The sequence below is a fragment of the Meriones unguiculatus genome, chromosome 7, assembly GCF_030254825.1.
Source record: "Meriones unguiculatus strain TT.TT164.6M chromosome 7, Bangor_MerUng_6.1, whole genome shotgun sequence".
Lineage (NCBI taxonomy): Eukaryota > Metazoa > Chordata > Mammalia > Rodentia > Muridae > Meriones > Meriones unguiculatus.
This window is the reverse complement of record NC_083355.1, coordinates 41828931-41966237: the sequence shown is the minus strand read 5'-3', so window position 1 is coordinate 41966237 and position 137307 is coordinate 41828931. Positions and strand designations below refer to the sequence as shown.

At 48.3% G+C, this 137307-nt stretch overlaps 8 protein-coding genes and 2 pseudogenes across 16 annotated transcripts in view; 8 read left to right on the top strand and 2 right to left on the bottom strand.

Moving 5' to 3' along the window:
* The window catches only part of Sdf2 (stromal cell derived factor 2), an 11160-nt gene extending 7602 nt beyond the window's left edge, over window positions 1-3558 (top strand). The window contains exon 3 of the mRNA XM_021630565.2: window positions 2950-3558. Within this exon, the coding sequence (XP_021486240.1) occupies window positions 2950-3237 (288 nt within the window). The 3' untranslated portion in view covers window positions 3238-3558. The remainder of the gene's footprint in view (window positions 1-2949) is intronic.
* A 4282-nt stretch (window positions 3559-7840) lies between these two features.
* Window positions 7841-39268, top strand: Bltp2 (bridge-like lipid transfer protein family member 2). Its single transcript, XM_060387202.1, has 39 exons — window positions 7841-8020; window positions 8820-8949; window positions 9660-9709; window positions 9983-10130; window positions 10699-10817; window positions 11208-11268; window positions 12648-12837; window positions 13427-13550; window positions 13754-13878; window positions 14122-14189; window positions 14278-14423; window positions 15055-15173; window positions 15281-15444; window positions 15589-15847; window positions 16601-16806; window positions 18393-19485; window positions 19878-20069; window positions 20208-20410; window positions 20563-20681; window positions 20800-21020; window positions 21672-21862; window positions 21991-22090; window positions 22230-22432; window positions 23775-24069; window positions 26295-26452; window positions 26873-27079; window positions 30803-30902; window positions 31841-32023; window positions 32508-32629; window positions 33508-33663; window positions 33746-33867; window positions 34401-34581; window positions 35707-35793; window positions 36551-36661; window positions 36780-36915; window positions 37012-37142; window positions 37593-37694; window positions 37971-38105; window positions 38514-39268. Exons 1-39 carry the CDS (start codon window positions 7953-7955, stop codon window positions 38691-38693), a joined length of 6705 nt encoding a protein of 2234 aa, XP_060243185.1. The 5' UTR covers window positions 7841-7952; the 3' UTR covers window positions 38694-39268.
* On the bottom strand, window positions 35965-36275 carry LOC110550135 (large ribosomal subunit protein eL36-like; annotated as a pseudogene).
* Window positions 39269-39306: 38 nt separating the features above from the next.
* Rskr (ribosomal protein S6 kinase related) lies at window positions 39307-45012 on the top strand. Of its 7 annotated transcripts, none has more exons than XM_060387206.1 (12): window positions 39307-39421; window positions 40145-40393; window positions 40482-40565; window positions 40684-40752; window positions 41298-41367; window positions 41584-41688; window positions 41847-41887; window positions 42387-42414; window positions 42507-42596; window positions 42668-42756; window positions 42861-42971; window positions 43350-45012. In XM_060387206.1, the coding sequence occupies exons 2-12, from the start codon at window positions 40202-40204 to the stop codon at window positions 43578-43580; spliced, it is 1110 nt and encodes a 369-aa protein (XP_060243189.1). In that variant the 5' UTR covers window positions 39307-39421; window positions 40145-40201; the 3' UTR covers window positions 43581-45012. The 7 variants fall into 7 exon arrangements, with proteins under 7 accessions (XP_060243189.1, XP_021495473.1, XP_021495472.1 ...); XM_021639798.2 differs by having other exon boundaries at window positions 39410-39613; window positions 40148-40393; XM_021639797.2 differs by having other exon boundaries at window positions 39410-39613.
* Window positions 45013-50375: 5363 nt separating this feature from the next.
* Spag5 (sperm associated antigen 5) lies at window positions 50376-68844 on the top strand. 2 transcript variants are annotated; one of them, XM_021639794.2, is made up of 24 exons: window positions 50376-50496; window positions 50701-50823; window positions 52870-53843; window positions 53944-54121; window positions 58188-58262; window positions 59223-59312; window positions 59384-59518; window positions 59673-59792; window positions 60022-60114; window positions 60193-60306; window positions 60559-60652; window positions 60842-60989; window positions 61070-61172; window positions 61399-61532; window positions 61731-61872; window positions 66152-66263; window positions 66503-66589; window positions 66845-66965; window positions 67062-67173; window positions 67565-67645; window positions 67754-67909; window positions 67989-68063; window positions 68328-68408; window positions 68534-68844. In XM_021639794.2, the coding sequence occupies exons 1-24, from the start codon at window positions 50446-50448 to the stop codon at window positions 68603-68605; spliced, it is 3471 nt and encodes a 1156-aa protein (XP_021495469.1). In that variant the 5' UTR covers window positions 50376-50445; the 3' UTR covers window positions 68606-68844. The 2 variants fall into 2 exon arrangements, with proteins under 2 accessions (XP_021495469.1, XP_021495468.1); XM_021639793.2 differs by having other exon boundaries at window positions 59220-59312.
* On the top strand, window positions 58308-58748 carry LOC110550139 (small nuclear ribonucleoprotein E-like; annotated as a pseudogene).
* Window positions 68845-69449: 605 nt separating the features above from the next.
* Window positions 69450-73186, top strand: Aldoc (aldolase, fructose-bisphosphate C). The gene is made up of 9 exons (XM_021639795.2): window positions 69450-69608; window positions 70810-70929; window positions 71020-71231; window positions 71326-71380; window positions 71475-71635; window positions 71754-71837; window positions 72060-72234; window positions 72353-72552; window positions 72681-73186. Exons 2-9 carry the CDS (start codon window positions 70818-70820, stop codon window positions 72771-72773), a joined length of 1092 nt encoding a protein of 363 aa, XP_021495470.1. The 5' UTR covers window positions 69450-69608; window positions 70810-70817; the 3' UTR covers window positions 72774-73186.
* A 1463-nt stretch (window positions 73187-74649) lies between these two features.
* Window positions 74650-88725, top strand: Pigs (phosphatidylinositol glycan anchor biosynthesis class S). The gene is made up of 12 exons (XM_021639807.2): window positions 74650-74805; window positions 75033-75172; window positions 75281-75392; window positions 78473-78562; window positions 79206-79297; window positions 81451-81658; window positions 82304-82446; window positions 83167-83281; window positions 85261-85406; window positions 85958-86058; window positions 87182-87392; window positions 87691-88725. Exons 1-12 carry the CDS (start codon window positions 74700-74702, stop codon window positions 87964-87966), a joined length of 1740 nt encoding a protein of 579 aa, XP_021495482.2. The 5' UTR covers window positions 74650-74699; the 3' UTR covers window positions 87967-88725.
* Window positions 88726-89414: 689 nt separating this feature from the next.
* Unc119 (unc-119 lipid binding chaperone) lies at window positions 89415-95035 on the top strand. Of its 2 annotated transcripts, none has more exons than XM_021639800.2 (5): window positions 89415-89553; window positions 93140-93253; window positions 93694-93796; window positions 93957-94129; window positions 94387-95035. In XM_021639800.2, the coding sequence occupies exons 2-5, from the start codon at window positions 93205-93207 to the stop codon at window positions 94497-94499; spliced, it is 438 nt and encodes a 145-aa protein (XP_021495475.1). In that variant the 5' UTR covers window positions 89415-89553; window positions 93140-93204; the 3' UTR covers window positions 94500-95035. The 2 variants fall into 2 exon arrangements, with proteins under 2 accessions (XP_021495475.1, XP_021495474.2); XM_021639799.2 differs by having other exon boundaries at window positions 89451-89773.
* Window positions 95036-104246: 9211 nt separating this feature from the next.
* Foxn1 (forkhead box N1) lies at window positions 104247-132597 on the bottom strand. The gene is made up of 9 exons (XM_021639808.2): window positions 132514-132597; window positions 118600-118731; window positions 117772-118233; window positions 115750-115863; window positions 113256-113386; window positions 112455-112551; window positions 108050-108257; window positions 107445-107936; window positions 104247-105713 (listed from the first exon to the last, which is right to left on the bottom strand). Exons 2-9 carry the CDS (start codon window positions 118720-118722, stop codon window positions 105394-105396), a joined length of 1947 nt encoding a protein of 648 aa, XP_021495483.1. The 5' UTR covers window positions 118723-118731; window positions 132514-132597; the 3' UTR covers window positions 104247-105393.
* Between the last annotated feature and the right edge of the window lie 4710 nt (window positions 132598-137307).

Genomic DNA, 137307 nt, shown 5'->3' with positions numbered 1-137307 from the left:
CAGATAGTTGTGAGCTGTCATGTGGGTGCTGGGAAATGAAGTGGGGTTCACAGCCAGTGCTCTTTACTGCTGAGCCATCTCTCCAGCTTAGCATATGCTCTTAATAACCATAGTGTAGGGGGATGGAGAGATGATGGCTCAGCAGTGAAGAGCACTGGCTGCTCTTCTAGAGGCTCTGAGTTTAATTCCCAGCAGCCATGTGGCAGCTCACAACCTTTATAATGTGGTCTGATGCCCTCTTTTGGCCTGCAGGCATTCATGGAGACAAAGCATACGTATATGGAAACAAAACATTCATACATTAAAAGACAAAAAACAAAAACCCCTACCAAGCCATCCCTCAAACTCATCTCTATGCTACTTTTTTGGGGGGAGGTAGGGTGTTCTTTTTTTTTTAATTATTTATTTATTTTTATTTTATATGTATTGGCGTTTAGCCTGCATGTATGTCTGTGTGAGGGTGTCAGATCCCTTGGGACTAGACAGTTGTGAGCTGCCATGTGGATAGTGGGTTTTGAACCCAGATCCTCTGGAAGAACAGTCAGTGCTCTTCATCTCTGAGCCATCTCTTTCACCCTTTTGGTAGGTTTTCAAGAAAGGGTTTCTCTGTGTAGCCTTGGCTGTTCTAGAACTTGCTTTGTAGACCAGGCTGGACTCGAACTCTCAGAGATCCATTGCCTCTGCCTTCCTAGTGCCGGGATTAAAGCTAGTGCTACCACACTAGCCTCTATGATACTTTTTAAAACCTTGAACTTTCAGGCATTATATATTCCTCAGTGACTCCACTGATCCTCTGACCGCTTACTCCAAATACAGGATTTTTTTTTCTGTGTGTGTGTGTGACATGAGTGTGTCTTGTGGAGGTGCAAATGTGTAGTGGTCAGAGGAGAGCTTGCAGGACTTGGTTTTCTCCTTCCACTATGTAGATCCCAGAGTCCAAACTTAGTAATGCGTACCTTCCCTACCAAGACATCTGTCTGACCTATTTTGACTTTACTTTTTAACTCAGCAGGATTTATCTTTACTGTCTGGGAGGAGACCACAGTCAGAGTGTTGGTTGGCTGGTTTCTCTGGGGCCTCGCTCTGCAGTTGCAGGCCGTGTGCCCTAGTTCCCCCTGTAACTTAATGAGGCAAATGTGCTACGGTAATGTGCCAGTGTTGAGACACTTCCCTAACTGGAGTCCATATGTGTGTATGAACCTCACATGCATACCTTGTGCCCTCAGAGGTCAGAAAAAGGCATTAGGTCCCCTGGAACTGGAGTTAAAGCTGGTTATAAGCTGCTGTGTGGGTTCAGAGCATGGCCTTAATTGCTGAGCCATCTCTGCAACCCCTTTTTTTAAGTCTTACCTACCGTCCTTTTTCTGTTAAAGGATGTACATTTAGTTGTCATGACTCATTAGGCTCTTGTTTCTAGTATAGTTTTCACTGACTTGGACAGTTTTGGGGAGTGTTAGTCAGGTGTGTTGTTCATGCCCTTTGGAATCTAACCTTTTCCCATGATGAAATCTGTGAAGAAGATCATAAGGGTAAAATACATTTTTATCACCTCCTATCCAGGGTGCACATCTGTCAACATGATTTATGATGGCAATTTGACCTCCATCACCTGCAAAATCATGCTTTCATTTTGCCCCTGTCCATTTTATACTTTGTGAAGTCACTGTCTGCAGTCCACACTTTGGTAGTTAGGGGATTACGTTCCTTTTTATCAGGGGGGAATAACTACATACATTATTTGGATTGGGTGGGCGGGGTTATCTTTTTCCCTCCAGTCATTCATTCATTCATAATAGTGTGTCTTCCTGGATATATATTTTTTACTTTGAATTATAACCCAGTATTAACAGTCTTTTATTTTACTGTTCAAATGGTTTCACTTTTTGCCTTTTGGAATTTTTTCGCTTGTCATATATCCACACATTTGTTAGAATCCTGTCCTGTATATGTGTGTACATGCAGACATGCATTTTAAAGCACTTGCTTATTTTCTGGTACTAAAAGGTGCTCAAGGCTCATCTTGTGTATCTCTTGCCCTACTTCTGAAGTCCTCTATTTCTCCAGTGAACCTGATTCTTTTTCCTGGTGAATGGAATTAGAACCAAGAGCTGGGCTCTTCACAAGCTTGTTGCTGGATTGTAGCTTCTTTTATGTTCTCTCACCTGACAAAGAAAAGACATGTATGTTAATACTGTTCCCCTCCCCAGAATGGGATCTGTAGAGTGAAGTGAAAACAAATAATAAAAGTTTGCTTAGAAGACCAGATGCAATAGTGTGCACCCATAGTCTCAGCTGCTTAAAAGGAAGAACACTTGAGCCCATATGGGCTCACAGCTATCTTGGACAACTGAGCAAGACTGTGTCTCTAACAACAAAATATTAAGGACCACCTGCAGGATGGTAAAGGTACTTCATGACCTGAGTTTGCTCTTGTACCTACCTTGTGAAAGGAGAACCAACTCTGTAAGTTGTCACTTGACCTTCACATGTATTCCATGTCATGTGTACACTTACACGTAAGTAACATTTAAAACTTAAACATATGGCAGATACAGTATTAATTTTAAAATTAGTGTTTGAGTTATAATCTAAGACAGTTTTCTCTTGTGCCCTTTGTGTCTTTTATCCCATAGTTTATTTCATTTTAAAAATTTGTTCAACAAGCTAGGTATAGTGGCACATGCCTTTAATCCCAGCACTTGAGAGGCAGAGGCAGGCAGATCTCCATTGATGTGCTTATTTATTTAATTTATTTGGAGACAAGGGTCTCTTGCAGCCTAGGCTAACCTCTAACTACCTGTGTAGCTGGATGATCTTGAACCCCTGGCCCTCTTATCCATTTCTCAAATGTTAGGACTATGGTTCTGCTCTAACATTCTTGGCTCCATTCCTCCACTCTTCAGACCCATCTGTTAGATGTGTTAATGTTGCCATTTTTATTTTTTTCAGGAGGTGAGTGCCTTTGGCGAAGAAGGTGAAGGCGACTATCTGGATGACTGGACGGTGCTCTGTAATGGACCTTACTGGGTGAGAGATGGTGAAGTGAGGTTCAAACATTCTTCCACTGATGTGCTCCTGTCTGTCACAGGAGAACAATATGGTCGACCCATAAGTGGACAAAAGGAGGTTCATGGCATGGCCCAGCCAAGTCAGAACAACTACTGGAAGGCCATGGAAGGCATCTTCATGAAGCCCAGTGAGTTGCTGAAGGCGGAAGTCCGTCATGCAGAGCTATGACTAAACCCTCTGAGTCATTGTCACTACACAGTTGTTTGTAGACATCTGCTGCTGCTTCCCCCTGCTACGGGTCCTCTGAGCAGAAGCTGAATCTGAGTCTTCAACCCTTCACGTTTGGAATTGGTCAGGTCTCAACAGAGAGGGCTTGTTAGTGAAGGCAGAGATACTTTCCACTCAGACTGGTAAAAGAAAGTTGAGGAACTCGCCTCATAGCTGGGAAGTTTTACTCAGCAGGAGTTTGGCACCATGGATTGTTAACGTGTGATTTCCCCCTATTTGTCTTTCTTCAAAATGGTCAATAAAAAAATAAAAAGAACGTTAGTCATTGTGTGGTCATTTATTAGTAACCTATTTCAGGGTCTGCCTGCTTAATTCTCAAGTCCTAAGACTTTCAAGATTCTGGGACTCTTCACTGTGGTTCATTTTAAGGGGTTTATTTGCATACAAACCTTCTCTCTCTACCTCCACTTCTTGTCTGAGCATATCTTTATTAAAATTTAACTGTGTGAATAATACCTTCACAGAGTTCAACATAATATGTAGCTAATGACATGTCTTCCTGTAGATCTGTTATGCAGATGAGAAAAAGGCTAAGGGTTACCAAAACCACTAATTCACTAATCAGTGCCAATCTAAGCCCTGCCCAACAGCCCTTCATTTAATCTTCACAGATCTGTTACAGGATAGATAGACTTTTAACAATGTAGAACAGGAAAACTGAGTTACTATCTGCACTCTTTTGAATGCTTTCGGGATAGGAACTGTGTCTGACTTGGTCTTTTTAACTGCACTGTAGTTGTGTTTAGCTCTTGAAAGCCAGCTTCCTTTTTTAATTAATTTTCTATTACAGTTTATTCACTTTGTATCCCAGCTGTAGCCCCCTCTCTTATCCCCTTCTAATCCTTCCCTCCTTCCCTTATCTCCTCCCATGCCCCTCCCCAAGTCCACTGATAGGGGAGGTCCTTCTCCCCTTCCCTCTGAACCTAGTCTATCAGGTTTCATCAGGAATGGCCACATTGTCTTCCTCAGTGGTCTGGTAAGGCTGCTCCCACTTCATAGGGAGGTGATCAAAGAGCAGGCCACTGAGTTCATGTCAGAGACAGTCCTTGTCCCCCTTACTAGGGAACCCACTTGGAGGCTGAGCTGCCATGGGTTACTTCTGTGCAGGGGTTCTAGGTTATCTCCATGTGTGTGGTCTTTGGTTGGATTATCAATCTCAGAAAAGACCCCTGTGCCCAGATTTTTTGGTTGTGTTGTGCTCCTTGTGGAGCTCCTGTCCCTTCCAGGTCTTTCTCTCCCTTCTTTCATAAGATTCCCTGCACTCATAGCCCAAAGTTTGGCTATGATTCTTAGCATCTGCTCTGATACTTTGCTGGGTAGAGTCTTTCAGAGGCCCTCTGGGGTAGGCTCCTATACTGTTCTCTTGTTTTCTCCCTCTTCCGATGTCCATCCCATTTGCCTTTCTGGGTGAGGATTGATCTTACCCAGGGGTCCTCCTTGCTTAGCTTTTTAAGGTGTACAGATTTTAGTATGTTATCCTAGGTATATTATATGTCTAATATCCACTTGGAAGTGACTATATACCCTGTTTTGTTTTGTTTTGTTTTTTAATTCAACCTTCCCCCCCCTCAAACTGGAAAAGGTTTTATTTGTCCTCCCTCTGCCACCTCACTTCCTTCTTTCCTGTTCCAGTTAATTCTAAAGTTTGCTCCTACATAGGCTAGCAGTGCGCAGAAGTGACTGCCATGGTAGAATTCCAGTGAATACAAGCTTTTGTGTTTTTGTTTGTTTGTTTACTTACTGTATGTAAGTTTTGCCTAATGTATGTTTGTGTGCCACAAGCCTGGGACTGGAGTTACAGACGGTTGTGAACTGGATGCTCGGAATTAAACTGGGTTCTCTGGAAGATAAATCCGTGCTCCTGATCACTAAGGCCTGCTCTTGTGCATGTGGTGGGGACACAGGGTCTCACTGTGTGGCTCTCTGAATGTTCCTGAACTCCTATAAAAACCAGGCTATTCTCGAAACCACAGAAATCCACAAGTTTCTGCCTCCTGAATGCTGGGAGTAAAGGTGCAATTTGCTTTTGTATTTTAGAAACTTGTGGAATATATGTAGATAATCAGTTCTGTATTAGGCACGGCCCATGATGCTAAGAAACTTCCAGTTCTTTTACAAAGAACTTTTGATCTCAGTAAATTCAAACCAAGAATTAGAATTCCATTTCTGCCCCTGCTCTTCCTTGCTCTATTCTACTTTCGTTGAATTGATTCCTTGTATCTCTTCAAAAAGAAGTAGAGAAATCATAAAGTGATAGGTGTGGTGAGAGGAGAAAATAAAATGGATAGACTAGCATGCTGACCCACACCTTTAATCCCAGCACTCCAAAGGCAGGTGGATCTCTCCAGCAGCCTGGTCTACAGAGTGAGTTCTAGGACAGCCAGGACTACACAAAGAAACCCTGTGTCAAAAATAAATAAATAAATAGATAAATAAATAAATAAAATTCAAACTAATATTATTAAGACTATCAATTAGTTAGCTTATAAATATTTTAGTTATGCAGAAGTAAAACTCAACTGAAGAAGCACTGCCTGGCTGGGCAGTTGCAAGGATACAATCCCAGCTCCCAGTTAGGTTTCATTCCGCTTTCAAAAGGAGTTTGCCTCACCAGGCGGTTGTGGCACAAACCTGTGATCCCAGCAAGCAGGGCCCTTGCACTGGTCTGAACCCTGTCTCAGAAAACAAACAAACAAAAAAACACAAAACCTTGCTTCTGCTAGGCAGTTCAGAAAAGATGACCCTCACAGACACTGCACTCTTTAAGCCCTGTGCCTCTTCTCAGTAAGGGCATAAATCTGCCAGGGGAAAAGCAGCTTCAGTCTGGAGGTAGCTGTGCCAGTATCTTTAAATTGTAAATCTCCCTGTTTGTTCGAAAGAGCCAGACTTGCAGTTTCTGTCTCTGTAAAACATGTTTAGCTCAGTGTCTGGAACTAAAAGAGATTTACAGATGAAAAGCATATGTAAAAACAGTGTTGGGGCTGGAGAGATGGCTCAGAGGTTAAGAACACTGGCTGTTCTTCCAAAGGTCCTGAGTTCAATTCCCAGCAACCATCTATAATGAGATCTGGTGCGCAGACACACATGCAGGCAGAATGTGGTATAATTAATAAATAAATAAATCTAAAAAAAAATTAAAAAACACAGTGTTGTAGCTCAAAACTATACACGCTGAAAAGAGTCCCCGTTCAAGGCTGGTGCTCCAGCTCTTATTAATCTCTGCGTGCTTGAAGTGACTTCTTGCTAGGAGAAATCAATCTGTGTTGTCAGCGGTAATCCTAGTACCTAGGTGGCTGAGACTGGAGGGTTACGAGTTCCAGGCCAGTTTAAGCTGCATAGGGAGACTCTTTCAAAAAGAATGTAGTCATGGTGGTACCTGCCTGTAATCCCAGAACTCAGGAGGCAGTGGTAGGAGGCTCACTCCAAGTTGAAGCCATCCTGGCTTGCCTATCAAGTTCTTGGCCTGGCAGGGCTGAAATAATATGCCTGAAATAAACTGCCGGCTGTCACACTCTAGAAGTCTGTACTAATACCAGTTACTAATCATACTGAGCCAGATTTGGGATTTGGACTGTTGGCGTTAGCCCGGGTGTTTGCAGAGACCCCCACGAGATGAATGTGAGTACTACGGAGATGTGTTGTGTGCGGAGTTCTTGACCATCCCTGAACATGGAGAAACCACACTTGAATACTGCAGATTTCGAAGATAACAGGTGTGTGTGGGTCAGAGCACACCTTGTGGAAGTTAGTGCTGTCTTTCCATCACGTCCTTAGACCTGCCGGCAAGTACCTTTACTGTTGAGCTATGTCACAGGCCCTGACGTTGTTATCTGAAGGGGTCAAAGGAGAAATTCTGAGTAAAATCTGGAAGAATCGTAATGAGATTAGGACCTAAGAGCCAAGAACACAAAATACTCCAGAATACCCTGGAACCATCTGGCTTTCTTTATCGTGTACTGTATTATTCAGACACTGACTCATGAGAATAACTAAACAGATCTCGTCTACTTCATTTTACAACGAAGAAAGCAAAATTCACTCTCGCCTGATTTGACCTTTAAGTCTCTTATTTCACGTAAGTAGACTCCATTGGTTTCCTTGTGGGATGAGGCAGTATCTAGGGTCTTTTAATTACCTCTTGGTTTCTTGGTCCATCTTTTGCAGACAGGATCCTGTCTGACCTGGGGACACATAACTTCAGCTGGCTCCTATAAACAGGCTCTAAGGAGGCAGGCTGGCTCCAAACTGCCTTAGGGAAAGCGTTTTGGGTGGAGCTCCACTGGGCGGTCACCGTCCAGGTCACCGTCCCCCAGCTCCGCGGCCGTTCGCGCAGGCTGCACCCCGGGTCCGGCGCGGGAGAAAGCGCGTCCACGGCCCACACCGCCTAGGCCACGCCTCTCCGAGCCACGCCCTCACTCCGCGCAAGCAGCGGGTCGGCCTCGGCGCTCCTGGGCGCGGGGCGGGGCGCGGAGGGAGACGGCGGGCTGGTCGGCGAGCAGCCGGGGCGGAGGCGCGCGCGCGCACGCACGCACCCCAACGCTTCCTCGCCCTGCGTGTGCGTGCGCGGCCAAGGCCCGCCGCGGCGCTGTGCGGTTCCGGCGTCGGGGCCCGGCATGGCGGGGGTCGGGGCCATGCCGGGCCGGACCCGGACCTAAATGCCTCTATTTCTCTCCGTGCTGTTGGTCTTGCTGCTGGTTGCGCTTAGCGCACTCTTCCTAGGCCGGTGAGGGGCTTCCAGCCACGGCGGACGGGGGACGAGGCAGAGGGGCTGGAGGAGGCGCGGGCCGGTCGGGCGCGGTAGGCGGAAGGGGGTGGGGGCGGGGGGTCCCGGGGGGACCCGCTCAGCTAGGGCCGAGGCGAGGGGAGGCGAGGTAGGAGCAGGCGGTCGCTGAAGCTTCGGGCCCCAGTGCGGAGTCCAGGAAGTGAGTGTGCATGTGTGTGAGGAAGGGGGCCTCCCTCGGTGGTCTCCCTTTCCTGCTCCTTTCACCCCAGTGTCCTCTTCCCAAACGGCGAAGGGCACCTGCAGCCCCACCCTGGGGAGAGGTCAGGAGTACTGGCTGTCTAGCGCAGAGCTGTCTCGAATGTGACCTCTGCCTTCTTGCAAACGTCTGCAGGGTGGGGACGCAGACTGGGACCCTCTAGGGAGTGTACGATGACGTATTTAACACGGCTGCCTTTACTTTGATTGCTTTTGAGGACCTCTTTTTTACTTTTGGTTCCTAAAGATTTGAGGATTGCTTTCGGTTTTTGTTTTTGTTTTTTGGGTTTTTTTTTTTGTTGTTGTTTTTTTTTTTTTGACCTCTCTTAGAGGGTGAGTTTAGTTTGTCTGGGTTTGTTCGAATCTACGGACCCGTGGTCCTGATTATTGTACCTAAATGTATGTGACAGAAGAGTTCGTTAGGAAAATCGGAAAGTTCCAAGGAAGATCTGGTTTCAGGATACCACCCATTGCAAGGCCTTTCTTGAACCAAACGGGGGGGGGGGGGGGAGAGGGTCTTATAATTCAACTGATTTTTATGCAGGTGGCTTGTGGTCCGGTTGGCCACCAGGTGGTGTCAGCGGAAGTTGCAGGCAGAGCTAAAGATTGGCTCCTTCCGATTTTTTTGGATCCAAAATGTCAGTCTTAAGTTTCAGCAGCACCAGCAGACGGTGGTGAGTACCCAGAGAGGTGGGGGAGGGGGAGAAAGAGAAGTGTTGTTGGGGGACAAGTGGTTGATTTAGTTGGATTTCACACTTTAGCTGAATTTAGCAGTTTTCCTAGTTAATTCGACCACTATCCTATCAGTAGGATCTTAGGAGCTACTTGGAGGACCCTGCAATGGATAGAAGTTGTTTAAAGTGTTCAAAGGACTAGACCTGTTGGTATACACCTATAGTCCTTGCTACTCAAGAGTCTGAGGCAAGAGGATTATAAGTTCAAGGCCTTCCTGGGCAACTTAGTGAGGGCTTGTCTCAAAATTAAAATAAGTTGGAGTAACGGTTCAGTGGTAGAGCCTGGAATATTCAGGGTCCTGTTTAGTATCTAGTGACAAACAAACAAAGGAGTATCCAGGATATGAAATAAAGATATGGAAGAAACAGGAAAAAGATAACAGGAAACAGCAAACTTACTGTTCTAATTTAAGAGAGGAAATAGGGTGTCAGCGTATCCATAAAAAGAGAACTACTAAGCAAATTCAACAAACATCATCATGAGGAGCAAGATAGCAGTGCTGGTCGGAAACACCAGTGAAAGAGGAATGGTCATATTTCATGGGAGGGCCAATAGAACTTCCTCCTTCTGTGACTCAGGACCTCTTCTGGTTCATAAAGCTGCCGTCATTGCCTTTGTAGCACCACAGCTTTCTTTCATATCATTTTAGGAAATTGACAACTTGTGGATCTCCAGCAAACTCCTTAGCCATGATCTGCCGTGAGTACTATTTGTCCTCACTCTGCCCTTGGGGAATGTTTTGAGGTTGAGATTTAACAGTGAAATTTCCACGGAGGCATTTTAGTCAAGGTGGGAGGGGACGTTCCTGCTGGAGTCTCTTTTTTAGTCCAAGTGCTGTTTCGTGAGGCAAGCTGAAAACAACTTCCTCTGTTATTTGAGCTGTTAAGGGACTGGGAGAGAGAATGTGCAGGAGGAAAGGAGACTGCACTGAAAGGGATGCGCCGATGATAATGAGGCCTCTCTTCTGAGCAGACACTATGTGGCACTGTGCCTCGGAGAAGTGCGCATCAGAACAGACTTACAGAAGGTCTCTAGCCTGTCTGCCCCATTCTCTCAGAACACGGAGGCGGAGCAGAAGGGACTGTCCCTCAGCCCAGCCTTGTTGAAGATCTTCTGCCAAGTGAGACAACTTCTGCAATTCTGTCTTACTTTGTTTGTTTGTTTGGTTGGTTTTTGGAGATAGGGTTTCTCTGTGTAGCTCCAACTCCTGGAAATCATATGTAGACCCGCCTGGTCTTAAACTCAGAGGTCCATTCCTCCTGCGCCGAGTGCTGGGATTAAAGGCCTGTGCCACCATCGATGCTACTATTCTTTCTAAAAATTAAATATTTTTATCTTTCTGCTGATGCTCAAGTGTGCAGTGACTGAAGAGGCTAGCAGAGACTGTTGGCTTCCCTAGAGCTGGAGTTCCAGGCAGTTGTGAGCTGCTCTGTGGGGTTTGGGAATTGAACCGAAGTTCTCAGGAAGAGCAGCTGGTGCTCTTATTCAATGAGCTGTCTCTCCAGCCCAACTTCTACTATTATTAATTGTATTTCGGTGGTTAGTTGGCTTTGCAGCATGGGGTGACTTATTTTATTTTATTTTTTTACTATCTGGAAAATGGAAAGCTAAGGTCATTCTTTTCTCAGCTGGAAAGAAAGGGTGCTGCATTTATGTTGTTTATTGATTATCCTTGTTATTCCTTCCAGCTATTCTCCATTCACGTAGATGCCATAAACATCATGGTTCTTAAGGTGGCTACCTCTGAGTCTTTGTGGCACATCCAGATCAGTAGAAGCAGATTTATTTTAGACAGTGATGAGAAAAGGTAAGTTGCAGGGGGAGGGAAAGAGGCTCTGGCAGTATCCCTGTTGGGAGTTGCTTTAGGGGAACAGTGTTAAAGCCTCCTTTTATAGGGTGTCAGGTTTCATTTTGATCAGTTTTGAGGAGAAGCCAAGATTGGATATTCTGCTTGCTGTGTCCTTTCTAGCCAACAGATTAATTAGAAATAAGTAGTGAGGAAAGGGGTCAAGAGTTTTTTTGTTTTGTTTTTGAAATTGGGTCTCCTATACAACCCTGGGTGTCTTAGAACTCTCAATGTAGATGAGGCTATCCCTGAACGCACAGAAAACTACCAACCTTTGCTTCCTGAGTGCTAGGATTGAAGAGGGGTGCTACTACCCCTGGATGAAATCCTTTTGATTTTTTTCTTCCCCAGTCTCATCTGCGAAGTAAACCTATCAAAGATCAATAGCAAAGTTCTGAAGAGTGGTCAGCTGGTGCGTATGTCATGGCTTCTGTGATACTTCATTTTTTTCTTGAGCGTACATATGGAAGAGCTTAGGGAATTTATGTTGTATATTCTGTGCCTTGAAGGTTTTTTTTTTGCTGTTGTTTGTTTTGTTTTTCTGCTTTTTTTTTCCAAGAAAATTCCCAGCCAGTGTTCGTTCCTTCCTTCCTTCCTTCCTTCCTTCTTTCTTTCTTTCTTTCTTTTTACATTTTTTCATAATTAATTACACTTTATTCCCTTTGTATCCCCCCTGTGGTTCCCTCCCTCCTCCCATCCCAATCCCTCCCTTCCTCCACCCTCTGTATGCATGCCCCTCTCCAAGTCCACTGATAAGGGAGGTCTTCTTTTCCTTCCTTCTGATCCTAGTCAATTAGGTCTCATCAGGAGTGGCTGCATTGTCTTCTTCTGTGGCCTGGTAATGCTGCTTCCCCCTCAGGGGGAGGTAATTAAAGAACAGGCCAATCAGTTCATGTCAGAGACAGTCCCTGTTCCTATTACAATGTAACCCACTTGGATACTGAACTGCCATGGGCTACATCTGTGCAGGGGTCTTAGGTTATCTCCATGCATAGTCCTTGGTTGGAGTATCAGTCTCAGGAAAGACCCCTGTGCTCAGATTTTTTGGTTCTGTTGCTCTCCTTGTGGAGTTCCTGTCCTCTCCAGATCTTACTGTTTCCCACTTCTTTCATAAGATTCCCTGCACTCTGCCCAAAGGTTGCCCATAAGTCTCAGCATCTGCATTGATAGTCTGCAGGGCAGAGCTTTTCAGAGGTCCTCTGTGTCAGGCTCCTGACTTGTTCCCTCTTTTCTCCTTCTTCTGATGTCCAGCCTCTTTGCCTTTCTGGATAGGAATTGAGCATTTTAGCAAGAGTCCTCCCTCTTGATTAGTTTCTTTAGGTGTACAGATTTTAGTAGGTTTATCCTATATTATATGTCTGTATGAGTGAGTATATACCATGTGCATCTTTCTGCTTCTGGGACAGCTCATTCAGGTTGATCTTTTCCAGATCCCACCATTTACCTGCAAATTTCATGATTTCCTTGTTTTTTATTGCTGAGTAATATTCCATTGTGTAGATATACCACAATTTGTGCATCCATTCTTCAGTTGAGGGGTATCTGGGCTGTTTCCAGCTTCTCCAGCCAGTGTTTCTAACCATTGTAATTTTATTTGTTTTGGGGAGACTGTTTTGTCTTGTATAGCTATAGCTGGCTCAGTGTGTAGCCCAGGCTGAATTTGAACGCATGGTGGGCCTTCTATTTTACTAAGTACTCTATTTTACTGAGTACTAAGGTTATAGGTATGTACAACCACACTGGTTCCAGGCCATTCTAGTTTGACCTAAAACTTTAATACTTTCTGCACAGGAGGATACATGCCTCGTAGAGCTCTCACTGGCCCTGGACCTGTGTCTACAGGTGGGCATCAGCAGTTGGCATCTGAAGGCTGTCATTGTGAATGTGTGGACGCTCCATGCTGAGCTGCATGAGGGTCTTTTCCATAGTCAACTACTGTGTCAGGCCCCAGGCCGGATATCCAAGTCTGTTTCTTATTCAGGTAAAGCCTTTGCTTTTGAGCTTCTGGTCTACCTTAGTTTCAGGGATTATTTTGGAAGTAGAAAAACCAGTAGTTTCATCATTTATTCAGGTGTGAGTCATTAGACACTATGACCTTTGACTGGGTAGTTAGAGGAAATAGGCATTTCCTTGTTCTGAGTCAAAGAACTAACATTTGGTATCTACTTACCCTGAGTCAGACCTGCACTGTGTGTTTTATGTGTGTTTTCACTACATTTCCTTCACTTCACAAATAAGGAAACAAGCCTAGAACAGTTCGCTAGCTAACTTGTCTGAGGTCTTATAGTTAGTGAAAACGAGTGTAAATTATTTGACACTCAAGTCCATATTCTCTCCATCATACCTCGCTAGTCACCATACTGTTTATGCCTTAGAGTCTGGGGAAGGAAGTACATCAGGTACCTGAATCTGTGATGTTATTGGCCTTGTGCCCTCTTAAGCATTTGCTTATCTTATCTTTTTATCTTGCTTTATGTGTGAGGATTTGGCTAAAGAGGAACAGAGCTGGGAGCGTTTGAGAATGTTGAGGATTGATGGTTGCCGTGTGTATTATTCATTCCTATTTCCAGATTTGACAGAGAGCTTTGCTGAACCAACCCTGCCTGGCTTGTACTTCCTCCAGCAGCTCCCAGACCAAGTCAAGGTGAAGATGGAGAACACAAGTGTGGTGTTGTCTGTGAACAGTCAAAAACGGTGAGGGCTCACCTGCAATGGGGGGAGGCGACGGGGGTGGGGGGCTCACCCAAGACGGGGGGGGAGGGCTGGGAGGGCTCACCTGCGACTGGGGTGGTGACGAGACTGCGGATCGCCAGTCTCAGTACCTTCCCTGAGCTGCTCTGTGGAGAGGAAGGAGGGATGGCATTCTTGGTCTTTCTGATGGAGACTCTCTGGTCCAGGCACCTGACTTGGACACTGAAGCTACTGCATTTCCTGTATCACCGAGATGAGGCTCAGCTGCCCCTTCGAAGCTTCACAGCCAGCTGTGATATGGCACAGATGAGCAGTGAACTCCTCCTAGAAGGTCCATGGAAGGGGCTACGGGTTCTGAGAGAAGGGAGGGCCGGGCGTTCCGGGTTAGTACCCGCATGGCTCCATGATGTATGTCAGTGTAACTGAGGTAGGGAAGAAGAGAACGTAATGGGAAAATAACCCTAACTCACAGTGTTGATGACAGCTTATTCGTCTTATTGCTTGCACTTGCCCATCTCCTATGTTACCTTGTGTCTTCCCTTTGTCTTCTCATCTGTTCTTTGGCATCTTACAGATGGGTTATTGCTATCCCAGAGTCGCCAACGGATTGTCTGCCTCAGCTCCCTCAAGGCTAATGTGCAGGTATGTGGCTAAGACTCTTTGCTCTCTCCACATTGTTGTATTATGAGTTACAGGAGTAAAACCCACACTCAGTGGTTCTCATTTCCAGGTAACCACCATTGACCTCTCAGCGTCTCTTGTTTTGAACACTTGTATCATTCATTACCGACACCAGGAATTCTCTCACTGGCTGCTTATGCTAGCATTGGAGACCCAAGGAGCTAGTTCACCTGATCTTAAGCAAAGGAAAAAAAGGTGAGTTTTAAGTCACCATCTTCTCAGGTGCTTTCTTTTTATCCAAAGTGGCATCCTGTGTTAAATTACACGTTTGATTGTCTGAGTTCCCTAAATCTTAGTTTCAGAAGCAAACCGGTTTTATGTATGTTCTCTGTTAGGTTTTACCCTTTGTTGGTATGAGGATGTCTTTTTCATGTTTTCATTCTTAGTGCCCAATGCAGTCCCTTATTTATGTGTAAGACAAACATTTTTTGACAAGGACTGTGATGAGAAACAGTGTGTCACCTGCTTTGGGTTATAGGGTATGGTGTCAGATCTGCAGAACCATTTTTGTTTGTGCACTGTCTGCATTGTTCTGCACAGAGAAAGTGAGTTGTAAGTGAGCTTCTTGTTATTAGGGTGAGTCCTGATGTTGCTGATAGTCACTGTATTGGCTGTGGATGTGTAAATATTGTTTTATCTCATGTCTTTCTGGGGTTCCCTCAGATTACCATTGGAAAGAACAGCAATTTGACAAACCTAGCCTTTTACTTTGTAGCTGTTGCTAGTCCTAAGATTCACAATAAAACTAAGTTGTCAACAACTTTGAGGATTGTATTCCTTGATAAGAAGCTGCAGCTATAGTGATGTTATTCTTATCCCTTTGTAGGACCTTCCCTCAGATCCTGGCTCCCATTATCTTCAGCACCGCAGTCTCCAATGTCAGCATTTCCATTCAGCTTGGGGATACACCACCTTTTGCTTTGGGGTTCAATTCCATCTCCTTAGGTAAGGCTCAGGGGATGGGAAAGGAACAGGCTTTACTCTTTGGTTACACCAGTGTCTGCTTCATGGCCACAGTAGCTTAATAGACTACCCTTTACCACCTGTTACAGATTACCAGCACCTCCGGCCACAAAGTATCCATCAGCGGGCTGTTCTAACTGTGGATCACCTCTGCTGGCGTGTGGGTAGTGACTCCCACATTCAGCGGGCACCACATCCGCCTAATATGCATGTGTGGGGTGAAGCGCTTGTCCTGGACTCCTTCACACTACAGGCAGGTGGACGCTGTGTGCCGAGGAGGCCCCAGTTCCCTGTGCTGACAGGCTTCTGAGCATTGCATGTGCGCTTGGTGTGGGTGACGCAGCAGCTGTTGTGCGTTCACTCTGATTGGTTTCAGTAGGTTTCCTTTCTTTTCTAGGGTAGCTATAACCAGCCCCTGGGCTTGTCCAGCACCCAGTCCAATACTCTCTTTCTTGACTGTACTATTCGAGGACTTCAGGTAGAAATATCAGACATCTGTGCCCAGTGTCTGTCTCGAATCCTATCCTTGGTGATTCCACAATCTGAAAAGTCAGCTGTCTCCAGGAAATCTTCCCTTGGGGAATCTGTGACCTTACTATGGAAGGTGGACTTGAAGGTGGAAGACATGAACCTGTTCACTCTTTCTGCACTGGTTGGTAAGTGGAGCTGGAAGTCTGCTGAAGTATGTAGTGTGTGAACTCAGCAGCCTAGGCTGATCTAGTCAGCTTCTCATTAAGGAAACTCATTATCTGGAAGGTTCTATGTTAGAGGCATGAAATGTTAGAAAGGCTTAAAGGACAGGCTTTGTGCTACTTCTTAGTGTCTGTGGAAGGGAACTATTAAAAGAGAGGCAGATAGGAGGAAAAACTTAGCCTTGGTGTGGTCAAGAGAATGAGACCATGGAAGGTTTCTTTTCTTTTGATGTTTTTTTGTTTTGTTGTCATTTTTCCCCTTGAGGCACGATCTTGCTAGAGTGCCTTCTAGCTTGGAATCTTCCAGTTCAATCTAGTGAATGCTGGCATTATAGCTGTGTCTGGCTCCTACATAGCTTGGTCCTGCCCTCCGTTCTTCCTTTCTGTTTTCATTTTGGTTTTCTGAGACAGGGTTTCTTTATATAGCCCTGGCTGTCCTAGAACTCTGTAGACCAGGCTGACCTGCTCCAGCTTTTTATTTCCTTGTGTGTATTTCTACAGAATGAATGATAGATGGAGAATTTCTAAACATTGGGAAACTGTCCTTTCCAGATCTAGGTAGATTAGAGGAAAAGGGGAAGTTTTCCTAAAATATTAGGAATCAATCACTTAAGGGAAGTGTGGGGACTAAGGGCAGTAAAGGGATAAGAAAGGAGAAAGGAACCTCCTTGGTGTTATCATTTCAGAACTTGGAATGTCTTGGTTTCTCGATGCCAGGTGCTTCAGAGATACGACTGGACACACTGACTGTCTTGGGCAGTGCTGAGACCTCCACTGTGGGGATTCAAGGGCTTGTGCTTGCTCTAGTAAAATCCATCACAGAGAAGATGCAGCCCTGTTGCAAGGCTCCTGACATCCCCACACCAGTGCTTGGCCTCTCCATGCTCTCCCTTACCTATCACAGCAGCATCCGCTCTATAGAGGTAATGCTTTGGGGCTATGGACCAGGCTGGGTTTTCCTACCACTTAAAACATTTTTTGGTCTCTTTGACTAGTGTTCTAAAACTTAGAGAAAAGTAACAGCTGGTGTCCATCTTTCCTTCTTATATTTTTAACATTTTATTATGTTATAAACACATTGAAATATAGAGAGAACATTTGAACTTTCATATTTCCAGTTTCAGTAATTACCCATCCATAACTGTCTTGTTACAGATGTATCCATTTTAGACTCCCCGACTGCAAACTATGGGGTCATTTTAAAGGAGATAACAGATACATTTTTTTAAATGTATATATTATGTATACGAGTGCCCTGTCTTCATACAGAAGAGGGAATCAGATTTTATTACAGATAGTTGGGCCATCATGTGGGTGCTGGGAATTGAACTCAGGACCTCTGGAAGGTGCTCTTAACCACTAAGCCATCTCTCCAGCTCCAGATATATCATTTTACAAAAACAAAAGTAAGTGGGGCTGGAGAGGTGGCTCAGTGATTAAGAGCACTTATCATTCTTATAGAGGACTTGTATATTCAATTCCCAGTACCCACATCATGATTTCATAATTACCCATAGCTCCAATAATAAGGGATCTGATTCTCACTTCAGCAGGCATGTGGTGTACATACATATATGCAAGCGAAACATTCATAAACATAAATCTGAAGACAGAAAAGAAAAAGTGAGGTTCTGAGAGATGGCTCTTTGAGTAAATGTGTTTGTCCCGACAATCTCCAGGACCTACAGATTGGAAAGAACTGACTCTTGAACGTTACCTTCTAATTTCCCTATGTGTGAGTTATGGTGCCTTTGTGTGTTGACACAGACACACATACACAAACACATTTTTTTGGAAGCACTCAGTTCCTTAGAAGGCTAGAAGGGATCTGAAGATGGGAGGCTTTTCAGTGTCTTTTTCCATGCAGTATCAGGTGGGCATGGGGTTTTTCAAAGGAGAAGAGAGGCTTTGAGCTCACTTTCCTTTGGAAACCAAGGAGGTTGCTTTTCAGAGACTATACTTGAGGGAGTGTCTGTGTCTTGGTACTTCAGTTGTTCATCCCTTGAGCTATTCAGAACTGACTGTGTTTCAGGGTAACAAGGACATTCATTCATAATAAGTCAGTGGTTGTGCTCTACTGTGGCCAGTACTTGTACATTATGTTTTAGGAATTAAGTCTTTTAATCTGTTGATGAAACATTTGAAGTTGCACTTGTTTCTAGACGGTATTCATTGAATGGTAACTTGTGAGTGGAAACATAAAGCCAAATGATTATTAAGTTCCTTCTCTGCATTCTGTTTAACCATAGGAAACACGACTCACACTTCCAAGGCGTTTTAGAATCTACTAAAGGAAAACTCAAAAGCATAAGTGTGATATAGATAACTTTTTTAACTTAGCATTTTAGTGTCAATGGGGAACCAAGCAAAGCAGTAATTAATGTGGTCTTTTTAGGAAAGATTTATGGGTGGATAGAATTCTTGAGCCAGGAAGCACATGTCATAGTTTCCGTGTTTCCTCTACTGTTCTGAGACAGTGATTGACAGGTTCTTTTCTTACATCCCAAAGGTTCAGTGTGGTGCTGGGCTGACTCTGCTCTGGAGCCCCCCAGATCACATGTACCTGTACCAGCATATCTTGGCCACTCTACAGTGCCGAGACCTGTTACAAGCAACCGTGTTTCCTGAGATTGTCCAATCCCATGCACTAGAGACTCCACAGGCCACTTCTGAGTCAGAAGACCATCTCCCTGAGCCATCCCCACCTCGGCGGCTGCTAAACCTGACCCTGGAGGTGAGCACTGCCAAACTGACAGCTTTTGTAGCTGAGGACAAGTTCATTACCCTGGCTGCAGAGAGTGTGTCACTGAACCGACATGGAGGCTCACTGCAGGCTTACTGCCCAGAACTGGCTGCTGGCTTTGATGGCAACAGCATCTTCAACTTCAAGGAGGTGGAGGTACAGCTCCTGCCTGAGCTGGAAGAGATGATCCTCCACAGGAACCCCTTCCCTGCACTGCAGACCCTTCGCAATCGTGTTTGGCTCTTTTCCCTTGGATCAGTCTCAGTGGAATTTCCTTATCAGTATGACTTCTCTCGAACTTTAGATGAGGCTGTGGGAGTTCAGAAATGGCTCAAGGGGCTGCATCGAGGGACTCCAGCTTGGGCTTCTTCAAGCCCTGTTCCTCTCCCACCTGATCTACTCATCAAGGTTCAGCACTTCTCGTGGGTTTTCCTGGATGACGTCTTTGAGGTGAAACTTCACGATAACTATGAACTGATGAAGGATGAAAGTAAGGAAAGTTCCAAAAGACTGCAGTTGCTGGACGCCAAAGTGGCTGCCCTACGGAAGCAGCATGGGGAGCTGCTGCCAGCTCGAAAAATTGAGGAACTCTATGCCTCTTTGGAACGCAAAAACATTGAAATCTACATCCAGCGCTCTCGCCGTCTCTATGGCAGCACACCCATGCGCCGTGCACTGCTCACCTGGAGCCTGGCGGGGCTGGAGCTGGTGGCTCTGGCAGATGCCTCCTTCCACGGGCCTGAGCGTGTGCTAGAGCAGGTTCGAGAGCTTGATCCTGGCAGCCCTTTTCCTGCTGAGGGAATAGATCTTGCCATTCAGTGGTGTCGTATGCTCAAGTGCAGTGTCAAAACTTTCCTGGGTGAGTACATCCCTTGTTTGTGGAGCCCGCATTTGGCTTGCGAGAGCCAGGGAGCTCTCTTGAGTGATTGCAAAGATCTAAGTTGTATTGGGAACTGTAGTTGGCTTTGGGTGGACGGTCTCTGCTTCCCTTTCTTTGTTCCTGATTTTCACCCTGAAACTGCTTAGCGGATGTAATAGGGCAATGAACACAGCTGTCTTTAAGGGTATTCTGGCTCTTGAATTTCATGTTCTCTTTGCCCCTCACCTCTGCTTTACTCTATGTCCTGTTTTAGCTTTGCTACTTAATTTGCCAACCCTCATTCTCTGGATTGATAAAAAGAACAGCAGGGGAAACAAAACAAAACACATGTGAAAGTGAGCAACCAGTGTGTATCTGTTGTCTAATAATAGTTCGGATCAGAGACTATCCACGGTACCTGTTTGAGATCCGTGACTGGCGGCTCATGGGACGACTTGCAGGCACTGAGCAGAGTGGCCAGCCTTGCTCCCGTCGACGTCAAATCCTGCATTTGGGGCTTCCCTGGGGTAATGTGGCAGTAGAGAGAAACATGCCCCCACTGAAGTTCTACCATGACTTCCACTGTGAGTAAAGGAGGCAGTTGGTTTAGCTGAGGGGTATTTGTGGGCCTTGGGTAGAAGATAAGCTGAGGCCCTTTTGGAACAAAGGAGGAACAAAGCGGTGTTTTGTAGTAAGCTGAAGCCTGCATTCCTCTACCCTAGCGGAAATCTTCCAGTACACAGTGGTGTGGGGCCCATGCTGGGATCCAGCCTGGACACTGATTGGTCAATGTGTGGACCTCTTGACCAAGCCCTCAGCTGACCCCAGCCCACCTTTGCCCTGGTGGGATAAGAGCCGTCTTCTGTTCCATGGGGACTGGCATATGGATATTGAACAAGCAAACCTGCATCAGCTGGCCACTGAGGTGAGGGGCTCCATGGAGTCATTTCATTGTTAGGATAGTACAGTAGGGACCTGTACAGCATGTGGGGCATGGAGAGAAAGGTACTGATTTGGGAGACCATTTTCTTATCTGTAGCTCATCGTGTTCTTTGGGGTGGGGCGGGGTCATTCTAGGATCCGTATAATACAACTGAAAACATGCACTGGGAATGGAGCCACCTTTCATTTCATTGGAAACCTGGTCAGTTTGTGTTCAAAGGGGACCTGGATGTCAACGTAAGAACAGCTTCTAAGTGAGTGGAATGAAGGATGGGGTCCTTAACGAGATGGGGGAGTCAGGGTGGAGGGAGAGGGAAGCCCAGGGAAGCAAGTGACTAAGTCACTGAGGGCTGGGGCTCCGTTGTGAGGCAGGTATGACGACTGCTGCTTCCTTCACCTGCCTGACTTCTGCATGACACTGGACCTGCAGTGGCTGTGCCATGGGAACCCTCATGACCATCACAGTGTCACTCTGAGGGCCCCTGAATTCCTGCCTGAGGTGTCCTTGGGCCAGCTCCATGACTCCTACCGGGCCTTCCGCTCTGAGAACCTCAATCTCTCTATCAAGATGGATTTGACTCGCCATAGTGGGAGTGAGACTTGGGTCTGGGACCATGGGGAGGATGGGCTTGGGATACTGACTGCTTTAGAGTGAAAGATAGGATAGAGGGATAGGTCGGAATTGAGTTGTGACCTTTGTTTGTAGGATTAGTGTCTTTTTGGACTGCTGTTAACAGTAATACCACAAATTGTGTTGCTTAGAAGTAATGAATATTCCCAAAGTTGTTTAGTCTAGGAAGTTAGAGATGGAAGTGCTCATGAGATTCAGTGTCTGGTGAAGGCCCTTCCCTTACATGCCATTTTGCTGTAGCCTCAAGTGGTGGAAAGCCAGTAAACTCCTTCGGGTCTCTTGACCCATTTCTCAGCTGACTCAGCCCACCCTTTGTCATCAGTGTCATTCCTACGTCTAACCAGCTTCCCTCGTTAATTCCATCACCTTGCCGTTTAGGATTTTTACCTAAAATCTGGCTGCTGTAGAGGAGGAGGGGGATGAATATATAAACATTTAGACCTTAGCACTGGGTGAAAGCAGAGAGCTTAGATCCTTGAAAGAAGAGGTGCTGCGGACACAGAATATGAGGAGGATGTATGGGTTCTTCAGTCTCTAAAGATGAAGCTGGGAAAACATTTTTCTCACCTCTGTTTCAACCACAACTTGGGTATGTCCACCTTTTCCTTTGCAGCAATATCCCAGCCCCGAATTCTGTTGTATAGTAGTACCCTTCGCTGGATGCAGAATTTCTGGGCAACTTGGACTAGCGTCACAAGGCCTATCTGTAGAGGAAAACTCTTCAACAACCTGAAGCCCAGCAAGAAGAAACTTGGCCAGCACTACAAACAGCTTTCCTATACTGCACTGTTTCCCCAGCTACAGGTCAGACTTGACATCGGACATCGAACATTTAACTGTTTCCCTTTCTTAGTTTTCTTATTTTCTGTGGATTGACTCTCTTAGTCATCTCTTCTGCCATCCTTTCTTCTGTTTTTTGCTCTTGTTACCAGGTACATTATTGGGCATCATTTGCCCAGCAGCGGGGCATCCAGATTGAGTGCAGTCAGGGTCATGTCTTCACTCGGGGAACTCAGCGGCTTATACCTCAAGGTCAGGCCAAAGCTTCTATTTCTGCTAGTCTGTTCCTTGGGATTTTGTTTGTTTGTTTTGTTTTTTCTTAGTTCCATTCTCCTCTAATGACTCACGTTCTTGTACTGCTCTGCATGGACTTGTGTGCTCCTTTTCTCAGCTGGCACAGTGATGCGGCGCCTTATTTCTGAGTGGAGTGTGACACAGATGGTGAGTGACTTAAGTCAGGTGACTGTCCACCTGATGGCTTCACCCACTGAAGAGAACGCTGACCACTGCCTTGACCCCTTGATAACAAAGACTCACCTGTTGAGCCTGTCGTCCCTTACTTACCAACGGCACAGCAACCGCACTATGGACGAGGTACTATTTGACATAGCCGCTTGTTAGATGGTGTCTAAATTTAAGTGGGCAAATAGACTGCTGGTGGCTTAAAGAACAGAGATTTGCCGTAGTTTTAGAGACTTGAGAGGTCCAGCAGTGGCGTGCCAGCCATGGGTCTTGCTGGCTTGTGTGCCCTACCCTCAAGTCCTTGTCCACACCTATTATCTCCTGTGCACTATCACAGTGGATAGTGAGAGTTTAGTTCTGATAAGGTTTCTAACTGTATTCATAGCGTGTATGTCATCACTTTATGATATATTTACTCGGTGTTACAGCTGCTCCTTTCTTAAGTTGCATTTATGGGTGGGTGGTTGTGTATAAATATAGGTCAGAGGACAACTAGTGTTGTGTCAGTTTCTTTGCTTCCATTATATTAGTACAGAAAATCCAACTGAAGCTGTTAGGCTTGGTGGCAAGCCTTTACCTACTAAGCCATCTCATCAGCTTCTTTTTAAAATGTATCTTTATCTCATTAATAATGTAAAAAAAAAGTGTTTGTGTGAGCACAGGGCTCTAGCTAAGGTCATGAGGCAGCAAGAACCTTTAAACTATTGAGCGGTGTCACTGACTACTGGCTGCTGCTGCGGTTTCATTTTTCTTTCTTCCTTTTTTTTTTGAGAGAGAGAGATAGTCTCGCTTTGTAATCCAAGCTTGACTTGAATTCTCTGTTCTCTTGCCACTGCTTTATATGCTGTGGTTTCAGGAAATGTGCTACCACATGTAGATAATCACCCTCTTGAAAAATCTTGAGGTAGGTGTGCAGTTGAGTGGCAGGGTATTAGATTAGTGAGTTCAATTCCTGGCACCACCACTCCCTACAAAAAAAGAAAATTCTTTTTATTCTCCATTTAACAATGCTTTTGGTCTTCAGGAAATAAAGTTAAAGTTCTTTTTGGTTTTTTGAGACAGGGTTTCTTTGTAGCCTTGGCTGTCCTGGACTCACTTTGTAGACCAGGGTGGCCTTGAACTCACAGAGATCTGCCTGCCTCTGCCTCCCAGAGTGCTGGGATTACAGGCGTGCATCACTGCTTCCGGCTAGAGTCAAAGTTCTTTTTTTTTTTTTTTTTTTTTTGAGTCAAAGTTCTTAACGCTTCATTTAGTGTTGGCTTTCTCCATCTCTCCCAACTATAGATGGCTTTGAAATTACCTGATTCACTAAAGCACAGTAGGTATAAGTTAGGATGTAAAGTAATGTACAAACTAAGACCACTTAATATTTTTCTCCACGGTCTTCCAGAGCTGCTTTCTGCACTTTGTCTCTGCTTCAGGAGTAGTGGTGGGAATGTCTGTGTGATCCTGGTTTCCTTTTCCTGTTTCTCAGGAGCTGTCTACTCGAGATGGTGATCCTGCCTTTCATACACACCAGCTTTACTTGGTAGATTTACGGATTTCCTGGACAACCACCAACAGGGACATTGCCTTTGGCCTATATGATGGCTACAAAAAAGCAGCCGTACTCAAACGTAATCTCTCTACTGAGGCTCTGAAAGGTTTAAAGATTGATCCCCAGATGTCAGCCAAAAAGCCAAAGCGGGGTATCCCACCGAGTGCCCAAGTTCCACCTCATGTCAGCACTCCTAGCTTCAGTGGACGGCCTGATAAGGGATCATCAGGAGGTAGGCAGGGGCAGATGACTGTGGGTTTAGGGTTAGAACATGAACATGGGCTTGGACACCATATTCCTAGCCTTGTATCATTTAAGTACTTAGCTGGCATAAAACAGAAACACTGCCAAATTCTTTATTTGCCTAGCTATCTCTCTAGCATCCCAGGAAATCTTGAAAGAAAAGTAAGACTTGGGCAAGAAAAGAATGGGTGTTTTAGGGAATAACAAATGTAAGAGAATGCGAGTTTATGGTAAGTGTGAGAATAGATGAAAAGTGGGAAATGCATCAGAGAGGAATTTAAAGACCAGGGAAGTTAAAGTGAAATGGAATATAATCAGGCAAGAATTAATTGAGTAAGTGACATTTGAGTTGACTTTTAAGGTATGGCATTATTGAATGTGTAGAAATAGGGAAAAGGGCAGCCAGTGCAAAGGAAATAACCTGAATAGGAATGGTATTGGGAAAGGGTGAGGTGTTCAAAGGAGAATAAACAGTTTGTTTTCCATAACACAGTAACAAAGGGAGAGTGAGAAATTGGTTAGAAGCTGGGTGTGGTGGTGCAAGCCTTAGGAGTCAGAGGCAGGTGGATCTCTGTGAGTTTGAGGACAGCCTGGTCTACAAAGCAAATTCTAAGACAGCCAGCTCTACACAGAGAAACCCTGTCTCAAAAAACAGCAACAACAAAAAAGGTTAGAAAGAAAACATGAAGATCATTGGAGACCTACATAGGTCCTTTTTTTGTTAGGGCTGGATGGAGAACTACTGAAGTCTTTGAATAGACTGTCATAATTAGATTTTGACAGTTAGGAAAATAACTCTAGCAGTGGGGAGTAGGAGGGCTGGAGGTGGACAGACAGATGAGGAAAGTAACAGTGTATCAACAGGAGGCAGCAAGGACTGGAAGGAGGTGGAGCAGCTAGGATGAGTGAGATAGACAGAATGATGCTGTATGCTACTGTGCATATAGGAGACTTGGCTGCTGGAAGACGTTAAAATGGAAAATATAAGCCTGGTATACAGCACTGTAAAGGCAGAGGCAAGCAAAACTCTGAGTCCAAGGCCTGCCTGGTCTCCATAGCAATGTATATTCTACATATATTCCAGGACAGCCAGGGCCACATAATGAAAAACTGTCCAAATGAAAAACAAGGAAAGGCTAAAGAAAGAATCCAGGTTCAATTCCCAGCACCTAGATGGAGGCTCATAACCCAGTTCCAGGGAATCTGACACCACCTTCTGGCCTGTTTGGATACTGCACACTTATGCACAGAGACACACACATTCAGGCAAAATACCACACACTTAAAAATCTTTTAAGTGGGGGAGGGTGATGATGCCTAACGCCTGGTGTCTGGTGATTTGCTGGCGTATTGTAAATGGTAGTATGAGAAATAGAGCCATAGGCTGAACAGGTTTAGACATGCTGAACCTGTGGCAGTGGTAGGATATATAGGTAACGCTGACAACGTCTGGAAATGAGCCTAGCCTTACTCTAGAGATAAGAGTTTCAGGCATTTCTTCACAGAGCTAAAACTTAATGCCAGGAAGATGATAGTGTTGTTTATCATGGCAGATACCTATAAAAATATTTTTATGTATTTCGTTAAATTATCATGAGCCTTATCCGATAGTTATTTTGCAGATAAGGAAAGTGAGTCACAAAGAATATAAAGCAAGCTGCTCAAAGTCACAATTGAATAGGTGCTAGAGGTAGGATCTCCACCACAGGCAGACTGGTCTAATTCTGATACAACCGTAATGCTACCAGACAGACTTATTAAGCAAGAGGAGGCAAGACTTCTAAGACCTTCGAGAGGAGTAGCAAAGCTAGAACATGGTGGGGAGTGGAAAGGAATAGTCACAAAAAAGGAGTATGTGAAAAGGAGAGAGACTGGAGAGATGGCTCAGCAGTTGAAAGAGCGCTTGCTGTTCTTACAGAGGACCTGGGATCATTTCCTACCACTGTCACGATGGGAGCCTTAGGGAAAGAATCAGAGTTACTTAAACTGATGTTTCTATTAGAAATCTTTTACTTTTGTTAACATGAAGGGGAGAACCAAATAGCTTTTATTTTATCCTTTTGAGTCAAGGGTGGGGTAGATGACAAGTGTTCTAGGTTGAAGAGGTATCTCAGCCTTTACCTAGACATGAATTAATGAGCGATCAATGTGGCCCTGCATGTGTTCTCTCTCTCTTTGAGATGGTGACCTTTCCCCAACTTATTTCTTTGCCAGGTGCTTACATGTTGCAGAAACTGATTGAAGAAACAGATAGATTTGTAGTATTCACAGAAGAGGAGTCGGGTATGAGTGACCAATTGTGTGGCATTGCTGCCTGCCAGACAGATGACATATACAACCGAAACTGCCTTATTGAGCTGGTCAACTGCCAGGTACCTTTTCTTTATAGGACACCTGTGTCAGGCTGGATCTGGATAGAGATCCACAAGCTGAGTGTGGGGTTTGGTGTCATACACCTTTAATCCTGGCCCTTCTGAGGTAGAACCAGGTGGATCTCTAAATTTGAAAACATAGTGAGACCCTGACTCAAAAAAAAAAGGGGGGGTGGCCTTCCACTGTGGCTCTAAACTTGGCTGTCGTCTTAGTTTCTTGAAAGCTGGGGTTATGGGCTTGTATCAGCAACCTCAGTGCTTCTCCGCATATAACTGAAGAACGGGTAGCTGGAGCTCAGTTGTATCTTTTACAGGCATCTTAAGCAGTCACTCCATATATAAAATCAGTGAAGCTCCCTGGCCAGAAGAACTCTCTCGGCCTCCCTTCTGTCTAAAACCCTTCGTTTGTCTTTGACTTAGATGGTTCTCCGTGGGGCAGAGACGGAGGGCTGTGCCATTGTGTCAGCTGCCAAAGCCCAGCTACTGCAGTGCCAACACCGTCCAGCTTGGTACGGGGACACCCTGAAACAAAAGACTTCCTGGACTTGCCTGTTGGATGGCATGCAGTATTTTGCCACTACTGAAAGCAGCCCTACTGAACAAGATGGCCGACAGCTATGGCTAGAGGTCAGTGAGCATGTGTGAGAAGGCGTATATATCTCTATTTTCTGTGGTTAGCCCTTTCAGCTGGAACTGCTGGAAGGTTCTTTATAGCACCTACTTTCTCCTCAGTAGAAAAGGACACTGAGCATGAGCAGCCTGTGGACTGTAGAAACAGTGTTTCTCTCCCACAATACTGTTGTATTGACCAGTACTAGATTAAAGGAACAGGAACTTCTTTCTTTTTAAGTTTGTAGTCCCTCCATAAATGTCATACCAACAGGCAACTGATAGGCAGTGGGTCTGAGAACTTTGTTTTGCTTGTTCGAGACAAGTCTTGTTATGTAGTCTGGTGTCAAGCTCTGTGTAGCCCAGGTGCCCTAAAACTGAAGCTCCCTCTGCCTTAGCATCTGTAGTGCAGGGAGCATTGCTGCATGGCTAGCCAAGTCATTTTATGGCCTTTCATAAGGGTGATTGTTTCAGCAAAAAGTAGAGGGTTTTTTTTTTTTTTTTAAATTGATTTATGTATGTAGTGTTCTGTCTGCATGTACACCTGCACGCCAGAAGAGGGCAGCAGATCTCATTATAGATGGTTGTGAGCCACCATGTGGTTGCTGGGAATTGAACTAAGGAGCTTTGGAAGAGCAGCCAGTGCTCTTAACCCTTGAGCCATCTCTCCAGCCCGAGGGGTTTTTTTGTTGTTGTTTTTGGTTTTTTCAAAACAGGGTTTCTTTGTATAGTCCTGGCTGTCCTGGGACTTGCTCTGTAGATCAGGCTGGCCTTGAACTCAGTGATCTGCCTGCCTCTACCTCCCAAATGCTGGGAGTAAAGGTAGAAAATTTCGACAGTACATATTCTAGGATACTCCTTCAGACTTACTGAAGGGTTGGTGGTCATGAGGTATGGCTAGGATTATGCATTATCATTTACATATTTGACAGTTGTTAAGTGTCCACACTGTACTGCATACTTGGTTATAGGATTCAGCTATATCTGATAAGAACCAAAATAAAAAAAAAAACATGAATGATGGTAATAAAGAGATAACTCCTTTTACTGATCTTGTATTTCTGTAAAGGACCTTGTGGTTCAGTCAAGGCAACCTCAAGCATAATGATGCTAGACACAGATGAATATTTAGATCAAGCCAGGGGGTGGTGGCCCACGCCTCTAATTGTAGCACTTGGGAAGCAGAGGCCGTCGAATCTCTCTGAGTTTGTGACCAGCCTGGTCTACAGAGCAAGTTCTGGGACAGCCAGGGCTACACAGAGAAACCCTATCTCAAAAACAAAAGAAAGAACAACTAAGTCAAGCCAACTAAGGTCAAGTTCTTGGTAACAACAAGATGTTAGCAAATAGTGTCCACAGAAGGTACCTTAGCTGGAGTTCTTCCTCAGGAGAAACACTTGGCTAAGAAGCACAAACCTTAGGTTTGATCCCCACAATCAACAAAAGAAATAGGGATGAAGGAGTAGAAATGATCCATGTAAAGGTAGATAGAACTTTCTGGGCCTATCACTTTTAGGCATGTCACATTTACAGTTGAAGGGTTTTTTTCTCCCCTAAGTTGCATCAGCATTAAAGTGGAGATCCTTGGAGTTAGAAAGAATATAATTTTTTTCCCCCTATGTGACTTTGTGATTCAATAGATCTGCCATCTGAAGCCTGGGTCTCTAAAAAAATATATATCTAGGGATGGATGGATGGATGGATGGATGGATAGAGATATTTGTGTTGTTTTTGATTTATGTGTTTTAATTTATCCATATACCTGCCATGTATGTATGTCGTACCCTCCAAGACCAGAAGAGTATGTCTAGTTTGAAACCGGAATTAAGGTGATTGTGAGCTGTTATGTGGGTGCTGGGAACTAACCCTGCGTCGTCTGTAAGAACAGCAAGTGCTCTGAACTGCTGAGCCATCTCCAGCCCCAGGAGCCTCTGTCTATCTTTTACCTTCCTTCCTTCCTTCCTTCCTTCCTTCCTTCCTTCCTTCCTTCCTTCCTTCCTCCTTCCTTTTTCTCCCTTTCTCTTTCTCTCTCTTTTTCTTCCTCTTTTTCTTTCTTTCTCTTTCTTTCTTTTTTACTTTTTCTTTTCTTTCTCTTGCTTTTTCTTTTTCTTTCTTTTCTCGTTTTCTTTTTCTTTCTTTTTCTCTTTCTTTTCTTTCTCTTTTTCTTTCTCTCTTTCTTTGTCTTCCTTCCTTTCCTTCTTTCTTTCCTTTTTTCTTGTTTAATGCGTGTGGGTGCTCTGCTGCATGTATGTCTGTGCATCTGGTGTGTGCTTGGTGCCTGCAGAGGCCAGAAGAGCGTGTTGGATCCCCTGAGACTGGGATTGCAGGAAGTTGTTAGCTGCTGGGAATGGAACCTTCATCTTCTGGAAGAATAGCCAGTTGAGTGTTCTTTCTTAACGAGTGAGCCATCTATCTCTCCAGTCCTGAAGCTTTGACCTTACTGCTTTGATCTTTTATGACACTCATTCTGTTATTTACCCTGATCTCCAAGGCAACAGTGTCAGAATGATTTTCTTTTTTAAATAGGTATATATATATGGGTGAGCATGCAATGTATGTGTGCAGGAATATGTGCCTATGAATGCACAGAGGCCAGAGGAGAGGGCATCAGGTGTCTTGTTCTATTATGCTTTGCCTTACTCCCGTGAGGCAGGGGTCTTTCATTGAACCTGGAATTTGCCTGGGTTCCAGCAAGCCCCAACAATCTTTCTGTCTTCACCTTCCTGGAATTACAGGCATTTGTGGTTGTCTTTGGATTTTTACATTGGTGCTGGGGATTTGAACCAGGTCCTATTATTGTATGTCTGAGAGAGATTCGTGTGTTTTTAGAGGTCAGAAGGCAATTTTGTGGAGTCAATTTTCCTATTTTTTTATGTGTATATGAGTACCTAAATGTCTCTGTATATACCACATGCATATCTTCACACACCAGAAGAGATCCCTAGACCCAGAATTGCCCGATGCTGGTGCTGGAGCTCAAACCCTGGTCTTCTTTCTGGTGAAACAACAAATGCTCTTAACCGCTGAGGCCCATCCTTTTCCCCTTTTATGTGAGTTCAGGATTGAACTCAGGTTATCAGACTTGTTCAGCAAGCGCTTTACCTACTGAGTCATCTCAGTGGCCCCTGGCTGTGTTTTTGAGGTCTCACTGTGTAGTATTAGCTGCACTTTATAGGTAAACTAGGCTGGCCTCAAATCCATCAAGTGTTGAATTAAAGGGTTTTTCTACACCTGCTCTAGCTCCCAGATAATGAGACAGAGACCTGTTACACTGATTAATAAGCTTTAAAGCACTATAGCTGGGGAGATTTCATCTATTCTAACACATCTATGCTGGTCTGGCCTACTTCCCAGCCCTCTGCCCTGTTACCTGTTCTGCTCCATCTTTGTCCTCATGACAATCTTCTCCTCAGGGGCCCAGCAGCTACTGCCGCCTCCTCCTCCTCCTCTTTTCCTCTACTCTACTGTCATTGGGTGGCTTGACCCTTTGTTTTGTTTTTGTGGATCACAACCGTGTATTCTAGACTGTTGGAATTCACTGTGCAGTCCAGGATGGCATGCTCCTGCCTCACAGCCTCTTGCTGGGATTACAGGGATGGGACTATTATTGGGCCTGCAACCTGTCATTTACTGAAGCATTGTTTTGCAGTACGTGACTTTACTTGAAACATGATTATCTATGGTGGTGTTAGAATAAGCTGTCTTTTCCCAGAAACTAAAGATCCAACAACTTGTTTTCAGGTGAAGAATATTGAGGAGCACCGGGAACGCAGTCTGGACTCTGTTCAGGAGCTGATGGAAAGTGGGCAGGCAGTGGGAGGCATGGTTACCACGACCACAGGTCAGCTTTCTTCCTCCCTCAGAGTAAATGTGCATTCCAAAGGGGCCTCAGTACCAGCCAGGCTTAGTGGCGCACGCCTGTGATCCCAGCACTTGGGGAGGCATAGGCAGGCAGATCTCTTGTGAATTCAAGGCTAGCCTGGTCTACAAATTGAGTCCAGGAGAGCCAGGCCACACAGAAAAACACTCAGATAACCAAAACAAACAAAAAGGGACCTCATTTACTTTTGTAACCTACGTTCTTCACTTTTTTTTTTTTGGCTTTTGAAGCTGTCTTAGTCTGTATAGACCACGCTTTCCTCAAAGTCATGGTCTTAGAAATGAGCCACCATATGGTTTTTATTAAATTTCTGATGGTAGTAGAGATCAAACTCAGAGTGTCTTACATGCCAGGCATTTGCTATACATTTGAATTGTACGCCAAGCTTGTCTGTGTCTCTCTCTGTCTATCACCTATCATCTATCTATATATCTGAGGCAAGGTCTCATTATATAGCTCTGGCTGTCCTAGAACTCACTTTTGTGTTGACCAAGCTGTATGTACTGTGACACTGGGCTCCAATTTATCTTTTTTTTTTTTTTTTTTTATGACTTATTTTATTTCTGTGCATTGGTGTTTTTGCTTGTATATATGTCTGTGTGAGGGTGTCAGATCCCTTGAAAGTGGAGTGACAGACAGCTGGGAGCTGCCATGTGGGTTCTGGGAATTAAACCCCAGGTCCTCTGGAAGAGTAGCCAGTGCTCCCAACATTGAGCCATCTCTGCTGCCCCAATTTCTTTACTAGCATCAGTGTATACTGAAGTATCATTATTTTTTTCCAGTCTAGACTGAAAACAACATTTCTGGAATTCCTTAGACATAATATACAGGTGGGAGCTCTCACCATACTTTTTATGGAGAGACTGTCTTTTACCTTTTTTTTTTTTTCTCCTTCCCAGATTGGAACCAGCCAGCTGAAGCCCAACAAGCCCAGCAAGTCCAGCGGATCATTTCACGCTGTAGCTGCCGGATGTACTATATTAGCTACAGCCATGACATTGATCCTGAGCTAGCAACTCAGATTAAGCCACCTGAGGTTCGTGAGAACCAGGAAAAGGAGGATCTCTTAAAGAAGCAGGAAGGTATTTAGGCTTTAAAGGTTTTTGGAGAGGACTAGGGATTTGTGAAAGTAGTTATTTCCTTAGTGGTTTTAAGACAATGCTTATTAAAGGGATTCCTGTGCATTATTATTACTAACATTTACTTGGCTCTGTATTTTGAAATTTCAGCCTTAGAACAACTTGTACTCTTAGAGGAAACTGGGACAATAGGTATTACGTATGATTCTGAAATAAACATGTTCCTGTTTCGGGGTGTCTCTTACTCCCTTTCTGTTAGATGGACTAACAGGAGTGGTTCCAAATATTTGTTAGGCTGGATATGGTAGTGCACAGCTTTAATCTCTGCATCCAGGAGGCAGAGGCAGTTGGATCTCTGTGAATTTCAGGCTATCGAGTGCTGTGTAGTGAAACCCTGTCTCAAAAAACAATTCAAAAATATGAGTTAGGAGATTAACTATCTAGGGAGAAACCTGAACCTCTTATTTGACTGCTTATGATTATCTAGGGGCTGTGGATACTTTCACTCTCATCCACCATGAATTGGAAATTTCTACCAATCCAGCTCAATATGCTATGATTCTGGACATTGTCAACAATCTGCTGCTCCATGTAGAACCTAAGCGGAAGGTGAGCATGAGCCTGTCTACAATTCAGGTTAATCTCATCTGAACTTTGACCTTGCCTTTTACTTTGATCCCAGCTAAGTAAGTAAAGTAGTGCTGAGCTGGTGAGATGGCTCAGTGGATAAGAAAGAAACTAATACCTTACCCTGAAAAGGGGACTTAGGGCTGATACATGTTATTAGGCAGTTGTAGCTGTTGTGTCTCTCAGACTGTAGAGTTTGTTGTAGGCTGTTCTCTACTCAGTCATCTGAGCATCGCCAACAATGTTAAGAACGTGCTTTTGCCTCCATCTCTCCCTTGTGGGCCTGCCTAATGAAATCCACGTTGCAGATCTTTTGTATTGACCTACCCCTTACTCTTGCTACTGATCATGACCATAAATTTATGGTTAGCTTTCAAAAGAGAGCACTATTCACTTTCCTCCAAGACTTAACCTTTTATTTATTTTATTTTTTTTAAGATTTATTTATTTATTACATTATACCAGAAGAGGGCGCCAGATCTCACCATAGATGGTTGTGAGCCACCATGTGGTTGCTGGGAATTAAACTCAGGACCTCTGAAAGAACAGCCATCTCTCCAGCCCAAGACTTAACCTTTTAAAAAAAACTGTTAATTCAGCTGGGCATGGTGGTTCAGGCCTGTAATCCCAGCACTTGAGAAGCAGAGGCAGGCAGATCACTGTGAGTTTGAGGCCAGCCTGGTCTACAAAGTAAGTTCAAGACAGCCAATGCTCTGTTAACCCTGTTTTGAAAAACCAGAAAAAAAAAATGTTAATTTATGAGGCTGGGGATGTACCATTAGTAAAGCATGTACGAAGCTGTAGGTTTTGTTCATAGCATAATACAAAAAAAAAAAAGTGCACTTTTTCCTTTCATTTAGGAGCACAGTGAAAAAAAACAGCGTGTCAGGTTCCAGCTTGAGATCTCCAGCAATCCTGAGGAGCAGCGCAGCAGCATATTGCACCTGCAGGAGGCTGTGCGGCAGCATGTGGCCCAGATACGGCACCTGGAGAAGCAGATGTACTCCATCATGAAGGTAGTCACCCCAGGTAGTCTAAGGACAGAGACTCCTACAGTAGACACTCAGGCTCTCAAACTCTGCTCTCCTGGTTTCCTAGTCTTTACAGGATGACAGCAAGAATGAGAACTTACTTGACCTGAACCAAAAACTTCAGTTACAGCTAAACCAGGAAAAGGCCAACCTGCAGCTGGAAAGTGAAGAACTCAACATCCTCATCAGGTACCCACTAGTCTTCTTGAGAGCTGGTTTCTCTTTCTTGCTGGTGTTCTGACAGTCTGTAGATTTAGTGTGCGTTCTCAAAGACTGTTTTAAGAGTAGATACAGACACATCTTCCTGAACAAGCCTTGCTGAAGTTGGCCAGAGAGGTGAGTGAAAACAGAAAAGCCCCTCCTTTGGGTGCTCACTGGAGTGCTTCCTGGAAAAAGCTCTGCTGCAAAATTGGATAGTTAAAAAATACTACTTTTGTGGCCTTAGCAGTATGTATCTGAACTGCAAACACATTAAAACTGATCAGTAAAGATCAAAATTGAAGATAGTGGTAGGAGTCGGTGGGAAGACAGTGCTTTATTAAAAAGCTATCAAGCGAAAAGGCCAGATGTCTGTTCCCTACTTCAAGTGTCAGAAACAGCACATCAGTAAGAAAAAGTTAGGTATCAGCTAAGCCAAAGCAGGCTGGTCTCCAGGCTTCAGCCTGCAGCACTAAGCTGTGTGTGCTTTCCCTTTCTCCTTTGGCTTTCCTATTCATGCATAGATGTTTTAAGGACTTCCAACTGCAGCGAGCCAACAAAATGGAGCTGCGAAAGCAACAGGAAGATGTGAGTGTGGTTCGTCGCACTGAGTTTTACTTTGCTCAGGCACGTTGGCGCCTGACAGAGGAAGATGGACAGCTGGGAATCGCTGAGCTGGAGCTGCAGAGGTTTCTCTACAGCAAGGTATTGGGGTGCACAGTCATAGAGCCGCAGCCAAAGTCGGAGGCCTAACCTATCTGAAGAGTTCGATCCATAGAGGAAAGGGGGGCTAATTGTGTAATTCTTTGTGATGGTCACAATTAGAGACATAGTAGCCTGTAATAAATGATACAAGTGTGTAGATAAGATTAATCAAATGCTTTTTCATTAAGAAAATTATTCGGGGCTGGAGAGATGGCTCAGTGGTTAAGAGCACTGTCTGCTCTTCCAAAGGTCATGAGTTCAATTCCCAGCAACCACATGGTGGCTCATAACCATCTATAATGTGAACTGATTCCCTCTTCTGGCAGGTGTAAATGCAGATAGAACACTCATAAAATAAATAAATCTTAAAAAAAAAAAAAAAAAAAAGAAAATTATTCTAGCCAGGAGTGGTGGCACACATCTGTGATCCCAGCACTCTAGGAGGCAGAGGCAAGTGAGTCTCTGTGAGTTTGAGACCAGTCTGTCTATAAAGTTAAGTCTAAAACAGCCAAGGCTACAGAGAGAAACCTTATTTTCAAAACAAAACAAAAAAACAGCCACAGTGGCACGTGCCTATAATCCCAGCACTCTGGGAGACAGAGGCAGGTGGATAGCTGTGAGTTCAAGGCCAGCCTGGTCTACAAAGTGAGTCCAGAATAGTCAAAGCTACATAAAGAAACCCTGCCTTGCAAAACCAAAAATGAAAAGAAAATTATTTTTAGAACTAAGGTGGAGGATGCAGTCATCCAAGTTGAATTGGAGTAGTGCCATTCTGATACAGCATTTCTGCAATTACTCTACAAGGGGAAAGAATATTACAAGGAATGTTTGAAAATGAGTGAGAAATTTAAATGTCACAAGAACTAGGAAGCACTAACATTTAGTTGTTTAGCTAGTATTACAAGAAACACTGGATTAGTGGGTATGTTTTGCATGTAAGATTGAAAGAGGTATTGGCAGGGTGTGATGGTGCATACGTATAATCCCAGTATTTCAGATGTGTAGGTAAGGAGGCCAGAGCCAGCTATAGTTTGAGGCTAGCCTGGGCTTCATGATTTACAGAGAAAAGAGAAAAATAAAACTAGGGTCTTAGATTAGCTTATATGGACCAAATCTGTCTTACAGGTGAATAAGTCTGATGACACAGCAGAACATCTCCTGGAGTTAGGCTGGTTCACTATGAACAACCTTCTTCCCAATGCTATCTATAAGGCAAGATTTTTGTTTTTGTTTTTGTTTGTTTGTTTGTTTTGCGGGGGCTGGTGGGAGGCTTGGGATTTAGTCAGGGCCTTATACATGGCAAGCGCTCTCTGCCAATTTATGTCCTCACATCTATGCACCAGATCTTTTTTTTTTTTTTTTTTTTAACCGGGGGAGGGTCCGTCAGTCCTTCGCAGCTGCCTTTCTCAGAGGTGCCAGCATGTTGCTCAGCTCCTGCTTTCTCTTGGCTATTATGTGCATGCCCATCCTCTTCTTGGTGAACTTGAGTGCGCACTTGTCCTTAGACACCTTTAGTAGCTCCGTGGCGTGCTGCTCATAAGGCACGAAGCTGCACACCTCCCTGATCATGTCCTGCATGACTTGGTGTGCTTGGTGAGACGCTGGCAGCGTTGGCTATGCCTTGGCTTGCTGATGTTTTTCGTCACCTTGTGGCCCTTGTTGAGGCCCTCAGCCATGGGGTAGCACAAGGCCATGGCTGCTGCTCTCCAATGGCATTCGAGACAGGAAGACTATGAGGTGAATCTTATTTCCCCATTCCTATGCCACTTATATGTGCTTTAATGCAGAAGGCATTTCTGGTGGTTGTTTCTTAACCTTGTATAGGAAGCATTTTGATCTGGGATGGTACAGCTTGCCGAGCTTAGCAAGACCATTGCTTCAGTTCTCCTACAGAAGATTTGTGGATTGATTTTTAAGTTGAGTTTTAGAGAGGATGTTTAGTGGAGTTATTGTTTGCTCTATCCTATAGGTGGTTCTGCGGCCCCAGAGTTCCTGCCAGTCAGGGAGACAACTAGCCCTCCGCCTCTTCAGCAAAGTCCGGCCACCTGTTGGAGGTATCTCTGTTAAGGAACATTTTGAGGTTAGTAAACAGTTCTTTGGAAGCCCAGGATCAAAGGATAGTTCAAAACTAAACTGCTATACTAGTTAGTAGTGGGAAACACTGAGCTTATTTGCTTCCTCACCACCTTCCCTCTTAGGTAAATGTGGTGCCTCTCACCATCCAGCTGTCCCACCAGTTCTTCCACAGAATGATGGGCTTTTTCTTTCCTGGTCGAAATGTGGATGATGATGAAGTGGGTGATGAAGAGGATAAGTCCAAACTTGTGACTACTGGTAAGAGTTGCTGTGCTGGAATGCCAGAAGAATGGTGTGATGACCCAAAGCATTGTCAGGAGAATTGTCACTGTTGGTGTGCTTGTGTTTTCACAGGAATACCAGTGGTGAAGCCTCGGCAGCTGATAGCCACAGATGATTCGGTACCACTAGGCCCTGGGAAGGGGGTAGCACAGGGCTTGACCCGGAGCTCTGGAGTCAGAAGATCATTTCGAAAATTACCTGAGGTATGGTGCATGTTCCTCAGGATTGAAAGATCAGAGCAGCTGAATGTGGTAGTGCCCTCTGTGATCTCAACTCTTGGGGGACCAGAGCTGGAAGAGTTAAGTTTGTTTTTATGTATGAGTGTTCTATCTGCATGTACACTTGCACACCAGAAGAGGGCATCAGATCATATTGTAGATGGTTATAAGCCACCATGTGGTTGCTAGGAATTCAATTCAGGACCTTTGGGAAAGCAGACAGTGCTCTTAACCACTAAGCCACTGCTCCAACCCTTAAATATCCCTTATTAAAGATTTTTTTTCCCCCACAGGTATTAATAGTCCCGTTGGGCCTGGCTGGGTTTCCCTTTTTCCTTTAGTCTACTCCCAAGACTGAGAGGATGGAGTAATGTTTAGGGTCTTGGGTTTCTCATGATGGCTTTAGGGCTTATGTTCCTTTCCTTTCTTTCCTAGCATCCAGTTGATGATATTGACAAGATGAAAGAGCGAGCTGCCATGAACAACTCCTTCATATATATAAAAATCCCACAGGTTCCACTGTGTGTCAGTTATAAGGTATGTCCCATCTCAGCACTTTCTTGAGTAGGAAGGAAACTGAAGATTAGAGACAGGGTGACATGACCATCAGGCTTCCTGTGAAAGTGGGCCATGGGTGACAAACCTGCTGTTTCTTCTGCTTCCTGCAGGAGTCAGTACCATTACCAGACTGAGGTAGGGGAAATCAAATATGTAGGTTGCTATTGTAGGAATATGATAAGCCAAGGGACTTAGATTCAAAATGGCAGATGATGAAATTTTTCCTTTTTTCCCCCCCTCCTCTTCCTTTTACAGGGTGAGAAGAACAGTGTGGACTGGGGTGACCTTAACTTGGTGCTACCCTGTCTGGAATACCACAACAACACGTGGACATGGCTGGACTTTGCCATGGCTGTCAAAAGGGACAGCCGAAAAGCTCTGGTTGCCCAGGTATTCCGCCAGGGCTCATGGCTGTTTTCATTAGCAGGAACTGGCAAACATACTGCCTTTTTAGGAGCCTTTTGTTCTATATTAAGAGATAGCCAAGAGAGGAGCAAATAAAGTGACTCATTCTGTTGTTTCATCAATGACTGCCCCAAATATTTTACTGTTTATTATACTGTTTCTTATATTTTGGCTATCATTAATTTAAGGGAATTAAGGGCTTCTACATCAACTTTATGATGGGTTCTGATTAAGATGTGTAAGATTCTTGAAAGCAGAGACCATTATCTATATACTTTGAACTGCCCCATTGTGCTTTGCATGTAAGTGTAATAAATCTTTGAATTGGTTTACTTGGAATTCTGCAGCCCATTACACTGATATTTTTGCCTTTTATTCCTTTTCACTTGCCAGGTAATCAAAGAAAAACTAAGGCTGAAACCTGCAATGGCATCTGAGGTCCGGGGAAAGCTGGAAACAAAGTCTGACCGGAACATGCAACAGCAGGAAGAGGAGAAAGCTCGGCTCCTTATCGGTTTAAGTGTGGGTGACAAGAACTCTGGCAAGAAGTCCATCTTTGGCAGGCGCAAGTGATGTGGAGATCCAAGTGTCTGCAGTATAAAATCTGACTTTGGCTCAGGATCTGGGGACTTGAGAGTGGGCAGAGCTTCCCTTAATCCCGCAGGATTTGTGGGGCTTATGGGAACTGAGAGAGACTGGTCGTCAACAGCTGGCCTATTCCTGCAGGGCATGGTAGACAAAAGTGCTGAGTTCTCTCTCATGCTTATTAGGCAAGGGAACTAGAAGGCCCAGGGATCCTGCTCCTTGGGCACAACAGAAGAGGTTGGGGGATAGTTTTGATCAAGTATGATAAATTTTATAAAGACATATATATATATATAAAATATATATATATTTCTAAGTGTAATTGCTCTCCCTTTGTGCCAGTAAGCTGAGGGGAGGGGTCTGATCCTCTGTGCCTCACTCCACTCTTGTTGTATAAGAGGTGTTAGTGTTTGGGGGGGTCAACTTCCCAATCTGTGTGCTCACTTGGGAGGATGGCGTTAGGAGCCAGGGCTGGCCATGGGTACCTTACTTCCTCCCTGGGGTATGCCCTAGAGAATGGACGAAGAAAAAGATGATTTAAAGAAAAAATATTTTAAATTTGATGCTGGCTTTTTTTTTTTTTAATTGTACTAAGAGTGATCAACTTGTGCGTGCCCTTCCCTCCTCAGTAACCTCACATATTTTCACCTGCCACCGTGAAGACTGTGTCCTCTCTTGTCTGGTTCAAGTTGTGTCACAGATAGTTCCTACCCTGGGTATGATGTGGTCCTAAAGCTGATGGGCCTGTGTACACTGGAAGAGGCGGGGCTCGTGGGTAATGCAGCATCAGAGGGAGGGATTGCTTATGTAACTGGGACAGCAGATTTAGCAGAAGGAAAGGAGGACTGGGGATGGGAGCAGTGAGCTGTCGTCAGGGGCAACACAACCGGGTGTCTGCTCCTCAAAAGGTAAGGTATGGGGCTCTGGCTGCCTAGGGAAGGGAAGGAGATAAGGGCCTGAGGCTAGAAAGTGCCTAGTTAGGAGCCTGTTGGTGATACCCAGTATGGGGGTGGGCATAGAGGCTGTAATGTGAACAGCCCCACTCATGCACAGGTTGTATTCCTGTTTTGTCATGGAAAAAAACATACAACTGTTACTGTCATAGAGATTTATGTCAAGGAAATCTAGATCACATCACAAAGCCTGGGAATTTCCCTTCCATTTAGAGCAGTGGTTGTCAACCTGTGGGTTGAATGACCTTTTCACAGGGGTCGCATATCAGATATTTACATTATGATTCATAACAGCAAAGTTACAGTTATGAAGTAGGATTGAAAATAGTTTATGGTTGGTGTTTCCACATGAACTGTATTATAGGGTAACAGCAGTAGGACGGTTGAGAAGCATTGCTGTAGAGGTTAACACATCATGGGAGTACCTGCTGAGATGGGCAGAACTTACAGCGCTTCATGGGTAGCTTAGAATGGCTCCCTTCTCAGCAGGGTGGCAACAGCCAGGGACCCTGGGCGCGAGGCTGGAAGAGCCTCTGGTGTGGTATGGGGACCATCAGGTCAGGTCTGGAAGAACTATGGGAACTACAGAGGCATCAGTGCCTACGTCAGGAACCACTCCAGCCAGACCCACTGCTGCTAGAGAAGCCTCTGTCTGAGTGGCCAGTGCCTCAGTTCATCAGCCTCTTTCTGCCAGAGTTTCCCATGAGGCCTGTCAGGGGGCAGCAGGAGCTGAAGGTAGGTCGTTGAGTCCCTGGAAAGTGTCTTTGGGAGGAATCTAGAAATAACCAGTTTCAGTTGCCCTTTTCTCCATTTCTTTGTTCAGATTTTAGGCCTTGTGGCTAAAGGCTCTTTTGGAACTGTCCTGAAAGTGCTAGATTGTGCCCAAAAGGCTGTATTTGCAGTGAAGGTAGGAGTCTAGGTATTACTCTCTCTCAGTAGTTGCTTATAATCTTAGTTGCAGGGATTAGGTGGAATAAATTAAACAGCATTATTTACCATGAGTTTACCATTACTCTCCACCTTAGGTGGTGCCCAAAGTAAAAGTCCTCCAGCGGGATACTCTGAGGCAGTGCAAAGAGGAGGTTAGCATTCAGGTATGCAGAGTTCTGAAAGCATGACTGGAAGAACTAAACTGTTGGTGGAGAAAGTACCTTTCTTTGTCCAACTTACCTGCTTTGTTTTGTTTTTTTTGTGAGACAGGGTTTCTCTGTGTAACCTTATCTTGTCTGTCCTGGATTTAACTGTGTAGAGCAGGCTGCTTCAAACTCTCAAGAGATCTGCCTGCCTCTGCCTCCCAGAGTGCTGGGATTTCAGGCATGCGCCACCATTCCTGGCACTTGGTTTTGATTCTACTGTCCGCATATGTTTCCATCGTGGCATAGTGTAGCACCAAAGTAAATCCTGGGAAAAATGGTAGTTAGCTGTGGACACCCTCCAAATTCTGTCAGGGAACTCTCTCCAACATATCTTGGTGCGCTCCTAAGCAGTGCTCCCAGGATTCTGAGGGAGGCAGTACCAAATAAGCTTAGTCAAGTGAAGCAGCAGTTCGTGTCTATGATAAGTCAGCACCTCATTTCTTGGCTACATTTGTCATCAATAAGCCTGTTCTTTCCTAAGTTGCTGTTTTCTTTGTCCCTAGCGGCAGATCAACCATCCTTTTGTACACAGCTTGGGGGACAGCTGGCAGGGGAAACGACACCTCTTCATTAGTGAGTGACTGGGTTTTGGTTTTACCCCCCAAGGTCCATATGCTATTCTCCCCACTTGACATTACTCTGCCTATGCTTGGTTCCATTCCGCATAGCATTTCTGTATTCTGAAAAAGAGAAATAGCTGGTGGCAGTAGTTTGAGCAGAATGTCTGTAATGCTTTGAGCCCTGGCATTATAGACCCCAAGTATTGCCTAGACTTCTGGTGCTTTGCAGTGTGTAGCTACTGCAGCATGGATCTCTACTCCCTGTGGTCTGCTGTTGGCTGTTTTCCAGAGGCTTCTCTCCGTCTGTTTGCAGCTGAACTGGTCCTGGTGCTGTGTAAGTGAAAAAGTGGTAAAGGAAATGGAAAGGGGAGAATTAAGTTAGTGGAGAAGAGAAAATTGAATTGATATTTAATTCTGGAAGTTAGGGTAGAGATGGGGTAGAAGCTACGAAGAAACTAGCATAGACACACCCATGCTCACTATTCTCCACAGGCTATCTCCATGACTTGGGTATCATCCACCGGGATGTAAAGGTAGAGTTTTCTTTTTTCTTAGTTTGAGGAAGAATCTCAAGAAGTTCCAACAGGTCTGAGAAGGCGTTAGGAAGCAGAGACAGTCAATTTGGGTGTGGGTCCTCCAAGTATAGATTTCAATGCTGAGTAAACTCCTCTAGCTAACAGCCATACACGAAAGAACACCAGGTGTGCTCATATATGTGTATACCCCAGCTCTGTTGAGGGGTCAAGAGGAGTGCCACAAGTTTGAGGCTAGCCTTTGTGTGTGTGTGTGTGTGTGTGTGTGTGTGTGTGTGTGTATAAAAATTTAATTCTGGAAGTCTGGATAGAGATTGGTTAGAAGGTACAAAGAAACTGACATAGACACACCCATGCTCATATATATATATGTATATGTATATATATATATATATGTCCTAGCTATATAATGAGAACTTATGTCAAAAATAACAATGAAAAACCAAATCAGAGCAAAAAAGAAACAATTAAGATAATGTCCTCTCACCCATGGTTTCAGATGGAGAATATCCTTCTAGATGAACGAGGTATGTATTTTCCTTTCCTAGTCTCACGATGAGTGGGTCCTCTGTGGTGGTGGGGACGGGGCATGGGTCAAAACAGTTTCCTTACTTCATAGGCCATCTGAAACTGACAGACTTCGGTCTGTCTCGCCGCCTATCCCAGGGAGCACGAGCCTATACTATCTGTGGCACTCTTCAGTACATGGGTGAGAGAGAAGTTAAAGCTGGTGGGGAGGATGACAAAAGGATGTGAGTGACAATACCTCTCATGCCACAGCCCCAGAGGTCCTGAGTGGTGGGCCTTACAACCACACTGCTGACTGGTGGTCCCTAGGAGTATTGCTCTTCTCTCTGGCAGCTGGTAAGGTGAGAGAATGGTTGGTGGTGCCGAAGGAAAGGCAGCTTTTCTTTGTGGTAGGAAAGACCTTAGAAAGCCTTACCTTCCTCCTACCCCTACCTCTTCAACTCAGTTCCCAGTGGCTGCAGAAAGAGATCATCTGACCATGTTGGCAAGTGTGACCCGCTGCGAATCTGAGATTCCAACTTCTGTTAATCAGGAGCTCTCACTCCTGCTCCAGGAGGTAGGATATGCATTGCTTTCCTGACTCCCAAGCTACTCACCTTTTCATTAAAGTGCTATTTCCTGCCCATCCCCTCTCTTTGATATTCTAACCACCCATTTCTCCTCTAACTGGTACCACAGACTTCATTCCTGAGTATCTGCCACCCTAAATCCTGTCCTAATCCAGAACAGACAGTTCCCTTTGAAGAGCATGGACCAGTCCTACCTTATCTGCAAATCCAAATCCATTTTGTTTACCTTCACCATGCTCCCATTTTCTCCAATCACCATGTTTCTCTTTCACAAATCTTCTAAGCTTTCTAGAGCTCCGTGGACTATTATTCATTGTCTCTGTCCAGTCTTTCTTATCCCAGTCTCATATTCTGTTTTCCTTCAGCTCTTATGCCAGAACCCTCTGCATCGTCTACGATATCTGCATCAATTCCAGGTCCACCCCTTCTTTCGGGGTGTGGCCTTTGACCCTGAGCTCCTACAGAAGCTGCCAGTGAACTTTGTCGTGGAGACGCAAGCTACCTGGCCCAGTCCATTGGAATCCATGCCCTTCAGGGACTTTGACTATGATCTGGAGTCCTTGCTCCACTCCATCTCTGCAGATTCTGTACTGTAGCTGTGTGCCCAGCTGGAAACCACCACCATAGTATGCCCACTATGATGGCCCAGTTTTTACTTTGTTGTTCCTTGCTGTTCTCTATTGTAGGTATTGGCCAGAGTTTAAATCTTTGGCATTCTGCAACTGATAGCCAAAACTGCCTCTAATGCTTTCCTATCGTAAACCTACCTCTCAGTTGCAGGTCAAGGCAGTGAGTGACCTTCTTTACTTCACTTCTCTAGTACTTTCACTTACACTGCCAAACAAAGGCTTCTTAAGCCTTCCTGTATCCATATTTTTCTACCATACTTCCTTTCTTGGGCAATAATGACAGTCTGTGGGCCTCCAAGGTGCTATTTATATATTTAACAAGCTGGTAGAGGCTGGATGGTGTTGGCTGTGCATGTCTCTAATCCCAGTGCTGGGGAGACAGAGGCAGGCAGATCTCTGTGAGTTTGAGGTCAGCCTGATCTACAGAGTGAGTTCCAGGACAGCCAGGGCTACACAAACCCTGCCTCAAAAAAACAAAAACCAAAACAAAATACCAAGCTAGTCAGAAGCAATGTGAATGTTTTTTACAGGTTGCAAAAACTGTCATTTCAACAGCCAAATAAATATCCCAGTACTTGAGAGGCAGAAAGATCTCTTGTGAGTTCAAGGCCATCCAATCTGCAAAGTAAGCCTCACAGCAGCCAAGCCTGCATAGTGAGACCCTTCCTTCTTTTCTTTCTTTTGGTTTTTTAAGACAGGGTTTCTATTTGTAGCCCTGGCTGTCCTGAACTTGCTCTGTAGACCAGGCTGGGCCTCAAATTCAGAGATCCACCTGCATCTGTCTCCCTGTTTGAGTGCTGGGATTTAAGGCAGTGCCACCACATCTGGCTGAGACACTGTTTAAAAAAAAAAAAAAGGAGTTGGAGAGATGGCTCAATGGTTAAAAATGATCATTGCTGACAAAGGGCTTAGATTGGGATTTTAGCATCCACAGTGGCACCTCACAAGCGCCTATACATCCAGCTCCAGGGAGATCGCACATTTCTGGCTTCCTCAGATATGCATACCCACATACATATCCACATAGATACACGTAAAAATAGTTTAATTTTAATGCCAGATATGATGACACCTGCCTTTAATTCCAGCACCACCAGCGAGGCAGGTGGGTCTTTGTGACTTTAGACTGGTCTACATAGTGAGTTTCAGGCCATCCAGGGCTACATACTGAAATCCTGTCTCAAAGAAAATGACAGAGCAAAATGGCCCAGCAGGTAAAGGGACTTGCCATGAAGCCTGAGGATATGAGCTTGATTCCCCAAGACTCACTTGGGAAGGAGAGATTGACTCCCACAACATGTATGCAGTTTCCCTAACTAAATAAAGAAATGTAATTTAAAAAGTGTGATCTCAAGGCTTAAAGCTAATTTTCAATAAATACAATTTTTAAAAATTGGAAGTGAGTCTAATAATTGCCTAATATGAGGAAGAAAAGAGAAACTTCAATATGGGTAGATCTTCTCTAAGTAACTTGAGAGCCTCCCAAATCTATTCCAAAAGCCTCCTAAAGACACAATGATAGCTGGGCGGTGATGGTAGATAACTTTAACCCCAGCACTTGGGAGACAGAGGCAGGCAGATCTCTGTGAGTTCAAGGCCATTTCGGTGTGCAGAGTGAGTTTCAAGACACCCAGGGATACACAGAGAAACCTTATCTCATCTTGAAGCCCCCTCCCCTGCAAAAAAAGACAAGGATTATTAGACTGATCATTTTCTCCCATATAGATTCAGAGTTGTTTTTTTGTTTGTTTTCCCTTTTGACCTGAGTCAGCAGAGGACCAGGGGATCAGAAAATAAAGAAGGAAAGTTTGGGATTGGGTCTTTTGTAAGCTCTGTCTTATGCTATACCAACCAAGCTTTTTTTTTTTTTAAAGTTTATTTTATTTTATGTGCATTGGTGGGAGGGTGTCAGATCCCTTGCAATTGGAGTTACAGTTGTGAACTGCCATGGGGGTACTGGGAATTGAACCTGGGTCCTTTGAAAGAGCACTTAACCACTGAGCCACCTCACTGGCCTTAAGCTTATTATTGTTATTGGTTTTTTGAGACAGGGTTTCTCTATCTACCCTTGGCTGTCACGGCTCATTTTGTAGACCAACCTGGCCTCAAACTCAGAGATCTGCCTGCCTCTGCTTCTCTAAGTTTTGGGATTACAGGTCTGTCCCACTGTGCCCAGCTGTCTCAGTATGTTTTAAACAAGTCTGTTGGTCCAGATCTGGGGTATAAAATGCAGGCATTGCAATCCCTCTTTCTTTTTTTATCTCTTGTGTTGCCCAGGGTCTTGTGCATTCTATGCAGACCACCTCTGAGTAGACCAGCCCCAAACATTGGTTATTAACTGAGGGAAACAGGTTTCAGATTTCTCATTTTTTAAAATTAATTATTTCTTGAAAATAGTTACTTGTACATGTATGGAAGCATGCTGTGGTGGCCAAAAGAGGGAACTATAGTCATGGATGGCTATAAACCATGTTTGTGCTGGGAGTGGAACCCTCTGCTCTTAACCACTGAACCATCTCTTCTGACACACACTCAATATGTAGCAGAGGATGATCCCGAACTTCTGACCCTCTTGAGTGCTGAGATTACAGGCCTGTACCACCAAGGCCAGTTTCTGTGATGCTGATCAAACCTTGCATGCTAGACAAGCATTCTACCAACTGAGTAACGTCCTCCATCCCTTGTGATGTTTTTCAAAGGCAGGGGTAAATGGCTTGATGGTATACACCTGAATTTCAGCACCTGGGCAGGGCAGCAGCCTGGGCTACACAGGCAAGCCTGTGTTTCTAAGAAAATCTAAGGCCAGCAAAGTCATCTTAGCATGAGTAAAGGCTCTTGGCAGCCCAATCTGATGATAGAAGTTTGGTATTTGGAACCTGTATAGACTGATGACATGACCATTCTAAGGAAGGTTTTGTTTTCTTTGGGATTCTCTGTATACCCCTGGCTGTCCTGGAATTCAGAGATCCATCTGCCTCTATCTCCAGGGTGCTGGGATCAAAGATGTGTGCTGCCACCATCAGGCAAAGGGAAGGTTTTTATTGTAGATACGAGAGGTATAGCCAGAAGCATCTGAAAGAGTCCAGAGTAGAGAGAGAAAATAGTAAAATTAACATGGCCAGCAGAGTGGACTTGACATGAGAAGCAGGAGCAGAAAGGTGGAGGAGAGACAGAGAGGAGAGAAATGTAAACAAACAGTGAGCTTAGCTAAAATAGCATTACGAAGAGAATGAGTAGCTGGGGGAGGGAAGCTCATGAGCTGGAAAAGTTTAGGGTAGGGAAGGAGATGTGAGGAGCTGGAAGAGATTCCAGCATGGAATCTGAATGTGTAGCAGGCACTTATGATACTGAGGGAGCCTGGAGGCCAGCAAATGCTTTGGAATGCTATTAGGCACCACAGATAGCTTTTGTCCCTCTGCCAGTGATAAGGGAAATGGCTCCTTTTGGTAGGGGGAATTGGCTTCACAAGTTCCTGAGGAATACTGGCTTTTGTTTAACTGCCAGAATTTGGCGAAGTGGAATTTCCTTTGGACCTGACAAAACTCATGTGGTAAAGGAGAGAATCAAGCCCTGCAAGTTGTCCTCTTACCTCCACACGTGTGTAGTGTGTACATGTACAGACACACACTGAATAAATGAAAAGCAAACCATTAGTGACATGTCATATATGTATGTGAATATACACATATATTCATAAAACCCTGGATTTGATTCAAGTGCGATGTCAAAATTCTGTAATCACAACATTGTGGAGGTGGGGGGGATCAGAAATTCAAGGTCATCTTAGCTGCATTGAGGCCAGCTTCAACTTGAACTCACCTCTAACACACACCCAAAGTAAAAAACAAAATAAGGATAGAGAGATGGCTCAGAGGTTAAGAGCATTGGCTGTTCTTCCAGAGGTCCCCAGTTCAATTCCCAGCAACCAGATCTGATGCCCTCTTCTGGCGTGCAGGTACACATGTAGACAGAACATTGTTTATATAATAAAATCTTTAAAACAAACAAACAAAAACAAAACAAAAAAAACAAACCTAAATGTATGCAATGTGATAGCAAAGTTCATGTCTTTAACCCAGACCTTTAAAAAAAAAAAACATTGAGTGTTTTGCCTACATGTATGTCTCTGTACCATCTGTGTGCCTGCCCGGTGCCCAGTTAGGCCAAAAGAAGGCATTGGATCCCAGAAACTGGATAGCTGTGAGGGCTGTGTGGATGCTGAGAATTGAACCTGGGTCTTCTGTTAGAGCAACGAGTGCTCTTAGCCACTGAGCCATCTCTCCAGCCTCAAACCTAGAACTAAAAATAGAAAAGAACACTTTGAAAATTAGGAATGAGAAATATAAAAAAATAAATCAATTAGGTTTACATCAGTTGCCTAGGAAAGGTTTATAATATGTTGAACGGGACAAAATGCAAGAGTAGCCAGGCATGGTGGCACACACTTTTAATCCCAGCACTGAGGAGGCCAGCTTGGTCTACATAGCAGTTTCCAGGCCACCCAGAGTTATATGTTGGACTCTATCTCAAATAAAATTTCTCTTAAAATATATTTTTAAAAAGTTTAAGTCATCTTTCTTGGTTACATAGTGAGTTGAAGGCTAACCTGGAATAGCTGAGACACTCCTTTTTTTTTTGTTTGTTTGTTTTTTAAATAATTCCAATGGTTGGTTGTTGTGACAGACACCTTTAATTCCAGCACTCAGCAGGCAGAGGCAGGTGGATCTCTGAGTTTGAGGCCAGCCTGCTCTACAGAGTGAGTTCCAGGACAGCCAGGGCTACACAAAGACCATCTCAAAAAAGAAGGGAAAAGCTTTGGTAACAACCTGTAACCAGCCTCAGTCCCTTAGCAAAACTGTGATAGTAAAAAGAAAGCACTAATTAATCCTAGACGTCTCTGTTTAAGCATCGAAGTATCTGTAAGAAAGTCTATATGTGTATAAACAAAACTATGTACATACCTGTGTTTATACACAAATGCACATACACTAGGTCATTACATGTGAGTAGACCTATATGTCTGCCTTTAATTCATTTTTGCATTTTATTGTTTTACTTACCACAGCTGTGATTTTGATACCAAGCTGTCATGTTATTTTCCTTTTTATCTAACCTCCCTATTCATAATTGCTACTGGGAACACCTATCTTTGTATGAGTGCATCTGGGATCTGACATACTAACTGCAGCAAGCACTGAGCATCTCACACTTGTGTAATACAAGCTTTTGCTAAAAGTTACCAGCCTGGACTTTCCTGCCGCCTCCCACTATTTATTTGCTAGGTCTTTTTTGAAAGGACCATAAATACTTGAGATATCTTTTGCTAAACCTTGCTCAATTCGAAGCTCAAGAGCATTCACAGGACTCAAGAGCCAGAGGTAGGATTGTTCAGAAAGTGCTTTCTCAGGCTGGAGAGATGGCTCAGAGGTTAAGAGCACTGGCTGCTCTTCCAGAGGTCATGAGTTCAATTCTCAGCAACCACAGGGTAGCTCGCAACCATCTAAAATGAAATTTGGTGCCCTCTTCTGGCATGTAGGTGTACATGGAAACACATTGTATACAGAGTAAATAAACAAAATCTTTAGAAAAAAAAGAAAAGTGCTTTCTCTGTGTGGCCTTGGCTGCCTTGGAGCTGTAGAGGAGGAGACTGGCCTTGAGCTCTGAGATTTGCCTGCCCCTACCTCCCAAGGGCTGGGATTAAAAGTCTGTGCCATCACTGCCCCTCAAAAGGTTTTAAAACATGAAATTTTAATATATTTTATTTAACCTAGCATACCTAAATTTTTCAGTATTAGTAATCCTTAGTAATTAATTCTAAGGATTTTTCCCTTGAGGTCTGAAATGTGTGCCTTTTATACCTGTATTACATTCCCATTTAAAGAATTCAAAGCTACATGTAGCCAGTAGGAAGGTACTGAACAGTTCTCGGAACGCATACCCTGAGGCTCCTGCAGTTTCTAATATTTAAGTTCCTCTTCGGTTTGCTGCTTTTCTTCATTCTCTAAGATATCCAGATTTAGCCGAATGTGGTGGTGCACACCTTTAATCCCAGCACTCAGGAGGCAGAGGCAGGCGACTCTGAGAGTTTGAGGCCATCCTGGTCTACAGAGGGAGTCCTGGACAGCCAAGGTTACACAGAGAAACCCTGTCTCAAAAAACAAAAAGATCCAGATTAGCCTGTAATCTCAGCATTCAAGAGGCTGACAGCCAGGCAGTGGTGGCACATGCCTTTAATCCCAGCACTTGAGAGGCAGAGGCAGGTGGATCTGTGAGTTTGAGGCCAGCCTGGTCTACAGAGTAAGTTCCAGGACAGCCAGGGCTATACAGGGAAACACAACAAAACAAAAAGTTAATAAGGCTCATCATACAGAACTGTACATGTCAGCTATTACTCTAGTAATCTTGTTACAGGTTCCGAGGTTAGACAAAAGAAAAGCCCAGACATTCTGAAGAGGCGTTACCTGAAGGCAGAAGTTGGGCATTTAGGGACTCTCTCAGGCCGTTATGATGCTGGCACCTAGGCCTAGACAGCCCAACCCTGAGTGAAGTGCGGTTCCCTCGGTTACTGAGGGAAAGGAGCCAGGGCACAGAATTCCTTGACTTTGCAGCTGCCTGCAGAGTCAATGACCGGAAGACACAGACCCTCCTGAACCCCAGGCGGAGGCGTTAGGCTAGGCGCACCGAAGCCGCTGGGGGCGTGGCGAGCGCAGGTCACGCCCACCAGGACGTACTGCGGCCCCGCGTCCAATCCGGAAGCGCGTATTGGGTTCAAATAGAGGCGGCGGGTGAATGTGGCGCGTTCGACTTGGTCAGAAAAGTGCTCGACTTGAAGATGTGGAGGGTGAAAACGCTGAATCTCTGTTTGTCGCCTTCGCCCCAACCGGTGAGGAGAGAACTCCTGCGGACAGAGTGCTACCAGGGCGGGGCGCCGGCTGGGCGAAGGCCGGTGACGTCCGAGTCCACCCTAGCGGGGCGGCGGGAGGCTTTGTTGGCCCCGAGGCTTTGCAGTTGCAGGAAAACACTTCCGGAGGGAGGAGGGGCGCGCTTGCATGAGCCCTGGTTTCCTCACACTGGCTCTCTCTCTCAGGGAAAACCAGCTATGAGAACTCCTCTCCGAGAGCTTAAACTGCAGTCCGAGGCCGTCACCAAATCAGGGAAAGGACCCCCCATGTTCTCGCTGACCTCAACCCTGCAAAAGCTGGAGCAGGAGGTGAGATTCACCCAGGCAGCTTTACGGCTGGGCTTTTTGCCCAGGCTGAGTGCTCAGAGGAATAAAGGGCCAAGGCTGGAACGTAATTAATAACGATAATGAAGCCTTCTACTTCTGTGACATCCATTTACAGCTATTCAGGCCAACAGAGAGGTGCCCTGGGGTGGTTAAAACGAATCCACTGAGAACCCGCACCTCTATTTAGCTGTTGGTTTTTATTACCTCTTTTCCCGTTTGACCTTTACCACATTCCTGAGAAATACTTACACTGGCTCGTTTATGGAGAGGTTTGTTTGATACAAGAGTGAGACAGAGTCTATCCATCCTCCGAGATAGTTAGAATTTTCCTGTAGCCAGTACTTGAAACTACCACCTTGAAGAATTGCCTATACCGAGCTGTACTTTAGTCAGGAGTATTTTCTATTATTATTATTTGTTGCTGTTGTTGACCTTCCTGCTAGGATGGAAGGGAAGGGCATTCTAAAAGACATGGGAACCCAGGAACTACACAGCTCTGAGAAGAGGCCTCAACGGAGGCATTGCAGCTACCGGGGAGGGTATTCCCAGCTGCGCTCCACTCCACTTCTTTGATCCTTCTCTTCATCGCTTCTTCACGCCAGGAAGCAAATCTCTCTCTTTTTAAAAAGATTTATTATTTATATATTATTCTGCCTGCAGGCCAGAAGAGGCCATGGGATCTCATTGTAGATGGTTCTGAGCCACCATGTGGTTGCTGGGAATTGAACTTGAGACCTTTGGAAGATTGGCCAGTGCTCTTAACCTCTGAGCCATCTCTTCAGCCCGAAGCAAATCTCTTAAGAGAGATTTATTAGAGGGATGAATCCAGGAGTGGCTGCCTCTGCTTCTGTGAGAAGACAGCAGGGAACTGAGCAGACATAGCATTTATATTGGATTCCTTAGTATGGAGGAGCTTTCTAGGCAGAGATTTCCAGAGCAACAGTTGGTGAAATTTCAAGTCTTGAGCTTGGGGAGCTCAGGGATTGGTGTGTTTTCCTGTTCAGGGTTTGGTAGGATTTTGTTCAGTTTTCACCTAAAATTAGGATAACCTGGGATGGGTCCTATTGAGGGGCTGGAAATGACCTTTGTGACAGTTGCAGAGACTGGAAATAATGTTGTGACAGGTCTGGGGAAGAGGCCTGGCTGCTGAAGCTCCTCAGGCAGGTGCCTAGCCACTTTACTGCCTTAAGGGTTTACAAAGTATGCAAAATTTACAAAGTTTACAAGGGAGTCCCCTGCAGGGAAGCTTTTCCCTGCAGCTTAAGTCAGCCAACACAGACTGGAGAGGAGGTGCTGCCACTGTAGACAATTCCAGCTGAGGGGGTGTCACCTCTCTAATAGGAGCTGCCTTTTTGACAGGACCCACCATTTTGACTGCTCCTGTGGCAGTGTAGACTGGACCAGGAGGAGCTCTGACAGCTTTTGGGGGGAGGGCCTGCTTTGGCTGCTCAGGGACTGTAATTATTATTTTGGTTTTTTGAGACAGGCTTTCTCTGTGTAGCCCTGGCTATATTGCAACTCACTCTATTGACCATGCTGGCCTCAAACTCAGAGATCCACCTGCCTCAGCCTCTTAAGTGCTAGGATTAAAGGCGTGGGCCACCACCAGGCTGGCACCCCTGAGCATTCCCTGAGTTACTGTGTCGTAACTCTGGATTCTGATAGCACTTAAAATCCCCATCCTCTATTTGGGCCCTCCTACCATATCTCTTAGATGTAGGATGGAGTTAGAAAAGGTCATATTCAATCTAAAGTCTCCCATTGACATGAATAATATGCTTGGTCTGTTTATACTATGGTGTGAGTCCCTATATGTGTATGGGATGCATGAGGATCCAGTGGCTTCCAGGCTTTTCCTACTGGTGGTTCTGTGTACTAACCAGCAAGGCTTAGCTAACTTCTTATTCAGAAAAGATAATAAGGACTCTTGGTTTTTTTTGTCTGAGTTTGGATATTACGATGTTCCACAGTTATATGTTGAGGATTGAACTAACTGTGTTCGTCAACTATTTTTGCTTCTTTTGGCAGGAAAGTCTCAACAGCTCATCTCCAGAGGCTTTTATCAGTTTAGAGAACTCATCTCCAGTGAATTTTAACAATACTGAAAACAACTTCCTTTCAGAACAGTTCAGCCATCCTTCAAAGTACATAGACACTTGTCAGCATGAATCCGATCCAACGCCTGAAAGCAACTCTGCTCTCCATTTATCTGGGAGAGCAGTAGAAACAATGGATGACTTTGTAGTGGAACCAATTGATGAACATATACTTAATACCATGGTTCTTTTACCCTTTCCACTAGGGCAGCAGCAAGACCTGCTGCCCAAGGCTCACTTAGATACCACAGCAGAGGTGACACCTTGTGTGGAAGACAGCTTTACCGAAGTTGTTGCTGTCAGGCCTGAGGATCCTACATTTCAGGATCCTCCATTGAAAGACAGTAATACTGAAGCTGCACCTGAGGACTTAGTACCTTCTGAAAATGGCTTGAATTCCTCTGTGGCTTGGCTTTCTCCTTCAACTGTCTTGACCAAAACCTTCCCTGTTGATCATGTAGATCCAGGAGAGGAAACAGTAGAGAACAGAGTTATACAGGAAATAGAAAAGAGTGTTCCCACATTCTCTGAGGAGGTTGAACTGGGAGATCAAGCAGTTGATACAAATACAGAAGATATCCCGTCCTCGTATCTGGCATCAGGTCTAGTAGAAATAGGACCCCAGGAAGTTCCAGGCCCAACAGGAGAAGATGCTGATAGGATTCCTGGCTTAGATTCAGAGACTTGGATGTCCCCATTGGCTTGGCTTGAAAAAGGTGTAAATATGTCAGTCATGCTTCAAAATCTCTGCCAGAGATTATCCTTTCCTAGTTCTATGCTTCAGGATGCTGCCGTTGGCAATACACCACTCTCCACTTGTTCTGTGGGAACTTCCTTTACTCCTCCAGCACCACCGAAAGTAGATGCCAAAGATAGTACTTCAGAGACAGAACGCCTCCTCTTGGGGTAAGTGTCCCCTCCAAGCTTGTGCCTCTGGATCTCAACACTCTGGACCTGCCACTTGCATCTTTTCCCCTTCCTGTTTTTGCTTCTTTTCCTGTGGTAGCTGCAGTCCTCCGGATCTGACTGCCTTGTCCCGACACGACTTGGAAGAGAACCTGTTGAATTCCATTGTCTTGCTGGAAGCTCTTTCCCACCAGCTACAAGCTTGGAAGAGCCAGCTGACTGTCCCTCACCGGGAAGCTCAAGACAGTGGCACTCAGACTGACAGCTCTCCTTGTGGGGTAAGAAGCTTCCTCAGAGAGCTTGGAGGATCCCGATGGGCCTTCTGCCTCAGAAATTAAGCTGAGAAACTGCCAGAGGGAAAAAGACAATGCCTTAATCACAGGCTCAGTCATAGAATATCTGTGAAAACTGAGCTGTTAAGCCAGATATGGTGGAACTTGTGTATAATCCCAGGGTTTAGAAGGCTGAGGCATGAGGACCTCAAATTCAAGGCCAGTCTGCCCTATACAGAGAGTTTAAGGCTAGCCTGTGTTTTTAAAACAGCTAAAGATTGCTAGTCCTTTCAATCAATCAATCAATCTCTCGATCGCTCTCATATACACACACACACTCATGTTCAGGCAGTTCGGTTGAGTCAGTGAGTTGAGAGGCAGTGAAGAAGAGTTTGTGACAGTTCAGTTTGTGGAATTTGGAGGCAGTTTTTACCAGGTGGCACATGCCTTTAATTATAAAAGTAACTTTTATTTTATTTGCCTGATGTAATTGTTGTCTTGGAGGTTGACTGCCCCTGTCTGCTAACCTAGGCCTAGTCCTAGAAGATTCTAGCCTTGGTACAACCTTATCTAGGCCCAGAATGGTTTTTTGCCTCTGAGACTTATTGCTAAATAAGCTCACCCTTTCTGATTCTTTTTGAGCTCTTCTGGCTCTTTCTCATTCTCTGGCTTGTTCTGGCTTCACCTGTGTTGAGCTTGTCTCTTTAACCTGTCTTTGAAAAACTCTCCTGGTAACAACTGCCTCCGAATTCCACAAACTGAACTGTCACAAACTCTTCTTCACTGCCTCTCAACTCACTGACTCAACCGAACTGCCTAAACATGAGTGTGTGTGTGTGTATATGTGTATGAGAGCGAGTGAGAGATTGATTGATTGATTGATTGAAAGGACCACAACACCTTGAGGCCAGAGGCCATCTTTTGGGAGTTGGTTCTCTTCATCGTCAGCCTGGGGAGAGGACTTGAGTTGACAGGATTGCAGGGCCATCTTGCTAGCCTCTCATTAAACATTTCTGATGAAAGTTCACTAAGATTTTTGGCATATATCCCCAAAGGAGTTTCTAGTCTTGGATGACATGCCATAGTTATTCTTGTTATTTAGAAAAAAGAATTTTAGTATTGTTAGAATGGAAAAGTCATGAATTTTGCTGAATCATGTTCTACTGTGGGAATTTTAGTAATCTGCATTCAGGAGAGAAGCTTCATCTGTTGACTGCAAATAAATTCACTGGCTGTATTTAGGATTAGAATTAGGATCAAAATTAGAATACTATTTCAAGAAAATGCATGGGACTGGAAATGATTATCCTAAGTGAAATAAGCCAGACTCAGATAAATAATGCATGCTTTCTCTCCTATACAGATACTAAATTTTAGTGTTGTATGTGTTTTCGAAGGTCATAAAACTAGAGGGGATGATGAAAAGGAAATGAATAAAGGGAGAGAAAAAAAACAAAGCAAAAGTAATGATATACATGTGACAGTGAAGGAGGAGGGAGGCCTAGGGAGAGGGAAGGAGCAGTGTCAGAGGAAACGAGGTATGACAAACAGTGCTGGGAGCTGCAGAGATGTCCCAGCACTTAAGAACACTTGAACTTTCAGAGGGCCTTTGTTTAGGTGCCAGCACTCAGGTGGTGGCTCAGACCATCCTTAATTCCAGTTCTAGGGGATTTGAAGCCCTTTCCTAACCTCTCTAAGCATCAGGTATGCATGACATACACACATAAACATAACACTCATACATATAAAAACTAAAAAAAAAAGATTTAAAAATTCATAATGAAGCCTATTGCTTTGTACACTCATTAAAAATAAAATAAAATAAAAAATAAGCAGAGTGGTGGCATACCCGAGCACTTGGGAGGCAGAGGCACGTGGATCTCAAAACACAAACAAACAAAACCCCACACAACAACAACAAAAAGAAATTAAAAGCAAGTGGCACACACCTCTAATCCTAGCACTTGGGAGTCCAAGGCAGGCAGATTTCTGTGAATTTGAGAACAGCCTGGTCTATACAGTGAGGATATGTAGGACCTCACAGAGACCTTGTCTCAAAGCAAAACAAAAAAGCAAAACTAAATTTCAAAAGGAGTTGTAATGTCATGGTGATCAAAATCCAAGCAAGCAGTCGCACACATAAATAAAGGTACTTTTTTAAAAATTTAGCCAGGAAAGAACAAAAGCAAAACCAAAAAATTCTACTTTGAAGGTATGAGAGGAAATTATTTCTTTTAAGATGTGTTTTTTTTTTCCTGAAGATCTATTTTTCATGTGCCTTTTGAGACTAGAGGTGTCAGATCTTTTGGAGCAGGAGTCACAGGTGTTTCTCAGCCGTCCAGTGTGGGTGCTGGGAATCAAACTTGGGTAAGAAGAAAGGAATTTAAGGACCAGTGTTCTACCAATGTCTATAATCCTAGCACTTGGGAAGAGTAGGAAGATCAGGAGTTCAAGCTGTTCCTCAGCTACACATGAACTAAGCACCAGCCTGAGCTGCGGGAGAGCCTGGTTTTTGTTGTTTTTTGGTTCTTTTGCTGCTGTAAAATAGTGGTGAAGAGCACTGTCCTAGCAGGCTCTTGATGTGGCACCACAGGCATAGGAAGAAAGAGAATAGTGTTGGAGAAAGGATGGAGAGTCTCAGCATGAGGCTGCAGTAACTGTAGTGACTGTATTGGAAGAGATGGTGCCCAAACCGTCTCTTCAGGTGCAGTTACTCTCAGCGTAACTTCACTCCCCTGTTTCCCTCCTGAATCTGGAAACCATGGGCTCCTTGTTTCTCTAGCTGGCCTGTTTCTCTCTTGAAATTTCTTTGTATCTTTTTTCTTGTCCTTGGCCTCATTTCATGTCCTCAGATCTGCCCTCTATCCTTTTCCTCTGAAGCTGCCAGGTCCTTTGGGAGGCCACTGAAGCAGAACCAGAGAAAGGAAATGACATCCTTCAGCCATTTGCCATCACTGTGCATATACTTACTGCTTGGCTGCCTCCTCACATTAATCTCATCACCTGCCTGACTGCCCCGCTCTGAGCGGTGTGTGTGGCCTACCCAGGACTTGTGGGGTCCTTCCCACATGATGCCCTAGATAATTCTCTTAGTTGCTGAGACATCTTTCTGACTCCTAGTGTTTTTTATTTATTAATTAGCATACACTGGTTTCATCATGGCATTTTAAAACAATGTTTTTGTTGATCTTTCCTGCCCTTTTTCTCTGTCTCCCTCCTTTCTTGTACCCTTCAACCCACCTCCCATAACCTTTCCACTAAAAAGCTCCATCCTTTCAGACTGGAGATACATAACTCAATGGCTGAGCACTTGCCTCCTTTGACACAGTACAGCAGAAAAATTTTAAAAGGGGGAGGGGTGAGCAGGAAAGTTGGCTCAGTGTTAAAAGCTCCTCCTGTACTTCCAAATGACCCAACTATGATTTTAGCACCCACATGGCAAGTCACAACTGCCTTTAATTCCAGGGATCCAACACCCTCTTTTGGCCTCCATGGATACAATGCACACATGTGCTGCCTAGACATACATGTAGACAAAACACCTCTATACATAATTTTAAAAAAGTTTTTTTACATTTTAAAAGCAAACTTTTTACTCCTGTGTGTGTGTGTGTGTGCGCGCGCGTGTGTGCGCGTGTGCATGCCCGTGCCCTTGAGTATACACCATATGTATACAAGTTCCTGCAGAGGCCAGAAGAAAGCATTTGATCAACTGGAACTGGAGTTCAGTGGAGTTGTGAGCCACCTGATTCCAGTGCTAGGCACCAAACCCAGGTCTGAGGGACTAACCTGTGTTTTCTGAAAGGCAGCGAGTACTCCCAAACACTGAGCCGTATCTCTAGCCCCATACCCAGCTTTTTACCTGGGTTCCAAGTACATCCTCTGTTTGTAAGGCAAGCACTTTCCTATGTATCCGGCCCCGTCTCGGTTCTTCCTTCTCACTTGGCTTCATCTGGTTATGAGCTAATGTTTCTATCTCATGAATGGTTCTTGTAACTTACTGTATGAAGGCACATTAGAGGCTGCTGGTGTATGTTATCCATCTAAAAAGAGCAATTATTTTTTTGGCTAGGTCACTAAGACACCTCAGCATCTTCGGGACAGCAAGGAGATTAGACAGGCCCTTCAGCAAGCCAGGAATGCCATGGTAAGTTATTGACTGAATTTGTACCACTTCTGGGGCACTTGTGAAGATAAAAATTGGAGGATCCTGGTTGGTTAGCAAATGGTGATACATAGCTGTGGCAGTGAAGGGAACATTCCAAACCTTTTATCAAGAACGGCTCACTTCTTCCGGAAGTTTCTTCCCAGGCGGCCATCCTAGTCATGTGGTCTTTGTGACTTCCACCATGGCATATCGTGGCCAGGGCCAGAAGGTACAGAAGGTGAAGGTGCAGCCCATCAACCTCATCTTCAGCCACTTGCAAAATAGATCTCAAATTCAGGTGTGGCTGTATGAGCAAGTGAATGTGTGGATAGAGGGCTGAATTATTGGCTTTGATGAGTACATGAACCTTGTATTAGATGATGCAGAAGAGATTCATGACTTTGTAAAACAAAGTCAAGAAAACAACTGAGTCGGATTATGCTAAAAGGAGATAATATTACTCTCCTCCAAAGTGTGTCCAACTAGAAATGGTCAAACACAGGAGAAGTTGCGATTGGAAGTCCAGTTTTTAAAGACATTCTTTGCTCTGAGAACAGTCTGAGACTTTTATTTGTATTGTTTTAGTGCCCCTTACCACTAACAATAAATGCTGTGAGATTGTTTTTGTTGGAAAAAAAAAAAAAAAGAAGAATGTCTCATTTGCTGGGTGTGGTGGCACACATCTTTAATCCCAGCACTCAGGAAGCAGAGGCAGGTGGATCTGTGAGACCAGCCTGGTCAACAAATTGAGTCCAGGACAGCCAGGGCTACACAGAGAAACCCTGTCTCATAAAACTAAAATGAAAAAAAAAAAAAAAAGAAAGAAAGAAAGAGAGAGAGAGAGTGAGAATGTCTCATAATTAGAAACTTGGAATTGAATGGCTTTTCCCTGCAGTTGTTTCTTCATCTTGCTTAATGAGTTTATCTGCTCTAACCCTGCTGCCTTCCCCTCTATAGCAGTCATGGATGCTAGTCTCAAGAGAACTGATACCCTTGCTTCACCTGTCCCTGGCACACATGAGCGAAGACAGAATGACAGTGAATCAGGAGGTAAGCATTGTGATAGTGTGACTGCAAGCCTGGAAGAAGGCACAAGACAGCATCCCGTTCTTCCCTTGTAGTCTCAGCGTGCAGAAACCCTGGTTTCCTCCTGTTCTCATGTACTGAAGAAACTGAAGGCGAAGCTTCAGAGCCTTAGAACAGAAAGAGAGGAGGCAAGGCACAGAGAGGAAATGGCCCTTAAAGGCAAAGATTCGGTAAGGACTGCACTTGAAGGTTCTGTAGGAATCGCTTGAGACATAGAACTGCCTGCCTTGGGGAAATGAAGAGCTTCTGAAGTCTCTATGGTTGTGGCCTTCTGTGCCATTTCTTCTGTTACACACCATGTCCTTGCAACCTTTTCCCTAAAAGGCAGAGGCAGTACTGGAGGCTTTTCGTGCTCATGCCAGCCAGCGCATCAGCCAACTGGAACAGGATTTGACATCTATGAGGGAGTTCAGAGGCCTTCTACAGGAAGCCCAGACCCAATTGGTAATTGTGTTTTCCTTTTTGAGACAGGATCTCACTGTATAGTTGAGAAGTTGCTAAGTAGACCAGGCTGGCATTGAATCACAGAGATCTGCCTCCTGGGCACTGGGATTAAAGGTGTGTGCCACCACTCCCAACGCAACTTGTAATTTAAGGGCATTTTTGTTCTTGGGGCACTGAGAAGATGGTCACATACTCCCACTTAGCTGCCTCCATAAACCTTCCCTTCCAGACAGGGCTCCACACAGAGCAAGAGGAGCTGACTCAGCAGACAGTGAGTCTAACTTGTGCCTTACAGCAGGACTGGACATCAGTCCAACTGGATGTGAGTATTTGGGGACATCACAGCATTCCCTTAGGGGCAGTTTCCCATCCTTGAATGTGCTCTGCTCTACTTTGGTAGTACGGGACATGGGCAGCTTTGCTGAGTCGGTCTCTAGAACTCACCAAGAAACTCACAACCAAGAGCCGGCAGGCCCTTCAGGAACGTGACACTGCAGTTGAGGAAAAGAAGCAGGTAACTTGGAGTAGGCGCTGCTTGGGCCTGCTTTCTCTCACTTTGCTTAGCTATAAGATGGTGGGAGCCCAGCTGTTTCCTTTGATCCCAGCACCTTCTCTTCAGTAAATTGTCTTGTCTCTACTTGTTTCTGGGGAGCAACTTCATTTTCTACAATGTTGCTGTTCTGGAAGTTTCCTCTGTTATCCATAGGAGATGCTTCACTGAGTCCTGGGGTTCTTGACTCAGTAGGAAATAAATTGTCTTTTCTAGATTTCGAAGGAACTGGAACAAGTCTCTGCCTATTTAGAGGACTATAAAGGCCAAATAGAACAACTGAAGTTGGAAAATAGTCACCTCACTGCAGGTGTGTGTGCGTGTGTGCGCACGCGTGTAAGTGCACAGACAGTTAACCTGCTTGTCTTGTGGCAGGAGAGTAAGGAGGTGCTATGAAAAACTTGATCTGGGGCAAGTGTGTGTGTGTGTGTGTGTGTGTGTATGGTGGTAGTGGTGTCCTGGCTTATCACATGGTGTCATTAGGATACGTTTGATCTAGATCTCTGGGCTCAGCAGCAGATTCTGACTAGCACAGACAGCCAACTAAAGGAACTACAGGGTCAGCATTCCTGTTGTGTCCAGGACCTGGCCATGAAGGAGGAGTTGCTGTGTCAACTTACACAGAGCAACAAGGAACAGGCTGCTCAGTGAGTTTCTGTCGGGTAATTGTGACAATAGTGACCCATCATGGAGGTCTAAATGGGATCTAATAGATGGTCTTTGGCAGATGGCAAAAGGAAGAAATGGAACTAAAACACACCCAAGCAGAACTGCAGCATCAGCAGGCGGTACTGGCTAAGGAAGTACAGGACCTGAAGGAGACCCTGGAGGTAGGCAGCTCAGCTTGGAGCAAGGGGCAGATGAACCTCAGGAGTGTGACCTCTGCCTGCTGGGATTGTGGTGAAGTTGAGACTGAACTGGAGGAAGCCTCTGTCCCAGGCTCCAATGTTCTTTCTCCATTCTTCCTCCTTCCCTTCATCCTTCCCTCCATTATTCCTTCCATCCATCCTTCCTTCCATTCATCCCTCTTCTTCCTTCCTTCTCCTATCTTTCCAGTTTGCAGATCAAGAGAGTCAGGTTGTGCACTTGGAGCTGGGCCAGATGGAAAGTCAGTTGAAGGCCACACTGGAAGTGCTCCGGGAACGCAGCCTGCAGTGTGAGAACCTCAAGGACACGGTGGAGAACCTGAGGTAAGAGTGCTGCCTCTGTGCTTCCCACAGTGCTTCTGTTTCCCACCAGCCCTTCCAGAAGCCAGAGTCTCCCTGAAGAGCACCATGGGAGTATCGAGCCTTTCTCTCTTTCTCTTTCTCCCAGAATATGGGGAACCTGGGAGAAGTGTTCAGAGTAAGTACCTGATTTTTGCTCACCTTCGGGCTCCTGCATTTCAGGGCTGAGCTGTCCAGCACCATAGCAAAGCATGAGAAACAGGCCCTGGAGAAGACACAGAAGCATTCCCGAGAGCTGTGGCTGCTGATGGAGCAGCTCCACAGTGTCACCCTCTTCTTACAGGCAAAACTAAGGGAGAACAAGGTAGGACATGGGGTGTCCATTCCACACCACTGTCTTCCTTTACGTTTTCCTGTTTAGTTCTGAGAACTGAGCTTAGGGCCTCACACACAATAAGCAGCCAGCCAGCCACTGAGCCTTATTCCTGTTTCCCAGTTGCATCTTTCTTATAGAGAGTAGACTTTTTCTTTTTTAAGATTTAGTTATCTTTTTATTTATGGTTATGTTACACATGTGCAGGTGCCTGTGGGGGCCAGAAGAGGGAGTCAGATCCCCTGGAACTGGAGTTACTGGCTATTGTGAAATGTTCATGTGGGTGCTAGCAACTGAATGAACTAGGTCTTCTGGGAGAGCAGAAAGCATTCCTAACTGCTGAGCTACCTCTCCAGCCTTTCCAGCAGACTTCCTAAAAAGTCTACTCTTGCTTCATACTGTGATGATCAATGATTTTGTTACCCTCAAGAACTCTTTAGCCTGTCACTTAAACCTTCTTCTGCCGTTCAAAGAGAAGCCTTTTGCTCTAATTATGCTGCTTATGTTGGCATATTTTCTTATCTATTTTGTTTGGGTTCTTATACCTATCACCCTTCCAACCCTTATTCCACCCTAATCCCTTGCAACCTCCCAATACTAGGTAGGACAGAAAGGAGGTCAGAGAGGAAAAGGGGTTGTAGACCTCTATAGTGGCTACTTCCTGCTGATTAGGGATGTAGAGTTCTCTAAGGCAAGTCCAGTCTTCATCTTCAGAATATCCAGCAGTCTAGCAATCCAGCAATAGCAAATGTAGCAGCTGGATACAACAGCAGCAGTGGGGCCAACAGCAGGGGAAGGAGCAGCTGCCACAGGCTCTTTCGGAGCTCTCCCACTTCTACCCTCTCAGAGGCCCCAGCATTAAACTCTGCAGCTGGCAACAGGTCACACCACTGCTAGTACGTGAGGCAAGTCATAATCACCTGCTGTGAAGCAGCCTCTTACCCCACACCTGGGATTAAAACAAAAACATTTTCATATAGCATAACTGGGTTGTTGAAGTTAACCAAAATTCTTACTACCTGCCTATACACACATCTTGTTCCTGGCCTCCAGATGTTTCTATACCTGTTCTCTTCTGTTTTCTATGGCAATCCTTTCTTCTTTTCTATGAAAATCCTCCCAAGATCACCTTCCTGGAGAATGTTTGAGATCACATAGACGCCATGGTTCTGACACTTGCTCTCCTTAAGTACTTGTATTAACTTCCTTGGGTATCGGTGTTTAAAGAAAGAAATGTAGCCTTGCTTTTTTAGTTTTTCCATGAAATATGCTAAACAATAAGTCTGTTGATAGTCAGCATTTAGAATTAATTAGATTATTCAACAGTTAAGAGGTACAGCCAAGATCCTTTTCTCCAGCAGGGGTTGAGCACTGAAAATAATGGGAAAACAGGCAGTTGTAAAGTTGTCACTGTGACGTATGAGCTGTGTGGGCTACCGTGGGAACGTAAAAGGAAGGCCATTTTTACCTCTGAGAGTTAGGATGTCTTCGCAAAGCAAGTGGCTGACCCTAGCAGTAGAGGTTTTGAAGTTTATAGGGAAGGGCAGGCATGTAAGAAAGCCCACCATCCAGAGGTAGCATGAAAATGATATATAGAAAGTTATACACAAAATTATGTGTCCTTTTTTTGTAGTGTCTAACTCAGCAAGACTTGGTTGATTTCTGAGATTATAGCGTGAACAAGCAAGGCCTTGCTTATAGAGACTGTGGCTGTTTGGGGCATGGGAAGAGAATTTTTATAATTAGGGTGTAGGAAGTAAATGGGGCAAGGCTGGAGATAAGTCTGGAAAAGTAGATGGGCCATGTTCTGAAGACGTGAACTAATAACGCTAGGTATGGCGGGCTACGGAGGAGGAGATGGGTTGAATGAACCCAGCCAATACTTAGGATTTGAGGTTGGAGAGATGGCTCCATTGGTAAAGTGTTTGTCATGCAATCAAGAGGACAGGAACTGGGCTCACCAGAACCCACATAAGTGCTGGCAAGCAAGACTAACAGTATTTGTGAACTCTTAATTAAGAGAGACCTTGTGTAAAGAATAGAGTAGAGGGCTGGAGAGCTGGCTCAGCATTTAAGAGCACTGTCTGCTCTTCCAGAGGTCCTGAGTTCAGTTCCTGGCAACCACATGGTGGCTCACAACCATCTAGAATAGGATCAGATGTCCTCTTCTGGCATGCAGGTATACATGCAGAAAGAGCACTCATATACTTGAAATAAATAAATAAAAGAGAGATTTCTTTTAGGGAACTTTAAAAAAAAGTTCCTTAAAAAAAAAAAAAGAACAGAGTAAAAGAACAAATTCCTGTCATCAAGCCAGTGGTGGTGTTGGTGTTGGTGGCGGCGGTGGCGATGCACGCCTTTAATTCCAGCACTTGGGAGGCAGAGGCAGGTGGATATGTGAGTTCAAGACTAGTCTAGGGCTGGAGAGGTGGCTCAGAGGTTAAGAGCACTGGCTATACATCCAAAGGCCCTGAGTTCAATTCCCAGAAACCACATGCTGGCTCATAACCATCTATAATGTGATCTGGTGCCGCCTTCTGGCATTCAGGCACACATGCAGGCAGAATACTGTATAAATAATAAATTAAAAAAAAAAAAAAAGACCAGCCTGGTCTACAAATCAAGTCCAGAACAGACAGAGCTATACAGAGAAACCCTATCTCACAAAACAAACAACAACAACAAAAAAAAGGCAAAGAAAAGGATGTAGAGGTAACTGAACTTGATGACTCTTGTAGAAGCTTAAGAGTGACTGGTGATCATAAAATTATTAGAAAGTGACACTGCCTCTAGAACTGGCCTGGCAAACTTTTCCCATATCATAAATGTTTCACCTTTGTGGGCTACATAGCTGTCTCAATTACTCAGCTCTGCCCTGCAGCTCAGGAGCAGCCACTGACGGTACTGAAGGAATGAGTCCTCCTGAAACATTGCAAAAGCCATTGGCAAGCCACAATCTGCTTTTGCAAATGATCTAGAACTGTAAATACTGAACTAGAAACAGATTTTTGAGAAAGAAACAGAAAATGGTGGACTTAGCTTTATACACACTAGTTTTTAATGTGGAACATGCTGGTAAATTTTTTTCATAAGTCTTTTTCTTTGGGCCCAGAGACTGGAAAAGATCAAGTTGAGTGAAAGAGACTGAAAAGTCATTCATGTGGAAATGATGGTCTGAAGAGAATGTTTTTGTAGAGTTCTAGAAGCAAAGTATTCAGGGTGGAGATAGAGTTAAAAAAGGGGGCTGTGGACTGAACCCCAAGCAGGTATGTGAAGTTCAAGATTTAAGGAAAGACTTGTGAATTGTGGATAGCGACATCCTTAAAAGCCTGTCCATGGAAGAAGGTCTTAATCCAAGGTCATGCTTTACAGTGAAAAGTTTCCAGAGCTGGAGAGATGGCACAGAAGTTAAGAGCTCTGTTTGCTCTTCCTGAGTTCAAGTCCCAGCAACCACATGGTGGCTCACAACCATCTATAATGAGATCTGGTGCCCTCTTTGGCACGCAGGCATACATGCAGGCAGAATACTGCATACATAATAAATAAATAAATGTGAAAAAAAAAAAGTTTCCAAAAGTGCCTGATCATCACTATCAAACAGGCCCAGTAAAGTAAGAGCCAGGAAGTACCCATTGTATTTGAATGTAAGGACACCAGGCTTGGAGAGATGGTTCAGTGGTTAAGAGCACGACTGTTCTTGCAGAAGACCTGAGTTCAATTCCCAGCAATTGCATATGGCAGCTTACAACTGCCTGCACATCCACCTTCAGGGGATCTGACATCCCTCTGTCCTCACTCATATACACAGATACACATACACATAAATAAATAAATAAATAAATAAATAAATAAATAAATAAATAAATAATAAAAGTGTTTCTTAAAGAGAATGTTTTAAAAAAAAAAGAAAATACAGGTGCCAGTGGTGAACACTGACAAGAACTTTGTTTGCCAAGTCATACATAGTGAGGTAAGAATTACAGGCCTTTGCCTGCCTTCCTCCCTCCTCATTAAATATAAGAGAAAGGACAGTGGTAGCTATAAGATTTAAAGTTTTTTGTTGTTTTTTTTTAAGTTCTTGTTGTAGCAGGAGAGGCTAACACAGAAGCATACTCAGGGAAAGGCACTGATGGGAAGCTGGAAAGGGACCCAGCAGTCGGAGTGGGAAAGCTCTTCCAGCTCACTCTGGAAGAGTTGGGGCACCTCAGAGCTCAGGAAAGCACCCTAAAAACATCAAACAGCCGGTCAGTTTTTTCTCCTTTGTCCTTAGGCCGAATCAGAGATCATTCTGCCCAGCACAGGCTGTGCTCCAACTCAGGAACACCCTCTGCCTGACGATAGTGCCATTTCAGAACAGGTCCTGACAGCAGCAGCAGATGAAGGTTAATGACCTTGGGTCTAAGGGAGGGAAAAGTGATCTGATACTGATCTCAGCTGGTACGGATGCACACTGCTAGACACTGTCTAATCTGCTTCCTCTGTAGCAGACCCCTGGTTGGGTCACCAGAAAGATCCTTTCTATGGTTGTGGTTTTTGTTTTTGTCTAGAGGCAGGGTCTCATGTAGCTTAGGATGGCTTTGGATTTCTATGGCTGAACATTCGTGGTTTGTTTTTGCCTTAGCATCAGAACCAGCTCCTGCACCACTGCTTGGAAGTGATAAGAGTGCTTTCACCCGAGTAGCCTCAACAGCTTCCCTTCAGCCTACAGGTTAGGATGGGCTCCAGGGACCATGCCTCATTTCTCAAAGAATCTGGTAGTGAGAAACAAAGACAAAAGCAGTGAGAAGTGCTTTGCTCTAAAAACCTCAATTCTGCTTGGGCTCATTTCTGTCTTTTGGGATCTGTAATGTTCCGGATATTTAAACCTTGTAGGTGGGGAAGATAAAGTTGTGGAAATGGCGGTTGTGTATCCCGTCCTTATAGGCAGAAGGGCTGTATGTCTATCTAGGACTTTCTCTTTCAGAGACCCCAGACCTGGAGAAGAGCCTGGCAGAAATGAGTACTATGTTACAGGAGCTCCAGAGCCTATGTTCCCTGCTGCAAGAGTCTAAAGAAGAAACTGTCAGGGTCCTGCAGAGAAAAATGTGAGTGTTGTACAGTGTGAGTGGTGGTAGTGATAAGACTATCCCTCATGCCAAGGGCAGAGTACAGGAATGATGCCAGATTCTTCCCTCCCAAAGCTCTGAACTGCAGACTAGACTACAGGCCCAAGAAGAAGAGCATCGGGAAGTCCAGAAGGCAAAGGAAGCAGACATAGAAAAGCTGAACCAGGCCTTGTGCTTGTGCTACAAGGTGACGGAGGAACCTTAAAGTGGGGCGATAAAGAACTGGGGCAGCTCCACCGGCCCACTGGGACCACTTTCTAGCAATCTAGGTAGTGGGGGATCTCCAACTACTGCCCTAGTTTGCCCTTTTGGGGTCAGACATTTTCATATCTGAGACTCAGCTCTGGGTTGACCTGTCTTCTCCAAGCAGACCCAGAAGAAAAGCCCAGAACTGAAGCAGAGCTCTGAAACTAAGGTGTGCCATGCTTGACTTGGTCCTGAATAAGAAGTGGATTGACAGGGACTAGTCCCCAGAGCTGAGCATGGCTCAGACATTTTGTCCCGCCTTCTTGCAAAGGCTGAAAAGAATTTAACCTTTCCTTAGTTAAATTCCTTAGAACTTAACCTTTTCTTCACAGAATGAAAAGGAGCTCCAGGAAGTGATACAGAAGCAGAACGAGAAGATCCTGGGGCAGATAGACAAGAGTGGCGAGCTCATAGTATGTTACTCATGATGTGATGGTGGGCCTTCTGCTTCTCCCATGTGATGGAGGAAGGAGAGACAGGCTCCCTGGATGCTGTTGGGTTACCTTTGCTCTTGTTCCCAGAGTCTCAGGGAGGAGGTGACCCAGCTCACACATTCACTTCGGCATGCAGAGACAGAGACTAAAGTGCTCCAGGAAGCCTTGGAAGGCCAACTAGATGGAAGTTGTCAGCTGATGGCCACTAACTGGATCCAGGAAAAAGTGTCTCTCTCACAGGAGGTAAGTCAGTGTTAACAAAGGATCTGTGCAAATAATGGGGACCCAGGCTGTGCCCCTATTAATGTGGGCATGTTTATAGGTGGACAAGCTGAGGGCCATGTTCCTGGAGATGAAAAGTGAGAATGCGAAGCTGGTGGCCAAGTATCAGAGCCACGTAAGTACTTGTTTTCTTCTACCAAAAGCAGGCACCCTGCCATTGCCTCCGTCTTTAGCTAGGCTCTTCTTTTTTTCCCTCGAGACAAGGTTTCTTTGTGTAGCCTTGGCTGACCTGGATTCCATTTGTAGACCTGGCTGGCCTCGAACTCGCAAAGATCTGCCTGCCTCTGCCTCCCTGAGTGCTGGGATTACAGGTGTGCCCCACCGCATTAGCTAGCTATGCTCTTTAAGTTAGGGTTTATGAAACCTGTTTGCATTTTAGAGGAACATCCTGGAGGAGAACCTTCGGCGCTCTGACACAGAGCTAAAGAAGCTCGATGACACTATTCAGCATATCTATGAGGTAAAAGCGAGGGAGGTACTGAGGAGCACAGCTCTGGTTCTCAGCCTGTGTGACTTCTTACAGTGGCTTCTGTTTTCTCTCCTCCAGGCTAATGATTCAGAATTGTTTTCTCTATCTCTTCCCAGATTCTGCTTTCTGTCCCAGAGGTGGTAAAGAGTTGTAAGGAGCTACAAGGCCTGTTAGACTTTCTAAGCTAAGAAAATGGAAATAGTGCGATGTAGTGGTGTGCACCTATAATTCCAGCTACTCCAGAGGCCGAGGCAGGAGGGTTGCTTAATCGCAGGAGTTCAAGACCAACGTGGACAATACGCAAAGAAACTGAAAGCTGATTCCACTTCACTCCTGTTCCCTTCAGGATCCCTTACTGCAATAGTAGGACCGACTGGCATAGAGCCAACCATGTTTTATGCTATTTAAATAAAGTATATTTAATGTAGTCCTTCCAGTCTACTGAATCTTATTTTGGGGGTAGAAGTGGGCAGATGAAGTCAGGGGGCAGCTCAGCCCTGCATCCTAGGCACCCTTCACCATCTCCTGCTGCAACTAGAGCCAGGGCTGTCTGCTTTTCTTTGCTTGATTCTCTTGCTACCACAAAAAATGGGCAATGGACTGCCTGTTCCCTGGATCACTGCCTGGAGGGAACAGAAAAGACTCCATTCACTTTCCCCATCCCCCTATGTGGCAGGCACTGGTAAATATGGGGCAGAGAACATTAACTCAATTTCATTATTCCATGCCTTGAACTGGAGCACCCTGATAGGTAGGCCTCCGTCCCAACTTTAAGCTGCTGATCATTTAGATGTCTCTAGACCAAGCTTAATGCCCAACATTCCGCATAATGCCTTTTACAGCAAAAGACTGACCATGGCAGAGACAAACACATCCATCTCATTCCCCTAGGGTTCTGGCAGGGATTCAAAGATGTGGGAGGGGCATCATCTCTAACAAACCTGGGGACCCTGGAAGAGAAGTCACTCCACCTCAGTGCCCCACCTCTGAAGGCGTGGCCTTACCCTAGACCAGTCCTGGCAAGAGGGCGGGACCAGGACGGGAGGTGCCTGTCCCGCCCCCGGGGCGTCACGTAACTCTGCGGCATCAGCTGCCTTATTTACTCCAGCTTGGACTGAGCTGTCGTCTGTTGCTAACCAGACCGAAAGTGAGCTGTTCCTGTGGCTCCTGTGCCTGCCTTGCTGAGTACAGGTAAGATCCTGGTGAGGCGGAGATGCTCAGCATCTGTCTTTCTCTGTACCACTTGGCTCTTCCCCTGCTGTCTTTGCTTTCCTCCCGGGGACTCTAGTGTACCTTTTTAACTCCAGCCTCACCATGCTCTGCTTTCTGTGCGCTTGAAACCCCATGGCTCAGGAAAACCCTGCTTTCCTCCCTCCGCCTACCTCTCCCAACTGGAAATCAGCTTTTCCAGTTTCAAGTTTTTCTCTGCCTCCAGGACTTTTTCACTGGGGTACCCAGGGCGTTTTAATCTCAGTCCGTTTCTGCTCCTTTTAGGCTGGTCCCCAGGTCTAGGCTATAGGCCCAAGAAGAGCATCAGCACTGGTTAGCCTGAACCATCCCATCTCCCCCAGGGCTCCTTTCTGCTTTTCCTGCATCCCTCCGGTTTTCCCATACTTTTAATCCCCTGCCTCTGGATCCCCACTAGGAGCTCCCCATTGAGTTGTAGGGAACCAAGTCTATTTCCTGTGCCTCCTTGCATGGAGGCGGGTATGAGTACTAGAGCCTCCTGGCGGTGTCCCTTTCCTGGACTCCCATGCATGGAAATATAGCTGGCCTATTGCCGCTCTTTCCCACTATACTTGCAGCCCCAATCTCCAACATAGGTATGGGGGGCAGGCAGTGGCATAGGCCATCGGGTTTTCAGTACGGCTGTGGCTGTTCTCTGTACCACTACTGCTCTTTAACCTCACCCCTACCTGCCTTCCACTACAAGTGGGGAAGGATGCTGGGGCTAAATATCTCATTCACTAATCTTGGGGAAAAGTGTTTTGTTTTTAGGGGCCTTTTTGAAGAAAAGAAAACGGAAGCAGGAAAAAGCAGGTCTTATGTCTGCCTCAGGAAGGGGCCAGATTCAATGAAAGAGGAGTTGGCATTCTAACTGGGCAGCAGTTTCCAGGAAGACCTGTAGCTTCAGGGCTGCCACCTCCCATCCCCCGCCCTGCATCTCTCCTGGAGCTGGGAAGGGTGCCCACCAGGGACAAAAGGAGATGTGGGAACTAGGCCCCTAACCCTGTTAGCTGTCAAAGAGATTGGTGCCACTTTAATGCCCAGGACCCGGGCCAAGGCAGCAGCTCCTGGCCCTGTGTTGGAAAGGGCACTGGCTTATTTGGTCAGGAGAGGAAGCAGAGGAGTTAGTAGTTGGGCTCTCATACCTTGTCTCCATTCCACACAGCTGTCACCATGCCCCCCTCGTACCCAGCCCTTTCTGCTGAGCAGAAAAAGGAGTTGTCTGATATCGCCCTACAGATCGTGGCCCCGGGCAAAGGCATTCTGGCCGCAGATGAGTCTGTAGGTAAGTGGGAGCCAGTGGTCAGGGTTGAGGAGAGGTTGCCAGGGAGCTACAGCCAAACAACCAGGCTGCCTTCCCTTCGCTTGCTTCTAGGCAGCATGGCCAAACGGCTAAGCCAAATTGGGGTAGAGAACACCGAGGAGAATCGCCGGCTGTACCGCCAGGTCCTGTTCAGTGCCGATGATCGTGTGAAAAAGTGCATTGGTGGTGTCATCTTCTTCCATGAGACACTCTACCAGAAAGATGATAATGGTGTCCCCTTTGTCCGGACCATCCAGGATAAGGGCATTCTCGTGGGCATCAAGGTATACAGCCCCTGGCCCTGCCTGGGTCTAGGTGTGGAGATTGGTATATGTGGGTGGGTGGCAGGCCAGCCCTCTCTTTGTGTCTCCCTTGCAGGTTGACAAGGGTGTAGTCCCTCTAGCTGGGACTGACGGGGAAACCACCACTCAAGGTACATGGTGGATGGGTTTGAAGTCTGCAGAGGTTTGACATGGTTGGTGCTGGCAGCAAAGGGCAGGGTGGTGAGGCTGGTCCTGTGTTTTCAGGGCTGGATGGACTCTTGGAACGCTGTGCTCAGTATAAGAGGGATGGTGCTGACTTTGCCAAATGGCGCTGCGTACTGAAAATCAGTGATCGTACACCCTCGGCGCTGGCCATTCTGGAGAATGCAAATGTGCTGGCGCGCTATGCCAGCATCTGCCAGCAGGTCTGTGCCAGGGTTTGGGTGGTTGGGTGAGTGCCCTGTGCCTGGTGGAGGTATGCTTTCACAGCTTTCTCCCTTCCCAGCTTCTGCTTCTCCCAGTTAATCCTGCTCTTGCTTGCAGAATGGTATCGTGCCTATTGTGGAGCCCGAGATCCTGCCTGATGGAGATCATGACCTCAAACGTTGCCAGTATGTTACAGAGAAGGTAAGGCCACAGATGAGCTCAAACACGTCAGGGGCAGCCTAGCAGGGGTACCGCATCCCTGCATCTTAGATCCAAGCACACTGTCACTTAAGGATCTTTGCTAACTGCAAAACAGGCTTCAGAGGATGAGCCTATATGGAACCCTCACATTCCTGTTCCCACCCCAACCCCTGGATGGGCAGCATTCCACATCCAGGGTCCCATAAACCTCTGTTCACTCAGGTCCTGGCTGCTGTGTACAAGGCCCTGAGTGATCATCATGTGTACCTGGAGGGGACTCTGCTCAAGCCTAACATGGTGACACCTGGCCATGCCTGTCCCATCAAATATAGCCCAGAAGAGATTGCCATGGCAACTGTCACTGCCCTGCGTCGTACTGTGCCCCCAGCTGTCCCAGGTACTAAATTGCTCCTATCCCTTCAGGTCTGACTTTAGGTTTTTCTGTGGCACAGGGATCCTTTACCCTGGAAAAACCACGGAATGACCAGTCGGTTTGTCTTCTCCCTGCACTCCAGGGGTGACTTTCTTGTCTGGGGGTCAGAGCGAAGAGGAGGCATCACTCAATCTCAATGCCATCAACCGCTGCCCACTTCCCCGGCCCTGGGCCCTCACTTTCTCCTATGGGCGTGCCCTGCAGGCATCTGCACTCAATGCCTGGAGAGGACAAAGGGACAATGCTGGGGCTGCTACTGAGGAGTTTATCAAGAGGGCTGAGGTAGGGAGCCAGAGGTGATGACCGGGGAGGGACTGTATGTACCAATTAGAGGTCCCAGACTGGACAGGCTTCCACACCTCTGGGCTGACTTGGCCTGCTTGCTCATTTATCCCCTTTCCCTTTTGCAGATGAATGGGCTTGCAGCGCAGGGCAGATATGAAGGCAGTGGAGATGGTGGAGCAGCAGCACAGTCCCTCTACGTCGCCAACCATGCTTACTGAGGCATGCTTACACGACCCACAGCCCTCGGCCTAGCAGTGTAGACCCCGTTTTGCCTGTAGTCACTCACAGCCAGGGCCAAATAGCCATGCGGAACAGAGATGTCATCATGCAGCACCAAGTCATCCTTTTTTCCTCTCCTCTTTCTGTCTCACATTGCTGCACCCGAGGCCACAGGATGGGAGGGTTAAGGGAGCCTCTCCCGCCCCATGTCTGAGGACAGGAGAACTTTCTAGAAGTCAGACCAGAACATGTGGGTCTTGTTCCCAGCTCTGCCAGCCCTTACAGTTTCCCCATGATGGTGTCGCTTGTCCTCGGGCCCTACTTGCTGCCCATCTCTCTTAGGATCATGGGCAAGTACACTGGCCCTGACTTATGCTCTAAATATATCGCAAATAAATGGGAGCAAAACACACTACTGTCTTGTCTGTCTGTTGCACACATTCACAGTCCTACCTTCCTTCGTGTGATCTCTTGCTGATCTTACCACAGAGCCCTCTGACTATGGTGGTGGGAAGGTGAGAGCTGAGTTTTACTGGGCTTCAAGTTTGTGAAGGAAGGGTTCACCTAGCTCACTATCGCCCCAGCTCAGGCTCCTACCTGTTGATCCCCAAAGCTGGAGCTGTACAAGGGTGTAAGGAGTTGTAAGAGGGTTCAGGGACTGACACATCAAAGGACCCTGGAGTGCAACTCCAGCACGATGAGCAACTTCTCAAGGCCCAAAGCAAGGAGTCAACAGGACAAGCAGGGATCCTCGTGGGCTAGTTCTGTCCCACCTCAGTACTGTTGATCCCTTCAGGATCAACTGACCCATTGATCCCTGACACATTCAGGGAACAATGTGCACCTAGGCCCTTTCCAATAAGGAAACCTTCTAAGACCCTGGATCACCAGAGCTAAGTACAGTGTCAGGGAGCTTGCCAAGGGCTATGCCCCACTTCCATGCAGAGAAGAGATCCATTTGAGGGTCTGGACAGAGTTAGAGCTGATAGGGCTTTGTGCTGAATGATGACCACTGGGCTAGGGTGTAGGGTGACACTGCACTGTTGTGAACTAATCATTAATGCTCTGATCCGTGTGGCCTGACGCTATAACGAGCGGCAAACTCAGCAGTTTCTATGTGCTTCTGCCAGGCAGTGTTCTAACTACTATCACAGGCACTAACACAGCTCTGTAAAGTAGGTACTGTTGTCCTGTTCATAGGAGGAAACGGGCTCGGAGAGAGGCTAGGAGGCTGTTCAGGCAATAAGTGAAACCAGGATTTGAAACGGAGTCACGACGATACAGTCTGTGCTCAGGAATTTTCAATTAAACATCATGACTCGTTCAAATTGGAACCGGCTTTTCAGTCCTAGAAGCTGGCCATGGTGACCTGTCCTATAGTCTCGGCTACTTAGAAGGCTGAGACATTGGGGGCAGGATCACTCTAACCCCCGGGTCATATAAGGAGATGCCTCAAAACTAACCAAAATAAAATTAATCCCAGAGTGAGTAGCCAATCATGCTAAAAAGTTACCGTTTTGTCAGTCTGTCTTCAAGCTTTGAAGAGCCGGTGTCCTGAAGAGAAGCCCTATGCTAAGGATGACATTAGAAGGATTTTCGGGAGTCAGGCCCTTGGTTTCATTGAAGTAAATCTTCCCCTTCCGCTGGGCGTGGTGGTGCATTCCTGTAATCCCCTGCACTGGAGAAGCTGAGGCAGGGGGCTGCCCCAGAGTCTGAGGGCCAGTCTGGGCTACACAGCGAGTCTCGCCTTCTCTCTGAGCTAGCCCTCTGGAGCTAAGCAGTGGCAGGCATGCTCGCAGGAAGGTAAGGCAGATTGACCTTCTTGCCCGGCGGACACCCGCTCACAAACTCCGCCTGCGCGCTCGCGTGCATCGGCAGAGTCGCTCGCGATTGGCATGGGACGCGCGCCGTAGTCCCGCCCCTTCATGCTGGGGCTTCCGATTGGAGGAGGCTCACGGAGCCCCGCCCCTCAGCGGCCTGAACAACCGGAAGGGACCATGGCGGCCGCGGGTGCCGCGGCTACTGACCTAGGTGCGGTGGGTTTCGGGTGGAGGATGCGGTGGGGAGGTCTCCCGGGCGGAATGTGTGGGTGGGGTGCGAGAGGCATGCCAGGTCCCTTCAGCCTGCGGTCGGGGGCACGCCCCGAGGGAGCGGCTCGGACAGGGCTCCCGGCCGCCCGCGCTCCTCCGTGATCGCGGCGTGGCGAGCGTGCATCGCACCGTGGTTCCCGCGCCTTAGTCGGCCCTCTGTGCCCTCAGAGGTGGTCCGGGGCAAACGTGCCGCGCTGTTCTTCGCCGCGGTGGCCATCCTTCTGGGACTGCCGCTCTGGTGGAAAACCACGGAGACCTACCGTGCCCCGTTGCCTTACTCAGAGATCAGTGGGCTGAACGCCCTGCAGGTGAGACTTGGGCGGGGAGGACGGGGCGGGGTTGTTTGGGGGAACAGCCCACCTGCCAAGTGTGGACGCTGCTAAAGGTCCCCATGCCCCCTCACCCTCCCCGCGCAGCTCCGGCTCATGGTGCCAGTGACAGTTGTGTTTACTCGGGACTCTGTGCCCCTGGACGACCAGGAGAAACTACCCTTCACCGTTGTGCATGAGAGAGAGATCCCTCTGAAATGTGAGTCCCTTGAGAGAGTATCAGCGCTGCTTTTTCCATCAGAGCCAGATCCAAAACCCAGAGTTGGATTGCATAGGAGGAGCGTGGGCGGCTCATAACTTACTTTAAAATGTTTTGTTACATTTATGTAGCGTGCACGCATGTATGTACGTGTGCTGAGGAGCGTCGTGTGGTCAGAGGACCACTTGTGGAGGTCGTTTTTCCTTCCACTACATGGGCCCTGGTCTTGGGAATCCAACTCAGGTCAGGAGACTTGGCAGCAAGTGCCTTTACTCATGGAACCCTTTCCCCCTACCCCCACCCCCAAGAAAAAAAGATCTCTTTTGGAATGAACAGTGTTTATTTAGAGAGGGGGAGCTAGCCTCAAGTTCAGTGTCTGTCATTATGATGGTAATTTAATTCATAAGGTAAATTATACTACCTTATCAGTAGCAGTAATTGATACCCATCAGTGTCTAGCGAAAGCTGGATAGGAGTTTGAAGTTGTACCAGATGTGTGTGTACTCAGACCCCTGTCATTTTAACATCACACACTTTATTGCTGGGCACTTTGTTAGATACCAAGAACTTGAGGGTGAATAATAAATTGGTAATGTTTTTAGCATGCTATGGTCACATCAGGGAGAAAGAAACAGGCAAATACTGTAAGCCTGCAGGTTTGGTTTAGTGACAGAGTGACAGGAGAGCCTGGATTCTACCCTTACCTGCTGGAGAGGAAAGGTGGAGAAGGGCTTGAGGGATGTAATTTTTAGAGTTGCAGTTTTTAAATTTTATTTATTTATTTTTGGCGTTTCCAGATTGAGTGTTTGTTTGTTTGTTTGTTTTGTGTGTAGTCTTGGCTATCCGGGAACTCGCTCTGTAGACCAGGCTGACTGGTGGTGGCTGGTGGCACACACTCTGGCTGTCCCGAAACTGTCTGCCACCACGCCTGGCAAGGACTCTGATCTTTATTCTATAATCTCATCTTCAGTTCTGTTTTTTCATCAGTCAGTATTCTCTTTGATATTAGAATATGATCTTCAGTTCTAGAATTAAAGTAACAATTTGAGAGTCATCGAGAACCTTTCGGGCTGGAGAGATGGCTCAGAGGTTAAGAGCACTGTCTGTTCTTCCAAAGGTCTTGAGTTCAATTCCCAGCAACCACATGGTGGCTCACAACCATCTATAATGAGATCTGATGCCCTCTTCTGATGGACAGGCGTACATGCAGACAGAACATTGTATACATAATAAAGAAATCTTAAAAAAAAAAAAAAGAACCTTTCATAATTCTTTCACGTGCTTCTCAGCTTGCTGCTGACAGGACTCACCTTCCCCTGAGCTCCTTCCCTGGTGTTCAGTACTGTCACTTTCTGTCTTTACTTTAGCCATCTGTACGGTGGGGCATGTGGTACATTCCTTCAGTCCCAGATCCCAGACAAGAGGCAGGTGGATCTCTGAGTTCCAGGCCAGCCTGTCTGCATCGCAAGTTCCAGGCTAGCCAGGCAGGACTCACAGTGAAACCCTGTCTCAACATGAAATAAAATGAAGTGAAGTATTAAAGACATCCCAGGCTTCACTAAAATAGTCCTGTCCACATTTCTATATCAAATAATTTTCTTTCTTTCTTCTAGCTCACTTTTTGTTTTTTTTAGACAGTATCTCTCTGTGTATCTCTAGTGGCTGCAGACTTGTGTCCGTTCTCCTGCCTCAGCCTCTTGAATGCAGGGATTACAGATACGTGCTGCCGTGGCTGGGTTTAGACCCCGGCTCATAGTGAGTGACCTCAGAGACCATTCCTTGCCACAGTGGTGGGTTCTTGGATCATTTTGTGTGTGGTCATGTTGCTGAACTGTTTCTAGCTCTAACAGTTTTTCAGTTGGTTCTCCTTTTAAAAAAGTTTTAGATTTTAATTTTAGTCTATGTGCATGTATGTTTGCCTGGCTGTATATCTGTGTACCATGTGCATGTGGAGGCCAGAAGAGGGAATCAGATCATTTAGGACTGGAATATATGATATGTGGGTGCTGGGAACTGAACCCTGGTCCTCTAGAAGCAGCCAGTGCTCTTTACTGCTGAGCCATCTCTCCAGCCCCTGTTTCATTTTATGTGTGTGTGAGAAATAATTATAGTACTTCAGAAATAGCTGTTTTGTTTCTGTGTGTGTGTGTATATATATATATATATAATCATGGACGCACTCTCATGAACATACAAATATGGAAACCCAGGACCAATGTCTGGTGTCTTCCTCTGTTGCTTTCCACCTTAGTTTCTGAGGGAGGGTTGCTCACTAACCTTGAATTATCTTAGAATCCCTAAATCTCCAGTCATCACTTAGCAGCCTAGTCCACATTTTCATATCTAATGCTTTTACAAACGCTATTCATAATTTTGCTTCTCTCTTCTAGTTCACTTTATTTTTGTTTGTTCATTTCTTGAGGCAGTAGCTCTCTGTGTTGCCCACGATTGGCCTGATTGGCCACCTAGGGAATGCCCTGTCTCTGCTCCCCAGCACTGTAACCATCCGTCACAGATGTGTGTGTCACACCAGCTCTTATGTTTACGTTGGGTAGCACACTCTTCATCCACTGAATCATCTCTGCAGCTCACTTCCAAAGTTTTTAGGTTTCGTTTTCCTTTCTTATTACGGTGGTCAGGACCTTCACAGAGGACAGTGCTGAGCAGCCCTCAATGACAGGAGGCAGCAGGTGTCCTTGTTTTATTACTAACTTAGCCAATTGTACTTGCTGCTTTGGTTTTCATTAGTGTTCATCGACTAGTTACTTGGGGGCAGTAGTTGGAATGACCATACTGTTTTTCTCCTCTCCCCAATCAATATACTGTACACTGAAATAAACTCCTCCAGTTTGGGGATCTGGCTAGAGGACCAGTGAGCTCACAGGCAAAGGCAGGAGTTGGGGCAAAAGGGTGAAGTAAATGTCATGTGTCTCCTGTCATCTTTGCAGAAATGATTGGAGTGCCTGTTGCTGGTACATGCTCTCTCTCTCTGAAGAGCCATCCTGCTGTCCTCAGTTCTGGAGTTGCTCAGCTGGGCAGGTTGGTTAGGTTTAATGGCACTCACATGTTTTTCCTTCCAGACAAAATGAAAATCAAATGCCGGTTCCAGAAGGCCTACCGGAGAGCTTTGGACCATGAGGAGGAGGCACTGTCACTGGGCAGTGTGCATGGTATGACAGTTTTGATGAGATGCCTTGTTTTCCTTCTAGTCTCCTGTGCTGGCTAATTTTAGATCAACCTGACACAGCTAGAGTTATATGAAAGGAGGGCACCTCAATTGAGAAGATGCATCCATAACATCCAGCTGTGGGGCATTTTCCTAATTAGTGATTGATGGGAGAGGGCCCAGCCCATCGAGGGTGATGCCATCCCTGGGCTGGTCGTCCTAGGTTTCTATCAAAAAGCAGGCTGAGCAAGCCATGGAGAATAAGTCAGTAAGTAGCACCCCTCCATGGCCTCTGCATCAGTTCCTGCCTCTAGTTCCTGCCCTGCCCTCCCTCAGTGATGAACTTGGAAGTGTAAGCTTAAATGAGTCCTCCCCACGTTGCTTTGCTCATGGTGCATCATCCTAGCAGTAGTAGCCCTAAGTAGGATATCTCCTAAGTGTGATTCACATGCTGTGTCTGAGAGCGCTGGGAATGAGATGCCTTGGGGTTCAGCTGAGTCCTCCTATGGTTAGACAGGTAGACTGGCTGGCTGAAATGCCTGGCTACGGCATTTACTGAGTGTGAGTGGAGGATTGGCTCAAGTGCCCTGGGCACCTGGGAAAGCTGGAATAATGTTGCTTTTGGTATATCACTACTGTGTCCCCAGAGGCAGAAGCCATGTTAGCTGAGCCGGAGAAGCAAGCTGTGGGCTCCCTGACTGTGTACATCATCTCCGAACACTCCCCTCTTCTTCCCCAGGTAGGCTGAGCAGAGCTGCTGGCAACTTGCCTTTTCTGTCAGCTCATCCTCTCCCAGGCCACCTTCTTGTAGGAGTGCTGCCTATAACTCCCACATGCTACAGAAAATTTCACATTTTACAATAAACCTACCAGTGGATTTTATTCACTTACAGTGATTTGGGTCTTTCTAAACCCATGACTAGTGTGTAGTTAAAGTGCTAATGATAATTAGTTTTTTAAGAGACAGAGGCTCTGTAACCAGGGTTGACCTCAGTTTGTAGCTAAGGATGGCCTTGAATTTCTCATTCTCCTCTTTCCAGGTACCTGGCAAGTGCTGGAATTACAGGCATGCACCATAGTGCCTGTTTTATGCAAAGCCAAGGCTTGAACCCCAGCCTTTCTGCAAGCATTCTACCACCTGAGTGAGATCTTTAGTCCAAAGCCCCCTTTTCTCTTTTTTTTTTTTGAGACAAGGTCTCTATGAAATAGCTCTGGCTGTCCTTGAACTTGCTATGTAGACTAGACTAGGCTGTCCTGAGCTTACAGAGTTCTACCTGCCTCTGCTTCCCAAGTTCTAGATTAAAGGTGTGCACCACCATCCCTAGCCACTTTTACATATTTTAAAACATAGATGTATGATACCATGCTTTCTTCTGCCACTTTGGTTTTGTTCAGTGTTTTAAAGAGCCATTGGTGATGACATGTGGAGTTGAACCATATCTGTTGCTTCACTGGATAAATCTGCTGTCTGCCTGGTCACTGGTGACGCCTGGATTGCTTCCAGCTCTTCTCCCTTAGGTGTGACACTGAGTGCACACTTGCTTCCGGCTGGGTGCCTTTTTCGGAGAGCACACTTTTCATTTGTTTGTTGAATCTTCTTTTCGTGCTCAGCATGTCATCTCCTGGTGTCCAGTCCACCGCTTTGCCAGTTCCTAAAGATTTAAGTAGACCTCTCTCTACTGGGAAGGAGAAAGGAATGGAAACACATGAGAATATTTACGCAAGCTTAATGCTCAGAAATGCTAGATTAGTGAAGAAAACTCCATGAAAACAAAAACAAAAACAAAACCAGGCATTTGGCACATGCCTGTTAACTGGCGAGGGGGAGGCAGGAGGATCAGGAGTTCATCTACAGCTACATAGCTCAAGGCCAACCTGAGTTACATGAGACCTTTTCTCAAAAAACAAAAACAAAAAACTAATGAAAAAGGAGCAATGGCTCAGTGCAGTGTTAAGAGCACTTGCCAGTCTTGCAGAGGACCTGGGTGCAGGTCCCAGCACCCATGTGGCAGCTCACAGTAGTTTCTAACTCCAATTCCAGGGAATCCAGTGCCCTCTTCAGGCCTCCCTAAGCACCTGGCGTCCTCCCGGTGCACATACATATGCGTATGCAAACACTCATACATACAAAATTAAAAAAAAAAATAAGCCTTTGTTTCTTTTCCTTTCTTTTTTAAGGATCTATCTCTCTATCTATCTATGTCTCTATCTATCTATGTATCTATCTATCTATCTATCTATCTATCTATCTATCTGTCTAATGTAGATGAATGCTCTGTCTGCATTCCAGAAGAGGGCATCAGCTCACATTATAGATGGTTGTGAGCCACCATGTGGTTGCTGGGAATTGAATTCAGGACCTTGGGAAGAGCATTCAGTGCCTTAGCCTCTGAGCCATCTCTCCAGCCCCACAGCCAGTGCACTTAACCTGTGAGTCACATCTCCAGCCAAACTATGCCCTTAGAAACACAGCAAAACTAGCAAAAAAGAGAGAGAGAGTGAAAAAAAAAAGGAATATGACTGAATGGTGGTGATGCACGCCTTTAATCCCAGCATTTACAAAGCAGAGGCAGGTAGTGACTTAGAGGCCAGCCTAGTCTATGTCATGAGTTCCAGGACAACCAGGGCTACACAGAGAAAAACCTGTCTCCAAAACAAAACAGCTCAGTGCAGTCTAGAGAGTGGTACAACCTTTTGGCTGGTGGCAATAGGCCAAATTCTTTTTGATAAGAACCAGAACTTGTAAATCCATCTTCTGAAAAGCTGAGGCAGGAGAATCTCAAAGTGCCTGTATGTAATAAGAGGTTTTCTTTAAAAAAGAGAGAGAGAGAGAGAAGAAAGCGCATCTGTGCTTTTTTCACTGAGCCATGGCCCACTCCTCTACCCGCACAGGACACGATGAGCTACATTGGGCCTGAGAGGACAGCAGTTGTGCGGGGGATAACGCACCGGGAAGCCTTCAACATCATTGGCCGCCGCATAATCCAAGTGGCCCAGGCCATGTCCTTGACAGAGGACGTGCTCGCTGCTGCTCTGGCTGACCACCTCCCCGAGGACAAGTGGAGCTCTGATAAGAGGCGGCCTCTCAAGTCCAGCTTAGGTAGGCTTCCAGCTTTGTCATAGAAAGGGAGAAGGAATGAGTCAAGTGGAACAGTGGGGAAATCCAGGGAAACTGCTTATTCTTTCTTTGGTCTCCATTTAAAAATGTTTTAGATTTATTTTGTGTGTATGAGTGTGTTGTCTACATACATGTATGTGTATAGCATGCATGCTTGGTGGTCAGAAGAGGGTGTCTGATTCTCTGGAACTGAAGTTAAGATGGTTGTGAGCCACCATGTGTATGCTGGGTATTGAACCTGGGTCCTCTGTAAGAGCAACAAGAGCTTTAAAGTCTGAACAATCTCTCCTTCCTACGTTTTTGTTTTTGTTTTTTGGGTCTCTCTTTTTGGGTTGTGTTTTGTTTGAGACAGGGTTTCTCTTGTAATCCTGGCTGTCCTGGACTCGTTTGTAGACCAGGCTGGCCTCGAACTCACAGAGATTCGCCTGCCTCTGCCTCCCGAGTGCTAGGGATCAAAGGTGTGTGCCACTACGCTCGGCTCCATGTTTTTCTTAAAGCACGCAGTAGTGTTTCTTGCTCTACTCTCTTTAGTTCCTTGGTGGCACCCCTGCCGTATCCAGATGAGATGGGTGTAGGCTGCCTTTTTCCTTGATGCGCCTTTGAATTCCATGACTCCTCTTTCTATAGGCTATGAGATCACTTTCAGTTTACTCAACCCAGACCCCAAGTCCCATGATGTCCACTGGGACATCGAGGGGGCTGTCCAGCGCTATGTGCAGCCTTTCCTGAACAGCCTCAGCGCTGCTGGAAATTTCTCTGTGGACTCTCAGGTAAGACCAAGAGCCAGCTACGGAGACTTTTTCAAAGTCCATACATGTTTAATGTATGCATGGGCATCTGTTCTTCCATCTCTTAGTGTGTGATGATTTGCTTGCTTAGCTGTGTGCCAGGCAGTGTCCTGTGAACAGGCGTAGCTTGTGGGGGCACTATGGGCACCTGTTTATTTCCATCAGTCCGTTGATCCCCTGAGGGCAGGTTCCTTCCTTCCTTGGAGTCCAGCTCAGGTTTAACAGAGCAATTTCCCTAGGACGCCCAGTAGACTCATTCAGCACTTGCACATAGATGTTAAAGCCATTTCAGCTCTTAAGGAATTTATTTTTAAAAAAGTCTTTCTGCAATATGAGCGCACTGCAACAGTGCCACCATGAAGAACGCTGCTTGCTTTCTGTGTCACATCCTGCGCGTGGAGTGGTTGTCTCTGCATAGCAGGCTTGACTGAGTCTTGTGGACTCTGAGTTTTGCTTTCTCTTTGTGTCCCTCTCTGAGTGTTTGGAAATCGGGTAAAATAGCGTGGTTTTCTAAGTATGTATTCAGGGTACTCACCTTACCTTGATTTGGTTGTTTCCTTTCATACCTATACTTTTTCTGGGCCCTGTCTTTGTCTTGTATGTTTTGGCTTGTCTTGAGTGTGTCTTCGCAGGGTCCCTCCACTCTTAGAGAAAGCAGACCTGGCATCTGTGTACGAAATAGCCTGTTCTCTTTCTCCTCAGATCCTTTACTATGCCATGTTGGGAGTGAATCCCCGCTTTGACCCAGCCTCATCCAGCTACTACTTGGCCATGCATAGCCTCCCCCATGTCATCAACCCAGTGGAGTCCCGGCTGGGTGAGTCCCTGGGGAGGCCTCTGCCAGGCCAGAGAGGCACACTTAGGCTCAGCATGGGGTTGGGGGTGGGCTGTGTGTTTCGGTGCTTTCTGAATTGGGTTGGACTGGGAAGATTTAGTCAGTCTCTCTCTGTCTCTGTCTCTCTTCCTCTTATCCCTCACTCCCCTCTCCTTTCCTCCCTCTCATCTTTTCTCATCTTTCCCTTTGGTTGGTTGAGGCAGAAAGGTATAAGTTTTTATTTTGTTTTGGTTTTTTGATAGAGGGTCTCATGTAGCCCAGGCTGGCTTCAAGCTCACTGTGTAGCCAAATAAGGCCTTGAACTTCCAATCCTCCTGCTTCTACCTTCTAAGTGCTGGGGTTACAGGCATGTGCCACCACACCCACCTTGAAAAGACGACAGGATTTTTCTTCCCCCAGTGGTGATTGAACTCAGGGTCCTGTGCAGACCAAGCACTCACTTTATCACTGAGCTACATCTCTAGCCTTTGAAAGCAGAATTTGATTCTTTTTTTTGTTTTTGTTTTTTAAGACAGGGTTTCTCTGTGTTAACAGCCCTGGCTGTCCTGTATCTCATCTGTAGACCAGGCTGGCCTCAAACTCACAGATGCACCTGTCTCTGGCTCATGAGTGCTGGGATTAAAGGCTTGCACCACTACACCTGGCTGATTTTTCTTTTTCTTTTTTTAATGATTTATTTATTATTATTTCACATGCATTGGTGTTTTGCCTGCAATGCATGTATGTCTGTGTGACTGACTATGCCAGATCCCCTAGAACTGGAGTTACAGACAGTTGTGAGCTGCCATGTGGGTGCTGGGAATTGAACCCAGGTCCTCTAGAAGAACAACCAGTGCTTTTAACCACAGAGCCATCTCTCCAGCCCCTTGATTTATTTATTTGTGTTGGGGGGACTGCTGTGATATGCATGTGGAGGTCAGTGTGAGAGTCCATCTTTCCCTTTTGTTGTGTAGGTCCTGGGGTTCAGACTCAGGTCATCAGGTTTGGTGGCAAGCACCTTTACTCACTGAGCTGTCTTACCAGCCCAAAGGCCAAACTTGGATGGACAGCTGTGTTCTTTGAATTAGGGGAACCTTGAAGCTAGGATTGTAATCTTCTTTTTCTGGAGGAAAGGAGCCCAGAGGGAGTGGGGCCAAGAACTGTAACACAGACAGACCAGAGTTAAATGTGTTCTAAGATGGACCAGAGATCACAAGAGGAGTGCCACGAGTGTCCTCAGCAAGTTCCTCCTTCCTTCATGACTTCATTCATTCCGCCAGCATTAGCTGAGAGATGCTTTGTGCCAGTGTAAGGACAGAGACAGAAAGGCTGTTCCGGCAAAGGGAATTGGTCCAGATAAAGACGAGTAAGGGCGCAGGCCCCAAGGGAGCTTGGAGTCCTTTAGAACGGCTGACATGGGAGTGGGTGACAACGATGAGGCTGGTAAGGCAGGCGGGCACCAGACCGGTCTGACGCTGTAAGGAGACTGACCCTTAGCCCAGTGTGAAGGCGTGTGAGGGATAGCGGAGCGCTGGCCACTGTCATAACGCCAGTTACAGAAGCCGGGCACAGTGGTGCAGCCCTGTAATCCCAGCCCTCGGGAGGCAGAGGCAGGAAAATCTCTGTGAGTTCGAGGCCAGGCTGTCTACAAAGTGAGTCCATGATAACCAACGCTGCATAGAGAAACCTGGATCGAAAAAAAACAAAACAAAAAAGACAGAGCTGAATGAAGGTCCTCTTTTTCAGTGTCCACCTGTCATAGATGGTGGGGGTGTGCTCTCAGAGGGGAGGACACCAGGAACATTTGGGTGTTAAGGACTCTGTCCTACCCATTGGTGCATGTGGAAAATTTAGGAGTAGAGAGTGTCCTAGTGAGCATCATTTGGGGGAACTGAGTCCTGCCAGCCTCAGAGAGGCTGAGCCAGGAGCTGTGCTCCAGGAGTCACATGCTCTGGTGTTCTAACTCTCTGTTTGTACCACAGGGTCCAGCGCTGCCTCCCTGTACCCAGTGATCCACTTTCTCCTCTACGTACCTGAGCTTGCCCACTCCCCGCTGTACATCCAGGACAAGGATGGGGCTCCAGTGCCCAGCAATGCCTTCCACAGTCCCCGCTGGGGTGGCATCATGGTAATAGTCAGCCTGTGCAGGCCCTGGAGCCCACATGTACTTCCAGAAAACTCCTGTCAGCTTGTCTCTGGGGGAGTGGGCGGGCCCTCTGCGGCCCTTATGGGGAGGAATATGCACCAGGGAGGTGAGAGGGCTGTGCTTGTGTCACTTCTCTGCCAGTCCAGCTGCTTTGCACCTTTGTCAATACCAGTTTGCACTGGAGACAGACTAGTCTCTGTCCATCTTAGCTCTTGGCTTCCTGCAGGAGTCTTGCAATGGTGGGAATCTCCTTTTCTCTGTCCTCTAGTCCATGGGTAGGAATCTAAAGCAAGACAACTGTTTTGAATTTCCTAGGACTTTTGAGAATACTGTACTTAAAGCTTCTTTAGTACTTAAGTACATGGGGACTCAAAAAAAAAAAAAAAAACAAAAAAACAAAAAAAACCAAACAAGTTTGCTGTGCCTAGGGTTATACCAGAAGCATATCTTCCTTTTCTTTCGTGACTTCTGGATACTGAGCAGAGATGTGCAGTTCTGTGTGGTATTAAGGTAACCTCATTCCCTATTTTCAGGTATACAATGTTGATCCCAAAATCTATAATGCCTCGGAGCTGCCAGTGAGAGCTGAGGTGGACATGGTGCAGGTGATGGAGGTGTTCCTGGCCCAGCTGAGGTGAGGTCCTTCATGACCCCCTTGGGGCTGTCTGTGGATGGTATGGCCACAGTCTCTGGGAATAGACAGTGGCCAAGCAGAATGAACTCTCGCCTGGTGGAGTGCTGTACTGTGCCTAGAGCCCCAGTAAGACAAGAGCCGTTTCCAGGTGGTCTTCCCCTAAGGATAGGCAGCTGCAAAACGTGAGAGAAATCGGAGCCACTTTCCAGGTGTGCTTACGGTGGTGAGAGAACAACTGGTGGTTGCTGATTTCTCTTTTGAGACAGGTCTCATTGTGTAGCTTTGGCTGGCGTGGAACTTGCTTTGTAGACCATGCTGGCCTCAAACTCACAGACATCGCCTGACACTGCCTCCCAAGTGCTAGAATTAAAGGCATATGCCACTTCACCTGGCCTTGTTTCTTCATTTTTTTATTTTATTTTTTACTTTATGTGTATGGATGTTTTGCATGCCTGGTGCATGCCTGGTGCCCACGGTGGCCAGAAGAGGGCATTGGATCCCCTGGAACTAGAGTTACAGATGCTTGTGAGCTATCAAGCAAGTGCTGGAAATTGAACCCTGGTCCTCTGGAAGAGTAGCCAGTGCTCTTAACCATTAAGCCATCCTTCCAGCTGCTGTTGCTGCTGCTGCTGCTGCTTTTCTTCTTCTTCTATTTGTTTTTAAGAAAATAGCTATTTATTGTGTGCTAACCCATGAATTGAGAGTAGTCACCTAATGCTCTATGTTGAAGATGCTAGGGAGGTATCAAGCTAATTAGGAATGTTTTCTGAAAATTAGCAGAACCTCAAAGCACGCATGCCTTGTCAAAGGTGGGCCTGTCAGCCCTGCCCTATGGAGTCCATTTGTTCAAAGAGAAGGTGCAGAGAGGGAAGGGCCTATCAGAAACACTTTAACCAAAGTACCTTTTTCAGAGGATATCTTAGAACTCCAGTGTGGAAATGGGAAATGCTTGGTTGAGGCAGTGTTTAGAGATCTGGGTTATTTGCTGTTGGTGCTTATCCATCCCCCGCCCCCTTGGTTCTCAGTAAAATTGAAGGTGATGGGTTGGGGCAGAGACTGTAGGAATCTTAGGATTGGCATGTCTACTCACAGCAACTTTGGTCTCCCTATGCCATTTCTACAGGCTGCTCTTTGGGATTGCTCAACCCCAGCTGCCTCCGAAGTGCTTGCTTTCAGGACCAAAGAGTGAGGGACTCATGACCTGGGAGCTGGACCGGCTACTGTGGGCTCGGTCAGTGGAGAACCTGGCCACAGCCACCACCACACTCACCTCCCTGGCCCAGCTTCTGGGCAAGATCAGCAACATTGTCATCAAGGATGGTGTGGCTTCTGAGGTAAATGGGGCAGGAAGGGATGGGCCAGGGTGCCAGTGAGCATGTCATCCTTAAATAAACACCTTGGGCTTCCCATGGAAGCCATGCCAGCTTCCCAGTGGGAGTGTAGGTGGAAACAAAGGAGAAAGGTTCAAGATGACTCTCAGAAAATAAGCACAACCCTTTTTTGATTAGCTTCCACATAGCTTGGGTGGGCTCCAGGATAACTCCCTGGGAAACAGAAGGTACTGAAAGACCAGCGCCCTTCCCTGCCCCATGCCTAAGACATATTGGTAACCCCATCACTTCACCTCCCCAGGTATATAGGGCTGTGGCTGCAGTCCAGAAGGCAGCGGAGGAGTTAGCCCTTGGGCACCTGTCATCTGCCTTTGCAGCCAGCCAGGAAGCTGTGACATCCTCTGAGCGTGCCTTTTTTGATCCTTCGCTCCTCCACCTCTTATATTTCCCTGATGACCAGAAATTTGCTATCTACATCCCACTTTTTCTGCCTATGGCTGTGCCCATCCTCCTGTCTCTGGTCAAGATCTTTTTGGAAACTCGCAAGTCCTGGAAAAAGCCTGAGAAGATAGACTGAGCTGGGCGGCATGTCAGAGAAAGCCTTCCAGTCTGGCCAAGCTGGAGGCATCAGATTGAGAGGCCAAGCCAAGGTCTGCTGTAATGACGTGTCTTCATTCTCCTCTGTTGGCTCTCCACCAACCAAAGGATGACACTCCACGGTGGGCTCATCTTCCCTTCCCTTCCTGCAGCACTACCCTGCTTCCTCACACCCAGGAGCCTCAGAAGGCACTCTTCTGGATCTCTGTATCTGGCTTGACTGAAAGGCCTTTGTCTGTCTACCCTTGGGCAGGGTACCTTGTCCTTCCAGGCCGTCAGCACAGTATACTTGTGCTCTGAGAGGTGGATTTAGGGGAGATCCTGGATTAAATGGTAGTCCCCTCCTCTCTGAGATCCTCTCCCTCCTTCCTCAACTTCCTGACTGGTGTCACCGTTGGAGACAGTCTGGTCTAGGAGGCAGCGGCTTAGGACCTGATTCTGCCTCACGGCTAAGGTTCCCTTCTACCCTTTCAGAGAGGCAGTGTGGCACAGAAGGAAACAGTTCCCGCTGGAATCCAACTGGCCCGAATCAGACCCCTGCTTCTGCAGTCACACACTGGAGAGCTTTAGATAAGCTGCTCTGCTCACCCAGCCTCAGGGTTCATCTGTGAGGTTGCACTGAAGATGTCACTCTCAGAAGCCGGTTGGATTAACTGTGATAAGCACGTAAAAGTGTTCTGTATATTGGGCTCTTTAAAAATCTGTATTAGGCTCATGAATAAACATTGGTTGGATATGAGTTGATATGACATATGAACATAACTTTTGCTCATGTGTGAGAAGCAGACTGGTCTGCCCTAAGCTCATGGGTCCTGTCCTTCCTGCCTCACTGTTCAGCAGAGCCTGGGAAAATGTAGACACTTGGGCTGTGGTGTCTCCGAGTTGCAGGTTGCCTGGAACCGTGAATATCTGCCTCTGCTTTTTAGCAGGAGTTCTAAGGGGGGGGGGGGGTAGCTTGGGCTAGTGACAGCCCTGGGATGCTAACTCATCAGTTCAACACAGGAAAGCGCTGGGTACTGGCTTCAAGGAGCTCTGTGCTGGTAACGGGGTGTTACAGAGAGCAGTGTGGAGTATCTCCGCTTTCATAGACCTGGCCTTTGAGGAGGACGGGGCAGGGAGCAATCACAAATAAATTCACTTAATGTATCGCAAAAACAAACAAACAAATAAACCAGGCTGGTTAGCTGGAAATGGAGAGGAAGTACTTTAGAACTGAGTTGGTGCGGGTGTTTGAGGCTTGAACTGGAATCAGGACAAAGCTGTCGGGGAAAGACCTTGAGGCTAGAGCCCAGAGTGAAAGAGGAGAGGTGTTCAGTATCTGCACTGTCAAAAAAAGAACCATGAAGTTCAGGGGGACCCCGGGATCCTGGCTCTACAACTGTAGATGCCAGGCGGTAGGCGGGGCGTGTGTGACCCGGCCCCTGTAGGCGTGACCAGGGCGGGACAGCACCTGGGGCCCGGCCGGGGGTGGGGCGGTGGACGCTCCCCCTTCCCCTAGCTCCAACCGGCGCAGGCAGCAGCAGTGGTGGCAGCAGGCGCGGATCTGCGGCCCCGAGAGGCCATGAAGGTGAAGAAGGGCGGCGGCGGCGGCGGGACTGGGCCGGGGGCGGAGCCCGTTCCAGGGGCCTCTCACCGGAGCGTGGAATCCTCTCGGGAGTCCGGGGCGGAATCCGAGTCTGGGTCCGAGTCAGAGCCGGAGCCAGGCCCGGGGCCCAGAGTGGGGCCGCTGCAGGGCAAGCAGCCCATCGGGCCGGACGACGTGCTGGGGCTGCAGCGGATCACGGGCGGTGAGCACCGGGCGAGGGAGCGCCACCCGCCGGCTGGAGGGAGAGCACGGGAGGGGGCCCGCGAGGCTCAGGGTCTGGCCCCTGCGTCACCCCTCCCCCACGCAGTGCCCCTCCTCTGTGTCCCCTTACTCTCCCTCTGCTCCCAAGCCTCAGATCGCTCTTCCTTCCCTCGGTCTTTTGATGCGCCCCTCCTCTCCTGTAGTGGCTTATTTTCATCCCGCTCTTTCCTTCTCAAAGGCCCACCCCTTTTCCCATGGTGGAGGTGGGGCAGCAGCTGCTTCAGTAACCCTTTTCCTGTAGAGTCTTGGGAACCTTTTGAGGTTGGCCACCCTGAGGAGTGTGCCTCATGGCAGTCTGTCTTCAGTGGCCACCTCAGGCTAGGTGGAGGCGAGCGAAACCCTCAGACTCACTGCCCTGCTTCTCCGATGAGGGCTGAGCTATACTCTCCCCAGGAACGCTGCTAATCAGGGTACTTCAGTCTACCCGCTGTAGGCCGTGTCATGGAAGCAAGTGCGTGTTCCCCAGCCTGGGTTTGTCCTTTTTCCAGGGCTCTCTCATCAAGGGAAGCCTAGTCTCCACTGGAGTTTAGTTCCTGAGCTGAGCTACCTGGATTAGAGTCCCAGTTTTGCCCCATAATCGGCTGTGTGACCTTGGGATGTAATTTCATTTGCAGGGGCATTTTTTTTTTAATCTGTAAAATGGGAACAATATTACCTCCTTCAAGATTATTACAAAAATAAAGCCTTCTGACTTGGGGCAATGTTTGGCATGCTATGCGTGCTATGTCAACAGGGCTCTTTTATCAGCAGTGTTGGAGGCTACACAGGCCTGTTCAGAGTGGCTGCCTGCAGGCAGATAAGTGAGCATTCACAGCAAAGGCAGGCATCAGCACAGACAGTGAACAAGGACTAGAGAGACTTCTGGCAGAAGCTTGGCTGAGCCTTGAGGAACGGAAGGTGTTTGGAGAGACAGTGGCACACTGCCTCGGAATGGTGTGCCATCAGCAACCTGCTCTGGCTCCCTTGTGAGCCTGAATTCCCCTTCTGTGGGATGGACACAGGTGCTAGCGTGGGCATAAACCCTCCAGCTGCAGGAGCGGCAGAGCCCGGGGCTCCCAGACGGCCCCAGGATAGCAGGCCTGAGCTTATGCATCTGGGTCCCTGGGGGCCTCCCTCCTCCTTCCAGAGCTAGGCAGCAGCATTCTTGGCTAGACCTCCAGAGTGCTTGCTCCCTTGGCCAAGCATGCATCAGTGGAGAGAGGGGCCTGGACAAGGCTGATGTTGAAGGCAGTGGGCTGCATTTTGTAATAGCAGCCCTTCCTATTCACCTTGGCCCTGCCAACCTTCACCGGCCTCAGTCCTGGAGAAATGGAGGCTTATTTTGCAGCTAAGGAAGCTTCCAGGCAAAGTTACATCTGTAGGGACTTCATAGCCTGTAGAGGATGAGCAAAGGCAAGTGCTTTGTAAGAGTCCTTTACTGTTCAGGATCTGAAAACAGGGTTCCAGGCCTCTCCATCTTGCCTGCTGTCTTCTGACCCTAATCGCATAGGTCTGAGGTTTGCTGTTCCTGGATTATCAGGCCCCGAATCCAGCTTAGGAAGCTATTTGTGGCTACAAGGAAGAGAGTAGCTGGGTGCTGAGCCACTCCGCTCATTGCTTTGACCTGACCTTGGGTCCTGTGCCTCAGTTTTCTTGGCAGAGGGGAGGAAGTAGCTTCAGTGTTCTTAGCCCTGGGCAGCCCCTGATCCTTACTCCCTGTAGGGACAGATTGAGTTTGCATTGTAAGAGACTGGGGTCTAGTGTGAGAAGTTGTTCTTAATGAGAGGAGAGGCTCCCAAGATGAGCCTAGGATACGAAGGGAAGCTTTTCCTGGGGAGTTGGGCAAATGGGATCTTGCTTCCAGTTCTGTTCCCTCCTCTCCTTTGCTCTGCAGCGTCTTCCTATAGCTTTGTCTCAGACTGTACTGAGCTGTGGTGGACAGGTCAGGGCTCAGACCCCTCTCTAAAGCTTTATATAGTTTCTGCCAGGTTGCAAGGTGCTAGAGGGCTGTCAGGAGGGCTTCCTGAAGGGTGCTACCCAGGCTTGGGGAGGAGACAGGCCTAGGGAAGAGAGAGTGGCTTTGTATGCACTTCCTTTTTCAACTACAGAGGAATAGGAGGTGGCTTAGAGGTCTAGAGGAGGACTTCCGGGCCTCTGTGGGTCGGCGGGAGGATGTGGTGCGCTGGAGGCTGACAGCACCCAAGCTCTGTCAGCATTTTGCTGCTCCTTCCCATTTCTTGCCAGGGCCTCCCCTAGGATGTGCTGTAAGAACAGTAAGTTGCAAAAAGCAGGAGGAGCAAGAGTTCAAGGCCAGCATCTGCCACATAGTGAGGTTAGCCTAGGCTACCTGAAGCCCTGACTTAAAAACAGCAATGACAAAAGAGTGTTAAGGGTTAGACCATGAACCCCCCCTAGGCAATGCCTTGCTCTCTTTGTTTCCTCCTGAGCTCAGGACTCTCCTTGTCTCATCCATACCACGAAGCTACACCCACCACACCCTTCTCTGCCTTGGCCTGTGCTCCTCTCTCTAAGGACCAGAGAGCACTCTAGTCCTGAGCATGGCTCAGGGCCAAGGCTGGGAAGATGACCTCTAAGGTGTTCGTCCCTCTGTTAGCTAAGACTTCTGTCCCTCCGTTAGCTAAGACTTCCTCTCATTGGGAGATCAGCAGAGGATCTGTTGATCAAAGTCCCACTCTTCTGCCCCAGTAGCCTGGGCTCTGAGCTTGAGTCAGCAGAGCTGCCATAAGCTGCTTACGGCGAACCGGGCTCTCGTAAGCTGCTTACGGAGGAGCGGGGATGGGGGGAGAACAGGGAAGGGCTACCGAGCTGCCCTGATACAGCCCATGCAAGGGAAAGTCCCCTCAAGATCAGCCCGAGGCATCTAGGTGGCAAGCCACAGGGTGTATGTGGTGGGGGTGGGGCACACTCCAGGGAACCGTAACTCCCCTCCCCTAAGAGGCAGGGCCCCACGCTCCCTTTGGAGTGAGGTCCCCCTCGTGCTGGAAGCTTACACTAGGCAGGAGGTTGTCCAAAGGATGTGTGTCGACCTAACAGAGCAGAACTTGAAATAAGGGTCCTCAAGTAGAGGAGTGAGGGTAGGTATGTTGGAGATGACCTCCCTTGCCTGATCCTGTGAGGCCGCTAGGATGGGGCTGTTCGTCCCTGACTAGGTCCCCATAGCAAAATTCTGTCCCTTACCCCGTGTGGTCTTCTCCCAGTTCTCTTTCTGGAGGGCAGTAGCCAGAGGGGTAAGAGTGATCCCACAGGAACTGAACTGGCAACGGGATGTTTTGGGGACCCTGTTTGCTCAGCTGCCTGTCTCCCCTAGATTACCTGTGCTCCCCTGAGGAAAATATCTACAAGATCGATTTCGTCAGGTTCAAGATCCGGGACATGGACTCAGGAACTGTCCTCTTTGAAATCAAGAAGCCCCCTATTTCCGGTGAGTGGGCTAGGTAGACCATTGTCAGGAAGAGGTGGGCAAACGCAGTGGAGTGGGCTGCTTAGGTTCCTTTAGCCACAGGAAGGTCAGGGCAGAGTCCCGGCTTGGTCCCCAGCGTACTCAGGTGTCTATAGGCAGACAGACCTCTTCTTTTTCTGCCACTTTCTCAGGGTGGACATCTTGAGAGCACAGTCCTGTTTAATACTGGTCAGCCTGCCCTCTGCTGGCCATCCTGGAAACTGCATTCCCAAAGGCCTCCCATAATCCTATAAACACATCTCGTGGCTCTGGGAACCTCCGAAAATTGGTTCCTTGTTGACCTAGAACTGTTCAACAAGAGCGGAGAGTTTAGAAAAGTCTGAACAGAGGCCTTTGGGGGAGGGTGGAGGAGGAAGGGCCCCGGCCTGAAGCCCGCTGAGCCCAGCTGGGGTACATTGCAGAACGGTTGCCCATCAACCGGCGGGACCTGGACCCCAATGCAGGGCGCTTTGTTCGCTACCAGTTCACACCCGCCTTCCTCCGCCTAAGGCAGGTGGGAGCCACGTGAGTCACTGGGACAGGGGTGAGGGCTGGGGGCGAGTGCGAGGGTGGGAACCGCCCTTCCAGAGCCTCTCAGTGGTGGTCCGCCTAGAGCCGGCTCCCTTGGCTGGCTGGCTGGCTGGCTGGCTGGGGGCTACCCTGAGCCCTGCTTCTCTTGACTCAGGGTTGAGTTCACGGTGGGAGACAAGCCGGTGAACAACTTCCGCATGATCGAGAGGCACTACTTCCGAAACCAGCTCCTCAAAAGCTTTGACTTCCACTTTGGCTTCTGCATCCCCAGCAGCAAGAACACCTGTGAGCACATCTACGACTTCCCGCCTCTCTCGGAGGAACTAAGTGAGTGGGGATGTGTGGAGCCCGAGCTCGGGGTGGGGGATGGGGCCAGGGGACATGATACCTAGCATCTGGTCCCGCCCCTTCACCCGTCCTGGGTCACTTCCCCACCGGGCACCGCTCCCCTGTCACCAGGAGGGGAATTGGCTGAGAGACTGAGGCGGTTCATCTGGCCCTGCCTCCCCCGAGCTCAGTCCTGAAGGCCCTACAGTGGCCTGGTTCAGGTTCCTAACCTTTGCCCCCGCCGGCCTCTCTTGCAGTCAGCGAGATGATTCGTCACCCATATGAGACGCAGTCTGACAGCTTTTACTTTGTGGATGACCGGCTGGTGATGCACAATAAGGCAGACTATTCCTACAGCGGGACACCCTGACCGCCCCCTCCACTGCCCCTGCCTATGAGGCTCTGGTCTGGACCCTGTGCTGTGACCTCTCCAACATCATCTCCGCTCTGGGATGGCTCCAGTGGCTCTGGACCCTGAGTCAGTGTTGTGAGGAAGGGTGGCCATCACCCCTAGGCAAGCCTCTGAAGCTCCTGGGGCCTGACACACAGGAGGGGCGATTGGGGAGGCTGTCTGCCCCCATGTTCAGGAAGGCCTCCTGCAGGAAGAGGACTTCTGGACACCTTACTAGGTCCACTGGGCCTGAGTTTCAGAATAGTGTTCCCCTCTTGAGGCTGTGACTAGATCAGGTTAGGGATCCGTTCCCTATTTCTAGTTGTCAGTTCATAGATAAAGATCCACAGTGGGTACCCTGGTCTCAGCCCTGGCCTCAGCCCTGGCCTCCTCCATCAGGGGCCAAGACACTGCCCGAGGTGCGAGAAGGATATGTCCAGATTGCAACCTGTAGGACCTGGACAAAGTGTATATAGTTTTTAATAAACCTCCTTTTCTGTTCTTGGATGCAGCCAGCCTGTGTGTCTATAGGGGAAGGTAGGGGTGGAGTGGAATGGGAGGGGCCTGTGTTACTCACTTTTTATGGAAGTACATGAGCAAGTCAACTAAAGAGAAAGATCTGCTTTAGTTCAGAGGTCCAAGGCCACCACATGGCCTCATCACCGTGGGCCTCATCGACTCAGGATGGGGAAGGAAAAGATCAGAGAAGGGCTGGGCCTGGAGCCATCTTCCTGCCCTCAGCTGCCTCACCACACCCTTAGCCTGGTCAGTCCTGTGCAGAAGAAGACTTCTGGTAGCCTCTGACCCTTCCCAGTGGAGGGAATTTAAGAACTGAGAAAGAGGGGCCTTGGTTGGGGTTAACATACTGATGTTGCTGGTCATCTAAACCCCCAGGCTGAGGAACCCGTCTCTGGGACGCCCAGAATCCCAGGCTTCTGCTGGTTCTGTGGAGCTCTCGTGGAGGGCCAGGATTTCTACTGAACTTTGGGACTTATATTTGTATGTGTGTATAAGTTCATGTATAGGCGGGGATACATGTCTGTGGAGGACACGGGTCAACACTGTATGTCTTCCTTAGCCCCTCTTCACCTGTCTCTGCCCCCCACCCACCACCCTGGGACTACAGATGCCCGACACTTGTTAGATAACTGAACTCAGGCCTTCATGTCTGTGGCCAGCATTCTCACAGACCAAGCTGTCTCCCCAGCCCAGAGCTTTGGTTTCTTAAGAGTGGATACTGCTGTCTCTGGAACATGAAAGGCTGCTAGGCATGCAGCAGGAAAGAGAGTCATTCTTTATTCTTGGAGATGTCTCAGGTGAGTTATTGAAGGAGACAGTTTTGGAGACCTGTAAAGTCAGCATGCCTCTGATAGGAAGAGATGGGGGAGCGAACAGCCCTAAGCAAGGACTGGGAGAAAAGCTTTACCAGGTGACTGGAGAGGCATATCCATCCACTGAGCTTAGGTGTGGCAGGCAGCTGCTTCCGAGAAAGACAAAGCTTCCCCAGGCAGACTGAGCAGTGACCTGGATGTGTTATCGCTGCTGGATGGAAGGTGGACTGGAAAGAGGACTAATTTTTGACCACAACAGAGATTCATTATGTGCCTAGCCAGGGGCTTAACAAGTCTTTTTTTTTTAAGATTTATTTTATTTATTACATAATTTATTAAATATATAGTATTCTGCCTGCACACCAGCGGAGAGCACCAGATCTCTATATGGTTGTGAGCCACCATGTGGTTGCTGGGAATTGAACTCAGGACCTCCGGGAGAGCAGAAGTCTCTCTTAACCCAGAGCATGGGGCTATCTCTCCAGCCCCGCCTTACAGGTCTTCTTGATGACTGTAGAAGGCAGGCACTACTGCTGTGCCTTTTTACAGCAGCAGTCAGCCCAGACTGTTTAGTGCCCCCACCCAAAATTGCACAGCCTTCAAGTAGCAGTGCCACGATTTAAATCCAGACTGTCTGGTCCCATGTACTCCCCGTCAAGTAGAGAAGGGACTGTGAGGAATCAGGATAAAGGACAAAGGGAGTGAGATCAGGTCACTACCCACAGATAGGAGCAGATGAAACTGAAATTTTTATTTGTTTTGAGATACTGTCATACTGTGGAGCCCAGGCTAGTCTCAAACTTCCAGTGCTCCTCCTACCTCTGCCTCTGAAGTGCTGGGGTTACAAGTGTGCGTTATCATTCTTGACCTGGTTGGGATGTGTGTGTGTGTGTGTGTGTGTGCAGGATCCTATGTGTGCAGGTGTACATTAATGTGTGTGTGCATGTGTGTGGAGACTAGAGGTGAGCCTTGCTTGTTATTCTTTTTATTTGTTTGTTTAGTTTGGTTTTTGAGACAGGGTTTCTCTGTGTAGTCCTGGCTGTCCTGGACTTGCTTTGTAGACCAGGCTGACTGAACTCACAGAGATCCACCTGTCTCGGCCTCCCTGAGTGCTGGATTCCAGATATGCATGCACCACTGTGCCTGGCTTTGGTTGTTATTCCTAAAGAAACATCTTGTTTTTTAAGACCAGACTGGAGAGATGGCTCAGTGGTTAAAAGTACTTGGAGAAGACAAAACACCACTCCTCCCCCACAAAATAAATAAATAAAAATGAGAAATCTCTTGCTTGAGTGGAAAGCAAACTCTCTGCAGACCCCTTAACTGAAAAAAAAAGTATGTATTTATGTGTTGTGTGCATGCCTGTGAGTGTGTGTTCACACTCGTATATGGAATATGCAGGTGTGTGGGGGCCAGAGGCTGACATCATCGGGTATCTTCCTCAGCTGCTTTCCACGTTGGGTGCTGAGTAGGTACATAAGGTCTCTAGGTGAGCCGGGAGCTTGCTGACTGGACTAGTCCAGCTAGCTAGCTTGCCTCAGAGATGCCCTGCCTCCACTCCCCACGAGCTGGGAAGCTGTCCTCCACATGCGCTCAGCTTTTACGTGGGTGCGGGAACCCGGACTCCAGTCTTCACGTCTGTGTGCTGCTTCACCCACTTGCTGGAGGATCCAGGTTGCTAAGGGGGAAGCTTATCAAGAGCTCGGGGATGCACTGTGGGTTGGTCAGGTGTCCTGGAAACGATGACTGAGAGACAGAAAGTTGCCTGAGACGAGGAAGGGGATAAGGGCTGGAGTGGGTGGTTGTTATGAGGTTATGGGTCCTTCAGGAATTGCTAAAGCTGATACCTTCGATTATTAGGCCCTCAACTGGCACTGCAGAGAGCCAGTACTAAATGATGCTGGTATCCCTCAACCCCTAACTGAGGTCTCTAAGTGAAGGCCAGGACCCTGGGTGTCCTGGTCCTGCCTAGATTTATGTCAACTTGACAGATGCTAGAGTCATCTGAAAGGAGGGAATCTCAATGGAAAAAAAAAATCCTCCATAAGATCCAGCTGTAAGGCACTTTCTTAATTAGGTTTGATTGATGTGGGAGGGCCCAGCCCATTGTGGGTGGTACCATCCTGGGCTGGTGGTCCTGGGCTCTATAAGAAAGCAGGCTGAGCAAGCCATGAAGACCGAGCCAGTAAGCAGCACCCCTCCATGACCTTTGCCTCCAGGTTCCTGCCCTGTTCCAGTTCCTGTTCTGACTTCCCGTTCTGACATGGAAGTGTAAGAGTCAAATAAACCCTTTCTTCTCCAAGCTGTTTTGGTCATGGTGTGTTGCATCACTGGGGAGGTCAGAATTTGAGAATGGGGTCGGAGGGGAACTCACCATGGAGAGAGTAGGAACCTGTTTGTTTTGGAGTCAGGGTTTCTTTGTGTAGCCTTGGCTGCCCTGGACTTGCTTTGTAGATCAGGCTAGCCTCGAACTTACAGAGATCTGCCTGCCTCTTGCCTTCCGAGTGCTAGGATTAAAGGTGTGTGGCACCATGTCAGACTAGGAGCCTGTTTTAAACTGAACCCAGGACCTCGGGTGTGCTCCACTGTTGAGCTGTTTACCCGGAGGGTAACATTGCCCCTGGAATCCAGACCTCAGGAATCCTTAGCGGCTACAAGAGTGAAGGCATGTGACAAGAATCTATAATCAGTCTGGGCATGGTGGCATACACCCTTAATCCCAGTGCTCAGAGGACCTCTGGGAGTGAGGCCAGCCTGTTCTACATAGCAAGTTCCAGGTCAGCCAGAGCTACAGAGAGAGACTCTGTCTCAAAAAAAAAAAAAAAAAAAAAAAAAAAAAAAAAAAAAAAAATGTAATTGATGTGGAGGGGTTTTTGTGAATGAGGTTGCACGGGTATACAGGTACGGGGTTGGTTCTTGTGGCTGCTGTGGCTTGTGGGGCTACAAGTCTTTAGAAAGTCATAAGTAGGACTTCCACTTAGGTCAGAAGGAAGGCTTTCCCCCACTGGTCTGGTGGACAATAAAGGACATCCCCCAAGCCCTAATCTCCCCAAGCCCCCCTAAGCTTCCCAAGGTCCCCCTAACACACACCTCCACGGTAGGCTGAGCCTCCAGAACATGTTTGTCGCACTTCAGCATCCACAACACAAGGGCCCCATGCTCTGCATACCTCATCGATGGAGTTGGGTACCAGATTGGCTCTCTCCATCGCTCTGAGGAGGCGAGGCCAGAGGGGAGAGAGGAGGGGGAATCCTGGCCACTTTCTTCCTTAGAGTCTTCCTGCCTCTCACACTGGTCTCACTGCCAGTGCTGGGGCCTGCTGCTCTTGGCTCCTGGCACCATCCTCTGGAAAAAGGAAGGGAGTGATGTGTTTAGAGCTGTCTGTCTCGAAAGGACAATTCCCGAGGTCTTGCCAGGCCTCAGATAATCTCTCCGAAGCCGACCAGTCGTTGAGCTCTGCGTCTTTAGGGGTATCATGTGGATCCTACTACTCGATAGAGCAGGAAACCCAGACATTGCAGGGGCCTCTCAGGGGTCACCCTCCTGGCTGGCCTTTGGAGTGCCTGTTGGGACTGCCTGCCCAGGTGTAAACATGGAGGCGCCTTATCCAGTTGGTAAAGAGCAGCCATCCAGGGCTCCATGTGCTTCCTCCGGGGCTAGCCCAACTCCTAAGCGTCAGCTTCCACATACCCGCTCTGTAGCACCTACAGCCAGCTAGGCTTTGTTTATATAAAGTCATCTATGTTTGTTTATATTAAAATATATATTCTGAGACAGGATCTCTCTACATAGCTCTGAGTGTCCTAGGGCTATGTAGACTTGATTGCTCTTGAACTTGTTGTGGGTTCAGGAATAGCCACTGACCACCAGATTCAGATTGATGGAAGTTTATTGAATGCTGAACAAAAACTGACTGGTCAGGGCCCTAGTCTGGACTCCGGGAGCCAGACTATGACCTGTCTGTTTCTAAGACAGGTTTTTTTATACAAAAAATCGTAACCAAGTAACAACCAGGTAACCAGGTATAGGGGGGCAGGGGGCAGCATTACATCATTTTGACTAGCTAAAAATAATTGATTTTGTTCCAAATGTATTGTGTTGTATCTAGGTAGCTAGACAAAGTATTTTAAGCTGATTGGCTGGGATTTAGGGTAGGAGAGCTCTTGGGGGCTTTCCATCTTTCTAGGAGTAAGGAACATAGAAGGATGTAGCAATCGTGCCTCTAACAAAATATACATTTATCTTTAATTCAAGCAGAACATGCATTTATTAAATATTGTTTTGCTCTAAGCAGCAAGCATTGCTATTGAATTGTATCCCATTCTCAGGCCTGTAGAGCCTGGGAACGTGAAATTAGTTTTACCTCATACTTAAGTTAGGTACTGGGAGGTAAAATGGCTTCTGATATGCTAAAGACAACAGCAGGTGTTAACAGAGAAGCCACAGTTATGCTAAAGTAGGTCTCAACTGAGGGGCTATAGAGTTTAAGCAGGTCACAACAGAACTCACAGAGATCCTCCTGCCTCTGCCTTCTGAGTGCTGGGGTTAAAGGCATACATACAAATGCCTGGCTTATTTAAAATAATGATTGATTTTTATTTTATGTGTATGAGTGTTTGCCTGCACCTAAGGGCACCACACACACGCCTGGTACCCGAAAAGGGCACGGGATACCTGGAATCGGAGTTATAGATAATTGTTAGCTACAATGTAGACACTGGACTCTAAGGTAGGTTCTCTGCAAGAGCAACAAATGCTCCTAACTGCTGAGCCATCTCAATGTATTTTAATTTAATTTAACTTGTTTTGAGACCGAGTTTCTTTGTGCAGCCTTGCCTGTAGACCAGGCTGGCCTCTAATCCAAACCCACAGATATCCAATTGCCTCTGCCCCCCCGAGTGCTGGGACTAAAGGTGTGCGCCATCTCTATTTTTTTAACATACTGTGGACTTTGCTGATGTAACTTTAAAATCTTTTTTATTTGGGTTCTTCTATCTGCCACCCTTCTCTCCCCCAATCCCTTCCAATACCCCAACAGGTAGGAGAGACCGAAGGTTACTGGGGGTAGGGGTCACTGAGATCTTTTTAGTCTACTTCCCCCTGATTATGAGTGTTGAGTTCCTTGGGGCAAGTCCAAGCTTCGTCTCGTCAGGATACCTCCAGTTTCTTCTCGTATCTTTTCCCTCAACCACTTGACAAACCAGAAACAGTAGGAACCAGCAAGAAGAATAGCCCTGCCTCTCTTGGGGCTGTGGTCTTTTTATACCCTCTCCAGAGTCCCCAAATTTAAACTGTCTTCAGCTGACAGTATCACATCCATGACAGAGCAACCCACAAGTCTGCTGCTGTGGATAACCCAAACCAGCCCCATATCCCCGCACCTGGGATTAAAAAAAAACATGTTTACATAACATAACTGTTTTTTTCTTTTGTTTTTTTTTTTTTTTTAAGACACCAAAGTTTTCACTACGGGATCCCTTTGTTATCACTCTGCTAAAGCCTGGACAATGGGACTATGTGAGTTTTGTTTTTTTTTTCACTAATATACACTATGTTACAGTCCTACAAATGTTTTAAAAATGACATGTGTGTGTGTTGCAATGCTTACAATATACTATAAAGTTATCTATTTCTTTAATTTTTTTTTTGTAGCACTGGAGCTTGGAGCACGAAGCTTCACAAACATGAAGCAAGAACTCAGCCATTGCCTTTGACTCTCATCTTCAGACTATATTTGTGGTTTCTTTTTGTCTACATTTTTTTAAAGATGTTTTTCTTTCAACACAGGGTTTCTCTGTGTAGCCCTGGCTGTCCTGGTACTCTCTTTGTAGACCAGGCTGGCCTCGAACTCAGAGATCCACCTGCCTCTGCCTCCCAAGCACCGGCATTAAAGGCATTGGCCACCACTGCCAGGCTCTCCTCTGTTTTAATAGACAGTATCTTGCTGTGGTGGCCAGACTGTCTTTAAAATCTTGTGCTCAAGTGACCCTCCTCCTTCAGCCTCCTGAGTGTTGGGGTGAGCCTGCGCCAACACACCTGACATGGTCGCTCATGGCACAGTCTCTGGCACCATGAAAGCTTGTGATTTGTTGTCAGCATTGCTACATTCCAAGTGAAGACTAAAAGGATGTTGTAATTTTGTGTCTGCAATGTGTGAATGTGGTGTGTGTGTGTGTGTGTGTGTGTGTGTGATTCATTTTTCCTTTGAGACTGAACTTGGAGCAGGGCTGGTAAGCACCTATGATCCCTTCTGTCCCTCGACCCCATTGCTAGAGGGATAGGCACAGGAGCCTTCTTATGTGGATCCTGGGATCTGAACTTGGGCCTTCTTCCTGGTGCAGCAAACACTCTTATCCACTGGTTCATCTTTCCAGCCTTTAATGACGTATATGCCTCTCTCCCCCCTCAAGTTTATGGGCCTTATTTTCTTCTTGAACTGGCTGTATAGCTGAAGCTTGACATCATGCTTCTGATTCTCCTGCCTCTACACTCCAAAAGCCTGGATTACAGATGTGCACTTCTATGTCCTGATAATTTGAATTTTTTTTTTTTTTTTTTTTGTGGAATCCATAAACAAAGGGCTAATTCATCTGTAAGGTAGAGGATTTATAAATGCTCCAGGGAAGTCCCAGCTTAAACCAGGGGCTGGCCAGCAGGGGGAACCATAGGCACAAGAGTGCTGGATTTGTTTTCAGAATGGAGCTGGGCCCAGTTTTAAAATCTGAGGCGCCATCTAGTGACAAAGGACCCAAAGGATGACACCCAAAGTCCTATCTGCTTGCCACCTGCTGTCCCTGCTCTGGCATGCTGAAAGGGCCTATAGTGACAGATTTGACGGAAGGCCCCCAAAGAGCCTTGTTGTCTCCTGGATTAAGGTAGGAGGAAAGGGAGGATGTTAAGGGGGGAAGTTGAAGGGCTTGTCTGTGCTCCCAGGTCGCAAGTGTCAAGAACAAAGGAAGTAGGTCCCAGAAGAGTTCTAGGAAACACTTGTCCTGTACCTGAGGGCCAGGGCTGGCCAGAGCTGGGTACCACATACCCTGGAATTTGGCAGACAGCTATTTCTTTTCTGCTGGGGCAAGCTGTTCTTTTTCTTGGGTGTGCCAGCTGGCAATGCCTCTTCCATGTCCGGCCCCACCCCCAGCTCCTTTCTAGAGACTTCGGAGGGAGGTGGGCACTGATGCAGGGAGGGGGACGAGGTTCTATTCTGGGTTTTTTTGTAGAACTCTGTAGGTACTGGCTGGCTGGCTGCCAGGGCTGACTCCCAGAATGACTTAAGCCAAAGACCTGCCTGTGGCTGCTCCGGGGCATGTGCTGAGGGGTCATGCCCGTACTTTTGGCTCCTGAGCCTAACCGTTCCTTCTTGGGGAGGAACTAGATAGCTGCCCCTTGCTGGCCAACCTGCAGGGTGGGCTGAAATGAGACTGAGCTCCTGGCCCTCCAGAGTCCATCCTCCACTGCCAACGGCATACGCGGCACCAGCTTATGCCCCAAACAGACTCGGCAGCTCTCCCATGTGGTGACAAGGAGATACAGCCTAGACAGGGAAGCGGCCCGTTCTGCATGCCAGGGCAGTGCCCTCCAAGGCCAGAGACATCAGGTCCCCTCAACCTGGAATTACAGAGGTTATAAAGCACTTGCTATGGCTCTGGGAACTGAGCTCAGGTCTTCTGGAAGAGCAGCAAGTGCTCCTAACCACTGAGTCATCGCTCCAGCCATGTCAGCAGAGGACAGGTGTCAGAAGAAGAGGTGTCGAGAGACGTCGCCTCCTTTATCTGGACGGGCAACCACAGACTCCCATTTTCCAAGTTCCTGTGCAAAGAGGCCTCACCTGGCTGCTCCCTCAGCTTGGTCTGGAGCCGTGGTTCTCAATCTTCCTAACGCCGTGGCCTTTTAATACAGTTCCTCATGTTGTAGTGACCCCCCCCAGCCTCAACATTATTTCCTTGCATCTTTGAAACAGTAACTTTGTTACTGTTATGAACTGTGATATAAATGTTTATCGATACGCAAACCCTGTGAAAAGGTCATTCGACACAAAAGGGTCTGACCCACAGGTTGAGAGCCAGTGGTCTAGAAGCCCTGTCAGGCCTGGAGAGATGGCTCAGCAGTTAAGAGGGCTTGCCGTTCCTGCGGAGGACCTGAGTTCAGTTCCCGGCACCTACACCGGATGGCAGATCAAAACTGCATATTAACTCCAGCTCCAGGGGATCTGATACCCTCTTTTGGGTCCACACACACACACGCACAGCCATGCACAGCACGCAGTTGCCAACACACACACACACACCGCACATATAAATTTTTGAAATTATTTTTAAAGTCCTTCTAGATGCCTCGTGGCCTGCTTCGTGCCTCTGCTTGAGGGGGGAAGACCTCAAAACGAATGCTCCGTAGCTGTGGCCATCAGGCACTTACTTTATTGCTCTAGGACGGGGGTGGGGGACAATGGCAGATGACCGAGATGATTGGCTCACCCTGGGTGAGCTTGGGGACCGCCTACGGAGGTACATGTTACCCTCAGGCCCAGGGAAGGCTGAGGCTCCCACTTAGTGAGCCATGGCGGGCATGTGAGTCAAAGCCCAGCTCCACGGACATTCTGCCTGCTGCCCGGGTGTCCCAAGTCTGCTATGCAGGCGTGTGCGGCCCCCCCCCCCATCCTGTAGCAGGCTGCAGTCTCTGGTTACGGAGGATGCTAGAGACAGTGGACAGCAACTAGTAAGTACGCTGGGGCCTGGACTCTGTGAACTTCTCTTTGAGAAAGAGTGAGACTATGGCAACCCGGAGGGGACCCTTCCTGTGGCTGAGACTAAGAGAGGAGGATGTGTTCAAGTTTCTGAGGACAAGGGCTGTTCCAAACACTCTGTGTTGGATTTGGGCTCAGTTTGGTCCCAGGGTAGAGGCTGTCCCTTCTGTGTGTCTCCCTGGAGGCGGCCAGCCAGAGTACATACTGAGGACGGATGGGAAAGGTCTGGATAGGAAGTAGCAGTCCCCCCAAGGGTTCACAGGCCACATGGGAGGAGCCCTTGTGGGCTGTGAGGGTAAAGACGGGAGAATAAATACAGACTTCTGGGAGCGAACGTGACTGGAGTGGGACAGGCCAGCAGAGCACACAGGAATTAGATAGGGTTTAGGGAGGCGGGATCTTTGACATGTCACACTGGCCCTGAGCTTTGCTAACCAAAGCTTTTAGCTCTCAGCTGCCCCCAGAAGTCAAGCCAGACTGTGATAGTCCACGCCTTTCTCTGAGGGCCAGACTCATGAGCTTTCGAGCACGCTCGAAACTGAGGTTCGAGTAAGTTGGCGCTAGGGGGCGCGCTGGCGCTTCCTTCCCTACACGGCCCTCGCTGGGGCCTTGTGTGAGGAGCGGGTCCACCAGGAGGCATCCTGGCTGCATCCCCCAGCTTCCGGCTAACAAGGACGTTGGCTGAGTGGCGTAGGAGACAGTTAGTGTTTTCCTTCTTTGACCTTGAAGATGAGCCCTTTATGGGCAGCCAGCTGGGACTCCAGTCCAGGCAGAGACTGGAGCTGATGTTGGGCACAGCTCAAGCCAGAGCCATTGGCTTGGAGCCGGGGCTGAGGTACACAGCAGGGCTGGCAGCAGCTGAGGAGGAAGTGGGTTCCAGTTCCACAAAGGCCGAGTAGAGGGTGCTGAGGTGCAGGTCTCCCAGCGCGCCGGAGCCCGCGTTGCCTGGAGGCCCCAGTTCACCTGCCTCATTGCCTGTTTCTGCCAGACAGGGCCCTTGGGGAAAGCACTGGGCGGCTGGTGGGGGTGGCAACATGGAGGCTGACGTCGGGGACGAAGTCACCAGCACCAGGGGGTCCAGGGCCAAGCTGTCATCCTTCAGCTGCTCCCACAGATTTCCTAGTTGGAGAGGAGCAGGGGAGGAAAGAAGCGTCATCAGCGGCTGGCTGAGAGCAAAGCCTCCCACCTAAGCGTCTCAGGAGCCTCAGAGTTCAGCTCCGAGGTAGCAAAGTGTGAAAGCCATAGTTGCAGGGAACCCTCCAGAGGGACGGCTACCCACAAGCTGACAACCACTGCCATGGTCGCAGATAAACTCTGTGCCTCTCTGGGGGGAGGGGAGGTCACGGGAGGAGATTAAAGATTTGCCTATCGGAAGGGTTGCTGCAAAGACTTACTTGGGGGCTGCTAGGCGCCCCCTGAAACTCTTCACTCAAGCTTCTGCCTGGGTTCCCAAAGAAGGTGGGTTTGCAGCCTACAGTCTTCCCACAGTGCCCCGCTGGACCTGATGAGGAACATAGACCTGGCTCCCTAGTCCTCCCCTCTCACAGGACCCAAGATGCAGGGACAGAATCAGAAGGGACGCTTGACTCTGAGGAGCCAACAGCGCTGCCATTGATTGCCCTCGGGGTCATGTGACCTGCCTTTTGGCAGGCCACTGACTGGACTACATGAGTAGAACATGTATTTTATATGCAGGGTCGAGAAAGAGACCTGACAACTCTGGCTGCTCTTGGCCATCTGGGTCCTAGTCCTAACTCCTTTCTGGCCAAGTGAACTTGAGTGGATTCCTGTGTGGATTCGCTTGCTAGTCCACAGGTCCAGACGGGAGCTCACAAGTAAAGCTGTTTGCAAAATGCCTGGAACTCAGTAGGAGCTTGAGTAGGTATTAATTAAAGGCTTTGTTTTGGTTTTGATGCTGGGGTAGTGAGCCTAACTAAGGCCTGGTGCATGTTAGCCTAGCCAGCCTTCTCTTTTTTTGCTGGTTTTTCGAAACAGGGTTTCTCTGTGTAGCCCTTGCTGTCCTGGACTTGCTCTGTAGACCAGGCTAGCCTCAAACTCACAGAGATCCACCTGCGTCTGCCTCGAGAGTGCTGGGATTAAAGGAGCGCACTACCAACCCCCACCATCTCCAGCCTTCTAACAGATATTTATAGCATCCCACAAGTCCATGGCCGCCTCTGCAGCTGCCTGCTCTCTGAATCCACAGCAGATTTGGAATGAAGATCTATGTGAAGTTATTTCTAATAGTCTAAGGTATAGGTCGAGAGCCTGCCCCAAACCTATGGTCGGTGGCAGCCCCTGAGGGCACACTGCCGGTTAGCTGGGAAGGGGTGGGGCTTAGAAGGGACAGAGGTTGGGGCTTGGCTGCCTGTAGGTTGGAGCTGGCAAGATGGCAAGAAATAGATTTCCCACCCCTGTCCCCTCTCTGGGCTTCTAGATTCAAATCTCTCTAAGACATGCCTAGCTCTGAGATCTCATATTCTATGGAGGGTCCATCTCCTGCACTGAAGGGTGAAATCTAATAAAAAATGCAAATGTTTTTGGAATGTTCAGACTCCCAGCCTCAAGTATGCCGTGGAACTTCTGGCTTTTCCAAGCTTTGTCAGAGATGAGCGGTTTGTTGAGGAAGTCATCCCAAACAAACATGTTCAGGGTGCCAGGAGCAGGAAGATAGGGGCAAGAACAGTTTACCCAGCTTTCAGGATGGCAGGGGGTAAATGAGTAGCTTCAACGCTTACTCCTAGTCATGGGCCTCAGGTGACCAGGAGCCAGCAGGTGGCAGCCTGGAGACGTGGGCAAGAGCACCTCCCCAGCCCTGTCCCACCCTTCCTTTCCCTGCTCCCAGCTCACCCTGGAAGTCAAAGTCGGTGAGAGAGGGATTGATGGCATCCAGGTCGGTGCCAAGGTCTCCATCTGGCTGCAGAGGATCGTGCAAGGTCCTGGCTGGGGAGGGCTCAGCCAGCAGCTTGGCACTGTGGCTGGGTGGTGTGTGGGCAGGAAGAGGTGAGTCCTGGGGGGTGCCTGGCTGGGCCTGCAGCTCAAGATGCCCATCCGGCTGGGGGAACAGTGGCTGCTGGTGTCCAGAAGGGGCCAGGCTGGGAGAAAGGTGTGGGTAGGTCTGCCCGTAGCAGGAGGGTGCGTGACCTCCCAGCAGGTCCTGCAGCGGGCTCTTGCCAGGCATGGGAGCTGGAGCTGGGTGCATTGCGTGCAGAGGCTGGGAGAGACCAGCGGGAGATGCCAGGGGCCGGATGGGGCCTGGTCCTGCCAGCCCAGGGGGTGGACAGCCCAGCAGTGGAGAGCCCAGTTTCTCCCTCTTGTCTCCAATGAGGCTGTCTAGTTCTTCTGCAAAAGAAAACTTGATGAGGCCTCCCTCTTTTACAGCCCCCCCCCCACCCGCTGGGCTGGGCCCTCCCCAAGGCCGTGCTCCTCTTCCTGCCGGTGCCTGCCGGCCTCACCTGGTTTGGCCATGCTTTTCCGCACAGCGATGGGGTCCTTCCTTTTCCACTTCTGCAGCTCTTCCTGCATCTTGTCGATTTTGGAAGGGTTGAGGGCCCACAGACAGCCCTTCCGAGAGGAGCTTCCTGATTTGTTCTCCACCTTCTCAAAGCACTTGTTAAGAGACAGGTTGTGGCGGACAGAATTCTTCCAGCCGTCGGGCGCCGTCTGCCAGAGTACAGCAGAGCGAGAATTCAGGCTGGGCTCAGGCAGCGAGAAATGGCTCCAGGTTTGGGTTCCAGAACATTCCTTCACCAACTCTGGACACAGAATTTCTACACACTCTGTGGTTTGATGCCCCCAGCACCGAGAACATGCTTGTTTTGGGATAGGCTTAGGCAGGAACCTTGACCATAAGCTAAAACCTAAAACCTGTCTTCATCCAACCTAGCTCTTCGCCCAGACCCTTCAGAGGACTGTGATCCTTTACATGTTTATTTGTTTATTTTATGTGTGCATGTGGGTGCCTGTGTGTGTGTCCATGTACTATGTGTATACAGGAGGTCCAAAGAGGTCATTGAGTCCCCCGAAACTGTAGTTACGGATGGTTGTGAGTCTCCATGTGGAAACAGAACCCAAGTCCCTCTGCAAGAGCTGCCCGTGCTCTTAACCACTGAGCCATCTCTGCAATGCTCTTTTTGTTTATTTGTTTGTTTGTTTGGAGACGGGGTTTCTCTGTTTAGCCTTGGCTGACCCGGAACTCGCTCTGTAGAACAGGTTGGCCTTAAAATCAGAGACTCACCTGCCTCTGCCTCCCAGTACTGGGATTAAAGGTGTACACCACTACCCAGCTCTCTCCAGTACATTTTAGCACCACTGCTTTTTGAGATGAGATCTTACTTGTAGCCCAGGCTGGCCTCAAGCTCGCAGAAATCCTGATCAGAATCTCTTGAGTGCTGATATTGCAGGCATGAGCCAGGATGTCTGGCTTGTGACCCTCTTTAAGGGACAGCTGGTAAATGCCACCTAGGCCTCTGGTCTATATCCTCATTGAATCAGGATTTGCCCACTGGGCCTTCTGGGCTGTGTAACTACTTGTAGAATAGGGAAGATCACTATTTTAAAACCTCTGGGGTAGGCAGACAGATTGCTGTGAGTTCGAGCCCTTCCTGGTCTACAAAGTGAGTCCAGGACAGCCAAGGCTATAGAGAGAAACCCCGTCTTGAAAACAAAAACAAAAAGTCTCTGGGGCCAGCTTTAAAGGGAGTCCAGCAGAACGCCCCTCCTCTGGGTCGGCCTCATCCCTCTGGAGCAGAAGAGGATGGCGAGTAGGTGAGTGTTAGACCACCTGTTGCCTTTGTTAGACCACCTCTCTGCCTGTTATGGCAGATGTGGTGTTGGGAAAGACGTGGGCAGTAGTATGTGGGTGAATGTGTACCAAAGTCCTTAGACCCCTCTTGCTGTGAGTGGCATCTCTTACCACAGGTCTCCTGAGGGAGGGTGGCTGCGTGTGAGAAAGTGTTGCAGAGTACATGCATATATCCATGATTGAGTGTGTGGGTGTGAGTTCGCATGAGCGTGCCCTGGAGGTGTGCCCTGATGTGGAGGCCAGCCCTCAGGCAGGGGGTGCTCGTGCCAACAGAATAAACACCCATTAGGAGGCCTGGTCATGCCACCGTGCAGTAATTGTGCCCAGGGAGGGTTGTAAAAACCATTAAGCTGACTCAGTTGGGTGAGAGGCGGTGGTGGGGAGTGTGGGGGTGAGGCACGGGCCTCCTGCCCCCGGTCTCTGGCTCAGCTGCTGCCCTGTGACCACCCTGAGTCCAACAGGGGCTGACTGTGGGCAGAGCCGACACTCTAGCTGATGGATCTCCCTCACTCCCTGGCTCCTGTCCCTTTCAGCCCCTCGTTTCTGGTTAATGAGAGATGGCCATGCCCTCCTCCCTAGCTCGCTTGCCCTAGGGTGCAGCCAAGCTGAATCACGCCTAGCAGAACCGGGCCCTGATGCCAGCGTCACTGAGGATTGCTGGCAGCAGCAGCTGGAGCCTTCCTTGGGGACAGCTAGCCTGTCTCGGGGCTGGTACTAGTGACCCCCAAGGTTCGTCAGGGGTCACCAGGAAGGATCGTGAGCTACCTTCCCACAGCTGTCTCTACTAAGAGCCAAAGCTCTGTCGCCCCATGGGCAGACTTAATGGGCACTGGGAACTTTTATGGTCCCATAAACCTGTGACTTTGGGATGCCAGGGCAGCCCCCACCCCAGCCACTTCCTGTTTGGAAGAGGGATGGTCAGCACTAACAATTATGCTCAGTGGCCGGACACTTCCTCAGTCCCACATCCCTGACTCATGGGACCACAGGACGCTCACAGCAGCTGCCGTGGTATGAGTTCTGTCCACTTCAGAGTCCACTCTGTCCTTTGAGTACTGTCCCCCTGAGCGTCCATTCTGTCCTTGCCTTGAAAGATGACCTCCAAGTGAAGATTGAGAGGTTTAGGCTTTGAACTCTTTAGGGAGGATCAGAGGGAACCTGTTGGCTTGGAAGGACTCTATGAACCAGCTGGTCCAGGCTGACATGTTAAAGAGGGAAACTGAGGTCCAGAGAGAAAAGAAGCTGGCCTTGGATCACATAAGGAAGTGAAAATAGGGCCTGGTCTCTGGCTCTGTTCCCCAGCTGAGGGCCCTGCCGAGGTCATCCCATGGGGCCTGCCTTGCCAGAGGGGCCCGGTCCCATCCTCACACATTCTGAAGTCAAATGTAAACTCAGGCATGAGGGAGTGATGCAACCGGCTAAGAAAAACAACCAAACCAAAAAAGCTGTCGGACTTCTTCACTCCTCAGTCCCATAAAACAGGGATTACACGGCTCCCAGGAAAAATAATTAAGCCAGGAAGATGAGATGCAGGGAGGGGCTAGGGGGAAGGCCAGGAGTGGGCAGGGAAGATGGCCCAGAAGGATGAGGGAGGGCCCTCACCTCCCTTTCTCTGACCAGTTCTTGGAGGACTTTGCTGCTGCTTTAGGAGGTGGGGAGCGCCTATCTCTACTTGGAGATTCTGGGGTTCAGGAGCAACCCAAACAGACTATTTGGTGTTTCTATGTCCTAGACCATCAAGCCAGTGAACTTTTCCATTCCAGTCAGAGCCATGCTGAAAGACACTTTTGCCCACTCCCTGTCTGGTGGGAGCACGGGGGAAGGGGGGGGAGCTGTCTGCCTCCTAGGAGAGATCATCCCCAGGCAGAGCTATGGTGCAGATAGTGGGGGTGGAAATCTCCACTGCCTACAGAGCTGGCCCTGGACTGCCTGGGCCTCGGCTTCTGTCCTGCCTGGGTTGTGCACGAGACAGTATCTACCAGTGTGTAAATCCTGAGGACTGTCTCCCTAACAGACGCTCTTGTCTGCCCTACGCCTTCAGGAGAAGATGTCTGTGCAGGAGGGTCTCAGGGGACCTGTGTCAAGGCTAAGGGGGCTGTGTGTGAACCAAACGTGTGTGCGCTCCACCCAAGGACTGGTCCAGCTGGTGCTGTCATTGTGGAAGGATGGATCACCCTGCTTGACAAATTTGCTCACCTGGAGAGAAGGGTGCCTGTCATATCCCCAGGAGGCTGGACCTCAGCAGGCTCATCCAAGGCACCAGCTTTGCAAAGTCAACCCAGGGACTCCTCAGGGTTAGATCAAGGGTCAGGGTGATCTATTCCAGCCCCCCAACCCCCGTGTAAGAATCTTGCTGAGGAACATTTGAAAATCTGCTGGGTGGGATCTCCACCTCATGCTGCCAGAACTGTTACCTACCAAGGAATCCCATGCCTCAGTTTCCCCAGGATCTCTCTAGGTCCACTCCCTGTCCCAGGGGTTCTGGGAAGGAATAACTGGGAGCTGCCTGAAGTCTTCCTCTGAGGGGAATAGGAACTAATGCTGCACATGGGTTTGGGAGACACCCTAAGGCTGTGAGCCCCACTTTCGGGTACAGGCGAGGCTCAGTGTGCCACCCATAGTGGCAGGCACTAATCTTAACTCTGAACGCTGGTCGGTTCCAGCGCTCCTGCCACCTTAGCTAACAGCTCCAACTCGGAATTCCTCCAGCCCCACGGCACCCTGGCTGAGGCTGGAGACACATTACTTGTCTTCCTCTCTCAATTTGGGGATAGGTAGCTGATTCCCAAAGCCTGTCAGGACTGACATCACCCCTTGCTCCAGCTTCCCCTGTGTAAGCCGGGGCAAGCAAGATCTGTCTTCCCCCTCTTTGCCGCTGAGGCTGGAGCTGGGGACCTGGTGCATGAGACGTGAAGCTCTCTATTTCTGAGCCTTGTGCAACCCTGAAACCACAACCCCTTGGGAGCTTTGCACTCACTGTGGACACAGGGGAAGCATCTTCTGGCCACAACCCTTCTTTTTTTGATGGGGGCAGGGGAGGTGGCCCTTATACTCACCTTGAAATAAGGGAAGTGCTCCGTCATGAAATTGTAGATCTCGCTGACTGGAAGGCTTCCGGTCTTACTGTTCTTAAGGGCCATGAAGATGAGGATGCTGCAAGAGAGACTTCCTGAGAGCCTGGCCCATCTTCTTCGGCTCCCTCACTGACAGGCTCTGGGAGGCCGAGACTGAACTATAGGAGCCTTTTGTGGAATCTGGAAAACCAGATTGCTCTCTGACTTAGCCAACAGGCGTGTGAGCTCTCTGAGCCTGTTTCCTTAGCTTTGAAAAATGAAGTAGCCAGCTTGACCGCTGGGTCCTCAGCTCCTTGTGTTAGACAATAAGGCACAATAAGACAGTAAGTGTTCTGCCAGCACTCTCTCACAGAAAACTTCAACTAGGCTGAATCGTCTCCCCCTTTCCCTTCCAGACAACCAAACAGTTTCACAGCTAGTAAGAAGAAGAGCTGTTTATTGATTTTTTTAAATGTTGGAAGAGGGGGAAGGCAGTGAGGACCCTTAACTCCCCACCTGAACTCTAGCTGCGGGTGCTGGGCCCCAGGACGGGACCTCACAGCCCGTCTACCCAAGTCAGCAGCAACCGGGTCCACCCAGAGTTAAGACTCAGGGTCCGACAAAAGGCAAAGATTGTGTATCTACCCCCCCACCTGCAGGGGTCGTTCTCCAGCACCCTTGGAGTTACTGGGTGTGATTTCTGTTCCCTGAAACAACCCTCACATTTTGAGGATCATGGTGCCTTGGTTTCCCCAAGGGCCCTCATTGCTCCTAGCTCTGCCCCAGTTGTCCTAGGACACGTACCTGTAGGAGTAGATGGGCTTGGGGAAGAGTGGCTGGTGCCCGTCAGCGCTGGCCTGGGGTGCAATCCTCTGATAGGGATAGTGAGCCGAGCCCAGGTAGGGCACAGGATAGCCGCCCCCACCTGGGGAGTACTGCAGAGGCCAAAAGGGACAGAGTCATCACCACGATATCAAGCCTGCCCAAGGGGGGGGGGGTGCCCCTTCTCATTCGTACATATCCAGAGAAGGAGCTGAGACCACATTCTCCTGCCATTGGTCATGGACCCTACATCATACCCAAAGGCATGGCTCAGTAATGGGCAGTGGGATGAGCTTGGCAACTCAAAAGTTCTCAGAGCTGCCTTCCTCCACCTCTTTCCTCTCCGCCTTTGAGGTACCCTGGTTGCCAAGGTGATGGGATGGGATGGGGAACAGCCCACAGTCCTGTGCTTTCCAGGCAGGCACTCCAGGCCTCCTGTGCCTCTCCTGGAGCACCGGGCCGGAAGTGGGATGTCCAGCCTGGGTGTGTTCTAGGCATGGCCACCTTTACGAGTTTCAGTGGCTCTTTGAAAGAGCCGGTCATGATGGTGGGCAGGTGGGGGTAGGAGGTAGTTTTACGGCGAAGGGAGTGGCTGCGGTGCCAGGAATGGTGTTTTATGGGGGCTGGGGGTTGGAGGCTCTGACTCCCCCAGCTGCTCCAGGCTGAAGTGTTCTTTCCAGGTCACCCGAAAGACACTTAGTGCCTGAGTCACCCTCTCTCTGGGCTCCATAAAGCCCTGGGTGCGGCCATCTTGTTCAAGGATGCTGAAGGATGCAGAGGGCTTCAAAGCAGGGCTGGGCATAGCATGGCCACTTAGGGTCTGCTGGTCACCTTCATCCTGTGGTGGCTTGGTCCCTGATGTGGCAGACTGCCTCAGGGAGATCCTCTGCCCTGAGTCAGAGCAGGAGCCTCAGAAAAGCTTAGGCCACTGCAGCTAGGCCCTTTCTAGAAGGGAGGATGTCCCCTCACGTCATGTGTTTCTTTGTCCTTCTCTGTCACTTTCTGTGCCCACAACAGGCAGCATGACTCCCCCCCACACACACACACTCCTTAGCCTGCCTCCTGCCTTGGCTAGGATCAGGACCAATGCCAGAGCTGGAGTAGAACCTGCTCCACAGGCAGGGCCTGTCTGAGTGCCAGGCTGCAGGTGGATGGAGCCGAGCGCTGGGCAGCCACTTGCTCTGTCTTGCCCAGTGACTCCAAGGGAGCTGCCTGGCTGCTCTGGGGCTCTTTTCTGTCTCTTTTCAAAAAAAAAAAAAAAAAAAAAAAAAAAGAAAAAGAAAAAAAAAAATCCTCCATCTCTTGCCAGTGTGGGGCAATTATTTAGCATCTCATCCATTCTGGAAAGGCTAGCCCGGGCAGTGGGTGGCATGGGAAAGGGCAAAGATGATGAAGACCACAGCAAGGACTCCACCCTCACACTTGTGCCCACCAACCCCAGGCCAAAGGGAAATTTGAAGACAAGGTCACACAGCAAGGTGTGACCTAGATGGGAACCCTTTGTTCCCTCCCTGTTCAGCCTGTGTGTCACAGCACACACCCCTTTCCACTTTGCTCCTGTCTGTCTGCGATGGCTCTCCTCCCTCCCTCTTTGCTTCACATCATGACTCTACCTCAGTGTTGGTTGCTGTTTCTGTTTGAAAAAGAGCCTCCTATCAGCCTCCACCAGGGGTTCAGAAAATTCGAGTGTCCCTAGAAAAGGGCGATTGTTTCTCTTCCCACTAGCCACTATTCTTCACCTGGGGTAGCCCAGTCTGAGGCCCAGGACCCTGATGTCCTCATGTGCCCATCCACATCCACACACACACATGTACATGCACACCGCACACAGCAACAGCCTCCACAGCATACAATGACACCCATACACATAGCAACACCCATACACATAGCAACACCCATACACACAGCAACAACCATACACACAGCAACACCCACACAGCAACATCCCCCCACAGCAACACCCACACACAGCAACACCCCACACACCAACACCCCACACAGAAACACCCCCCACAGCAACACCCCACACAGCAACAGCCCACACAGCAACACCCACACACAGCAACACCCCACACACCAACACCCCACACAGAAACACCCCCACACAGAAACACCCCCACACAGCAACACCCCACACAGCAACACCCCACACAGCAACACCCCACACAGCAACACCCCACACAGCAACACCCCCCACAGCAACATCTATACACACAGCAACACCCACACAGCAACACCCCCCACAGCAACATCTATACACACAGCAACACACATACAATGACACCCATACACACAGCAACACCCCCCACAGAAACATCCATACACACAGCAACACCCCCAGCAACACCCTCTACAGCAACACCCACACAGACAGCAACATCCCACACAGCAACACTAATGCACACACACACACACAGCAACCCCCACATGGCCTCCTGAGAGCTCCAGGAAGCGCCTCCACCTGCCCTAGACTCACCTGATGAAAGGCAGGCTGAGAGGAGCAGTACATATGCTGTAAGGGAGGCTGGTAGCAGTACATCCCAGGGCCGCTGTCCACAGCTTGGGGCTTGACCTTGACCTCTGACCCCTGCTGAAAAAGAAAGTTGTTTTTTTTTTTTTCCTCCCTTTCTTCTTTCTCCTGTCTTAAACCTCACACTAAAAGAACCCTTTCTGATTCTCAAAGCTGACTCTTGGGGAAGGAACAGAGATGGACAGGGGTTTTCCTGCGGGAAATCAGCAAATCAGTGGAGGGGCCAGGCTACATCCCACCTCCCTGCAGGTGACAGGCAGGGTAGGCTGGGCCACTGGACAAATGGAGGAGGCTCATCAGTGGTCACGTGGACTTGAGTACGACAGAGATCTTTTAGAGGCCCATGTGAAGTCCTCAGGGCCTGTCCCTGAGCCGAGCCAGCTCTCGGCTGGCTAGAGACAGCAAGGGTGTGCACCTAGGACCTACCTGGCCGATAGACAAGCCGGGATCAGACTGCTCTTACTAGGATTCCCACGGGCCTTTGGGATGCCAGCATTTGGGCCCAGAGAAACGAAAGCTAGCCATGGCCACTTTCCGGGTGTGCCCCAGGGCAGCTGATACAGAGATTGCTATAATCTCTGGATCTCAGGCCTGGAAGGGCCACAAGTACCATGCCCAACCCCTTCATTTCATAGGCTATGGAGCTGATCCCAAAGAGGGGAAACTGTGTGCTATTAGTCACCAGAGAGTGGACCTGGAAGCTGTGGGCTCTGGGTACATCTTGTCTCCGTGTGCCAGGTGGGTTTCCGTCTACGGGTTGGGGATGTCCTGGCAAGTCATGAGGCCTCAACCATGGAGTGCCAGGTCCTGAGTCACAAGTTGTAGATAGTGGGAACTCTCTAGAACTCAGCTCTTGGCTGAATGAGCAGGAGCTGCACTGAGTGGACAGTTGCTGGCTTGCTGGGTGCCCCATTCTAGAGGCTTGAGAAAAAGCTGCCATGGCTCTGGAGACAGCATAAGATCCTTTGTTGGCCACACCTGATGGGTGTTCCCCTATTTCCTCGTCCTCCTTCGTGTAAGAAGTGGCCGAGGACTAAGAACGGGCCTATTTGAAAGCAGGAAGTGAAGAGGGTTGATGGATCAGAGCCCAGGCTGACCCCACTCAGTTACTGCCTTGGAGTGCCTTGGGATCAGAGATAGGAAGCAAGTCCCACTCTGCTTCCCAAAGCCACACTCCTGAGACAGGAACCCTTAACATTACTTTTCCCATGAGGCTCAGAGAGATTAAGGGGCTTGGACCAGGTCACAGGGCTTACAGATCTGGCTATTGAAGATCAGCCTTCTAAGGTGTACACAGAGGTGTGCTCTTCCCAAAGAATAGGTCCAGGAGCTCACCTGTTATTCTAGCACTAGTGACATTGGGCAGAAGAATTTCTAGTTCGTGTCCGGGCCTCAGGCAACATAGCTAGTTTCTGTCTCACACACAAAAATTAAAAATGAAAATAGGGTCTGGAAGGGGTCTGGAGATACTGGTAAAGGCCCCATTTGATGGAGTTTGCATTCTGATGCTCTGTCCAGAACCTTCTCTCTCTGGAATGTGTGTTTCCTCCTCACATTTGCATAGGGGTGTGTTGGTCTCCCCGGGCATTCTTGGACACTTAAACAAACGAGACAAGTCACCCTCTGGAATCCCGAATTAGCATCCTCTGGGAAGATGCCAGCTTCTTTCCATGATGTGCTTCCTCCACTAGCCCCCTCCATGCCTGTCAGGCTAGCATCCCCCTCCCCAAGGGACCAGTATGGAGCCAGAAGGCCCCTCCCCTCTGTGCTTGTTGCTTCTGTGGACCTCTGATTTTAAGACAGGGTCTCCATACAAAGGCATAGGCTGGCCTTCGTCTCAGGCAATCCTCCTGCCTCAGCCTCCTGAGTACTCGGATTACAGGCATGTGCCACCACGACTGGCTTTGAGAATTCTTTTCAAGCAGTCAGGAGAGAGGAAGTAGGAGGCCCTTGGCCACTGGTACTCACCAGAACTTGGCTGTGTTCCTGGCTGGGGTAAGGGAGTGCATTGCACCAAGCTTCTGCTGGGAAGCTAGGCAGGAAGGCCTCAGCATCTCCCACATCCACAGGAATCTCCTCAAAAGCTTCCAGTGCCCCTGGAGTCTTAAAGGAGTGTCCATCAAGGGCCATGGCCGTCTGGGCCTCAGGGAAGATGTCCTCGTGGAAATGCCTCTTGTAGGGGTGGAAAGGCACATGGTTGCCCTTGAGGAAGCGCCCTGGGGTACCTGATGGTCCCTCCTCAAAGCCAAAGCCAGGATACTTGTCTGAGGGAGAAAGGCGGAAGGAGCCTGGGCCAGGTCCGGCTGTGCAGTGGCTCTGGATCTGCTCTGGGCCTGGAGAGGCAATGCTTGGGCTGTGTGGGGGCAATGAGGGTGCCCTCTCCGGAGGACCATCAGGCACAAACGACGAGCAGCTGAAGTTGGCATGCTTCTGGGTAGACAGAGTAGAAAGAACCTGTAAACGGAGGTTGGACCAGGGGACCTGCCAGGACCCTACTCTGTGTTGATATAACAGAGTCTATGGCTGAGCTCACGGGAATCCTGGAATGATGAGCTGCTCTTGGGATTCCGGTCTGATACAAGGATACCTCTCCTAAACCTGGGGCACCCTAAGGCTGATGGGGAACACCAAACCAAGGGATGAACTGAGACCCGTGCCTGAGCCCTCTCGGGTCTAGAGTCATAACGTTTGTTGGTGTAAGGGACAAAGCAGATCCGGGAGGTCTCTGTGTGGGGCCGTGACTGCCTACTCACTGCCTATACAGCTACCAGGCTGGCTTAGTTAGCAGGTACTTACGCTCTGTGGGGCAGGAGAGACCGGGAGGCCCGGAGCCTGCATGAGGTCCCCTTGGGGTTCGCCCTCCAGTCGGGTGGAGCCTGGCAGTGTGACGTCAGACTGCGGAGGGAGTAGCGACACCATCACCCAGTCCTGGCCTCGAAGAAAGCCGGCTATGATGAGAATGAGGACCAAGTCTAGGAGTGGCTGACCCCAGGCCCCCACCTCCATTCCCACCCCTTCCCTAGGCTGGGACCCTGTCTTCAGCTAGCCACCCAATGGGGAAATAGGGAGAGAAGGGAAGAGATGAGATATCTATCTATCTATCTATCTATCTATCTATCTATCTATCTATCTATCTATCTGAGAGAGAGAGAGCCAGCCATGGTGGTGCATTGGTAATGCTGGTAGGCAAATGCTGAAGAGGATAAGACACGAGGATCATGGGAGAGAAATGAACTATCTAGATTACTTAGAAGAGGGGGGTTCTGTCTATTTTCAAGCTTTGCTGGTTCAAGTGAGTCAGCGAGCTGCAGCTTCCCAGAGAGCCCTGGCTGCTAGGTCTCCTATGTCTATGCTAGGTGACCTTATCAGTGGCTGGGTAGGCCCTGAGAGGAGGGGAAGCTAGGAGGTGCGTCATGCCTAGACTTCATGGGACAGCAATTCCAATGATACAGAGGGGTAGTCTTGTGGGGACCTTGCTGGTAGGACCAATGGGATATTTGATAAGCATTTTTACCTCCATCCTTCAAACTGTTATGTGTAATTTTGTGCCAAACATTTCTCTTTTCCTTATCCCCACTCTTCTTTCCTCCCTTCCTGTTCTGTTTGAGATTGAACCCGCTGCCCCCAGCCTCCATCACTTCCCTCTTCTTCAGCTTGCCTATGAAAAGCTGAGGCTTGAATTAGATCTGAGGGCTGACCTCTTCTGAACTGTTGGAGAGCCCTGACCCAGCACCAAAGAGCAGCTTGGAGGCCTTGGGGCTCGGTGCCAGGTGAGGCCATCCGTCCCAAGCTGTGTCAGCATCTGCAAGCAAGGTGAGTGACAGAGCCTCGCGCAGAGTGCAGAGAGTGAAATGAAATCATGCAGAGAAAGCATGGAGCACCGTGCAAGCGCACCAGGGTTTGCTCCAAGAGAGTTGTCACTGGGGCTCTTTCCGCTAGCAGGTCTTTGCCTTCCTTCTCCTCCCCAAAGGGCAACAGCCTTTGAGCTCATTCCGCTGAGTTCAGCCTTTGTTTCCTGAGGGACTGCTCTGTGATGGCTACTGTGTAGCACCTGGGATGGTTTACGATACATTGAAGATCACCTTAGGCTCCTCCTTCCTCCATCTCCCCAGTGCTGGGATTATAGACATGTACCTTCAAGCCCAGTTTTGTGTTCAAACCTAGGGCTTACTGACTGAGTAATATCTATATCCCCTGTTATTTTTAATACAAGTTCTCACCATACACTCCATGCTGGCCCCTAACTCACTATGTATGCAGGGTTAAGTCTGAACTGTTGACCTCAGCAGCCCAAGGGTCGGCATTACAAGTGGGAGCCACCATCCCCAAGCCCATTGCTTTACTGCCAGGATGGCTCTTTACATAGCCTATCTTTCAAATGAGGGAACTGAAGCCCAGAGAGATTTCTGTGATTTTTCCCAGTCTCACAGCCAACGCGTGACAGTCAGAACTTGAACTAAGCTTTGGTTAGCTTCTCTCCCCACCTCTGTGTTTGATGGGAGTCAGAGCTGGGAGTGAGGGGGTGAGGGGGTTGTTCTGGAAGCCAAGCAGCAAGAAAAGCCAAGATTTTACCCTGGTTCCTTCTACCCAAGACCCCTTCAAGCCACAGCGGAGTAGCTGAGCAGTTCTGGGAAATCTTGGAGAGGGGGCAGGCCTCATCTTTCTGAGCTTGGCCTAGTCAGTGGTTGACAAATCTTTGATAAATTAGCCGTCTCTAGAGAGGCTAATGGTGACAAAGAGAGAAGGGAACCTGTCCAGAGTCCCACTCAGGATTAGATGGGTTTGAGGGTGGGGCGGGTCCCCCACCTCTCAGAGTCCCCACCACTTCTCTGTATCCCCGAGCAGGCTCACTCTGAGCAGCGCTAAATGTGGCATGACCGGGAAGCGTGGAGCTGGCTGTAACTGGACACTCCGACAGCGCAGGCAGGGGCGAGGACACCCCATCTCTGGCTTTGCATGACTGCTTGCCCTGGCCCCTGCTGCCTGGACAGCTCAGCCTGCCAGCCTGCCATGCCTCACCCTGGCTCAGAGATGCCTTTACTAGAGAAGGTGGTGTCTTGCGAACTTGGCACCTTCCAAATACAATCCCCCCCCCCCGGGTGTGAGGCAGGATGGGGGATTGGGGGTGGGGAGGAGTGAGGTTTTCCCTCCCCATCTTAGGCTCTGTAGTCCTGGGAGGGAAGGACACTAGCAGTTCATCTTGAGGCAGATCTGACTTTGAGTCCCAAGCCTTGTCACATTCTGGCTCTGTGATTCTGAACGCACTATGTCAAGTCTGTATTTCACTTTTCTCATCTGAGAAGTGGCACCTGTGGGCCTATATCACTCTTGAGGATTAAGTGGCATGGTGCACATGAGATGCCAATACCCAGAAAAGAGCCAGGGACATACATCATACCTCTGGCTTCAGCTGGCCAAACGGAGCTGGACCTAAGGGCCTCTAATCCCAGGTTCTACAGTTTCCATGATGGTCTTGGTGTGTCAGGCCTGGTAGAAGTGCTGATGATGCTGTCTCCAGGTGCCAGCTGCCCTTGCGGGCCTTCCCTGCCTGCCTGGTCTTTATTTATCATGACCCCAGGAGACTCAGACACCAGCCCTGCTACTTTACAGGGTAGGGGCATCTAAGCTCCAGCTGGGCCTTCCCCTCTTGAAGATCTGTCTTTCTTAGAAGTACCCTGACTTCTTTCCCCAATCCCTCTTCCCCAGATGGAGCTATCTGTATAAGCCCTGGCGGAGATCCTGTGTGTCAGAGGCCTTCTGGTCCTAGTCAGGACTGCATACACACACACACTCTGGCTCTGCAAACCACCACCCCTTTCCCAATGAGCTTGTCTCTGCAGAATTCAGAGGCCTGCCCCTTAATCTATATTGAGGATGCAGATGTCCCAGAGTGGTCCTCACTCGGGCATTCTTCTGGGTCTGTAAGTACTGACGTCCAGCTCAGTGACTATGGTGCCCAGAGCTGAGGCCTTGTTCTATGACTCCCTTAAGAAAATGAACTGACTCTTCTAAGGCCACACTGTCTGGGAAAGATGAGCCCTCAGTCATCCTAAAGGGGTCACCTACTGGACAAAGGGCCCCTAGTTGGGAAGGGTCTTTTCAGCACAGAGGAGAGAGGGGGAGAGACAGAGAGAGAGAGAGAGAGAGAGAGAGAGAGAGAGAGAGAGAGAGAGGCATCCTCACCCCAGCCCTTCCCTGGAGCAGTGGTAATGTTCTTAAAGCTGGTGACCTGCAGTCAGGTCTGGGTCTGAATCCCAGTCAGGGTGAGAATTTGGTTGGACAGGTTGTTTAACTTCCTTGCCTGGGCCTCAGTTTCCTCCTCTGTAAAATAGAGCTTATAATACATACCTCTTTGGAGGACTGGATGAAATATTGCTTGTAAATAGCTTAACACACAGTACATACTCAATAAATGATAGCTATTATTAATAATTAGCAGTGGGACAGAGTTAATTTAAGGCATGAGCTCTGGTGTGGAGGAGGGAACTCCTTTTTCTTGCTCTTTCCTGCCTCCCACCCTCACCTCCCGGACATCATCTTCCTCCACTGACAAGAGACTGAACTTCCTCTTGACTCTGGCCTCTGAGGTCATTTTGATCACTCTCCTGCAGTAGAGCCAGTAGCTACAGAAACTCCAATGGCCTGGGATGGAATGGACAGAGTGTTCCTGCTGCTTTGGAACCCTCAGGAGGCATCCATGGTGGCCCAGAGTCCTGAGAGTGGGTGTGAACCCGGAAGGAATCTTTTCTTTTGTTGCTGTCAAACCTTGATCCAACACACAATGGGATGAGCACCGATGTCAGCACACTGACTTCTCTTCTCCTTTCCTGTCTCCCCATCTCCCAAATCCAGACTTCGGGAGTTGGTCCAGAGCACTTATCACCACCACTCAGAACCAACTTCTGCCCACCATATGTCTCCTTCATGGGCTGGACACGATGGAGACACGGCCCAAGTTTCCTTCTACCATAAGACCATAATCCTCCTAGACCCACATCATTGGAGCGCTTGCAAGTTCATGTTGCCTGATTTCATGATCGCGTCATCACTTCCTCCTTCTGTCCCCAATGATAGTGAGCAGAGCACCCTGCAGCCAGGACTTTGAGGCACAAACTAAATCCATCACTTCCAATTCTATATCCAGCAAAATAAGGACAAATTGGCCACGACCACCCAGCTGCCCATACACAATTCCAAACATTGTAAGTCAGAATGCTGCCCAGTGTGTTGGCACACGCCTTTAAGCCCATCCCTGGGGAGGCAAGTGTATCTCTGAAGTTGAGGCCAGCCTGGCCTACATAAGGAGTTCCAGGACAGCCAGGGATGAATAGTGAGAGCATATATAAAAACAAAAACAAAAACTAAAAACAAAAGCCAAACCAAAATAAAGCAAATCCAAATCAGAATCTTCCTTCCCCTTTTTGATAGCTGATATTTGGTGAAAATTTACCAGCATACTCCAGGCAGAGAAGCAAGGGCATTAGCTCCATTTATCATGGGAGCAAAAAAAGAGGCCTGGGGAGAAGAAATAACATGTCTAGGTCCACGGAGAGAAGGAAAATCCTCTCTCATGCCTCAAGAGCCCCAGACACACTTATCTAGCACTATAGCTTTAGTAAGACCTGTTGAAGACCCTGTCAGGGTCTGGGCATCCTTGATACCCTCTGCCCTCTGAGCTCCTTCTGTAATCCCTGGAGAAGGGAAAAATTTGGGGGGACAGAATAGACATGATGGGCCCTAGAGTCAAAGGAAGAGAGAAATGGCCTTCTGGCCCGAGTAGGGAGATTGCGAAAAAACCCCTCCGGAACTGGTAGCTGGATGGATAATGAATTAATGGCAGTCATTGCTGCATGGCTGTCCTGTATCCCCGGATGCCTGGCATCCCCACCTTGTACACTTCCCTTAAACCGTCAGTGCCGCACTACCTCCAGCCGTTGGCACCTCTGCCTCCTAGACCCTACCCTCAGCACTTGGGCAGAAGGGGCCGTTTTGGCGGGTCCTGGGGGCTGCCTAACTTGCTGATTTTTGTGGCCTTGGACAAGTTATTTTCTCACTGCACTTTGGTTCTTCTACAGGCAAAATGAAGCCCAGGGACCATTTGAATCTTAGGACGCTGGTGTTGGTCCTGTGGATGTGTTTGCCATCTATGGAGTAATATGCTAGGCTTGTGCCAGGAATTCTGGTTCTATCCCAGAAGGGAGGCACTGCGCTGTCACCCCCTTTTATGGATCAGGAAACTGAGGCTCAGAGAGATTAATGACTCGCCCAAGTCCCCCAGCTAGTAAACTGTGCTCCCCAAGATCAGACCCAGGCTTCAAAGCTAATCTCTTCTTAACCACTAGACCACACAGCCCCGCCTCAGGAAGGTGGAGGATTCCTTGGAAGGGTCTGTCCCTGGAGGCCCTGCTGGCAGCTGCGTCACAGAAGCCAGGCAGGCACTGCTGCCTGACAAGGACACTTAGAAGGTTCCGAGACACCTCCCCCCCCAACACCTGTCGGCGCCCTCCTGCTCTCCCTTTATGAGCAGGCGGAGCCGGCTCAGTTCCACCTTAATGGTTTCTGTTGCTGGCTGCGGCAGCATGTTTTACGAGGGGTGGGGCCGTGCCCAGTGTTCGCCTGCAGCCCCACCCGGAGCTCCACCTGCCAGGCCTCTGGGAGGGGCTCCCTGGAGCAGGTCCCTAATTACCTTGTGGGGGGTGGCAGGGAAGGACCTGGAGATCGTGCCTAAGGCTTGCACCCCTCAGGATTCTGGGAGTCTAGGGGTGTCAAGAAGACTGGGTTTGCAGCAGCTTTCCTCCAGCCAACCTGGGGTCCCGAAGGCAGTCTTCTGTACTCTTTGGCTCTGCATACTGCCTGGCTTTGTAAAGAGCGATGGGTGAAAGGCAGCCACAGGCAAGTGAGACGGCTTAGCAGAACAGGTACCTGCTTCAGCCTCCTGAAGGCACTACATGGTGGCTGGAGAGAACCAGCTGCAGGAAATTTTCGCCTGGCCCCCATACTCTTGCTTCGGCAGGCATGCACATGAACACACACACACACACACACACACACACACACTGTAGTAAGAAAAGCAACCATATTTCCCTTGCAATGTTCTGTCAACCTCTGGGCACCTGCGGCCAAACCATTCCAATCTCTGTCAGTTCTTTTATAAAGATAACTTAGTCATTCCCCTAGCCTCATCAAGCACACTGGTCAGAACGCATCCTTCAATATGTTCATCCTGAAACAAGCGCTTGACTAGGCCAACCTGGACGTTCTCTTAGGTATTTGGTCTTAGTTCCTATAATCTTGTCCACTTGCCATATTCACCAAGGGCTGCTCCCCACGAGCTAAGGGAAATAGACTCGTCCCTTCTCCAGGGAAGGTCCCAGCTTTGCTGAGAATGTCTGATGCTGGTAGCCTCCTATTCTTTCATGAACCTCTGCCTCACATGCTTTTGTTTTCATAGTCCTTAGCCACCTCTGGGCAATTTCCCTACTCCCCATCCCCTCACCATCTTCTTCCACCCAGTCCTGATCCCCAAAGAATCCAAATCTAAACACTCACAGTGGGCTCTGGGCCGTGGACACCATCCCGGCTTTGGGGAGTCATCCAGCCTGCAGCTTCAGGGGAGCCTCCATCCAGGTATAAATACTCCCACATGCTAGGACCTGCCCCCTCCCCCAGGGCAGGGGTGGGACTGCCTCCCCAGGCCAAACAGGGCGGTCACATGTCCCATAAATGCCACAGGACCACAGGCTCTTCCCAGTAGCCCTGACCTCTCTAAGTAGGTAGGTGGATAGATGGATGGATGGTTGGATGAAAGATGGATGAGCAGACAGAAGGATGGATGAACAGACAGATGGGTGACTTACAGATGAGCAGATAGATGGGCCATGGATAGACAGGTGGATGGATGGATGTTTTTGAAATGCTATGGATGCCTAGCTTGTAAATGGCCAGGAAGAGATTTTAAAGAAACAAGAAAGGGTGCCCCTCAGAGTTATCGTCTACTCCTCCTAGACTTGTTTTAGGTCTCCCTTCTCCCTTGCTTCGGGCACCTTGTTTAAGAGATTGACCAACTGGACTCTCTTTCCTTAGATACCTCTTTCCAGAGACCTCTTAATCCACCTGATGCCCCTGCCCACAAGAACTTTGGCTTTTCTTCTTGGGGGCTATTTCCCACCCACCTTTTCCCCCTTTCTGCCTTCCTCCCTCCGCCGGAGCCCCTGCTCTGAGACCAGGAGCCTATCCCAGATCTTGTTTCCAGGGCAACGTGGCTTCCTTCCGAGGTGAGCAGGCATTCTCATATTCAAGAACATGACACCTTTGGAGAGCCAGATAGGAAAAAGCCCCCAGCTCCACCTTTCCAGGGGATTTTTGAAGCCCTGAGTGGTGGGGAAAGGTCTGACAAAGAATTTGGAGACAGAAGTATTGTCCTAGTTAGGCTGGTAGCATGTAATCTTAGTACTCGGGAGGCAGAGGCAGAAGGATCACAAATTTAAGGTCAGTCTGGGCTGCATTGTGAGACCTTGTAACACACACATGCACACACACAATGCCAGGCAGTGGTGCCACACGCCTTTAATCCCAGCGCTCAAGAGGCAGAGGTAGGCAGATCTCTGAGTTTGAGGCCAGCCTGGTCTACAAAGTGAGTTCCAGGACAGCCAAGGGTATGAAGAGAAACCCTGCCTTGAAAAACAACAGTCTTCATCATCATCTAAAAAGAAATATCAGGATCTAAATGGAGAGCTGGGTGTGGCACTTGCTTAACCCTCTGCATGCCCCTTACAGAGAACAGAGATGGGGTCTTAGGCACTGGTTTCCAGAAAGGAAATTTCCCTCAAACACTCAGTCTGCCTAGTCATGAAAGAGGCCAAGGAGGGGAGAAGTAGGTGGGGGAGGATTGAAGGGCCAGGAGGGTTTTTAACCTTCATCCTTCCTGTGGCAAGCCACATCTGCTGAAGAGAGTGTGGGACAGGCTAAAGGGCCAAAGCTGCTGCTGGCTTCTCAGAGCCCATCAGAGGCCAAGAAACTCTGGCCCACAATGACATCACTTGGAACTGAGCCTCCTCCTCCTTACCCCCAAATTGGGTGTAGAGCCAATTGGCTATGTCAGTCGCTGGCTGCTGAGGATCTGATCTGTAAATCCATCAGGGATGATGGGACATTGTGCTATCTGCTCCCCTAATCTGGGTTCTCTCCGAAAGCCTTCACCAAGTTGGACTGACCCAGCTTCCTATAGAGCCCCTCTCTCCCTCTCAGGGACTGTGGGAGGAACTTTGCCTAGCTCCGTCATCAGTATGGGTTAGCCACTAGGGTGACGCTTACTTCCTTCTTTGTGAAGTGATAACTTCATTCTGGCCTTGAATTCTTCCCCTGCCGTCCTGTCCCTAGGGGCAGGTGACAACCATGAGGAGGCCTCCTAAGGAGTGAGCAGCATTCTGCCTCCTCTCCCGGAATCCTAAGGAGCAGCTACAGCACTGCACCTCACTGGGATGTTCCCTATAGAAGTTGGGGGGACAGCCACCCTTTGCCTGCTCATCTTAGTAGGGGCCTCGGGTGGCCTGGGATTCCACTGTCCCTTGGATAGAGGCCTCTCTCTGTACATATTATTACCAGCACTGCTCATTACCACCAATCTATTATTAGGGATATTAATTCTGCCACCACTGCTAATAACACTGATTCAGCACAAGATGAGTGCATGCTGGCGCACTTCCTGCCCCCATGTCCAAGCGAACAGCAGGTGGGCAGTCACTGGCTGCAAAGCATGAGGCGTGAAGGAAGAAGCACATTGGAAGATGCTCCCATCCAAGGCCCTTTCTGAGTGACAGATGGTAGAACTGAAGCCCAACCAAGAAGGATGGCTGTGTTTGTTTCTGTGCTGCTGAGGACTGAACATGGCACTGCCATAGCAGGATAGGAATTATTTCATAGGCAGGAGTGTTGTGCCACTTCTTCCTCTGGGTGCCTGGGTCATGTTGAGCTGGCTCTGAGATACCGGCATGCCTTCGGAGAAGTGACAGACCCAGAGGGTCTTTCTGAGCTGCTCTGGCTGTGTGGCTCCTACCTCCCTTGAGACTCACTCTCTACATCCTTCTGGCTTTCCCATCACCCCAGACTTCCTCTCAACCTCTCCCACTGTAAGCACCTTGCATATAGGCATAGAAAGATCCATCAAAGTGTTCTTTTTCCCTTCCTTCCTTCCTTCCTTCCTTCCTTCCTTCCTTCCTTCCTTCCTTCCTTCCTTCCTTCCTTCCTCCCTCCCTCCCTCCCTCCCTCCCTCCCTCCCTCCCTCCCTCCCTCCTTCCTTCCTTTCCTTTCCTTTCCTTTGTTTGTTTTTCAAGACAGGGTCTCTCTGTTTATTCTTGGCTGTTGTCCTGGGACTCACTTTGTAAACCAGGCTGGTTCTGAACTCAGAGATCCTCCTCCTAAACTCTGGGATTAAAGGCATACACCACCATTACCTCGTTCTTTTTTGTTTGTGTTCTTTTGGACAGAGTCTTGCTGTGGATTCCAGACTGACTTCAAACTCATTATGCAGCCTGGATTACCCAGAGTGGCTTCAAACTCATAGCAATCCTCCTGCCCCAGCCTGCTCACTGCTGGAGTTACAAGAGACCCTTCTCTTAGTCAGCTGTTCTGTAGGTGCCCAGGGTAGGTTCTTTAGGGCACCCTTCTTTAGAGGGCCAGGGGACAGAGTACCACTGACTGAGCATTGTTATAGCTCTTCTGGCTGTGTACAGGGGAGGGTTGACAAGTGTGATAACTGGGTCTCCACATCACAGTGTGTGTGTGTGTGTGTGTGCGTGTGTGCGTGTTCATCCTTGTTCACATCCTTTGCCTCTGAACCTGATAGGCTGCTGCAGTCTGGGACATGGCTGTGGAATTTACAAGTGTAGGTGGGACTTCCATCTGTCTGCAGGCGATCCGGTTCCAGGGACACGCCCTGTTCTGGGTGTCTGCGTGTATACTGACACAGAGTGTGTGATGGTGCCACCTAAACTGACTATGTGTTGGTGCCTAGGCTGCCTGCAGTTTATCAGAAATCGTGGTTTCAGGCTGGGGGGAGTGTCGAAGGCCCTTGGGGGGTTTTGAGGACATGGTTGGTGGCTGTAAGCTTGGGGTGGAGGGTCATTGCTGCGCCTCCCAGCAATGAGGAGGCTGGGAGGCTCTGGGTAGCATCCCAGAGAACCACTGCCCCCCACCCCTGCCACACACACACACCTAGGGAGCTTCCAGAATATTCCTGAGAGCTCAGGTTCCCTTCCCTGTGACTCACAGCAGGCTCTAGTTCCCCGAGAGATCACGATTCAGCTAATTCTTTCCCCAGTCTCATTAATCTGAGCTGACTAAGCAAGAGCCACAGGCAGGGTAGAGACTGGGGGATACTCATGACAGTGGCAGTCATTCCTAAAGAACCCAGCTGGCCTTGCTTCAGCTTCTTTCATCTGCCTGCCTTGGCCTGGCCATGCCTGATTGGATCAGCCATTCCTCCAGCCCTCCCCGATTTGCTTGCCACACAGCTGCAGCACTCAGACACCAGATTTCTTGCTCTCATCTTGTATCTGAACTCATTTGAGTGGTTTCATTTTTATTTTGGGGGGCTGGGGCTGAGGCTGGCACCCAGGACCTCACGCCTATACAGCACAGGATATCCCACTGAACTGTATACTGGCTGAACCCCATTTTTCTATCTACCAGCATCCAGCTTTTTAAGGCCCACATGAAATCATATGGGAAGCTGAGAGCGTCTCTAGGCATGATCCCATACAATTTGTCCCTGGGGCATGGCTCTGGGCTCCTCCTCCTAAGAGAATAAATGAGGGAACACTGAGAGAGGATCTAGATTCCTGGGGTGGAGGGTGGGATTGTGCACAGAGATCCCCATCCAACCTGTGGGGTTGCTGGCAGTGGGGCTAGGGGGGAGGATGGAGGAGGGAGGATGGGGGGAGTTAGGAGTAGGAGGGAGATGGAGACTCTGGTAAAGTTGAGGATGAGGAGAAAAAGTAGAAAGGAAGAGAGGCTGAGCTGTGGCTGCAAGTGGAGATAAAGGAGGGGCAGGAGACTCACAGCAGAAGCTTCAGCTCAAGCCAGGCCTGGGGTGCACAAGGAGGGCTGGTGAAAGGGAACGGGCTTCAGGCTGGGAGGCAGAAGGAGGCAGGGACTGGGGCAGGCTGGAAGGGATAGGGGTCCAGCATATCTTTCCCCTGCTCTGAGCCCCACTTCCCCCCATCCACCCCAGATCAAGGCTGCCTGTCCTCTCCAGGAAACTGTCTTCTAGGGTTACACGGGCCGGGATGACTAAATTTAAAATGCTGAACTTTCTCCCCCAAGTCACAATCTCCCATTGTCAAGCCTGTCCGGCTTCAACAGGGATGATGGCCTTCTGTCCCTTTGGTCTGGGGAACCAGAAGTGGCCTATAAGCCGGAGGGTGGTGGTGGTTGTACACTTTCAATTTCAGCACTGAGGCAGGAGGAGCACTGTGAGTTCAAGGCTAGCCTGGGCTAGATAGGAAGATCATGTCTCTAAAACAAAACAAAACAAAACAGACAAAAAAGTGGCTCCAGTCTCATCAGAATATGGTGCCGGAGAGATGGCAGAGGACAGTAGGCTCACAGATTCCCGGGGCTTTTACGTTTACCGAGGAACAGGCTTCAGCTATGTGTGTAGACTCGGGGGATTCTGCTGGTCCATGAAGACTAGGCTCAACTCAAGCTAGAAGAGGGAAGCTTAGACAGCAGAAAACATTCCCTGGCTGGGGGGTGGAGGGTCCAAGTGTGAGGATGCCCTGTGCCTTTCTTAGAGGGCAGAAGGGACTTTCCAGGGGCCCAGAGGAAGGCTTTCCCTGGAGCAAAGGACAGCATGTGACAGAAAGCACGTGCCATGAGGGGCTTTTCCTTTTGTCTTTAGCTGTCCCAAGGCCTCTTTCTCTCATGAAGAGCACTGAAAGCTGTCGGCGGGAGGAAGTGTGGGTTCTGTGTGCGGATAGACACAAACGAAGAGAGCTTCGGGCCCTCATGCTCCCTGATCTTTCCATTCTCTCTCTTTTCCATGGCTCACTCACTGGTCCCTAAACCCCTGGGAACTAAAGTCCTCTGAGAACTCCCCAGCATTCCCGGGAGAACAGGTTCCTGGCCCGTGGTGAGGTGAGAGGCCTGGGGGTGCAGCGTGCCTCAGCAGGCCTCGAAGCCGGGAGCTGAGCTCGGCACAGGCCGCCCGGGCGGGGCTGGGTGGAGCGCTGGGAGGGCAAGGGCCCCTCCCCATGGCACCTTCACCCCTGAGGATCCTCAACTGAGGGCTGCACTCCGTCCCTCTGTGCTTCCCCAGGACCCGGCTCAGCTCTGTCTGAGCCCCTCACAGAGCCACAGGAGAGAAGACCCAGGCGAGATGTGCTGCCTGCCTCATCAGCCTGGGATGCCCTTTTTCCGCAGGCATCTTGTCCTGCTCTGTAGGTCAGGCTGGGAAAAAAGCTCTCTCCAAGCCCAGTGCGGGCATAGAGTTCACTGCCACCTTCTGTAACAAGCCCAGGCTCAGGGGAGCTGGGCTTCCTCAGTGCAAGAAAGCCAAAGACATGGGGGTGGTAAGGATGAACCCTACAGACTTCAGAGAGGCTGTGAGGAAACCCATCAAGTCTCTCCCTGAAGGGCTTAGAAAGCGGACAGAACCAAGCTCTGTCTGGTGTGGGACCTGCCCAGCCCAGAAGTAGGGGACAGATGAGCTGAGATGGTGTCCTGAGGGCCGGCACCTCCTCCACCTGGTTCTTTCTTGCTGAGCAGCTGTGCCCCGTCACTACACATACCCAGACATGTCCCCTGCACTTGAAGGTACAGAGTGAGGAGCCAAACACGCCCACTTATCACTCCAGCCTTAACCCAACGTGCTTCCTTGGACACTGAAGGAGAGCTGGGGGTTGGAGGGTGGTGAGTGGGCTCCAGGATTTTGCCCGATCAGGTAGGGGACAGAGGGGAGTCTCAGTAGTTAAAGAGGGCACTGGCTGAGGGACTTCACTTCCCTAGATGCCCCCGTTCTGGGCCGGTCTAGGTGGGAGTCTGTGGACCCTCTGCCTATCTCAGGTCTGCTCACCACTTCTCTCTACTGCAGGGACCCTGAAGAAGCGAGACATCCCAGAGACGCGAGCCTCTAGCTCAGCGTCGGCTCCCAGCCGCAGCACCTGTTCCACCTGTCTGCTCCTGCACCAGGTGCACCATCCTCCTTTCTGCAGGTCCAGCCTCCCCACAGAACCTGGGACATGCAGACCCCAGCCCAGGTATATCCCAGAGAGCCTCGCGGGTCACCAGAGCCAGGTCCCCCATGGTCCACCCAAACAGCCACTCAGTCCTTATCTGGGGATCTTCCCGGCTGACTTTGAGCGCTAGCTTTCCAGCTGGAGCTGTCATTGCCTCCCAGCCGAGGGTGGGTGGCACCGCTTAGAGCCACCACGCAGAGCCACCACACAGAGCCACCGCTCAGAGCCACCACAGAAGGACAGAGTCCTACAGTATAGCAGGAAGGGTCAAAGTTGGAAGATCTGGGCTAGAAAAGAGAGAGAGGAGTGTGGAGGAGGGGTCCCCTCGGACTCCAGGCACTCACCCTGATCCTGAGCCTCCCCGGAGAGACAGTGAGACGCTAAGGAGCACCCAGTGCCTCCTGGGGCCCATTAAAAAGCCAAGCCCCCTCCCCTGCTGGCCTCCACGGCTGACTTGGGTCAGGTCTCCTCTTACCTGCTCAGTGAAGCAGGTCAGCGTGGGGGCCTGGGTCTGGGGGGCCAGGAGCTCCGACCGTCTGTCAGTCTGTCAGCCCGGTTGTCCTGGGTCTGCGCTGACATCAGGTGAGGGGAGGCAGCTGCTGGGTGAGCCAATAATTATGATATCAGCTTCCCCTTGCCCCGAGGGGTTGCTGCCAAAAACGGGGAGAAGAGAAAGGTGACTAAGAAGCTAGTTTGCTCCTTGGCTCTTGTTTGACAGGTACTGGCTCCTGTGCCCGCCCCAGCCGCGCCCGGCCCCCCACCCCTCCCCTCCTGCACCAGCCCCGGCCCCCAGTCCCTGCCAGCGGGCACAGCCTGTGGCTTGCGGGGGAGGGGTGGCTCTTTGGCCCCCACCTGCACCCCAGAACAGAGATGTCAGCCCCCATGGGTGGGGCCTAGGCCTGTCAGGACACGCACTTGTGTGTCAAGAGAGCCCAGCCACCACATGTGTGTTCATGGAGCTGGTGTGAGAGGGGTTCCAGGAAGCAGCACACAGTTGCAGCCCTGAGTCCTCTGAGGTCTCGTGTGGACCAGCAGTGATCGGGACCCCACGAGGGCCCAGTGCTTTCTGGGAGATGCTCACAGCACTGGTTGGCCCATCTGCCTGTCATGTTACCTCCGGCTCCTTTTCTGTGGGGGTGTGCACCCCAAAATCCACTTGTGACTTCTCCCACATGTCTGTGGGCATACCTGTTTCTCCCCAGGTCCTGGCAGGGACTGCCTATTTGCATGCATGTCTTCCACGATGTCTGTGCATCTGTGGCTCTTGTCCCTGTACCCAGGCCTGTATCTCTCTGCTGTGTGCCGTCTTTGAGTTTATAGCCAACATCTCTGCTCTGGATCACCCTGCCCCGTGTATGGGTACAGGTGGAGATGGAGGCTGCTTGTTCTGTGTCGTTACCCTCACAGTCACTCGTCATGATCTACAGGATGAAAATATCTGAGTGGCTACTGGTCCCCAGCCCCTCACGGTCCTCAGTGGGGGTGCAACGCCTGGCGGGTCTAGGAACTGGCCACCATGGATCGTGCCTGGATTAGGCCTGTCTTTGCTCCACCACAGCCTTTTTGCAACATTGCTGTTTTGTATCCCCAGACTCTCTGTCCCTCCTTCCGTCTCCTTCCTCTTGTTCAGCCTCTCTTCCTGGACCAAGGGTTGGTATAGAATGGTGAAGCTACTGCCTGGTGGAGCCTGGGACATAGTCTCTGGCTTGAAGGTGTAGCAGGCCTGCTCTCCCCATTTACAGTGTCTCCCTCTAAAGACACAGTGTGGTTGTGGCTACAAGATGATTCAGGTCTTGTAGCACAAGCATGGAGCGAGCTAAAAACATGTGAAGACAGTCTTGGGCCAGAGAGATGGCCCAGGGGGTGAAGTGGAGGCAGGAGGACCGTAGTTTGGATCCCTAGCACCTACGTAAAAGCCAGGCCTGGCAGGATACACTCACAGCCTGGGGAAGACAGAGGATCCTCGACCAGTCAGTTTAGCCAGAACCGCAAGTTCTAGATTCAGTGAGAGACTTTGTCTCAAAAGACAAGGTAGAGAGTGAATGAGGAAGACTTGTAACTTTGACCTCTGGCCCCCAAATACAATGGGTGAGTGCATCTATGCACAAATGTGTATGTACACACACACACACACACACACAGAGAGAGAGAGAGAGAGAGAATGAGAGAGAGAGAGAGAACATTTGGAGATGTATTGGTCTAGGTAGAGCTCAGTAAAAAGGTGGGTGCCAGATGCTGATCACATAGCTATCTGGTTGCTTTTTGTTGTTGTTTTTGAGACAGAGTCTCATAACCTAGAACTCTCTGCAATCCTCCTGCCTCGGTTTCCTGAGCTGTGGAGTTATAGGCACCCTCCAGCACATCTGGCTCAGTGGACCCATTCGTACATGATGGGTAGTGGTCCTCACTTTCCTCAGCTGAGGAAATCATCTACAGGTTGTTGGAAGGATTAAAAACATCTGTGCTCATGGTCCCAGCACAAGTGTGCTGGGAACTGATGGTCAGTAACTACGCATCTCCTTTCCCTATTCCAAGCCCCGAAGTGCTGTGGGGGAGCTCCCTGAGGTGCTGTAGAGAACGCAGGCATGCTTGGACAGCCTGGGAAAAGGATTTGTTTTCTGGGGGTCAGCCCGAGAATCCGAGTCAATTCACCCTTCTCTAGGACTGATGCTTGGCCTTTCCCCCAGGGGCACTGTTTTAAGGGGAGCCCTGTTCCCTGACAGCTAATAAGGAATGGAGTTTCACGGAGCAAGGTGGTGGAGAGTGCTTTGTGTGCTTGGGAATTGTTGCTCTGTCTGATGCATCCAGGCCTGGTTGTCATTTCTAGGCTCACAGGTATTTCTGTGTGGCTATTTCAGGCACAGAAACCAGGAAACTGGCTTTAAAAAGCCAGTAAAGGCCCCTGCAAATTGATCCCTAGGATCCACACTGGGAAAGAAGACAGCTGAGTGGCTCCTGCAAATTGCTCTCTGACCTTTACACATATGTGGAGCATGAGGCTCCTTCTCTCCCCAAATAAAGAACTAAATGGGGGGGCTGGAGAGATGGCTCAGTGGTTAAGAGTACTGTCTGTTCTTCCAAAGGACCCGGGTTCAATTCTCAGCACCCACATGGCAGCTCACAACTGTCTATACCACCAATTCCAAGGGATCTGACAACTTCACACTAATGCACATAAAATAAAATAAAAATAAGTTATAAAAAAAAGAACTAAATGTAATAAAATATTTTTTTAAGAGAAAAAAAAAAGCTGCGCAGTGGTGGCACATACGGCAGGGACAAGCAGATCTCTAGGAGTTTGGATCCAACCTGGTCTACATAGTGAGTTCCAGGACAGCAAGGGCTACACAGAGAAACCTTGTCTTGAAACAAAGAAAACAAAAAAAGAAAGAAAAGAAAAGAAGGAAGGGAGGAAGGAAGGAAAAAAGGGATATAGGGAAGGAAAGACAAATAATTTTCAAAAAATTGAGAATGATATAATTGTTTAAGAAATAAAAAGGAGCAGGTCAGTGGTGGCTCACGCTTTTAATTCCAGCTCTTGGGAGGCAGAGGCAGGTGGATCTCTGTAAATTCAAGGCCAGCCTGACCTATGGAGTGAGTTCCGAGATAGCCAGGGCTACAGAGAGAAGCCCTGTCTTAAAAAAAAATAAAAAGAAAGAAAGAAAGAAAGAAAGAAAAGAAAGAAAAGAAAGGAAAAAAAAAAACAAAAAGAAAAAATTAGAAAAGAAAAGAGAATCTGAGGAAAGACTATTGGAAGTGGTGACTGAATTTCACTGGGTAACCCAAAAAAAAGTCTTGATAAGTGCCAGAATCATTTTTATGCAACTGGAAACTCCGGCCATGTGTGGTGCTGCACACAGTTCCCAGTCTGAGAACTGGAGGACTGAGTTCAAAACTGGCCTGGGCTACGTAGCCACACCTCATATTAGGAATCAAAAGCAGACACAGAAGACGCCCGTCTCCACAGTAGTGACATTGCAGGATGCCCATGAATAAGTTTAACAGGAATCATGAATACACATGAGGAAAACAATTTTACCAGCTGACATAAACATAAGGCCTACAAGCTGGGCGTGGTGGCGCATACCTTTGATCCCAGCACTCTGGGAGGCAGAGGCAGACGGATCTCTGTGAGTTTGAGGCCAGCCTGGTCTACAAAGCAAGCCCAGGACAGCTGGGGTTACATAGAGAAACCTGGGGCCTACAGAAATGTAAAAACGTGTCCTGTTATGGAGTGAGGAAACTGGACATGATGCTGCACAGAAGTGGGCTCCAAGCAGAATGTCTACCAAATTCAAAACCCAACTCTCTTGGCCCTTGGAACTTGACAAGCTGAGTCTAAAGTAGGGGAAGATTAAAGATATGCAAATGCCAGAGAGCTTTTGAAATCGGCCTCAACAATCTTCAGAACTCCCAAGGAGGGTACACAGATGAGAGCGGTGAGTGCTGGAGCCAGGCGTGGTGGTGCAGGTGCGGAATCCAAGCTCCCAGGAGGAGCTTCATTAGGAGGCTCTCCTGGGCTACACAGCAAGACTTTGTCTCAAAAGTTAAAAACAAACACAAAAAACAAACAAACCAATACTGGACTGGTGCGATGGCTCATGTGCTTGCTGTCCAAGTTTGATCCCCAGAACCCACATAAAGCAAGATGGATAAAACTGATCCCATATAGTTGTCTTCTGAGATCCACATGGGTGCCATGGCACACACACCCAACCCACCCTCCCCTGGAATAAACACGTAGGTAAAATAAACTGAAATGATACAAAAAAAAAAATCTACCCCCTCAATAAAAAATAAACTAAATGAATTAATTAATGGAACAGGGTCTGGGATAAAGTCGAATATTTCTGAGAACTGGGCATGTGATAGCAAATTAACAGAGAAGCAGGGGAAATGCATAAAGTCCAATGAATGAGGCTGAGATAATAGACTTGAAATAGTAAAGAAGGCCAGATTCTGGGTTAACAGTGATGGCATGTGGAGCCAGGAATGTCGAGAGCTTATGGTTGTGTTAGCTCCTGCCTCAAGAAAGCAGAACAAAACAAAGCAGCGATGGTGGACAATGGATGTGGTGGCTCACACATGGAATCCTAGCACTTGGGAGTCTGAGGCAGGAAGATTGCCATGAGTTCAAGGCCAGACTGAATAACATAGTGAATTCTAGGTCAGCCTGGGCTGCAGAGTAAGATTCAAATAAAATGAACAGATCAATTGCATACCTCCCAAACCCATAATAGACTAAACAGTGGAAAACCTCACAAATCAA

Bases quoted from the DNA above. Each gene is read 5' to 3' on its own strand.
- Bltp2 (XM_060387202.1), top strand. From the start codon at position 7,953: ATGCCTCTATTTCTCTCCGTGCTGTTGGTCTTGCTGCTGGTTGCGCTT. The intron at 14,424-15,054 runs GTGAGTTTTAAG...ATCCCTTTGTAG, and splicing joins CTTAAGCAAAGGAAAAAAAG to GACCTTCCCTCAGATCCTGG. The intron at 37,695-37,970 runs GTATGTCCCATC...TTCCTTTTACAG, and splicing joins CACTGTGTGTCAGTTATAAG to GGTGAGAAGAACAGTGTGGA.
- Spag5 (XM_021639793.2), top strand. From the start codon at position 50,446: ATGTGGAGGGTGAAAACGCTGAATCTCTGTTTGTCGCCTTCGCCCCAA. The intron at 60,307-60,558 runs GTAACTTGGAGT...TGTCTTTTCTAG, and splicing joins CAGTTGAGGAAAAGAAGCAG to ATTTCGAAGGAACTGGAACA. The intron at 61,173-61,398 runs GTAGGCAGCTCA...CTATCTTTCCAG, and splicing joins ACCTGAAGGAGACCCTGGAG to TTTGCAGATCAAGAGAGTCA.
- Rskr (XM_021639797.2), top strand. From the start codon at position 39,557: ATGGGAGCAGTGAGCTGTCGTCAGGGGCAACACAACCGGGTGTCTGCT. The intron at 40,566-40,683 runs GTAGGAGTCTAG...TCTCCACCTTAG, and splicing joins AGGCTGTATTTGCAGTGAAG to GTGGTGCCCAAAGTAAAAGT. The intron at 41,888-42,386 runs GTAGAGTTTTCT...CCATGGTTTCAG, and splicing joins TCATCCACCGGGATGTAAAG to ATGGAGAATATCCTTCTAGA.
- Unc119 (XM_021639799.2), top strand. From the start codon at position 89,548: ATGAAGGTGAAGAAGGGCGGCGGCGGCGGCGGGACTGGGCCGGGGGCG. The intron at 89,774-93,139 runs GTGAGCACCGGG...TGTCTCCCCTAG, and splicing joins GCTGCAGCGGATCACGGGCG to ATTACCTGTGCTCCCCTGAG. The intron at 93,797-93,956 runs GTGAGTCACTGG...CTCTTGACTCAG, and splicing joins CTAAGGCAGGTGGGAGCCAC to GGTTGAGTTCACGGTGGGAG.
- Foxn1 (XM_021639808.2), bottom strand. From the start codon at position 118,722: ATGGTGTCGCTACTCCCTCCGCAGTCTGACGTCACACTGCCAGGCTCC. The intron at 118,234-118,599 runs GTAAGTACCTGC...CTGTCTACCCAG, and splicing joins TCTCTCCTGCCCCACAGAGC to AAGCATGCCAACTTCAGCTG. The intron at 115,864-117,771 runs GTGAGTACCAGT...TTTCTTTTTCAG, and splicing joins AGGAACACAGCCAAGTTCTG to CAGGGGTCAGAGGTCAAGGT.
- Pigs (XM_021639807.2), top strand. From the start codon at position 74,700: ATGCTGGGGCTTCCGATTGGAGGAGGCTCACGGAGCCCCGCCCCTCAG. The intron at 75,173-75,280 runs GTGAGACTTGGG...CTCCCCGCGCAG, and splicing joins GTGGGCTGAACGCCCTGCAG to CTCCGGCTCATGGTGCCAGT. The intron at 79,298-81,450 runs GTAGGCTGAGCA...CTACCCGCACAG, and splicing joins ACTCCCCTCTTCTTCCCCAG to GACACGATGAGCTACATTGG.
- Aldoc (XM_021639795.2), top strand. From the start codon at position 70,818: ATGCCCCCCTCGTACCCAGCCCTTTCTGCTGAGCAGAAAAAGGAGTTG. The intron at 70,930-71,019 runs GTAAGTGGGAGC...GCTTGCTTCTAG, and splicing joins GGCCGCAGATGAGTCTGTAG to GCAGCATGGCCAAACGGCTA. The intron at 71,636-71,753 runs GTCTGTGCCAGG...TCTTGCTTGCAG, and splicing joins ATGCCAGCATCTGCCAGCAG to AATGGTATCGTGCCTATTGT.